The 144179-nt window shown below is 41.6% G+C and overlaps 2 protein-coding genes across 3 annotated transcripts; one reads left to right on the forward strand and one right to left on the reverse strand.

Moving 5' to 3' along the window:
* Positions 1-2318: 2318 nt before the first annotated feature.
* Positions 2319-60670, forward strand: PPHLN1 (periphilin 1). 2 transcript variants are annotated; one of them, XM_088524132.1, is made up of 9 exons: positions 2319-2370; positions 3710-3807; positions 6161-6340; positions 7184-7245; positions 22712-22991; positions 26006-26065; positions 30373-30492; positions 32506-32646; positions 60447-60670. In XM_088524132.1, coding segments are annotated over exons 1-9 (1152 nt in total). In that variant the 5' UTR covers positions 2319-2369; the 3' UTR covers positions 60657-60670. The 2 variants fall into 2 exon arrangements, with proteins under 2 accessions (XP_088380258.1, XP_088380259.1); XM_088524133.1 differs by having other exon boundaries at positions 22712-22968; positions 25989-26065.
* A 5550-nt stretch (positions 60671-66220) lies between these two features.
* Positions 66221-74308, reverse strand: PRICKLE1 (prickle planar cell polarity protein 1). Its single transcript, XM_010221247.2, has 7 exons — positions 74129-74308; positions 71733-71846; positions 70698-70835; positions 70010-70213; positions 69288-69474; positions 68282-69145; positions 66221-67190 (listed from the first exon to the last, which is right to left on the reverse strand). Exons 1-7 carry the CDS (start codon positions 74258-74260, stop codon positions 66334-66336), a joined length of 2496 nt encoding a protein of 831 aa, XP_010219549.2. The 5' UTR covers positions 74261-74308; the 3' UTR covers positions 66221-66333.
* Positions 74309-144179: the final 69871 nt, after the last annotated feature.

Below are 144179 nucleotides of genomic sequence, written 5' to 3' on the forward strand. Positions count from 1 at the left end.
CAGACTATGTCTACTCAGTGTACTCAGTGCTTCCAGCTTTTCCCAATTTTATTGGGGGAGATTACCTTTTTTCCATCCTGTTTTATCTGTCCTGCCTGCTCTCTGCATAGGAGATACTAGGATATATTAGGATACTAGCGCCATCAAATACTAGTATTTGGAATCCATCCAATGGTTGAAAGAAAAAGCTGCATCTTTTTCTTTTCTCAAGGTAGCAGTTGCCCAGTGTGACAGAACTGGCTCTGATAGCTCTGTTCACTTGCAGCTCTCTGTGCATCTTTATTAGATCTTTTATGTAAGACTGCCCAAATTATTTTTCTAAAACTTTCCAAACCATAGCAGAGAGTTTACCTGGTCCAGATGCTTGACTTCTAGTTGTTTGTCACAGTAACAGCCTAAAATCAGATGTATCTGAGTAGCCTCAGAGTTGCTGCTGTTGCCTGCCTCCGGATTTACAGCACAGCTCTGGTTTGGGGCTTTGGTCACGTATGGTAAAAAGTAGCCACCTGGGTTAAAAAGCTGCCTGTTTTGTGCTTCAGAACTGTGGAGCCTGCAGAATTAGAGATCCTGGAGAAGTAGATTTACAGGGTGTGATGAAAACTGATGTTAAAAAAAAGTTTAAAGGGACCAGAATTATGTAGAAAATACTCAAGGGCTCTTAGAAGTGTGTCTTTTTGTCCTTTAGGAAGGAAGAAAGAATGAGAGATTAATCACTGATCGGCAAAGAAATCACATGATCCTAAGAGTTTAGAATCTTTTTATTGTTAAGCTGTGTTTGTGAATAGGCCGCATCATTTAGGGAATGGAAAATTTCTCAGTGGTAACAGATGAAATGTGTTCAGGATACTGAAAAACACATTTTCTTCCATTCAAACTTGTTTTCCGCTGATACTTTCAAAAACATGCTTACTTTATTTCATTGATCCTAATTCAAATGTGTATGGTTAGTCTTCTAGATGCATTTTTTTTCACCCATTTTTTCCCCGTTAATGTTTTGGACAGTGTGTTTAGTGGATTCTGTCTGACTGACTCTTCTCCATTTCATTCTTCTAAGGGCAGGATCTCACCGAGATTTCGCTTTCATCCCTGTGCTTGTTCTCTGATGTCATTCTATTTTTTTTTATTATTACTTTTTCTGCCTTCAGTATGGCTTCTGTGGTAGTATATTTACCACAGTATAGCTTCCTTTTTCCAACTTCTGTTTTGTGAAAATAGTGCTGATAATGCTTCTGGTTCTGCTGTGATCCATCAAGTGATGGAGGGGGTTTTATCACCCTTGCTAATAATTCAGTGCTTCAGTAGTACACGTATGTGGGCAGCAGATCCTGCTGCCAGCACCGTGTGCCAGGGTGCTGTGGGTGGCTGAGCGGAGGGAGCAGCACGACGTGAAGACCCATGCCCAGCTCTAGGGGCATTCGAGTGAGATGTGTTGGTTCCTGCTGGTGGCCGTGCATGGGGGCAGCGAACGGTCCCTGTTGGGGAGCACGATGGCCACGAAGGACCAACAGCAAGAAAGCAGTGCAAATGCAGCAATATGTTGTTTGGGTTGGGAAAAAACAAGCAAACACTTCCCCTTGCCACCCTGCCAAACAGTAACAACCAAATTTATTTAGAGAGTTTTTTATTTATTTTTATCTGTGACTATCCCAGACTATCCCTGTGCTTTGGTTATGGAACCTACTTAAAGGACATAAAAGGAGCAGCATTTTCTTTTCTTCTTTTTCTTTTAAGAAGATGCTGTTTTGGTTGTACCCTTGGTATAGAGTAGATTCAAAATGCCTGGAGTGAGAGGCTGCTGATAATTAGAGAAGGAGCTACTTCGTAAGGATTTACTCTCTAAAATCGTCAAAGGAAAGGCTTATGTTGAACCAAGCTTTTCACTAACCTCTGATGTGCTGCTGAGTCTTGTGTTTTCTCTAGTCATACCAAAGGATAGTTAAATGAATACAGGATAAAAGAGTATATCAAATATGGTCCTGTTTCTATGAAAGCAATTACATTTATTTCCAAAAGATTTTGCTAACAGATGGAAGTGAATTTAAGACTTGGAGTAGTGAGCAAAAGGTGACAAAAAGAAAACAAAACTCCAATAGTTCTAGGAAGGTGGTGTTCCTAATTTGTCATAGGAAATTTGTCCTTGGTATGCTGAATTTAGCTGTATAGTCCGTGTCCTTTTTTAGTTTAGTGTAATGAATTCTTTTGAGCTAATGCCAACAGATTATGGAGAACGACAGTAAAAGGATTTAGTTTTTAAATACCTAGTTTTTGTAAAAGAGAACATATTTATACATTTATGTGAAAATTTTTGCTTTTTTTTTAGGTAATCATTGAATGGGACTCCAGAAGCAGGTTGCTGAAACTGACAGGCAAGTGAGTATGCAGGTATTCATTGTTTTTCAAAAAAACAGTCTCTGATGATTAGTAAGCCCTTACTATGATTTTTGTTCATCTGTATTAATCATTATTTTTAAATGGCTTCAAAGATCTATCTCAATTAACTATTTTGTTTGTGCAAGGTTAGGGTAGATAGTCTTATCCTTCCTCCTGACTATGTCCTGCTGTTTCTTTCTTTTGTCAAATGTTTTTAGTAACTCAAACAAAAGGGAAATTTGAAAAGTATGATTCTGGCATTTTCTCATCTATTTTCAGCCATAGACATTACACAATTTGGGATTTAGGTGTGTCTCCTCTACAGCTGTCAGAATATTCTTTGGCTCTTCCTGTTTGTGTCATCTGACACAGCATAACATAAATCTCATGGTGTTGATTTATTTCCACCTGAATTTAGTTATTGTTTTTGATTTTGAAAGACACCTTTTTTTTTCTAGGAAGAGAAGCTCATTTGTTCTGCCAGGTACCATTTCAAAACAGGAAAAATGGCATGCATAAAATAAACTTAAATCACAAATATATCGAGGAGCTTTGTCCTGACTGTCAGAACAATGTGTCATGTTAACCTCTTTCTAGATGCTCAATCAAAATTATAACATTATATTAAAAAGCAGGAATTGTTCAATCTTAAAATAGAGGAGCCAAATCTTTTTATAATTCCCCCTAATTTTTGTTAAGCAGTCTCAACATTGTTGTGAAGTGTGTCTGTGTGAAATTGGTCATAGAGCTGGTATTTAAAAAATGCTTGTATTTCAATAGGACTCTTGTAAGTAGCTGTAATTATGCTGACTATATTGCACTAATTCCCAGTTTTTGCAAAAATCTGAGTTCTGTTTTGAAGTGTGCATACACAAATCTGTACAGATTAAGCAATGTCTCCCACAAGTATTATTCTGAGTTAAAACCACTTTCAAACTGTGCCAGGTATTCACTGCTCAGGTTCTGTGTGGAGAATGTAAATGTCTTTAAATAGCCTGGTGTATCAAAGTTGTACCAATAAAACTGTGTCTATAATCTCTTATAGAGCTGTTAACCTCTTCTGTAAGAGGTTAACATGGACCTTCACGTTTTGGAGGTTTGAATAATGATGTTATCAGAACTTTGATTTCTAGCTTTTTTTTCTGACTGAAGTTCTCTGATTATTTTCTATAACAGGTAAGTTCAATTTTTAAATAATTTAAAAAGGAAGTGCATGTACCGAGCCTGTGCCTAATACATTACAGTGGGAGATACTGGAGAGCATTTATTCTCTGCTGACTGTGTTTTGGCTTCTCATAGTAAGTTTGGTGTTGGTTAATAGTGTTTTTCTTGTCTTTAGTGGCGTATCGGAGAGACGACATGTGGTCTGAAGGGCGATATGACTATGAAAGACTTCCAAGAGAACGCCTTCCTCCAAGGATGCATCCTGATGCAAGTGTACACTATGCTTCTTTAGGACTGGGCTCAAACTATAGGGGTTGTGTTTATAGAAATAATTGAGTTTCTAGGAAACCTTTACATATTTTTTCCCTCCCCTGGTTCAGTTCTCCTCTCATTCATTTAAACCAAGAATCTAGCAAATGGATCTTCACAGAGAAAATATGATGCCTACGCAAGTAGCCGTTGTATGATTTGCTGCCAAAATCCCTTAGAAGTATCTGCGGCATATTCTGATAAGTTGTTTTTCAGTTTAATTATGTGTAATTGCACACAAGATCTTTAATAGTTTCTGGAAGAACTAAAAGCCTTAGTTTTTACTCAGAACTATTTTTTTTAATATTGATGCATTTTTGAAGGTATTCAAAAGGTGGTAAAATAACTTTCAGCATTGTTCTTGTTACTAGTGCTATTTTTAATAAAATGTTTAAAGATTAGAAACAAATGTTGGTAACAAACTTCTAAAATAGGTATTTTCTAGACATGTTATATTTTGGAGCCTTGCAAGCTAAAAGCTTGCCAAGAAGAGTGTTGATGGAAGTCTGTGGAGGCATGAAGACTTCTACTATATGTTATATTTGTGAAAGTAAAAAACCCAGAATCTACTGTTGCTCTTTGCTAGGTTAACTTCAGAATGCTTTTAGAAAGTCACGGTGCTAAAGGAGTAGGTGCAAGAATGCTTTTTTTTTTGTTTTTTTTTTCCTCCCCTCTTTCTGTCTGAGATCACTAAAGAAGAGAGAAAATGGGTCGGAACAACAAAATTCCTGCATTTTCAGTATACTAGAAGCCAGTTAATTTTGCACAAGGGTGTTTAGTCAGCCGCTTCTCGGATCGAGTAGAACACAGGTGATGGTGCTGCGCCCTGCTGAAAGGAGGCTATGTAGCTCCTCCTTGTATGGCTCTGCACCCTCAAGATGGTTGGCAGGCAGTTTCTCTCCTCGTAAGCCCGTGCTGTTGTGACTGTTTGTGCATATAAAATATTTTTGGCCAGACAAGCAAAGTAGCATCAATTTATTCATCAGTGTGTCTTATGAGTGCGTCAGTGTTTGTTAGTGGGTCGCTGTGTTGGGATTGAGAGGCGCCAGGGGTACAGAAAGCAGTGTCTCTCTTTCAAGAGAGCAAGGGACCTGTCCAAATCCAGTGTTAATTAGCATGTCAGCCCATGTGAGGTGGGCTTTTGAATGAGGTTAAAGCACAGAGCAATTTTGCTTTAGCTTCATATCATATCTATCTTTTCAAAGTGAAAAAAAAATGTTTTGGGGGGTATTCAACTCAGCGAAGGTTGATTGAGCCTTGTGACTCTGTGTAGATTTGCACACAGCCTCTGCTTTGTATCAGTGGGGCTCTAGGTTGCCTTGCATTGCCCTCTAGTGAATTTATTGGGTGGTCTCTGAAATCAGAACTAACTTTTTTTGCATGATAATATTTAGCAGTTTGTTAATTGAAGATACTTTTCTGGAAAAAAAAACCTTTTAGTTATTTCATGATTTCTGCAGCTAGGGAAAAGTTCTAGCTTGTGCACATTTTTTTTTTCACCTTCCAAATTGCATGCACTGATTCAAGCCTGCATTTTCTATCTGGAATTTTTAAGGTGCATGACAAAAATCATGTTAAAGGAAGAAGACTTAAAAGATAAGGTCTTGAGTTTATGTTTTCACTTACTTTTTTTACTTGCAATTTTGTTTATGTAAAGTTCAGTTCTTTGAAAGTAAATTTGTTTTTCTAGCAATTTGTTCTTAATAAAGAAGGGATGTCTTTAAGTGGTAAATGATGTTTGATGTTTTATTTGAAAGAAATAGAATAATTCTACATCGTAGCAAAGAGCCACCAAATATGTGTGGAAAAGAAAGCATGGAATGTATAGAAAAGGTCTGTCTGTTCAGCTTATGCACTGTCTTCTCTGTCATCTCCATAGCATGGTGGGTGTTACTGACAAAACATAACATTTACAAACTGATTCTTGGCCTTATAGCCATTTCAGATGTAGCTTTACTTATTGCATTCTTTTCTTAAGTTAATGGTGGAGGTGTCTGAGAAATATATGTAGCTGATGCTTAGAAAAAGGGCAAATGCTATTGCTTTACATTTTCAAAAGAATCTTCAGCTGCATTTGGGGTTTTCCATCTTTAGTTAAGCTAGTAGTGCTGAAGGGATGCATCTGTTGGGGTTCAGTTAGAGCAATAAGCTATTCCAACATCAGACTGACCTGACTTTTAATGCATATTTTTCCCTTCTCCTATTTTAGTTTTAGATTATCACTTTCCAGTATTTAAGATTTTTTTTGGTGGTTGTTTTGTTTTCTGTGCTTCACAGTTGCTAACAGCGATATGATTTCCCTTGTCCTGTGGTTTAGGATGACTACCACAGAGTAGTGAACGTTGTGCCCAAGAAGCCAGCTCTGTTCGAAAGACCAGGGGATGGCGGATACGGTCGCTACGATGACTACAACCACCTGGACTACAGGGACTACGAGGAGGGTCGCGGTTTCGCCCACGAGCGGAGAAGTGGCCCAGCACACCGCGGTGTACGTAAGGTGATTCTCCTCTCGTTACCGTCACCCTGGTCTTCTCGTTAATGCTCCAATGCTGAGCAGTGGTGACTCGCATCGTTCGTGTGTAGCGTCGCTTCCAAATTGAAAGAGGAGGATAGAGAAAAGCATCCCGGCTTCCATGCTTTTGTGCAGTTATTCTGCTTCTGAGGCTCTTGTAACTGATGATGCCATGTTCTGATTTGCTGCTTCTGTTGTTCCTAGTTGCCCTGTGAACATGGAAAGGAACGCTTTTCCAATTTTCTGGAGAGCTCAGAAAGTCTGATTTGGGAAAATGGGCGTTGCTAGAAGCCCTGTCTAATGCGATATAAAGTTATCTAAAGGAAATAGGTTGTACTTTTTTCATATATAACAAGTCCTTCTGTGTAGGACTTGTTGAATTTCTCTTTTGAAAAGATACTGATCTAAATTCTGTCATGGTGTTGGTTACGTTTTCTTCCAGAAGCTACATTTAAGTAGAAAAAAATGAGATTTTTTTTTAAAAGGTTATGATTGCTGCTTACCCCAGCCCCCTTATACTTAACTGCCTGAATTCTGATAAGAATTTACATTGTAATGGGGAGATTCCCCCTCCTTACTGAAACTCAGGAGTTCATACACATAGTTGTGAGAAAATATAAATCTTTATTGTTCTTAGTGTTTCATACAGCGTTTCAAGATAGTTGAGGTGTTTTTTTTCTTTTTGTAATTATACAGAAGGACAAAAAAGAAGTGGTTGGAGTGAACAGAGTAAATCTCTGCAAAAGATTAATACTTTCTTTTAGCTTTTTCTACACTGAATGAGTAACATGTGACTACTAATCACACATCAGTGTCTGTGTGTTGCAGGATAAATCAGGATACAGATGGCCCAGGGATGATCATTCAATAAGTCGGCAGCCTGAATACAGGTATGTTGTAAACCTTGACAGCAGTGCCCCACGGAGAATCGTGTAGGTTGGAAAAATGTCTATTCCACTCTCCTGCTCAAAGCAGCCAAGTTAGGATCCTCTCTAGATGGGCTTTGAATTTGGAACCATGAAACTTCTGGGAAACTTCGTTTCAACAATGCTGGATGTTGGTTAACAGATATCTTGCCCTTCCCCTTGTGGTAGTCGTTGAAGAACTACTTTTCCATCTTTGTTACTGTGGTCCTTCAGACAAAGTATGAAGTTTTATATGCTACCTTTATATTTTAATATATGTATAAATATTACTACATGCAGTAAACAGTGAAATGAATGCTGTGTTTTTTAAAAATATTCTTTAAAAAAGTTCTCTTCTGTAGACTATCTGACAAAAATGTGTTGTAAACTGTACATCTACTTTGATCATAGTCTGTCTTGACATCTAACAGGTTCACATTTATAATATGTACTTATGGACACTTATGCTTTGAAACAATATAGAAACAGAGAAGGTCTCCTGTATAAACTTATCAAACTGTTTACTTATTCTTTAGGACTTTCCTTTCTTTTTTTTTCTTCTGATTTTTAGTATCAAAAGAGTTCACAGAGTAATAAAATGATAGGGTTGTGGACAAGACTGGATATTTCTATAAAACATCATACTTATGTGACCACCATTTAATCTCTGCCTTAAATTCCTCTCTATGAAATGTTAGGAAAGTATTAGGCAGTGTGACTGTAACATACATACATTTGCAATAATGTCTGGTATGGGATTGTTTGATATAAATCAAGTGTGCAGGACAGTGCACTATATACGATGCCTCCTAAATATATTAGGTACTGTTCTTTGTTACCTCTGAAACCAGTTTTGTCCAACTGATTGTTGCTAACTTGTGTCAGTGAGTCTGCAGTGCCAGGCTAGTGCCCTGTCTCTCATCATTCCACGCCTGTGCTCCCCTAGCGCCCATCCTGTATTTCCACTTCTCAAGGCCCCTGTTGTGTTATCAGGTCTGTATTTCTGTGTGCTGCATCAGGGGGTTAGTTGTAAATATCGTGTTCTACATAGACTAACTCCTTGTTGCTGCAATCTATATAAAGTTAGGGTTGTATCAGGTCAAGATAAAAAAAAAAAAAAAAAAAAAAAAAGGAAAACATATTAGCTATAGACACCTGGTCAATAGCTTTTTCACCTACAGCAAATAAACTAAAACTGCAGGGAGACCAAGAAATGTTCAGAAAAGCCTGACAAGCCTCAGAGCTGAGGCACTGTAAGCTCCGTGCAAGGCCTCTGGCCCCTTTCTAGCAGCAGCAATACCATACTGCAGGGCTGCACAGCTGCACTGTGTATGTGTGCCTTTGAATATGGCAGTTTAGACAGAGCATTACTGGATTGTTAGGTAATTTCACAGGAAAAGGGTTTGCACAGTGTAAGGGTTTTCTCCCAGGCTTGTTTCACTGAGGCTAGGAGCAATAGTAAAGGGTTTCAGAAACTAGTTTGTGTTCTGTAGGAACTTGTAGGAAAACTCTTTCATCTTCTCTCCTGTTTAGAAGGATTAGCTGTGAAGAAGGGACTGAGCTACTGCCAGGCAGTTTATTTTGCACAGAACAAGAGTGGCACCCAGTGGTCAAAAAGATTCTCCTAAGTGTTTCCTCCTGTTTTTTTCTGTTAAAAATGAGAGGATAAAATTTCAGGCTGTTATGCTGAAGCCATAGCTCCTGTTTGAGTCTTTAGCGTGTGTAACTGTTATACAATAGTTAAAAGAATCTGAAAGAACTTTGTAGAGGTAATTGGTTGAGGGTGTAGGAATGGATTTATAATTTAGTAAAACCTTTACTGATTCATTATATAAACACACTTTAGCATGTCCCAAGTCTGATTGAACAGAACAGGAACACTGAATACTCCTGGATATCAAAGCCTGTGATCAGACTATTAAACACTTGCATAATTGCATGCTTGGAAATAATAGGGATTTTTATTTTTATTTTTATTTTTTTTTGCATATTGCTTGTTGCTGAGCTGTGTAGTGGATCTCAGCAGTGGAAATCAAAGTGCAGTACTCAGTGTATGTTATCTCCTGTGGTGAAAACTCGTAATTATCCCTTGTCCGGAAAACATTTACGTTGTAAAACATAAGATTTGATAATGATTATGTAGGACCAAGCTATCTCTTTGGATATGATGAAAGATGCTTTCCCTGAGTTCTCAAGGAGTACATATAAAGTGGCTTTTTTCTTTGAGATAAGAAAAGGAGACATAAGATAAATTTGAACTACAAATGAGAGCCATTAGCCCTGTTTTGAACCATGCTCAGTGAACAGCTCTCTTGTCATAACGTCATGCTTTATATATAAATAAAATTACTTTAAGTAATATATATTTTTTTAAAATAAGAGGGAGGATGTGCTGGCCATAGACTTCAAAAAGTGTTCCCAGATTTCCTGTGCTGAGCCAAGGGACTCTTTTCTGAATTTCTGCGCTCTGGGAGTTGATGAGATTTATGTAACCTTGCGGTTGTTGTTAGGCTTGATAAAGTTATGTGCCATTTGGTTCAAACTTATTTGCCAAATATAGAAAATAGTATATTGTGCATCAAAGCAGGATCCCATCACGGTTGGTGAACGGAGAGTTATTTGCACACAGGATGGTCATTTTAATGCCTTAATCCCTGCTGCTATAAGAATTGTGAAATTTAAGTTATGAGTGGAGCAGAGCTTAAATAACGTGACTTTTTTTGTACATTTATTATATGCTGACTGTGACGTTGATCACTCTTCCACGACTATGTTATTACTTGTCTTTAATGTTATGTGACCTGAATTATTTGCAGCACTTGGCCCTATTCTTTTCATGAGTGTCACATTGTTGGAAAAACTGCAGGGAGCTGTTGACAACCTGTAGTGAGCGATACAGCCCTTCCCCTTGGGCCTCCTAGCAATGGGTTTTATGAACCGTCTCATTGTTTTAAATTCAGATAAATCCTTCTGTGTAAAATGCTTTAGAGGATTAACTGTTTCATTTTAGTCATACTGAATTTTGACTTTTTTGAGTCCTCAGAGGATTACTTCATCTTGTTTTCACCAAGCTGAGCTCATTGGTTATCACATATATGAAACTTGGCAATTAAAATGGGTTAAGACTCATACTCAAAGAGAGATTGGAAAGTGATGCAGTTGTAAATTCCAGCTATATGCACATTAAATTTTCTATTTAAACTTAACCCAAGGTCCAGATTTTTTTTTTTAAGTAAAGATTGCAACATGTGTCGACAAAATATTCTGAATGGATACAGTGACAGCTCATACAGTGAAGACTCCTGACAAGTGACTCGGGTAGGAGACTCTTAGTATCTCCCCTTTGTTAATAAAGGCAAATTCGCCATGAAACAACAACAACAAAAGAAAAAGCAACAACATGTGTGAAATTAGGATATAGCCTTAGTCTGGTTCTTACTGTATCCAGTTATGTAAAGCAGACCTACTGATCTGCAGGGCATCAGGCACATTGTTTTATTTCTATTTATTACAAAACGTGGGACGGTAGAAATAAATTTGGCTGGGGAAGATGCTGAGACTTGACTTTAAGTAACTAGTCATTCGAGAACAACTGAGACTCTTCAGTCAGTTCTATATTTTGTTCCAGAAGTGTTTTGAATTGGTGTCTCATTGCCTCCCATTGCGCCTTTAGGGAGGTAAAGTATAATATGTCCTCATTTTTGTGGAGAGGTGAAACCTTCCCATGTGTTTACTAAAGTCATGGAAAAAATTGGTAGCCAGGTGGGGTATAGAAGTCTGTCAATCTTGGCTATCTGGTCTCTGCCTGAGCTGCCGTTTCATTTACTGCTTCACTTCCTCCTGGAGCAGTACGTGATGGTAGGATATTCCAGAGAAAGGTTTAAAGATTTTTGCATTAATAAAATAATTGTTCTTTGGTAAGAATGGCTGCTTTAAAATGAAACCCTTGGCAAGAGTCTCTTCAAATGGAAGCTAATGGTTGCTAACTCTCAGTAAAGCAGGATTTAATATTCAGGTTCTCTGGAAGTTTTTTTTCCAGACACATCATAGGCCAAGGCAGTTATCTTTGTATAATTACTTGTGCAATCAGCTCTGAATTAAAGAAGGATTTTTTTTTCTATTTTTTTTCCTAAGTATTTCCATGAATTAAATGAAACACTGAACCTATTTTGAATATTTTATGTTCATTTAAAACACAGCATATTATAGGAAAGTTTAAATTTAAACCTGAAGACCTCCCACAATATAATGTAAACTGATCTTTGTCTTGCTTACAGAAGAGAAACTTAGCCAAAGGGATTTATGAGATGGTGCTAAAAATGTACATAAGTCTGCTGTTCTCTTGCGATATTTGACAGGTCTTAAGGGACGCTATACAAGAACTTAATTCTTCCCTAAAAAGTATGTGCGAAGGCAAATCAATGTGGCAGCCACCCAAAGAAAATGGCCTTGCTTCTGACAGAGATTGATAAATAGAGTTCTAATCATGTTTGTTAGCACTTTTTTTTTTTTTTTTTTAAAAAAAAAGGGGGGGGGGTGGAATTGCCCAAACTCAGACTTTGCCAGGGCATTGAACGTTTCAGTATTCACACATGCTACTAGAGTAACCTGTGTTTATTCATGAACTTAAATTATGGTTTCCTTATAATATGTTACTGTGGTGGACTCGGTACACATCGTCTGCAGAGTTCTTGTTTTTGTTGAGCAGCCCCCTTGTATTGGGCCGTTAGCTGAACCAGTTCAGCTTGGCTCCTGAATCCTTTCTTCGGGAGGTGGAACCCTTTGGAGCAAGATAATAGCCAATAGATTCTTTACAAGGAGGTTTTAGCTTATGCTTTGTAGTTAATGACTTTGTATTATACTTGGTGTCTTACGAAACCATGTTCATGATTCATCAGTTGCTTCATTCCCTTTGAAGTGTTTTCTGCTCTGTCTCTTTTCCAGCTATTTTATGGCACAGACGATACATATGTGCAAACTGAGATTTTGTTGTTTAAAAATTTTATTTTTGATTCTTAGCCAAAAACTACATGCATCTAAATATATTACTAACGCTATACGTTTCCTTTGGAGCACAGGTTTTTATTTTGAGTGGATTTGAAGAATTCAGATCTTAAGCAGATATTAAGATTTTAAAACTGCCCCATATAGGAGGCTTGGTATTGTTAAGAACTGCTTAGGTCTCTGCAGTGTGACAGATTGGTGCAATTGAATGGAAAAGAGTTTCAGTTCAGGCAAGCCTCTCTATATTTCCATGATAAGTCTGTTTCCCTGCTTAGCTTAAAACTCTCTGGCTTCTGTGTGTGATCACTTGTGGTTGCTTCTGCTGACATAACTTCATTTGGCTCTTTTCTTACTAAGAAAATTGTGTCCAATTGAGTTTCTGATATTATTTATGTTGGTGTGAGTGCTTGGCTTGATGGAGAATCATATGAGAAACATCATTCAAGGCAGGGCTGCTGTTACTCTGTCACTGGGGAGGAGGAGGGAGGCTGATAGAGAGGCTTTCAGTGCTAGAATTTTTGTTCCCACACTCCACAGTGTAAAAATATGTGGAGGAGGTGAAGATTCCTCTTATTTTAACTGTATGTGTTTGCTTGTTTCACCTAGTGTTAGGCTTAGTCTGCAAGGTGAATGTTACTTCTGCTATGGAATTGATAGTACTTGAGCAACTGCTTTGAATATTTTTTTCATTTGCATTTCATATAGAGTGTGATCTTTATTGAAGGTTTCTTTGCAGAATTTCTCATTCCAATTCTGAGAAATATTTTCTTTTTCAAAATTCCATGTGGATAATTTTATTCCTTTTAGGGGATTTTGCAGAGCTCTGGTTTAATTGCTGCAGGGATTCCTGTGGGTAATAGTGAGGTTTCTGTTTTGTTTTGCAACTATGTCTTGGAAGTTTATTTTACTAATCAAAACACTTCAAAGTTTCTCATATACAGGATTCGTCAAGTTAGCAGAATTTCCCACTGTATGAAAATTCTTACTTTTTGTCCTGCTGAGCTTGTTAATATAGAGCATCTGGCATTTTAAGGAACCGTGACTTGTAGCGTTTGTAATTTTGTTTCCCACTGCAGTCTAAGGTTCTACAATGGCATAAAAAAGTGGTTTCATGAGTGACATGTTTTTAAACAGTGCTTAAGATTTTTTTTATTCCAGCTATCAGTAAGTGTTTTATCATCTACATATCAGAAAAAATCCATAGTGTGTGGAAACACCAAATTAAAGTTAAATTTTATATCAGCAGCATAGATTTTTACTTAAACCTAAGTCACTTGTTTGGAATTTTTTTTTTTTTTTATCAGTGATGTTTGCATGATGTTAAAGAACTGTCAGGAGATCCTCTATTTACATTGTATAAATGGGCAGGTTGCCTAAAGCTGAGATGATTTTGTACCTGTGCAGTGTGAGACATTGGCTAACCTCAGCAAAGGCTGGAAAAAAGCAGGGCCACTTGTAGCACCAGGTCCTTTTTTGAAGCTATCATAATAGTCAGGTGCTGGGTAGTGCGAGACTAGAGACTTAATGCTCTTGTGGGTAACAAGGCCAATTCCTGTGGATAGGACTTAATTATCCTGGAAAGATTTCCTAGGGAATATATAACAAAACAGGTAGGTACCAGGAGGCAGTGGGGAGGGAAAGGGAAAGCAGTTTCCCTGGGTCTGGGCACCTCCTGTTAAGTTGGGCCCCTAAGTAAAGTGCTGCAACGAGCAGCCCTGGTTTGGCCTAACGAAGGCAGCCCGGGCTCCCTCGGGACGGGGTGATTTCCCTTAGGATGATGAACGTGTCGTTTGCCCCGTTCCGAGGAGCTGTTTGTTATTTTTGAAATTCCCCCTGCGACAGGGTGGGTTTACTAGAATACCTTTGCTTAAATATTATTTCTTTAAGTGAACATAAGTAGCCTAGTTCTTTTTAAATTCTTCTTCTTTTTTCTTTTTTTTTTTTAACTGAAGAATAGGATGTGCTGCACGTTTCAGGGCTTATTGACAACAGACAGTCTTTTGTTAAGGATTTTTTTGATGCAAAGAGCTGGTTCTTGGTGTAACATTTCCACATGTAGCGACTGGTGCATCTGTTATGATCCCTGTCTGCGGAAGAGTTTGCAAATGAAGCAACTCAATCTCATGCAATTGCTATAGTTTAAAAAAGGTGATTCTCTTTTTGCATAAAAATTATAGGTGTTGGTCTTGAATACTCTTACTGACATATATTTGTCTAAACACACAAGATTCTTTCCCTTGCACATGAAGCTTTCTAAGGTTTGTCTCTGAGTTGCTGATAATCTTTTGTTTAAGTGCAAGTGGATGTTGATGCCGAGATGTGCAATAGTGCAGTGTCAACCAACTATTTTAATGCCTTTTGACTCAGAAATTTGCTTCTTAACAGTTGCCCTGTGCTTATTGATATCTTAGCTTGTCTGGGATGTTTAAGTATTATGGAAAACATGTTTAAGAGAATTGCATATGCCATTTGGAAAGAAAGCAGTTCATAATGCACTGCCATATCATTCAGACCAATTTTATGATTTTTATCTTCCTATGTGTATTTTTGGAAGAATTTAGCACAAGGGCTCTTAAGTAAGGCCCAGGATTGCAGTAATGGTGGAAGGTGAGGTTGAAAGCATAAGCAGTGAATGATCTTCAAAAACTTTGTTTAGTTACAGTTATTCATCCCTGCCCTAAAACTTGTCCACTTTACAGAGTTTTCTAATTAAAAGTTTATATTTGAATCTGTTTATTACTCATAGCCAGAACATTGTGTTTTTAGCATAGCGTGAATATTATTTTTAGACAAAAATGTTAATATACAACTTCGTTGAGTCTTTTTGCTGCTAACTTTAGCAGGTCTAAATGTCAGCCTGAGGGACTATTATTCCATTGAATAACAGTAATAAACAAACTCATGAAGTCTGATCCTCCTATAGCAAAATCCAGTTCCACAGTAGTTTAAACCTGTCTAAGTTGATGCAGTTGCAGTCCTTCCCTCTCCGTTTATTGGTGATACTTGTCTCATGTCTCTGGCACTGCTTGTTGGCCACCAAAACCAGTTAAATAATTTGTCTGTCGGCTCAGCTCCCTGAAGGGAAGCCTCTGTGCCAGGGGAGGCTGGGGCTGGGAATTGGAGCCGAGCGAGAGTGGGGAGGTAGCCAAAGTCACAGCACAAACCTGAATCAGTGTGACTTGTTATGGAGTTGCCCTGTCAAATTAGCCATTATTAATATTGCTGAGACAACTGAAAGTTACAGAGGGAATTTATCAAATAAAATGACTTTTTTTTTTCTGTTTTAAATGTGTTCAAGCAGGTGCTGTTTGCAAAACATAAATACCTTAAAGGAAGGGAATAGTCAGGTATATTATGACTGTAAAAGAGGCAGGGGGAAAAAAAGGTATGTTGACCTAAGTAGATGTATAAGAGCATATATTCATCCTAACACAAGGCTTTTTGTTTTGAACAAACTTAGTAGATACTTGAAAAGATGAAATAAAGAGGAGAAGTAAGTTGTGTACAGAAAAAATTTGCTTGTGTATATAATGATTTTTGTCTCGAGAAACTGAAAAGCCAGGGTAGCCTGGTAGTTTCTGTTAGAGAATTGAGATTTCTGATGCAGAAGACCTGCACCAGGTCTGCAAAGTTTTTACGAGTAAGCAAATCAAAGTCGCTTGGCTGATTGCTGCATCCTTCATTTAAGTATAAAAACATAGAAATTAATGAGCCACGTTTCTCATTTATAGAGGAAAATTGAGCATTTTTTCTGATTTTATATATCTTATTAAATTCAGAAAGAAGGAGGAAATTAAAAACCTATAATGGTAATGTATTATATGTCAGTATTACTAGCATAAAGTATTACTGCTTACAAACCTAGTCCACAATATGCTTTTTCCTTTTACAGCTTTTTATTGATAATATTGGAAAATTATCCACAGATTGATCAATGTAGTATATTCTAATATAATACCTTATTTGTTGCTTTCCACAAAGTATCAAGGAACTAATGGCATTCTGCACTATACCAATGAAAAGCCTTAAGAAGTCCTTTAGCAGTTTCATAGTTTCTGCATTGCTGTGTTTAAGAATTTTAAACATATTCTTTTGTTAAAAAGAATTATATATATATAATATGTGTGTGTGTGTATGTATATATATATGTATTTTTTTAAAAAGCTGCTTTCATTGAATTACTTATGGCCCTGAGTATCAAATTAATGGTCCGTTGGCATTTCTTTTGTATGCTAATCTTTTCTCAAGCAATATAAATATAAAATGTTTAAAAAATCCAAAATTGTTCTGTTTAGAAATCTGGCAATATAAGGTTGCATGACTCTTAACAACACTTATTTTCTTTGCAGTCTGATGTTATTTTCCACACTTACTTAATAGATTTTTCAGCAAACTTTGAGACTATTTCAGAACTTCCACAGAGCTATTTACTTGTATTTTATAGCAAGTTACTATCCGCAGAAGATTTTTCTCCATACCTTTATGCTTGCTTTCTATAGTACTTACGATTTTTTTTTCCATCCTCCATCCCATCACCCCTAGTGCTCTGCTGTACTATGGGGAACCTTTTGAAAAGTCTTCCCATTCCTGGTGTGAAATTACGGTATATTTAGAAAGGAGCTTCATTTGCCGATTAATGTAATAGGCTCTGCAATCTTTTAAGACTTATCTTGCAGTTGGACTCCCATTAAAACCTTCTGTAGAAGTGAGAATAATAATAATAATAATCTGTTTCTCTCTTTTGTTAAGATACTGGGAAAAATCTTGAGTATGTGAAGAGTATGAGTACTTGCCCTTGGCTTTCGTCCAATTTTAAGCATATGAGTTGAGATCCAAAATTTGTATGAATTATTTTTCTTTCTCACTAAGTCTCTTTAGGAATTGATTCAGCTACTGCTATACCAAGCAGTTCAATATCTGAACAGCATGACTGTGCTGGAATGATACGTTGCTCATCAAGTCAAGAGCGTGAAATCTGGCCCAATGATGGTGTCCCTTAGTAAATACTTGATTAAGGAAGGGGGAGGAAAAAAACCCTAGAGTTCCAGAAATTCACAATCACTAGAATTAACTTTAGGATTTAAATTCTCCATTGTTGAAATTGCTAATTTCTTTTGCTGAAATTGCTATATAATAGAAATTGGAACTTGATCCATGACTTTTAAGCAAGGACACATTCTGGGACCTATGATTTCTTTTCCACTGTAGAGAAATTACAGGGACTTAAGCCCTCTTTTCATTTAAAAAAAAAAAAAAAAAGCCAAGACCACAGTTTAGATATGTTTTTACTGGCTGGGCCTGTCTTCCAGCAAACTTACCAAAGTACATGGTAAATGAAAGTAGGGAAGAGGTACCTACAAAGAGGAGGGAAATCTGCTTTCCTGTTGCTTTTGAAGTCTGTAGCTTGGCTATTCTGTTAGAGGATGCAGCATTGGTCGTCTTGGTTTCTGTTCTGCTGTCTGTCACGATGTCCAGGAAGAAAATCGCTAATGATTTTAATGTCTTTTCTATTCAGTAAGATGGAAGAGTGCCCTCAGCTTAGAGTTTTAGCATTAGCATGTGATGATGGCACTACGGTACCACATGCAGCAATGAAAATTGTGAAGCATTTATGTACTCTCAACTTTTTGATTTATCTTGTTTCTAGAGATATTTCTCTTAATGAGATTTATTACTCTTGTAATAGTCATTTCTTTCTGTCTTCATGTGAAAAGCTGTTAATAAGATTACATTGAGTAGACCTAATTATGCTAATTTTATTTAAAGCAAATGCAAATACTGCAGTTATTTGCTCCACCATAAAACACCAAAAACCATTTTTCATGAAAAGTCTGTCATCATTTCTAATATGTTTTGAGTTCAAAGGAAGGTCAGTGGAACGGGATTATTTGTTATCTGTGATAGTGTAATTCATTGCGTTGTTTTAGTTTAAGATAAACCATCTTTTGGAGAAAAATAAAGGATTATAGTAAGTGAAGTCTGAAGCAGAATTAAAGTAAATGGTTGGTTTGATGCATAGTTATGCACTGCATGCTTTGAAAATAAAGAAAATGAATTCTGAGAGAGGCTGCTGCTGTCTTGAATTTTCTGACACTTAAATTTGCTTTGAAAAAGTTGGAAATAGAGGTGTTCCTGAATCTTCATGTTTTCTTTTTGAATGTTTAACACATCAAGTATGAGTTCTGGGAGGCAATGTATCTTATTAAATCTTTGCATTTCATCTGGCTCATGATAGCTCCCCCAGTGTCCTGTAGAGGAAGGTAAGAAAGGTTTCCTGTGTCCTTCCTGTGCCCCTCGCTACCCTCCTCCCTCCAGTACGACACTTTAAGAGAAAATGCGTAGAGTTAAGAAGAATGGTTCAAGTTCCATCTCTTTCAAGCCATCTGTTCTGGGTTTGATTTGTGTGTGTGTTGTTTTGCATTTTGTTTATTTTTGGAGATATGCATCATTTCCTCAGTGTAATTTTATCAAATTGCACGGGTGAGTTCTAGGCAAGGCCCAAGCCTGTGAATAGCGCATCTAAGTCTTGTGGCAGGAACCACAATCTCTCAGATGTAGTGGCCCACGTATGTGTTTTGGGTTGACATTCTATCTAGTCAACAGACTGTGCTCATCTATGAGTTATTAAAGGGAGCTGGATTTTCTGCTCCCCAGCAATGTGCTGCTCAGTGGCTGGTCTCTGTTCAGCTCAGCGTGAGGGTGTGAGAAGTGGAGAGGATCTGTAGATTAACTGTCCTACACATAGATCAGTTAGTGTTTTAATTCTAAAGATAAATGTCTGTTGGGATCTAAAGGCCCAGCTGTTTTGTTTGAAAGAGGGTAGTAAGGATCAGTTTATTGGTGCAGTATTGGTTGTGTGAGAGTTCAGAGGGCCGCAGCAGCTGGAGTTCACAGACAGCGGCTGTCTCTTCAAACCCTGAGCTGGCTCCATAGGTGCTGTCGTCCTTTTTCCTGTTGATTATTGATTGACCCTGATGAATTTCCTTTTGTGACTATGCACCTTTTTCCCTTACTGCATGTGACTCTTCCAAGCGCATCCCTCCCCCAGGCTTTTCGAATGTAGCCAGTGACTGAGTTTTGTGCTGTGTTCTGTGAAACCGCAGTTCGGATGCGATGCACGATGTTGCAGAGTTTCATCTGTCCCCCCCGGGTGAACTAGAAGGCTCCCCACAGTCGTCCTTTTTTGCCCCCCTGCTGCTGAGGGCCCTATCACTGAGCACAGTGGTCAGGAGGGCTGAGGACAGCGGTCGGTCCCTGCCGTGTGGCACTCGTGTCTTGGGACAGGCTTCAGTGTCCCGGCAGCCTTGGCAGCTGCAGAGCTCCCCCGTGCTGAGTCCTGGGCCGCAGGAAGCTCTTTCTCTGCCCCGTCTGTATTCCCCAAAAAAAAGCCTGGGACCGGCAATCTGTGTCAGACCTGTGCTCTTCCCTCAGCTGCTCCGGGCTGTTTAGTTTTAAACGTTCAGGAGCGGTTTTCACCCTAGATTGCCAGCTTTACTGGGAGTTCTGTGGTCAAGTTTCATGGAGGTTAAAAATGCTAATATTCCTTACTGAAATACTTCAGGGAAAGCTCCCTACCTTTTAGGACTTAAGGTGAAGATAAAATGTAATTCCAAGCAGGATCCTGTATAAAAGGGATTAATCCTGTATTCAATATTAAAGGAAACAGCCCTCAAAGTTGCTGTTGAGCAAAAATTTTGAATTTGTACTTAAATAGTCCCCGCTCAATAAACCTTTTGAGTACGTGTTGGAATTTTAAGCATGTGCTTAACGGCTTTGCTGAATTGGGGCCTTCATTACCAAATTGCAGGTGTATGCTAGGCGAAGTATATTTAAAAAAAAAAAATATATATATATATATAAAACAATGCTTATTTTGTTCTGTTCAGTGTGGTTTGTTGAATTAGTGCATCAGAAATGCTGTAGTGTTGCTAACTTGTATGAAACTGGTTAATACAACTTATATCTTGGGTGAGGGATTTCGCTAGACCCATTGAAATAGGGTCTAGTTAAGACTTAGAATCAAGTTGATGAATGATTTAAAAAAAATGGACATGAGATTTCAACTTTTTGTGCTTTTCTGTTATATTCCAGTATAATGAGGCTTTTTATTTGTTTTTATGTTTAAAAGTGTGTTTCAATGTTGTTTTGTGAAGGCTCATGTGGATATTAGAGCATGTATTATACGTGTGCAATAGCTGGGGCTCTGTAAACATTTCCATAATAAACTTCTCTGTATGCTGTGGCTTAATAACTTGCCCATAAAAATGTGCTTTGGGCAGAAAAGTGGTGTACCAATCTACCTGAAAGCTTGGGCTTCATTTAAAAAGAAAAAAAAAATCAAAAGCTCTCTGTATGTTACAGAAACACTCAAATACAGCAAATGACATTTTAAATCTCAGAATTTTCCCAGCAGAACTTGTTGTCATTTTCCTCAATTGCACATTAAAAAAAAAAAAAAAACACTTCAGTTGCCTTACATTGATCATTGCATACCTTAACCTTTCATACCCTTACAGTGTGTACTCTTAAAAAAAAAAAAAAAAAAAAAAAAAACTCTGGATTACATTGTTTCATATTATTTATGAATAGTATATATGAATTACATTAATTCAATTTTGTCCTGGACTGCACCTCTGAAAGATGAGATGATTTATCAAATTCTGTGCATATTTAAGATCAATAGAAATGCTAATATAGTCAATTAATTTTTTTTTTTTTTCAAATCTGAGAGACAGTCAGAAGAACAAGTCATCTGTACCTAAATCATTCCTTATAGATATATGACCTGTCCTTAAAATAGATAAATAAAAAGAACACACCTGAGGAGTCTTATCTACACAGACTAGTTCAAAGCTCAACTAGTCTCCCCAGTGTTCCTAATGTCAGAACTAAATCTGCCTTTTTGCATTTCAAGTCCATTGCTGCTTGAACAGTTTATACATTTGTCGTAGGTAAAACATTACTTTCCTATTTTATGTAGCTATAAAAACTTTATACACCAGATTTTATGTTTGAGAAGTCATCTAACTTCTTTAGATTTCTTTTTCCTAGGCTGTTTTTCCTAGACCAAGGGGTTTCACTGCTCCTCCGTTAAGCCTGTTTTGTCCATGTCTGGTCATTCTGGTTACCTTCTCTGGGACCTGGAGCCTCCTGTGATTTCACCCATTTTGTGATGAGTAACGTTTGCAGCCGGGCACGTGGCTCTGGGCCCTTGAAAAGGGAGCAGAAGGATTAAGCATGGGTCTGTCTGGGGATGTTCTTTCTTTGATGCCCACATCTCTAAAAGTCTGTGGTGTGTTTAACAACTCAACAGGTCTTTGGGGGACATTCCCTTATGTAAAATAGAGACCTGTAATGAAAAACAGGAGAAAAACAGTCAAAAAAGTGCATTTTAATGTGCTATAAATGCTAGGAAATCTTTCTTTTGCTTAGCATTACTGTAGTAGCTGTCAAAGGAACCAAGAGCACTTGCTCTTCACTAGGTATTTTCTGAGCAACACTAGTGTCAGTGGCCTAGGGTCAGTTGGCGTTCATGTGGGTGATTGTAAATGTGGAGGCCAGGTAGGAAAAGTGCAATTTGATTCTCCTTTTTTGACCTTTAAATATACACACTCACACGGTCAGGTCCCCAGGACATTCTGGGTGCATCCTGGAATAAAAATACATAAATCTAGTTTTTTTTTTTTTTTAAAAAAAAAAAGTTGTTCAATAGATTTATGTTTTCATATCGGTCTGATTTTATATTATATTCAGTGTTATTTTACTGAAAAGTTTAATATCATGTGAAACACTTAGGAAATAGATTTTTAGTAGTATTTTTCACTGGAGGTTTTGCTGTGGCATTCTGTAGTTTTCTTGTGCCTTTTTTGTGATATAAAATGCCTGATTGATGCCTGAAACCTTCATCCCGCAAGGTTTGTGAAATCAAACAGGCAAGAAAATAAGGGCAAAAGAAAAATAAGAAAAATAGAGTGGAAGAAATAGTGGAGTAACGTGAATGATACTTGCATATGCATTTTAGCTGTCATAATATTAAGACATTATTCCAGATAAGGCAAAATATAGAGTATATTTTGAGAAATAAAATGTGAAAATCTCAATTTCTAGAATGTTTTTCTCTTTCATGTTTTAGCTACATTATCAAGCAGTAAGAGAGAAGTAGCCTCTGTCTCTGAAGTAGTTGAATGAAATCTGAGGACGTAATTACAGCCATTACACTTCTATTTCTATTTTCTAACTTGTTTTCCATTCACGGTGTCATTAACAGTGTTGACAATTTTCAGATTTGTTTTGCAGATGACTGTTAACCTGTTTGTATTTACCAGAGAGAACATGTTGCAATTTTCTTACCTGCTGTTTTTTGGTGGAGGAGGAAGGAAAAAGAAAGAAAGAAAAAAACCAAAGCAAGGGTAACTAAGTAACTCTCATTTTTCTGTTGTTTTCAAAGGGACATCAGAGATGGCTTCAGAAGAAAAAGCTTCTATCCTTCCCATTATATGCGAGAGCGATCCCCTCATAAGAGGGACTCTCCTTTCTTCAGGGAATCGCCCGGGAGCCGGAGGGATTCTCCGCACAGCCGATCTGGCTCCAGTGTCAGCAGCAGGAGCTACTCTCCTGAAAGAAGCAAAGTCTATCCTTTCCACCAGTCCCAGCATAGCAGAAGTATGTCATCTTTACATAAAAGAAATATTTCTTCTCAGCAAGGTAATGCTGGATTAATGATGAAAGTGGTTAGTGAGGTGAACCTGGCTGCCACTGTATAAGACCTTTCTCTTTACATATTCTCTTATACAGTGAGGGCAATAGATGTTTTTTCCAGTTCTGTTACCTGCTCTGTAGTCATTTCGTTGAACTCTCTGTTCCCTTATGTGTGTATCTGTGGAGACTTAGTGTGGGAGACTGCAGGTGTTATTTCAATAGCATCTGTACCCTGAGTGCACAGCTCTTTTCCAGTATAGTACGTTGTCTTTTTTTCTTATGTTTTCTCTCCAGTTCGTCTCAAATCTTGCTTTCTGCAAAGCAATGTAAAACATATCGCAGTATATTCTGCTTGTTAGAAGCTTAGTTGTTAGGCTTTTCCAGAAAGCTAATGAACTATGTTACTGAAATGTTATGTTATTGAAAATACTTGACTCTTTTGTCTTCAATAACCTACAAAAACAAGCAAAAGTAGTTATTTTTTAAACATACTATAGTCTTGCCTTGCTGCTTCTAAAGCTTTTGTGAATTATTCTTACTAGACTTCCCTTTCTGCAAAAGCTTTCTGCAGAGTGACACAAAACTTCCATTTATCTTGACAGCATTTTTGGTCTTCTCAAGACAAATTGCTTCACAAGGCTTCACAAATCTTCTCAGATTTCCTAATTCCTTTTTTTTTTTTTTTTTCTGTTCATTGACACTTTATTTGTTTCTATGACAACATTGTTGGACTGTTAGGTAGCACCTTTTATATACATAAAAAAGAAACTTGTGGCATGTGTTAACGTTGCTTAATTATTGCTTAATTAGTGAGTAATTATTTCACTCGTTGTTGAAAGGCAAAGTATCTCTCTAGCTGAGGAATTTAAAAGATGTTCAGCTAAAGTTACAGGAGGATTATGGATATGCAGATCATAATTAGCAGGAACAGGAAAAGGTGCTGAGAAAAACTAGATAAAACTGTGGAATCCTTCAGCGATTCCTGCCACTTGGTGCAATTTCTGTTGCGTTTGGTAGTGAAGTGGAGGCAGAGAACTTCACAAGCCAGAGAAGAGTCAAGAGGAAAGAAGGTAAGAAGAGGTGCTTAAAAAGTGTCACATCTGATTGTATAGTTAGAGTTGTGTGTGGTAGGTTCAAAAATAGTCTTATACACATTCAAAGTAAATGTTCTCCTAATAGTGCTCAAAATTAAATAGGTTCTCTGCTTAATTTTGATTCATTTACTGCCATCTTTTTCGTCTGGTTCCATCTATTCAAATAGAGCTGTATAATATACTCATCTGAAATCATGCATAGAGAGTCTGGTGTGATGAAGGAGGTATGTGGAAGGCAGAGTTTGAGTAGTTTGGTGCATTTGAAAGGAGGTAGGATACATACACACACAGCGTTGGAAAGCAGGTACTGCAAAAGCAAAACTGCTGTGTTAGTGTTAGTGACGGCAGGGAGATACTCCCAGAATCACAGACTATGTGGCAAATTAAAGATGGGATTATTTTCATGTTCTTTTTTTCTGTTTGTGTCTGATATGTTGACTATGCAAAGCTTCACATTTTTTACAGCCTTCTTTGGTAATTTTTCATTGGACTATTGAAAAGCTTTTGTGGTTAAAGGCAACTCATAGTTTATCTTTGGTTTTGTGGCCACTAGAAATTCTTGAATATGACTGCTTGTTTTTTTGTTTGTTTTTTGGTTACTATTTTTTTTGAATAGGTTTTCTATTTGGTGTTTTTTTATCAAGGGTTATTAAAGTTTACTTTTGCCTGCTGCATTCAAATGTGCTGCTTTGCCAGATTCCGTCAGTGTAAAAGCAAAAATATATTTGTCTGTCATCTTCCCCTAAGTATTTTCAGTAGCATTGTTAAAAGAAGCATCAGTAGCTTCAGTGAGGATTTTGCAGTTGTTTAGCTGTTTAATAATCCTCTGGCAGAGCAGTAACTCACTTGCCTCTGGCAGTATGCAGAGGTGAGCAGTTTTTTGATCTTTGCTGTGCATTAATAGTCTGCCATAGACACACGATATCATGAAATATGAGTAAAAGGGAGAAGGCAAATTTTCAAATGTCTTTTAAACATTGTGCATATTTTGCATAGACTTATTTTCATAGGTAACCATATTTTTAAATATATACAATATAAAATGCAATCTTAATTTACAGCATCAAGTGTGTAAAGAAAATAGCTCATTTAGGAATGAGATGTCTTTGTTACTTGGGCTCACTAAAGGAATGTCATGCTTGTTTATAATCCTATTATGATAATTTAGGTAAAAATTAAGTATTTAAGTATTTGATAGACTTGTTTTGAATTTATATTTCTTTAATTGAATGAATATAAATGTAATTGAGACCACAGTAAGTTTATGTCATCAGTTTTGGATTCGTGAGTAGTCAGGCGTTATCCAGTGAATGTGGTCGGTCTCATGAGTCAGGCCTAGTGGCTATAGATCTGCTTTTCTGTTTATCTTTGAGGTCCCTTGTAGGTAACCTGTGGGCCACAGTTTGGAAGCTGCTGCTGCCCGTTCTGCCCTGGGGGCTGCCCGTAGCTGACACCGGGCAAAGGGTCTTCAGTGGCCGTGACGAGCTGGGAAACTTGGGTTGACATTTTGCTGATTTCCACACTTAATTCCAAAACAAGAAGACTGATAGTGCAAAGACCGTCTAGCTTGTTGATGTATCCCATCATATTTATATAATTTATAGGCTTGTATAATATTACATGTATATGTTATATTAATGTAATAAAAAAATAGGAATTCTTCATTTCACTTTTTAGTAAGCTCACTCTAGGGGTATTACAAAGCGAATCTATATCATCCTGCCAAATTGTATTGACATGCCCTTTCTGTTAAATGCTGGAAAAAAAATCCACATTGTAATAACATTGTTGCTTGTCACCAGATAGCTGGGGAGAATGGGAAGTAGTAGAGGTTTCCTGTCTGAATTAAGCGAATATCCCTGCAGTTTTTCCAAGCCAACAAATATATTTGCAAGATACATCTTTAATTTTGCTTTTTTTTTTTAATTTTAGGTAAAGAGAGGACTCAGTCACTGAAAACCTCAAGAGATGCATCACCATCAGGTTCCACAGCAGTGCCCTCCTCAAAGGTGAATTTTCTTTCTGGGCGCTCCTCCCACCAAGGTTGCAGGTTGCTCCCTGCCACAGGCACAGGTGCCTTTGGAAGGACCTGCCACTGCTCAAGGAAGGAGTGTCTGGAAATGTTCTGCAGCCCAACAGAGGGGTTTCCCCCAGCTCCTTATCTGGTGGGGAGATGCTGATAATGCTGTGGCTCTAAAGACACAGGCAAGCCTTTTACTCCATGACACTTATTTTAGGAGAAGGAGCATTTTGAATGTATTCCAAACAGATATTTTCCAAAATCTGGTATGATAGAGAAGAAATAAAATTGGGGAAACAAGTGTTAGGAGCAAGTGATCCTCACGACGTGCTTGCACTTGCTCCGAACTCTCTGCTGCTGGAGCTGTCACTGGGTTTGGCAACAGTGTCACTCCCACGAGTGTGGTGGAGGCTGTGGATGACGGGGAGGCTGCTGTGAGCAGGAATGGTGCCATTTCCTCGGGAGCAGAGGGCACTGCAGAACACTCTGGTAAATGCCATTTTTATATTCTGAGTGATGCTATTTAATTTCCCATCAAAAATCTTGCGGGCTAAGCACCAACTGCATAATTATGCTAATTCATTGAAGAGGCAGGCTAATAAACACTAATGAACAATCAGCATTCAGTATTGTTCTAGCAGTCCTGTGGCAATAAAAAGGTTTTCGCTTCACAGACTGCTTACCTTAAAATTATATTTGAGGTTAAAATGAACATTTCTGTGGCAGCGTTTACCCTGAATTTTTGAGAAATGCTTTAATGAGAAGTAGGGAAACAATGCAATATATTGTTCTAAGTGAATAAGGTCCTATAAAAAGCGGCATTCTCCCTACGTAGCATGGTGTACTAGCTTAGTTTTTGAGTTTTTTAAAGAAAAAAAAATGTGGAATGCTTAAAGGCAAGATACTTGTAGGGAAGAAAGGTACTATTTTTGTGAAAAGGTGAGACTGAAGGAAATAATTAGCAGGAGAAAAAAAACAGGCTCTGGTTGTGCTGTGTGTTTGTCAGTGCTTCCTCCTTATGCAGCTGCAGCAGAAGTGCTGCGTGAGGCACTGGCTCCTTGCTCGTGCCCTGAAGGGGGGAGGCCTTAGGGTGCTCTTAGCCGTGTAGACAGGCTGAGTGAGATAAAAGCTGGTCTATGGCACAAGTTGCACTAATTTGGATTATATAATAAATTTTATAATTAGGCCACCTGTTTTCCTTGCAACTTAGCATATTGCTGCTTAATACCAAATCCTTGCTTAATACAAATGTGTTGCAAAATGTTTTGCCTGGCATTAATATGCAGTAAAAGCTTGGACTGTCAAGTACTGTTAAAATGCTTTGCTTTCCTCCTCAGTCAGCTCTAATCCCTGCTATGCTGTTTTGTTGCTAGAGGTTTGCCTATATCCACTGGCAGAGGTGATGTAGGATGCACACAAATACAAACCTTGCTATTTGATTAAATTGTTTCCCCAGACAGAGCAAATCTTTGTCCAGCAAACAGAGCCCTGGAACAGGCTGCCCAGAGAGGTTGTGGAGTCTCCTTCTCTGGAGATCTTCCAAACCCACCTGGATGCCACCCTGTGCCACGTGCTCTGGGTGTCCCTGCTGGAGCAGGGGGTTGGACTGGGTGATCTCTAGAGGTCCCTTCCAACCTCAACCACTCTGTGAGTCTGTGAAACATCAGCTGCAGAAATGAACTATGCACATCCTGCAGTGCTGTTTTGTCACTTGTTTCTGTAAGTCCACCTGTGCCATCTGTCAGTGGGGCCTCCTGGATGGATGGCTGGATTCCTCTAGCCAGTTAAGTCAAACAAGTGTTTCTGTGGACTAGAAATATCAACAACAAAAGTTTGAATGGAGCTTGATAAACATTTCTAGGGTCAGGTTCTTGCAATTTAATTAAACTTGATGAATGAGCTGGATGCTTTTACTTTATAGCTTAGATGTGATAGTGTTCACCGCTCGAAGTTATAATTTACCTTTGAAATAATTGTTAAGGTTTGTGCTTCTGCAGCAATATCTCTTTTCAGTGTAGCTACTGTATGCAAATCTCAAAGGTATTTTATCTGTGCCTTTTAATTATTTTTTTTTTACATATTCATGCATGTGAATTAATACATGTTGGTGTTATCTGATCTTAAGCATCTGTTTAGTTAACTGCTGCATGAAATCTTTTGTGTTTTTCTTTAATAGCTGTCTGGACTACAAGCCTTGGAGGCTGTATCCAACATAATTAAAGCAAAAGGTAGATGTGTGAGACAGGGAAATCTTCCCAGCAAAGATATCAGTAAGCTGACAGGTTATTGCTGTTGTTATATTATGCATAAGAAAGATGGGGGGGGCGTGGGGAGAAAAAAGCAAACAGCTTAAACACCTTTTTTTCTTTTTTTCACAGGCTTTGTGTGTTTGGGGTTTTCTGTTTTGTTTCTTTTTTGTTTAAAAAGAAAAAAGAAGGTTATTCTAAGCGGTGCATTGTTGGTACTTTAAGCTTCAGCAGTTGAAAAGTATGCAGATATTTTTCTCTGAGAAACATTTTCACCTTCCTTTAATTTTCCTGCCATCCTGTGAAAACACCATTATTTTGTTACATAAAGTGCAATCAAGATTTTTTTAAAAAGTGTATAGACCTGTAGATTTAATTTAATAAGATTAAGTAAATCAAATTCTCTTTGCTCTGTTCCAGTAGATATTTGAGTGGTTAGTTTCCACAGGCCATAGCTTGTGGAAATATTTAAAGTCATGTGAGATTTTGTTTATCTTCATCTCATGCAAAGCTGACTATCAGTGACAAAGATACCGGTCTTTTCTTTTTGTTAGTATTGGCCAAAGGTGCATTTGAGGAAAGGGAGGAGTGTATAATGGAACCATAATACAAGATTTTTTGGCAGCAACAAAAGAGTCAGGATTGAGGTAAAAGTGAGGCATCCTTTGGGGGAAAAATACGTGTGGGGGAGAAGGGGGGACTTGGCAGCTGATAGTTGGTGAAGAGGGTAGGAATAATCATGTAGCTGGGAAAGGTGAATTATATTATGCTACATTATAAATTATATCACCCTTTCTCTTAGCAACCCTATTAGTACCCTGTCTGCATATCAAAATTCTCTGAGTCCGTGTTGCTTGCTGACTTTTTTAATTTCGTACTTTATAATTCTGTAATATATAATTATAGAGAAGAGGGATTCTTCCCTGAGATAACGACATGACACTGAATCCCAAGGGGTTCCCTGCGGGCCGGTGCAGAGGTGGATTCTGTCGTTGTGCCTACACCGCAGCACAGGGTGGGCACAGGAGACTTGACCCGAGGGAACAGCAGCGGGGCTGAGGATGAAGCATCTCACTGCAGGTCGCAGTATTTGCTTCCTTTGCCTGCTGGTCTGGCTTCGAATGAGCTGATAGTAACTGGTTCATGATGTTTGGTTCTGTGGTTAAGGAGCTAGAAAACAGCCATTGGGTGGGGATCATGGCAGCCTTGCAGGCAGCAGGATTTTGTGTGTCTGTCTTGGATCCATCTTAGTGCTGCTGTTTTGAATGTTACAGTTGTGCTGATTCTTGAATGGATACTTTTATATATACAGTTGTACAATTAAAGCATCCACTTGTTGCAAATGAGATTCATAAAGTTAGCTATTCCTAAATTGGTTTTGGTATGTGGGCATTTGTCGCTATGTATTTGTTGCTGTGTTAGTAGAAGCTGCATCGTATTCTTAAAGGGAAATCATTTTTTAAATACTATTTATGTGACCATTTCTGTTTGAAAAGGTAGATCAAAAGGCTATAAATCCAGAACTGATTTTACTATAAATGATCAACATTTATTCCAAGTAAACATTAGCAATTTTTAATAGACATGTGTCTGATCATTTAAGATTTTTATAGTTACTTTATAAATACGGGTAGAGTTCTTTCTGTCCCTAGTTGGCTTAGGTTGTACTGCGTACTTACTGTCCCAGCCTCTTGTCCCTGCAAACTGAGTTAAATTTTCGAATCAGTCCCCACTTATTTCCCACTTCTCCTTAGCTCCCATTTGATCCGTGTCTCTTTAAATTCAGTAAAAATATCAGACTCTTTTTACTGTTCTGTTTACTCTGTGAACTTAGTGACATTGACAGTGAAAGTAGTATTTTTTAAACCAATGAATGTCAATAAGACTTTTTCTTTTTTCTATTTTTTTAACAAATTGATTAACGAATAAGATATCTTCAGATTGGTTTTCTTTTAAAATGTTTTGTGATCTGACTTTCTAACTTTTGAAGGTGCATTTCCACGTGTAAAGGTGTTCCATGTTAAACCTTTGCTGTAATGCTTTTGTGCAGGCCTTGGATAAGACCCACAGACTGTCAGAAAAGGAGCTCGCAGAAGCTGCAAGCAAGTGGGCAGCCGAGAAGGCAGAGAAGGCCGACGAAGGCAACTTCCCGGAGATCCCGGAGTATGAGGTAAGGCAGGAGTGTGCACAGGCTGCCTCTAAAATACTGCAACAACAGACTCTCTTGTTTTCTCTGCGCTCTTCCAAAAGTCACAGTTTGCAATTTACCCCTGAATTTGCATGTCTGTGCTATTAAGTATTTTTTGAAAGGAAGAAAGAGGGAGACTAAAGCCTTGTGTTTTGTGATGTTGTTGTTGTTGTTACTTTTTTATTACAAAACACAGTAGGTTTTGTTGGTACGGCTTGAATTCATTTTGAGCTACAACTGACAAAACAAGGCTCCAGCCCCACAGGGCTTCTCCAGGGAACTCTTGTGCTGGTGTAAGGCTGCCAACCTGCTGAGCTTCCTAAAATCAGCAAGGGACTTCTGAGTTAGTGTGAGTGTACATTGAAAACATACAACTGGAAGGAAAACTCTGCCTCTCTGAGTTCAATTCCCTGCCCTGGCAGCCTGCTGTGTCACATATTCTTTCCAGAGAGCGGTACTCTTCCATCTTAAAAATTAGATTTTTCTTTATGCTACTGTAGTTAGATTTTTCCAGAATTGTTATTTATTTATTTATTTATTCTCCCATTAACACTTAACATTAAACTGTCAGTTTATACCCATCTGTTCTCATCCCTCCTTGGAGTCTACCCTTTACTCTGTTATAGCCTGTATCAGCCTTCATTTTTTTTTTGCTGCCCTTAAGCAGTTTTTTTGTTTGTTTGTTTGTCTGATTTTGCTGCACTGGGAGAAGACGTATTTGTTGTTGCTGTCCTGTCTGATAGGATTACCTTTACTGATGTGCTAGTAGAGTAGGCTCTGCAAGCGTGTGTTAATGCACCTCAGGGAAAGTTAAGTGGTCTAGATTGAACACTTCGAATTGATGTTTCTGAACTAACCCATCGGATTTATTGCTGAAGTAAGTTGGCAAGTGTTCATGCAGCTAGATTGGTAAGGGATTACCAAACCTCTTGCTTTTCAGTTCAGATGTGGATCTTGTGGCAATGCAAATAATAGAGGTAGTCAGTAGCCTGAATCCCTGGCTGTAGGAGGACAGAGGTGACTGGGGCTGCTCATGTGTATATGTCTAGGTGTTCCCCATTACTTAGATGTTGTTGAGTGCCACTCCAGAAAAGAATGAGCTTCTGAGAGAACCCTGGTTATCTTATGCCTCTAAATAGTTTTCCTTTCTCTCATGAACATGTATTAATGTGCCTTGAGGCTTTGAGCCAAAGACTGACTCGTGGAGTTGTCAAAAGTTGACCCACTCAGGCTGGTAAGATTGGTAGGCAGTAGTTTCTGGCAAAGGTGGTAGCAAGTCCTTAATAAAGATGGCATTTTTAGCTAGCCCTTCTTCCCCCAGTAGGAAACTCTGTCACTGGGAAATGTCATTTAGTACACAGCAAATGTTGTGCAGTGTGTGTTTTGTTGGTAGTCCACATTAATCCTGCAGGCATTTTAATTGTCCTTCTCTTCAGTTTGAGATTCTGTCTTAAAGGAAGACGCGTATAATGTTGGTAGTCCTGAGATTTCTTTCACAGCATTAGGAAACCTCTACGTGGGCATTTGCTTTTGCTATTTGGTCTATAACTGTATCACATTGGTTAGCCTGTGGGTCTGAATGTTGCCTGAGCTCTTTTGGTGGCCTTCTAGTTTTGTCATTTTTAATTATATGTGATTTTAATTACTTTTTCCCAGAAAGTTAATCCCACTATTATTTTAGATTTATTGCTTGTTGGTGTTGCAAATATCACATATTCAAGTCCTTTACAAAGAAAGAGCAGGTAAAGGTTGTTCGACATCATTCTCCTTCCACAATTAAAAGACTGACTCCCATTTTTTCATGATGTCACCTTATCTGTGGATTCTAAATCCCTTACGTGTAGTTGCTGCATGGTAACAGTAAGATTTCCCTAATAGTCTCAATGAGCAAAGCTGCATCTAATTGAATAACCATACTTAGTGCTTTTATTTTCTTCTGCGATCTTGAGGTCTTTGTTTTTTTTCCAAAACCATGAAAAATCTTTTTCTTTTAAGGCTGGGTCTTCGGCTCCATTATACGTTGAACGAACAGAGGAAACAGAAACAAATATAACGGATAGTACAGAGGGATATGAGGATGGGCACCTTCTTGGCCGTTCAAAAGCAATTGCAACCAAGACCAAGGAGATTGAGCAGGTGAGTCCTCAAGGCTTTTTGGCACTGATGTGTAATGATTTGCTATGCTCTGTGTTTCTGCTGCTAGAAATATGATGGTATCTTCCTTTTTCCTCTCCTTGGAGCGTAATATTAATGTAATCCAATCTCTCGAGATAGCATGATGATTGCATCTTATCCTATTTAATACTTTATATTGATGAAGAAGCATGAAATTCTTCCATAAGCAAGAATTAATGGTAACATATGTGCCCTGTCTATTTATTTTTCAATCCAAGAAAATGACCGTTTCTTTGAATAATTGTTTCAATTTCAGCCATACCACAAATATTTGAAATACACTTAAAATGTGGTTTTATGTGAGATCAAATGAATTTACTTTTACATTGTAATGCTCTTAAATTGAATACTTAAAATATGGAGCTGAGCTCTTAAAATTGAGAACTTATAGATTTTGCTTTGATTGCAACATTTTATATTTGGATGAGAGTAGGATATTGTCCAATGTATCACATTATTGTGTTCAGAAATGTTCTATTCTGTTCCTTCTTGAGTGCTTTCAGATTTATTTAATGTGAACTGAGATTTCTGGTGCTCTTCTGCATAAATTTGAGCCTTTGAGGAAGTTCCGTGGAAATTTATTCATCTATCAATTAGTCCTCAATATCATGACTGCAGGTTAAGGAAAATATCTACAGTTACCTACTGGTTTTCATGCATCAACCATGACACGATTGTGTTTTATTTCCATGTCCTTCTGAAATGGAGGTTTTTGGAGTAAAGTCCTCTGCCTTCACTTTTTTGAGACTACTTTGTCCAAATCTGGAGTCTTGCATTGAATATTTATGTTTGAGTGGGAGAGGTGACTTTATTCCAACTTGATCTGCTTTCAAATGTTGACAGCATGTGCCTATGATAGGTTGAAAGGAAGTGCAGATCACTTATCCTCCTCATAGCTTTCTGATTTCAAGAGAAATAGCTCCCTGGTCTTGTCCTGGATAATCCTCGGAAACACATTTGGGGGCTCCATTTTCATCCTTAATTCTAGTGGCCTTCATTGCATCACCTGCAGGCCCCTTTCCTGTGCTCTGTCACAGTTCCTTTTCCCTAACACTTTAAAGTCAAATTCCTGCTCAGTTGTTTTTGTTTCAATTTTTTAATAATGATTTTGTGTAATTATGTGTGTTTCCTGCTTTGCATACTGTAACTACTGGGGTCATGGTGTAATTTCTGGGTTGTGTCTGGCAGCCAGTTTGTACAGGGAATCAGCTACTGCCAAATAGATAATTTTGTGACTGTTTAAAACTGACAGACTGAAAATGTTGAAGAATAGGGGCAGATCTTGAGAAAATAGCAATTGTGGTCATTTTGCTGATAAATGTGTGATGAACTTATTTCTGGGAAAGGTCTGTTCCCGAGTCCTAGGGATAGGCTTGTAGTCAAGACTGATGAAAACTTGGGCTTAGTAACATTAAATCATCTCGTAAAGGACATTTGTCTCTATCAGTTGTAGAGTTGGCACTTATCCCTAAAGAGATATAGCTTATGCTCTGCAAAACAGAAAACTTTTAGGAGCTTATCTCAGAATAGCCTGAGGAGTAATTTAAAGATTTTGATTTCGTAGAACCAGTTTCTCTTATTGTTGATTTGAATATTGAAGCTTTCAGCTTCCACAAATTAAAATAAGATTTTTTAGAATGATACGCATATACGCATTTTCCAACATTTTAGTCAAGCAACTAAAGAAAAGTCAAAATCCTTCTATCTATCTATTTAGAGAGAGAGAGAAAGAGATTCTTGATTTAACCAATTAAATTAATACTGTCAGATGACCTAGAAATTTTTCAGGTAGATGATTAAAAGTAATTAATTGCTACTTCAGCAAAGTATTTTGTTCCAGAAAAAAATAATATGATGATATAAATGTTTTTCATGATTGTTTTGTAAACTTCATGAAAACTCGCCATATTTCACTTTTTTTTTTGTAGTTGTCAGGATATAGAAGTAAATTTTGTTTAATTATGTGTGATTTGAATGCTCCAGCCAGCCTGGTGCACATGGGAAAGGGGGCCTTGTGCAACAGGGTATTATTTCTTTTAAGCAACAAGCAAACAGAAACGCTTAGCTCATTGAGTGTGATATTCATACGAGTGTTTTTTTTCGTAACTCAATCTCTGTCTCTTATTTATCGCTCATGTTTTGGTTCTTTTGTGGTCTGTCCATCCTTTAAGTTGCAGTGACACAGTTGCCAAATGTAGTCTTGAAATGTAACATGGTCTTAAATGGTTCAATTGGTCATTGACCGTATATGGTGAATATAATATATATGTATAATATATATATATATGCATGCACACACATAATACCTCACTGTGACTGTTCCCGCCGCATCCCTGCTCTCCAGAAGATCCCTCTTTCCGCAGGTTCCCCCTCGCTCTCCTGTGCCCGCCGTGGGCTGCAGGTCCCAGCTCCTGCTGCCATCCCCTCCCTAATGCCTGGTTTTCTGTAGGACCTGGACCTTACTGGCAGCTTTTGATGCTCTTTGTGTGAATGGTCAGAATTGCAGAACGCTTTTTGAGAACAGAGAGAGTGAAGTGATTGACTCTTGGGTGTCAGTGGGAGCCTGGCACTTGCTAGTGTCTTTAAAAATAACCTTCCCTCCTGCTTCCACACAGGACATGGAAATATGTTACAAGTCGCCTCAGGGTGAGGGGCAGCGCCGCTGAGGCTCATGTGGGAAAAGCTGGTCTAGGTGCTTGAAGCTGGTGTAGCAGAGAGAGGGCCCAGGAGGCCTGTGAACGGTGATGTGCTGCGGGCGCTGTTATCTAGTTTCATGCATTTATATGTTTTTGATCTAGCAGCGTGCAATATGAATATATTGTTTTGGAGTGGTTTTGGTTTTATGTAGTTAAGGATCAGCTTATGCTTTTAGCGCATAATGTGCTGTTTTTTTTTTTTTTTTTTTTCTTTGTGGTGTGATGATAATTACGTGCCCGGTGTTACGTTCCCAGTTGGAGCAGTTGGCTGTCAGTGCTGCACAAAAGGGTATCTCTGTGTTTTTCCTTGTGGGCACGAGGGGCAGGCGTTCTCGAGGTGCGCTCCGAGGAGCGCGCTGCTTATCTTGTCTAGACATCAGGGCTGCTGCGCCGCGTTGGCTACAGCACATCACGGTGTGCCCAGCGCCCCAAGTGTTGCGTGTGCAAGTTCCAGGGACATAAGTTACCTCCCAAAATCTATTATTTTCTGAAGTGTAATTTCCTGAAATAAGCCATGTACTTTCCTTGATTTTGGCCAAAAAAAAAAAAAAAAAAATATCAAACTTCTCGATTAAACTCCTTCCAGAGCTCTGGAGTTGAAGAAGGAAATACAGGATATTTTTGTCTTTTTTCCTTTTTTGTCCTTTTTTTTTTTTTGTTTATTTGTTTTGAGTGTTACTGCTTACCACTAGGCCTGGTTGATTACTGCTGACTGGATGTTTTCGGTGGAATGATATTTTAAAAGGTCAAGCAGAATAATATTTCAGAATGTTCAAACAGCTAGATTAATTGCTTGTTTACTTGTCCTTGTTTGCTAACTTGTCTTTTCCTTTTTTTACTGGAAGATGCTGAAAACCAGGCTTTTCAAAGTTTGCATTTGAAAGTTCACAGATATGGTGCGTGGAAAGCAGGTAAAAGGATGTGTGTCTGGGTCAGGAGACTGTCCATTTTCTACTCCCAGATCTACTGTGCAATTCTCCCATCGTTACAGGCCGCTTACTGGCAACTCTGGCCCCAAAGTTATAGCTAAGTGAGTAAACCAGCAAAGTTTTAGCAGTTATAGGGAATAATGTTTCAGAAGAATTGTGCCTTGTTTGCATGTGCTTTGTCGAATTTCTTTTTCTGATAAGATTTATGTGGCAATAGCTGAATTACCAGTAGGTGTGTTTGGCACTTTTTAATGGGACTCTGATTGCTGGAGATGCTGTTCTGACAGAACAAAAAGGCTGATAGTTCAGAGTAAAACTCCTCATTGCTGATCTTTGTTTAAGAAAATCTTGTTTTCAATAGCACACCAGGAAAGCAACATACAGGGATTCCTGTCATGATAAATGGTTGTATTTTCTGTAGCGCACAGAAATGTCCTCTCAAGCCCTGTCCTTCACTAGTCTCAGAACGAAGAAGGTGATTAGGAGGTGTTTATGGTCACGGTGTCTGAGCATACATTGACAGCACTCATTCTTCATCTGCTTTCTTATATCAGACCCAATCCTGGAAATATGTGCACTGAGCAGCCATTTTACAGCTAGTGCTTATAGGATAGTGTCCTTAGATTTTTTTTTTCTTTAGAGTCTCTTTTCTCTTCTATTTGCATAAAACCTACAGCAAGATGTTGCTACTTCTGTGGTATTTACTTCATCATGTCTTGGGAGCAATGAAGCTGTTGACAACTGCTGAAGATGTAGGGTATTAGATACAAAACATATTTTTCAGCCTCCCGGAATGTAAGTATCTTTAATCTAGGACTTCTGATTTCTATTTTTAGTGTTATGTGGTCTGAGAGGAAAAGAAGTTATCCACAGTTTGTGCTGTTGATAGTCAATGTGGACTCCAGAGATTGCAGGGGAGTGGAAATGAAGAAGGCAGACGGGTTGGAAGTACTGAGGGTGTCTTTCAGAAACTGGAGGAGAACCATCACTGGGAAAGAAAATCCCTGATTGATCAGAAAGGGATGAAAGGATGAGGAAGAGGATTCAGTTGTACAGTTGACGTTAGCAACATCTACGGAGAAGGAAGGCGTAAATGGGAGGTATCTTCCAGATCTTGGACAAGAATAAGCTACTGATAAACCTTGGTAAGTTAGATATATAGTTATAGTAAAATAAAGAAATAAATCTCACCAACAGGAATCTGCGTGTGCTGTGGCTCCTTTCAGTCAAAATTATCTAGACTAGGAAGAAACAGCCTAATGAAAATATGAGTTAAGAGGCGAGTAAGTTGAAAGGGACTGGAGCAGTAGCTAGAGAGCGTGTTAAAGGTTAGTTCTGATTCTGGATGAGTCAGACAGGCTCTGTATCTGATGGGCATAGCTCACACAAGAGTAGTAGGCCAGATGAGAGCAGAAGATTGGGAAGCAGTAAATTTTGCTTTCCTTCAGTTTTCTGTGGCACTTCAAGTCTTGCATTCTTGATATCCAGTAGCAAAGCTTTAATGATGGTCTCATTTGGTTGTGTCATAGGATGTCTCATGCTTCCTCGAGCTTGTTTACTTTACTTAAATGTAAGAGATTAAGTATATTAGTTTATTTTTTTCTTAACCAAGAAAACCTTTGTCTCAGTTTCTGCTATCTTGCCCTAGGCTTCTCAGGAAAAAATTATGATCCTTCCCTTCATGAATTATATCATCTGCCTGTAGTCTTGTTTCATCCTTTTGTGGTTTATTAGTTAATCTTGTATTAGTACTTCCTTCCTTATATACTGGATAAATCTTGCATTGTGTTTTACTCATTTTTAGGCACTTCTTTCTTTCATGTTAGTTTTGACATGCTAATATTTTCTATTAATTCGTTTTAAAAAATAAGGGTTTCTAAAGTAAGTGTTACCACACTGATTTGCTTTGGCATGTGGAAGCTCTAGCACCTTTCCTTTTCCTGGGATGGAAACGCATGAGATAGAGGTTACAGCCCTTCACTGTGCAGTTGTATAGCTGCATTTTCTTCCCTTTCCCTGAACCTCAGTGAGTTTTTTAGAATCCGTGCAGTGTTTGTAATTACAAACTGCTGCATATGCAAAGTCAGTGCAACTCATTTTACTTCAGTACCTAAAGGTATAGTTTAATAAGGAAATGCATTACCACATTTCAGTTTCTTGCCAGCAGCTTTTTTCATTGCAAAGATGATTTTTTAAAAAAAGTGATTATTTTAATTTAAAATGTAAATCTCAGAGCGATACTTTTTACAGAACTGACACCGTGTTGTATGTAAGTACATAGTGACAGTAGTGTGTTTTCATTCTTATAATGCATCAAATAAATTAAAAGGAATTCACCTTAAACTGTCAAACAAAATCTTTTGTACTTAACTAATGATAGAAAGTTAATTTTGTATTACCTTTTTGGTATAGCTGTTTTTTGCCTGAGCACACTATTTTGAAGATGGCGAATGTTAGAGAATCTACCAGTTGACAAAACTGGTCATTGCTGTAATTTTTGATATAGTGATGCTTGATTTAAGTGCTTTAATAACTCTGCAGATTCCAAGATATTAAACAAGGGGATTGATAGTTTACAAAAATTAGATCTTGTCAGTTACCCCTGGAAGGCTTAAATGAGGGAGTGGTAGTAGGCTGGGTATGTGATAAAATAGCTGAACTTAGAATAGATGAAAAAGTGAAAAAGATTTGTCTCTATTTCAAACAGTTGGGCACTGAGTAAAATTTTGAAAGAGAACACTACTTCTGATCAGATGAAGTGAAGGATTTGGCCATATTTTCTTTTTTTCGGTGTATTTCTAGCAATGTTTTTTTCATTGTGTCTTATTCTATAGTAAGAAACTAGCAATTATAATTATCAATTATAATTTAGAAATTATAATCCTGAGTAGGCTAGGAAGAAGAAGAAAGATTAGTTTCAAGAGGTGATGACTACAGACAAGATTGGAAAAGGCATTAAGAGGAGAAGCATCTGCCTGAAAAACGTGTGAGCTTTGAAATATAATTAGGAACTAATTATGAGAAATTGCCTACTGGAAAAAAATATCAGAAGTTAAGACGCTTGGAAGGATAAACAAAACTGCACTGAAGAAGTTCCCAAGAAAAATAAAAGATAAAAACAAAAATGAGCTCTAATAAAAGAAGTGGCTTCTGTGGGGTTATTGTTTTGGATTTTATTTTATTTTTTTTAGATAACTTTAATTTAACTGAGTGGATAGAGGTATAACCTCCTCTTCTCTTGCCCAAGCCTGTCTCCTGCTCATCCTTGCTTTACTGAGGGACATGGTGGATGTGAAAGGTGGTTTTGGTTTTGCCATTGGATTTATTATTCCGCTGTTTCCAGGGTGGAAGACCAAACTGTCTCTTAGTTGTCTCAAGGCACTGAGGCTTTAAGTTCTAACTCTTTAGCATTTCTGTTTCTTACAACTGCTCTCTGTTGAGCATGGCATCTTTTGAATTTTTAAGGCTATTTCAGCATTGTTGAATAGATGGAAAAAGAGGAAAACCTGTTGCTTTCTGGGTTAGGACAGAACACGAAAACTTGGAACTTGTGTCTGATAACTGGATCCAGAAATTGGAATTGTCTCCAAAAGAGCCCCAGCCCAAACAACTACTGTCTGGCTTCTGTTTTTCACCCCACCATGACACTAATTTCACACCAGCTCTGTGAATATTCTCTGTGGAGTTTGTGTTGATCTTCTGTTAGAGGTGAAATAGGGATCCAAGCCGTGCTGCAGGTGGCCATGGATCAGGCACATGGAGAACAGTGCCAGAAAGTAAAGGAGGTTGAGTCCCACAAAATCCTGTGTGGTGATGGGGAGGTGGCAACAGGGGGAACGCGTGAATACCCCTGGTAAGTGGTAGATGAAATCCTGCTGCGCTCACCCCAGTGCAGCAGAAGTTTGGGCTGTAGAAGACAGCTTTGCTGGTGCATGTACTTTTTAATCCTTTGAATCTGATCCATTTGTAATGCGAGTTGAATATATCACTGGTAATCCTGTTCAAACAAAGGGCCGTTGTTGACCAAAGGCATCTTTGTGAATAGACTGTATTTATCACTTGGTTCTGAATTTTCTATTTCTTTTTTATGCTTTGTAACGTACACTGTTTCTATGCTGGTATTGGCTTTCTTTTCTTTTTCTTTTTCTTTTTTTTTTTTTTTTTTTGTTAAGGAGTTAATTCCAAAGGAGTTCAGAGTTAGGAAGTTAGCTGCCTAACTCTTTTGTTGCAGGAGTAGCTTATGCATGTGTTTCTTTTGTAATTTAAGATTATAAAAACATTAGATTTTTATCTGGGCATATAAATGACTAATGTATAACATCATTTGTCACCAACCCACAAGAATCACTTTTCTTTTTTGCTGGACTCCTGTTTACACTGATGGTGTGACTTTCAATCCTCAGTATTTGTCTGGACACACACAAGTGTGTGGGTGTCACAGTTTTTAATGGTACAAAAGAAGGCAGGTAAAGGAGGGCCAGGTTCCCCACAGAACGAGGGTTTGCAGTTGTAGCCTCTTCTAGTTCCTTTATGATTTGAGAAGTTGAGATAATCAGTTTGATTTGTAAAACCACAGAGATTGAATACTGAGAAATGGGTCATGTTCATGTTTCCTGAGCTGCTTGGGCTGCTTAAGAAGCTGCTTTGGCTTAATTTTCTGAACTACAGAACTTTGAGTATTGCTCTGAGTGATACTAATAACCCATACTAGATTAGTGTGATACTGTTTCTCCATAGTTGAATTGATACTTGCAATCTTCACTCTTTCCTTCCCTCAAAGAACTTAAATTTTCACCCTAACACTCTTACTGTTGTATGTACTTTACCATAATTATTCTCTACAAGCCCTAGTATTGCAGATAACTTTATACACTCTTTTGGTTATATGCTACCTAAATAAAAACCTCCATGTAAGCATTTTAAATGCAGTATCAGAATAAATTAGAGTCTGCTGACACAAGCTTTTCAGTGATCATCTACATTTGGAAAACTGCCCATTTTTATTGCATTTTTAACTTGGCTTCCTGGGGAAACTAGCTTATGCAATCACAGTGTACCTGCGCTGCCCTATCTTGTGAATCTATTGTCAGGTTTCAACTAAATTCAACTTGGGCATAAATCAAGGTGATTAGTTCCTACAAGTTCTGTGAAAAGAGGCAACAGAAGAAACTGTGAGAGTTTCAGTGGAGAAAGACGATAGTGCGATTGCATCTGAGACATCATTTGCATCCCAGAGACACCAGAGAATCCCCTTAAGCAAGTGGTGCTGTTGTTAGAAAAGCTTGTAACTTTGCAGACCTCAGCTGCACATTTGAGTTTGGCAGTTTTAGTTTTAAAAAATTACATCCTTGTCCTGTACTGTCGTGTGTGCTGCATGTTGTTTTTCCTGAGGAGCAGCACTTGGTTATTTAGTTGTGAACTTTGCTGGTACCCACCTGTAGCAGCCCCTGAAGTTCTAGCATGGATGTCAGCAGGAAAGAATGGTCAAAATACCAGTATCTGTGGTTGTGGGCCAGCTTGGTTTTGTTAAACATTCACCTTTCATTCAAACACAAACATCTTACATATGCTTTGAGTCTACAGTTTCTGGAATGTTTTATTTATTTATTGCCTGTGAGCTAATGTGCTGATGCCCTGGAAGCTCCCTGCAATTAAGGTGCACAGGAGCACCTCCTGGGGCAAAAGCTGAACCCGTGCAGGAAGGCAAGCGAATGCCAGGTAAGGAATCTTCCCATGTAAGCTGCATTTCCATGGATAGAGGTGTACCGTTGGCAGCAGGGGGGAGATGGAGGGAGGACTGGATGTGCGTGAGGATCGGGAGTGCAGGGGTAAAAGGAGGTAAGAGTTTCTGAAGGAGAGGTGGAGTGGGGCCAAGCCTCGCTGGGGGAAGATGTGACCTCTGAATTGGAGGGTGGGGGAAGTCTGGAGCAAAGGACTTGTGGTGACATGAGGGCTAGGGTTGGGAATTGAGAGTGTGGGAAGAACTGAATGAGGGTGGAACTGGACGTGCAATTGACAGAAAGATTCGTGCTGAGATCAGGGACTATAGCCAAGAGGGTGGGGAAAAGGGAGAATAGGGGAACTAGAGGAATAAGGGTGGAGATGGGAATTAATTGCACGGGAGAAGCTCTGGAGGCCATGGGCAAGTGCAGTGCAGTTGCTCCCTGGCTCGAGGGTGGAGACACTCGATCATGCAGGAAAACTCGTTTCTATTCCTGGTGCCAGAAATGAGTGGGGAGGAGCTGGGATCTCCCAGGATGGTGTCCTCACCTCCGTGCACCCTGGGGGCATCTGCAGGGAGCTGCAGTCAGGAAATGCAGGGTTCCTGCGCCCCGTGTCTGAAGTCGCTTCCCGAAGGATTTGTCAAACCTGTCAGCCGCTGCTCTTTTTCCTCTGGTCTCTGTCTGGTTTCACTTGATTTACTGTGTTTCTCATCAATTAAAAATGAAAACAAAAGAAGTAATTTCTTAACGTACCTGTAAGTTTCAGACAAAACTAAAACTAAATCTGATTAGTCATGCATCCAGATAAAATGCAAGCATGCCTTGATTAATTTTTCAATACTTCTCATAGATATTTTATTTGTTTATTTTCAGAAACTTAGCATTGAGTATAATTGTGGCTCACTGTTCAGTTTCTTTTTCTTTTTTTTTTCTCCTCTCTACAATGCTATGGTAAAACATTTTCTTGCAACAAACGATGTTTTCTCTGAAATAACAGAATCACAGAATGGTTGAGGTTGGGAGGGACCTCTAGAGATCATCTAGCCCAACCCCCCTGCTCCAGCAGGGACACCCAGAGCACGTGGCACAGGGTGGCATCCAGGTGGGTTTGGAAGATCTCCAGAGGAGGAGACTCCACAACCTCTCTGGGCAGCCTGTTCCAGGGCTCTGTCACCCGTACAGAAAAGCAGTTCTTCCTCATATGGAGGTGGAACTTCCTGTGTTTCAACTTGTACCCATTACCCGTGATGCTGTCATAGGCCACCGCTGAGAAAAGTTTGGCCCCATTTTCTTTGCATTCTCCCTTCAGGTACTTATACATATTGATCAAATCTCCTCTCAGTCTTCTCTAGGCTAAACAGGCCCAGCTCGCTCAGTCTTTCCTCATAAGATAGATGCTCCAGTCCCTTAATCATCCTGGTCGCTCTACCCTGGATCCCCTCTAGAAGCTCCATGTCCCTCTTGTCCTGGGGAGCCCAGAACTGCACCCAATACTCCAAGTGCGGCCTCACCAGAGCTGAGCAGAGGGGCAGGATCCCCTCCCTCAACCTGCTGGCAACGCTCCTCCTGATGCAGGCCAGGATCCTATGGGTCTTCTTGGCCACAAGGGCACATTGCTGACTCAACTTGTTGTCAGCTAGGACTCCCAGATCCCTCTCTGTGGAGTTGCTTTCCAGCATGACAACCCTGAATCTGTGCTGGTGCCTGGGGTTATTCCTCCCCAGGTGCAGCATCCTGCACGTGTCCTTGTTGAACCTCATAAAGTTCCTCTCTGCTCAACTGTCCAACCTGTCCAGGTCTCCCTGAATGGCAACACAGCCCTCGGGAGTGTCGGCCGCTCCTCCCAGTTTGGTGTTATCTGCAAACTTGCTGTGGGTGCACTCTGTGCCCTCGTCCAAGTCATTGATGAACAAGTTGAAGAGCACCGGGCCCAGTACTGACCACTGTGGGACCATAGGCCTCCAACCAGACTCGGCCCCGTTTATCACCACCCTCTGGGCTCTGCCATCCAGCCAGTCCTCAATCCACTTCACTGTCCACTTGTCCAGTCCACACTTCTAAGATTTCCTATGAGGATGTTTTGGGAGACTGTTTCAAAAGCCTTGCTGAAGTCAAGGTAGACCACAACCACAGCTCTCCCATTGTCCATCCAGCCAGTCACCTCATCGTAGAAGGCTAATCAGGTTTGTCAGACACGACTTCCACTTGGTGATCAGGAGCAGTCAGCATGGATTCACCTTCTTTTCCTTGACATGCCTAGAGATGGTCTCTAGGATGAGCTGCTCCATCATCTTTCCAGGGACAGAGGTGAGGCTGACCAGCCTGTAGTTTCCTGGTTCTTCCATCTTGCCTCTTTTGAAGACTGGAGTGATGTTGGCTTTCTTCCAGTCCTCGGGTACCTCCCCCACTCTCCATGACCTCTCAAAGATGATGGAGAGCAGCTGAGCAATGACCCCTGCCAGTTCCTTCAGCACTGTTGGGTGCATCCCATCAGGGTCCATAGATTTCTGGGTGTCCAGTTTGCCTAAATAATCCCTAACCCAATCCTCCTCGACCAGCGGAAAGTCCTCCTCTCTCACAGTTCTCTCTCTTGTCTCTGGGGCTCAGTACATGGGGACTGGCCCTAGCAGTAAAGACTAAGGCAAAGAAGGCATTTAGTAGCTCTGCATTGTCCATCACCAAGGCCCATCACCTCCCCATTCCGCAGTGGCCTTGTGTTTTCCCTAGTCTTCCTCTTGCTGCTCATGTATTTATAGAAGCCCTTCCTGTTGTCCCTGATATCCCTTGATAACTGTAATTCCAAATGAGCCTTGGCCTTCCTCGTTGCATCCCTGCATTCTCTGACAATGTTCCTATATTCTTCCCATGTGGCCTGGCCCTTCTTCCACATTACGTACGTGCTCTTTTTCTCATTAAATTTACCCAACAGCTCCTTGCCCATCCACGCAGGTCTCCTGTGCCCCTTGCTCAACTTTTCTTGTAGGAAGGCACCAATTCAGAGCTTGGAGAAAGTGGTGTTTGAATATTAGCCAGCTCTCCTGAACCCCCTTTCCTTCTAGGACCCTGGCCCAGGAGATTCCTCTAAGGAGCTCCCTGAAGAGGTCCAGGTTAGCTCTCTTGAAGTGCAGGGTTGCAATTCTACTTCTTGCCCAGTTTCCTTCACACAGGATCATGAATTCCAACATCTCGTGGTCACCGCAGCCAACACTGCCCCCAACCTTCACATTTCTCCCTAGACCATCTCTGTTTGTTAGTATCATGTCTAGCAGCGCCCCTCCCCTGGTTGACCCGTCAACCGCCTGCATCAAGAAGTTATCTGCAATGTTCTGCAGGAGCCTCCTGGACTGCTCCTAGCTGTGTGATTATCCCATAGAATCACAGAATGGTTAAGGTTGGAAGGGTTGGTTTGTGGCCATTTCTTCTAGTCCTATCTCAGGCCACCACTGAAAAGAGGCCGGACCCATCCTGCTCATTCCCTCCCTTGAGGTATTTATAGACTCTGATCAGGTCCCCTCTCAGCCTTCTCTTTTCCAGGCTGAAGAGGCCCAGCTCCCAGCAGACATCGGGGTGGTTGGAGTCCCTCATAAGGACCAGGGCCTGTGATCGTGTGCCTGAAAGCGGAAGCAAAGATAAACTCTTTACGATTCTGCTGCCTGATCCACTGAAGTCAGCTAATGTTCTCTCCCTGAGTTTCCAGAAACAGGATACCTAACTGTTTAACTCTGAGCTTTGCAAAGCTCTTTGACTCACCCTTAATTTGGTTTAGTCTATCATTTTCTTTAGTGATTTTTAAATGGTATGTGCTTTTAACAACACAATGAAATATTTCCTACTACATGCCATAAAGTTATTGGACTTACTATTCTCACCAGCTCCGTATGGATTGAGAATTGCATCTGCATTCCAAATGTGCCAGTTATCATCTGTGCACTAGTAAATACGCAGTAAAATGGTTGTGTATTTTACACACAGACAAAAAGGTGTTTAGTCATTAACATACTAATCCAGATGTGATTAGTTTAAAGTTGCCAGTTTATACTTGATTTGGTAAGACAGATTTTATTTTTAATTAGTTTAAGCAAATGCCTTCTGTGTGTGAATTTCCTACCTCGTTTATCAGCCGTGATTTGGAGAATAGATGGAGGGGGGAGGATCTTCAGTTTAAAGTGTCACATTGATTATATTGTCTTTCGTGACCTGAAAGAAGTAATCAGGGAAAACCTGTTTTCAGACTGTTCCTCTGGGGTCTTTTTTGTTTGTTTCTTTTTGTTTTGAACAGAGTGGGCTTTTTGCTACCAAGAGTAACTTTATTATAGTAAGTTGACTCTGGAGCCTTTTAGTCTGTGTAGATGTTATTCTTGGTTTGGCAAGCAGCTGGAGAAATGATTCTAAATACAAGTGTCTACTGCAAGGACAGTTTCCTCTTTGCAATATGTAAACTGATTCAGATACGTTTTCATTCATGGGGACATAATTTGTGTTTGCATGTATGTAATTTTGACAGTTCAGTGAAAATACACTATTTGTCTTAGACCTGCACTGTACTTAGGAGACTTCCAAGAGAGCAACATCTGGTTTACAGAATACTCTCATTTCTCTCCTTATTTTCTGTGTAGGCCAGTCTGTTCACTTTTTGTAATCTTCATATTTTTCATGAAAATGATCCTGTCTCCTTTGGGAAGAATAGGGTTTGATCACTTCTAACCCTTCTATTAGAAGTGATGTTGGATATTTCTGAAAGTCTAGTATCTGCATAGGAGCATGGCTCATACCTGTTTCTTTGAGAATTCTTGTGAGAGGCTTCAGTTTTTGCTCAGCTTGTGGCTGTTTGACTGAGTGTTTCTATGAAGTGTGACTCTTCTTGAAAAATCTGTCTGCTGAAGAGGTATATTGAGATACGCAGAGGTCTGTGAGGGATGAAGTGATGGACTTGTTTACATCTGTTGTGGATCAAGTGAGGTTTTAAAAGGGGCAAGGTCATAACAGGTTAATTGACTCTCAATGCTCCAAGTATCTTATGTCAGGTAAGGTTTTATATGCGTATAAGGTTACAAGTTTTCATTGATATATTTGTGACTCCTTTGAGTAGGGATTGCTCAGGACGCATGGGTAACTTTTAATCTTTTTAGAAGGCAAATAGCTTTTTACCATATCCTTTAAAGCTGCTGTCCATGTTTTAAGTGTAAGTTCAGAAGGAGCTGTGTACACTGTGTGTGCAGTGGGCAGTGCTTGTTTCTGTTCCTTAGATAACATACCCGTTGAGTTATGAAGCACACCACGTGGCTTTGTTTTAGTCTTGGATAGCGATGCATGGAACAGGAATTCCTAAATTGTTACTTTTCTTATAATAACAAGGTAGTTCAAACACACTTAAATAATTCAATTGACATGAAATACTTTTCAACACATTTCTGATTTTCAGGAAATTAGGTTATAAAACAAGCTCAAGTGAAGGCTCAGTGTCGGGGTATGACTTGGATGAAATAGGAGTGATGGTAGCAGTGCATGTAATGAGACATAGTAGCCTTTCCTTAGCTATGCGTTAGCTAACTGTGGAGCCTAAGAGCTCAGGAAACAAAGATGAGGTTAATGTGAAGAAGAGGGAAGATGAAGCAAGTCAGTGGGTCATATTAAAGCTAGTTAACAGTTCTAAGACCTGGTTTCAGTGCTTTCAAAGGATGGAAAGCAATAGAGTGCGAGTTACTGACCTAACCTACAGAAGGTTTTTAGTGGTGGTTGTTTGCTTGCTTGTTTGTTTGTTTAATGAAACAATTCCTATTACTCCTCCATGCAGTCTCTATTACAATTCCAGCGTATTCCTGAGTAAAGTGTCCTTTGGGTAGTGTGCAAAGCCACCCTCTGTGGATCGTAAGCCTTGAAATACCAGGATACCACCCCTGATGATTTGAAAATAGACAGTCTGCAATGTTTATAACCTCATTTGATTAAAAAAAAAACCTGGTATTTCTGAATGAAATGAGAAGGTGTCATTCATATTCATCACGGGTTTCTTTGTTGAGTTTGACTTGGTCTGTTCTAAATCACTGCATTGTCTTTCCCCTCATTTAACTCTGTTTCCAGGCAGTGTAGTTCAGACAGATCTTGATTAGCGTGAATTTCTTTTTATTATTATTTTTTTTTGTAAAAAAAAAAAAAAAAGAGTTCTGGAAAGCTGCACAAAGTGAGGAATGCCATATTTTTCAGGATATGTTTGTACAAATAACGCCTGTCTATTCCGTATCTTTGAAAGCACATGTAATCTTGTGTGAAGTAAGGTTAAAAGGTAAATGGCATGGTCCTGTTTCTTTTGGCTATTGCATTAAAGTGTTTGACCTTTTGAAACCTATTTTTATCTTGGGCAGTAAACTGTTTAGTTCTGCTTATCAAAAGAAACTTCACTGCTCTCTTTCCATGCTGTTCTTATCCAAAACACACTGTATCACTCCAGCATCAGTAGACTTTATCAGTAAGAGCTCTTACTCTGTTTAGATATATAGCTTTAAAAAAAGTTTATTTATATTGTAGCTGAACAGTCTGTTCAATAAATGCTTTCATGCACAGCTTCATGGTTTCCAATTTCATTATCTAGTTCTTTATCTTCTGTTGTATTGCCTCCTTATTAGTACAATGAATAATCCAAAATTCCTGCCTCCAAATCCTGCTTTTGAGGACCATAAATCTGTAAAAGTCTTGTGATTATAAAGAAGCAAAAGAAAAAAAAATAAATCAGTCAGAGAGAATAAATGCATTTTCAGGCCATTTTAAATTAAGTTTTAAGCAAATATCTAGTGGACTGTAAAGGATTATTCAGCTGGTAGGAAAATATTTTGTTTCACAACAATTATCAAGAATTCCTCAGCTTTGATAAATGCTATCTTTGCAGGGAAGAAAGATATACTATAAAATATTACATAACTATTAGAAAGATCATAGTATGGCTTGGGATTAGTTAATTCTACTACAGAAGGAGCTGGTAGTATTAACACTTCTTGTTATGGTCTACCTTTCTTACGGATGCTTATTCTTCCCCTGGATTTTAACTGTATGGCCTGACATTTTGTTCTGGTGTCTGCCCCGAGGTTGTCGTCTTAATCATCAAGGTGTTGGTGATACTTAGCAATTTTATAAAGTGTGAGTTGAGGTAAGGATCAAGGTAAGGATCAAAGTCACCCCGTGGCTTCTCTGTGTGATTTGCTCAAGTTCTGCATGTTGGAATATTGACCAGAGACGGGACTAACTGCATCCCTGAAGTGACCACGATGCATGAAGCTGCCAGTGACACTCAGCATTGCTCTTGGGCTTGAAGGAAGTTGCCTGAGTTGCCAAGCAGCAGATTAATTTATTTTAATCCCTTTTTATTGATGAATATGTTAGTTTTCTAGGTGTTTTACCATTGTTACAAGTTTAAAAAAAAAAAAAAAAAAAAAAAAAAAGCTATTTGTGCCATTAACAGTCCCCCTTTTTTATAGTAAGAGTAAATAAGATATTCTGGGAAACAAATCCAAGAACATTAAGCCTAGAGCTCTAGCATTAAACTGTCTTGTGCAAATTTTGTCTCTTAGACATTAGAAATATCTCAGTTATTTGTTGCCTCAGTTAACTTGTTGCATCATGCTTTTTCCAACGTTTCCTGACATCAGACATCACAGGAGGCTGCTGTAAGCTCTCTGAAGGGTGGAGATCTAAAGCTGGACAAATGTAAGAAACCTTGTTTGATGATCCAGGCTTCTTACGCAGGTCATAATACTTTCTATAAGGACTGACTGAAAGCAGCCTCTGAAAGAATCAAAGCCGTTCAGTGCCTGCCAGACCCGGAAGACAAGGGAACACTTCAGAAAGTCACGGGTTTGTGCACAGATCCTGCCATGTCCCCTCCAGACCTGTCCTCTGTCTGTTCAGCCCATTAGACAACTTCTGGAAAATGTTGAGGGACGCTGGATCGAGCAGTGCAGGCATTCCTGTAACGAGTGGGATAGGTAGCAGTCCTGGTGCTGAGAGGCTGCAGCACTGCTTAAATATCTTACTAATAAAGGCTTGTAACGAGCAAATAGAGATACAATATTCTAAGGGTCAAGAAGTCATTTTAAGTATATAAAAAAAAAGGTGATTTTTTCACATGGAAGAATATTTCACGATGAAAAGATAAATGAGTCCCAGGCTTTTTTTCAACCAGCTAATAACTGTCATTCCCCAATACTTCTTATGAACTATAATTTCTCCTAATTGAAAGCAGTGTGGACACAGTCAATGGTGTATCTACTGAGGAAAAGCAGAACTCCTACTTATGTTCCCTTAGACCACAATTTGGTAACTACTGACCTAAGATATATGATTTACTAACCATAAGAGACGGAATCTTTTCTCCTTGTGGCTTTTTCTGTAGAGAGACATGCTTTTAATTGTACCGCTTTTAGATAGGATTTACCCTTGTGAATTGGGGATAAATAAAATTGTGGGAATCGTTTCAGAAAGAGAAATAGTTTGGCTGTTGAATGCAAAAAATACAAAAGGAAGGAATATATTTGCAGTAAGAAAAGAAACTTGATTGTGCAGCTCTTCTGCTGGCCCCAAGGCTGTTACGGGAGAGAGCAGCTCATGCTGTGCTGCTCTGGGTAGACCCTGTGCGAGGGCAGGTGCCTGCTGTGGATGCAGCTGACCCGGCACCGATCCCCTCTGCGCGTCCAGGTAGTGGCGCTCTGCGTGGCCCCACAGAGCCTCAAAACCCCAGGGGGGCTGCAGGTAATTGGCCTCTCTGGGTGTTACCTACAGCTGCTCCCTCCCCACATCCTAGGGAATTCCTCCCTGTGGCCCAGTTGCATGACCAAATCGGGCTGATTTGGGGGAAAATACATAAATGCAGAGCAGTGCCGCGTGGTGCTGGTGCACAGCTGAGATGGGCTGATGGTTCTGGCGTGGGGATGGTGGCAGGTGGGAAGGGGGAACAGTCTCCTGAGCAGGCACAGCTGCACGTGGAAAAAGGATATCCATGCACAAGCTACAGAAAACTGACAGAGAAGCCTTCAAAATCATGGCCTTGGTTTCACATTTTCCTTTATTAGATGTTATATTTGAAATGAGTGGTTAGGTAAACAGTGAGAGGGATGCTTTAGAGGATAGAGACAGGGCTGTGACTAGAACACGCAAAAAGGCACTAATAATTAGGGCACTAATAAAACTGATTTGTGAGGCTAATATAATGTGTGAAGTAATTCTAAACTTTCAGAAACCTTGAGGTTTAACATAAACTGTGTAATAAAATGTTGGTAATCTAAGTAATTGTTTTTCTTGCAGCTGTTGCTTTTACTTTGCCATTAAGAAATGGGAAAAAACGTTAGTTCTTTGCTACAGTATGTATTGTGTATAGAGTTTTCATTATACTACATATGTGATGGGGGATTTTAAAAAAAACAGCCTTTGGCATGCGTATCAAAACCTGCTTTAACTTTCTCTCACCTCAGTCTTAAAAAGAGAGTGATGCAGTTGCTGTTTAGGCACACGGATAGGGAGAAGCTGTACTCATTAAAGGGCTGCTTCTTAAAATCATAAGTTCGCTAACTTTGATTAAATAATAACAAATTATCTCCTGCCCATTGACAAAAATAAGCCCCCTCAATGCAGAATGCTCCAACTGAGAACATTCATAGCTGAGCATGTTTGTCGAAGTTGAAAGACTCACGAATTTGGTTGAAGGGAAAAACTAAATAATCACAGGTCACTTCTTGGTTAAAAAAAAAAAAAAAACTCATGGACTATTGCTGATCTTGACTGCCACACCATGTGTATATGTGGATCTTAAATTACTGTGCTCTTACATAAAAGCATTTGTTTGTAGTTATTGCTGTTAATCACAGCCCGTTTTGGTGAAGCTTAAATGAATTTTGCTTTTATTTAGGATCAGTGGACATGACAACTGAAGATTATTAAAGCATTTCTAGCAAGAGAATTAACGTAGACAGAGTCTTCTGTGGATAAACTTCACCCTTCCTGTTTTGCATGGAGCAATAAGTTTACTGTGGAACAGATTTAGGAAATAGCTTTCCATCAATTCTGAGTTTTATAAATAAATAGTTACAGGGCGAGGTCCTTCCTTTGGCATAGAGCTGATTGTTTCCTGTTTAATCCTGAAATGGTTTCAAGTACTGTGATTTTTTTCAACGTGCATCAGAGGGGAGAGCTTTCAGGATTTTGGTTTAGTTTATTGTTCTATGAAAATGCAGTTTCTGGCCTGTAAGGTCATTGCAGAGCAAACAGGGAAATGAATAGATCTTTAAAATGTTGCTCTTCAAGACTTTTTTTTTTTTGTCTCTAAAGATTTATCTATGATTTTGTTTTTTGTAGCTGGATATTTTTAAACCTGACTTGAAAATGTATTGCTGGTAGGTCTTTAGGAGATTATCAATACTGCTAGAAAAGTTTAAAAACTGAGGAATTGTAATTGCCTGTATAAATATGGGTGATTTGAATTGAGCTTTATCATCTGCTTGCAGAAGGTCCACACTGTCTATAGGAGCAGAGCTAGAACATAGCTAAAAGAGCAGTATTAGTTTAAGGAACACACAAGTCAATATCTGAAGTAATACTACCCTCATCCAACACATCTGCTGTAAAGAAGCCCATGAAATCTGGGCCACACACAAGGTGGTCTCCAAGGGCCTGTAGTTGGTGTTAGGCTGCTGTTATTATGTGGTCTGATTGGTTTGCTAAGGAATTATCTCCAGTAAAACCATGTAACATAATAGTCTTCGCTCTCCCACATGGGAGCTACTCCTGCTTTACCGAGCATTTCTTGAAGTAATAACGCACTTGTTATTGCCAAAACGTAACATTACATGAAATATATTCTGCCATAAACGTTTTTGTTCTACATCAATACTTGTTCATTTGAACAGTCACTTGAAGTCCTCAACTGAGGTATGGAAGTAAATATACTGATTTCCCAGCAATATGCTTTAAGTAAATTTCTTACTTTTTGTTGAAAACTTGTTTGTAATAATTTCAGAGTGATAAGGAAATATTTAGAGAGCATAAGATTTCATAAATGAAATTCATAAATAAAATTCTGTTGCTGAACTTCCCCACATATTCTGAATTAGTTTTATGGACAGGAAATACAAGTCATAGTAGTTTGAATATTTTCTTGTAGCGTGCTGAATACTTCCTATGTGATGATATAATTCCCTGGTTGTGTTGACTTAAAAGAGAATTGAGAGAGCTTGATAGTTCATACAAACAGTTTGTTAAATAGTGCCAACTGAGTTGGCTTTTTGCTGTTGTTGTTCAGAGCAGTGTAGCCTCAGCCTGCATCTCTGCCCTTGTTTTGTAACTAGACTTGTAAACACTTGGTACAGTTATTGAGGAGTTGTCTTTTTAATTGCTCTTTATTTTTATTATTTTTGGCTCTGCTCAGCTGTGACACAGACATCCAAAAGCTGCATGCTCCATCTTTCTAGCCATCTGTAAGCATTCAGTAAACGCACAAGCAAATGTAATATTGCCTTTGAGTAGGGAAAGGAAGGAAAGGTTGAGGAGTGGCTGATGATTAGGCAAAGCTGACCTGCTGCAGACAAGGATTATGGCTGGGCAAGGCAGCGTGGCCCTTCGTTAGGGTGCTCCTTCAATTACTGCACCCCTGAGCCCGTCGTACCCTTCTCCTGAGCTCCGTCCTGTGTAAGGCCCATGAATCCCCTGTAACTGTAGAGGTGCCACCAAGGGCGTGATTTGATGTGAAGGAGCATCTGAGTGATGCCTGAGCCTAAATTTGAGATGAAGTTTTCATGTGAGTAGAACAATTGGCTTGTCTGTTTTCTTCTCAGTTAAAAAATTGCTTTATCTATTTTCTTCTCAGTTAATACACAATGTCGAAAAGACTAGAGTTGTATCATAAGGCCAGATTTTTTTTTAAGCAGAATTTTTTGTTTAAAAGTATGTCTAAATGGAGCAGAGAGATTGTTCTGTAGATGTAGAAATGCAAAACCAACAATTCTAAAGAGCTTTTTTCATAGTAGAGTGATACTTGAAAATGGAGGGAGAAGCCTTGCAGGGTGTTAGATGGCATCTCTTTCTTTCAGGCTAGGTTAATCAAGGAAGCAAATAAAAACTAAAGCAGGAGGCACCGTCTCCCAGAAGTAAAATGCTGGCAGTCATCAGATGAGAAACACGAGGGCCCTGTGCCAGGAGCAGGCTTGGGGGCGGTGGGTCCCAGCCCCGGCCTTGCCGCGTCCCCCAGGCCACACGTCCGCCGCTGCTCCGGCCTCTAAGGACACGAGTTCAAAGTAGAATTTGTGCTTCTCTTAAAATGGTGGCTGTATCAGCATCTAACCCGTGACAAAGATTCTGGCAAATCTTTGTCAGGTATTTAAATGCACACAGTTTTGCTTTAACCTTTTTGAAAGCGGATTAAATCCATTGAACCAGGAATTTGAAATTTCCAGTGGGAAAGGAGGCAGAATTTCATTTAAGTGCAAATAACTTTCATATTTTACACTTCAATAAGTAACAAATTCAGGTGGAATGGTTCATTATTATATAGTAGATTAAATAACTTGTTTCTCCCTATTTGCATTTCAATGAGTATCTAATTGACCTGTAAACACATTGATTAATGGGTTCCGAACTTACTCCTCAGATTCAAGGCAAAGCTGTTAGTGCATATTCAAGAAAGAGGAGGAATAGACTTACTGAAGTTTCATAATTAAAAATTGTATACCTCTATAGTATCCATGTATTAGATTCGTCACGCATTGATTTAGTTTTTTGTAAGCATGAAAAATACTTCATCTTGTTTCGAGGACCAGTTTTAAATGTCTCAATCATGGAAATTGTCTGCAAGTCAGTTCTGAGCATTCCTTTCAATGTGGAGCTATTGCACACACAAACATCTCGGTATAATTATGTTCCCCCTGTGGTAGTACAAATTTCTGTTTATGCTTTCAGTGGACCATTAGCTTATTGTACTTGAAGAGAGTAAATTTAGGTTAACTTAATAAAGCCTAATTTGCACAGTTAAGGAAAATCTAGGACTGTGTGTGTATATAAGTGTGTATGTATAAAATAGTGATTTGGAGAGAGTGAATAGTTCTTTCAAAAGAGGTCTTTGGCAAGTATATCCCTTGGAACGACTTCAATAACAGAAATAATGAAGTGTTTGAGCGTACAGTAGCTTCCCCATTTGCTAGAACTTGCACTCACAATTACAGTGTGAAATGCTGCTACGTATGCACTTGGCTTAGAGCTAGGTCTACATTATAATTTTTTTTGGCATAGCTGTGTTAGGAGTGTGAGAAAAATCATTCCTCGTAGTCAGCCTGCTCATGCTGGGAAAGCTGGTGTGGATGTGGCCATGTGAAGAGCCGGGTGCTGCTCCTGGGGCAAACAAGGCCTGGCTTGTGCCACCAGAGGGCTATCCCAGCCGCCTCTCCTGGCGCCGTGAGGAACCAGAGCTCTGGTGAGCACAGAGGAGCCCCAAGGCCTCGCTGAGGCGAGAACTGTTTGGGGCTAGTTGCCCTTTCATTAGCTGTGTCTCCAGGGCTGTGGTGGGGCACTCAGACCTGCTCTCTATGTGTTCAAGCCTTTGTCAGAAGTCAAATCATCATTAGGGAGCATATTGCTTCTCTCTTCCTTGTGTGGAAGATCCGATACCTGTGGGAAAGGTGCCCATTCATAACTGAAAGGATCTTTCTTCTGAGGATAAAAAACTGCATGACTGCTTACATCTCAGGCCCAAGATTGCCATGGCTGGGCATGCTGAATCTTGGTAGCACTGAGTTGGGTTCTGAGGTTGCAGGCCCTTCAACATGGTGCCCCAGCCACAGCACCAGCCCTTCCTCCCCCTTGAGAACTGAACCTTGTGGGTCTGGGGCCTTGGCGTGCAAACGAACCTGCATGCTTGAGTCCCTTGACAATTCCCACTCAGGAAGGTGCCTATGTGTGTACAGAGAGCAATGAGTTCAAGTCATGTTCAATCAAACTCATAGCTGGAGGAGGCAGTCATGATATTAGCTTTTGTTTAGGGCACATGCATGAAGACAATTCCCCCAGAAATGAGAGATGGAGGTTGAATTGCAGATTTTTCCTCTTCCTCACAGAAAGGATTATCTCCCACGTCCTGCTCAGCTCTACTGTCCAGGAGCTGTAGATGCAGGAGACCCTGAGGCGTAGTGCTTCAGCCCTCAGAAAGCTGTGTCTTCCTGTGGATCCTCCTAATAGTCAAGGAACTTCTCTTGTTTTCCACCTTCCCCAGAGGCTACTTAGAGCCCAAGCTGTGGTTTTAGCTGTTCTGAATCATCTCAAAGTGGAAAAGCCTTTCTTTGCATAGACTGTAGAGAGAAGCTGCCATGGACTGCAGTTAGGTTTGTGAATACCTCTTCTCTAGCTTCCTCATTTTTCCAGGCCTCATCTCCATAGCATACTGCGTCTACTTATCCTATTAAAATTAAGCTGCTTTTCAGACAGAAATGCAAGACTTTTGAGACCAAAAAGACAGTTTCTGGCTCTGTTCTTCTGTGGGCTATAGTCTCCTGGAAGGAAGGAAGCCTTAAATTCTGGTTTCTTCCTCTCTCGCTACTGTTCATGTATGTTACCCAGCAGCTATGTTGTTTAAAATGTACAAACAGTTCCAGAACAAGTTCGGAAAAGAGCATCAGGCTGTGCTAGGCAGGGAAGGGAAATGGTGTAGAGTGGTAAGGATGTCACCAAGGTGCTCCCTAGCTGAGTGCGATTTCATCCATGCACAGGGTTCAAACATATGATCAAACTCAGGGTAAGGAGAGTTCCCAAAAGTGCAGTTTTGCCTGCTCAGTTCTAGTGCTTGATCCCCTCCATCCAGCGTGTGGGCAGTAACATTCCTTATTGTTCCAATGGGATCTGTGAGCAAACGTCTGGCCAGGCCTTTACCTATATTTAAAAAGTTCTAGCTGTGCAACTCTTGGTTTACTTACATATATGAGGAGTGTTAACTCACATGTTCCTTCGTCACACCCTTGGATTTGGGTCTATACACAAGTACTTTTACAGAGAGCAGCATACTGGAGTGTTAATCTCAAATGGAGCCTCTAGGCTTCTAGTGTGTAAATGCCTTAAAAAATGCCTTAAAATAATGAATGATAGTCATATTTGTGATCCTCAGAGCTCAAGGGTGCCAGCCTTGCTGACTTTGAATATCTTTTCAAAGAGAACTTGAGTTTAGTTTATGCACATTTTCATAGGTAAATCAACTTAAAATTTTTGTTTTTCAATAGAACAACTGTTGCTGCACCTCCTTCATCTGCTTGTTAAAAGTGCTCCACGTTTTTTCCATTATGCTTGTGCTGTAGCTTAGATCAGAGAATAAAAACATGTTGTGGCCTCAGTAAATGATCACCCTGTGGCTTTAGATGTTTTTAGGATTACCTGACATGTGTATCAGACAGAATAACCATGCTGTTGGTATCATTCCCTTTCTTGTCTTTCAGTACTGAAATATTATTTCTTCTTTCCTCACACATGGAATCATTTTCAGTGTTGAATCCCAGATGTTTACAGATGAGTTTTCCGTGGTCTGGGCTCAAAATCAATATCTGTTGGAATTTTAAGGATATGGCTGCTTTGAAACAGTGGGTCACAAGTTCCTCCACTCCTCTCCTACAACAAAGAGTTGGTTTTTAGCAAGTGACTTGGCTTGTTCAAAGTCTTTGATGCCCTTCCCTTTTCCTCGAACTTCACATTCTCGGCCTATTTCCCAGAAATAGCTGCCGCCTCCTCTGCAGAGAAGGTGGATTTTAGTATCTAAGGCCACCATCTTCTTTTGCAAGAGCTTTGAGTGCTTTTGCATGCTTGGCAAATAGCTGTGTGCGCCGAGCAGCCGCGGTGCTGCCGCCTGTGGTTGACACGTCTGCTCGTCTCTGGGGGCTGCTTGTGTCATTCGCTGGCTCCAGGGAGAAACTGGTTTGTGAAGCTCCTGTCTGCACCTCACTGCAGGTCTCAGTTCTGTCAGTTGTGCTGATGAGTCTGTTTTTAGAATTCAATCATTAAACTTGCATTAATCATGGGCGATTTAAATAGGACTTCTTTCAGTGATGCAATCGCTGTGGCAGCTCTAGCAGTGGGTTTATCAGCACAGCTTGGGAGGAGGCAGGGGCGGGAGGAGGGTCAGAATTAGCAGCCAGGATAGAAAATTAGTTGAAAGAACATTATTCACATGCTTGTTGGTACAGGAGTTGGACTCACAGAATGGCTGAGGTGGGAAGGGACCTCTGGAGATCATCTAGTCCAACCTCCAGCTCCAGCAGGGACACCTAGAGCACGTGGAACAGGGTCACGTTTCCTGTGTTTTCTCTTGCTAGATTTTCCTTCCTGCCCTTTTCCCTTATTTTGGGTATACCATCTTTGCTGTTGTTTTTTAAGAGGTCTTCTGCCACAAAAAAACTAATACAGCTGCAGTTTGCAGTTTGTTATGTCATTACATGACTTCTCTGTCTCCAGATATCATGATGACGACAATAACGATGGCTGTCTTGATTCTCCTTTGAGTCTCCTGTTGTGGACATTTTGGGGGAGAAAAAAAACACAGAATTGTTACCTGGATTAGGCTAATATTTACATGTAAGGATCAAAGAATTATACCCGTGTCAGCTCCCTGTGGCATGTGTGGGATAAATAGGCAATAGTGCTACTTGTCCTGCTTTGAAGCGCTGTTAAAGGCAGACGCTGCCTTCTGCCAGACCCCCTGGGAGCCTCCGCGTTGCCAGAGGCAGAGCTGAGCGGCCGGGGTCGCTGGTAGCGCCGGTGCTTCCCTCGTGTGGGGCCGCCCGCGCCGGGCGCGTTCAGCTGCGGGGGGCGTCCGCTCGTGACGTGAGCGCCTCAGACGTGGCGGAACAGAGACCCGTGCGAGCGGGAAAGGGAGGTTTCGGACTGCTGCACCCGAAACATCGCGGCTCCGCGCGTGGAAGCTGAACCGTCAGGAACGACTCTGTGAAGGGGCTTTCAGGCTGGCTGCGAGCGCCTGGAAGGAGGGAGGCCTCCAAGCCCCAATACCTGTCGTATGGCTAATCAGAGACAGCGTTTTCCCTGAACTTTTACCTTAGAAAGAATCTGAAAAAAAAAAAAGAAAAGAAAATTTGCTCTGTTTGAAGTCCTCTCAGTGCCATATTTCACTAGGTGTGAAAAATGAACTCTGCGAGAGTCTGCATTCCTTATTATTTTGCTGCGGAAAAAACTAAATCTACAAAGCAGAAAATGAACCCAATATCAGAAAAAAATAGCATGTACTTGCTGTCTTCTCTTGTAGGTTATTTAGCTCAACTTTGTTTTGGCTTGCTCTCTTCTTTTGGACTTATTAATCTCTCTTGAAAATTAGTTCCCCCCGAAAGGCTCTCTTTTATTTGTCAGCTAGGGTTTGAAAAATGAGGCTTGTTTTAAACAGCTGTAAAATGTTTGACATCAAACATTTCAAAATGGTCATTCTTAAAGGCATTAATTAATGTTTTTCGGAGAACATTAGTGGGCAGAGTGCTTTTTTTTTCTTTTTTTTTTTTCCTGTTCTCCTGGCATGAGTATTCTTGAGCTCCCTTGGCCTTTCCCTATGAATACAACCAAACTTTTTTCTTGACAAGGAATTAATGACATATGGTTATATTGTGTCTGTAATTTAGATAAATGTGGGAGGACTGTGTTATGTAAAAAAACACGAGTTCTAGCACAAGAACCCTGCAGTCTTCCAAAAGGAAATTGAGCAAAAGGATGTGAAAATGAACCGTGTCTGGCAGGGGGAGAGTATCTGACACATTCCTGTTGTGGTGCGGGCTCGGATTGATGAGCTTAGCTGGAACTTGCAAGAAAAGGCCACTGACTTGCTGTGGAGCCGCCTGACGATGGTAGTGGGACCCATGTTGTGTGTGGGGTGAGCTGTGGTGGGAGCAGGTCCTTCCCAGGGGCTGTGTGTGGGGTGAGCAGCAACTGCTCCTTTGCAAGATGGAAGCGGGGCCACAGATCCCGCTGCCACCGTCCCTGCAGGGAGGGACAGCCCTGAGTACTGCACTGCCTGGCTAGCTGTCATTACCGGGAATAAACATCACCGGGCCTGCCCCACACAGGGTCATTCTGTATGTGCTCGCACTCTGAATCTACCTTCATCTTTCTGCTTTACTTTAACATTATTTACTAAACGCTGCTGCAAGAAGAAGTCACTTTATTGTCTTTTTCAGACATTTCTTCCAAAAACAATTATTTCTTGTATCCAGATATTTCTGAACTATGTATATTTGTATTAGAGTGGGTCAGAAGAGGGGAAAGGACAAATAGGCCCTACTGTAGACGCTCATGGTTAATCCAGTATTCATTGCTTGGTTTTGGTGCCGCAGGGGCTCTTCAGCTTGCCGAGGACCCTTGGTGTACTAATGCAGAGTCTTGCATTTAATCATCTAACTTGTTCCTTCTAGGTGTACAGACAAGACTGCGAAACCTTCGGCATGGTCGTGAAGATGCTCATCGATAAAGACCCTTCCTTGGAGAAGTCCATTCAGTTTGCCCTCCGGCAAAACCTGCACGAGATCGGTGAGCGCTGCATTGAGGAACTCAAACTCTTTATCGCCCAGTATGATGCCACCCATCAAGACTTGTCAGAACCCTTCAAGGAGGGCCCCTATTAAAGACACAAACCTGCGTGCGGACCCGGCACAGCGGCGGCGCCACAAGGAAGCCCAAGGGGAGCCCTCAGGGTGGCCGTACCCTGCTCCTGTGTCCCCTCTGCTGTGTCCCCTCCACCTCCACTCGTGACGTTTGACTCCTTTGACAAGGACGTTCTCTTTAATCATGCTGGAAAGCAACAAACTATTTTTGGAATTTTTACACAGTTACCTAGGAAAAAATATTCATGCTGATGTATGTACACTTGTGTTTCAGTGTTTAGAGGTATAACTAAAAGCACGGTATTTTTTATTAAAATAACAAGAAACAGCTCTTCATTTGTCAGCTTACTCAAACTATGTCATGTTTTCATAATACTGTAGGACAACTTGCAAGATTGTTCACAATTATGGTTTTGCATTATTTATTATACTTTAATTTCAAACCTCAGATTGATTTTGTAAAGGGACACTAGGGGCTCTGCCTGTAGACCCTGACTGCCGCAGCCCCTTCCCCTGCCCCGTGTGAGATGTGACACATTTTTGCTTTTTAATTGCAGGTTCTGCAAATGCCTTTCAGATTTTGGTATTTCCTGGGTTGTGAGTCATTATTAGTTAGCAGTATTATGTAGGATGAGTTCCTTCTTTTTGTTAATAATTGTGACTAATGTTTTACCTACCCCTTAAGTGTGGTAGCTGCAAGCAGCCTCTGGAGGGGGGAAGGTCTGGGCCCGTGCACCTCCCTCTCTCCCCTTCCCCCTTCTCACCACTCTTTTATGGGTCAATTTTAACAGTTGCAGGGCTGCATCCCAAGGGGGAGGGATTTGGGGTGTCAGGTAGGCTGGGATAATGGCTATGAGGGGCCCGTAGGATGGGTGCTCGGAGGTGAAAGCACCTGGGCCTTAGTGGGACTCCTCTGGCTGCTGCGTTATGTGCAGGTGTAAGGTGCTGCTCTGGGTTCTGAACAGTGCAGAAACTGGCAGAATTTGAATCATAATCACAGAGAGATAAGCACAAGCATGGCTTGCTTTAAACGCTTATACTGAAACATGCAAAACTCTCTATATTAGGACTAAGGGCTAAATGTCACCAATTCCAAAATGCACAGTATTTTTAAGTGGAAAGGCCAGCAAATTCAGCCCCTTACCCAGGAGCTTTTCAGACTCCTCAGAACACTTTGCAGAAAGGTAAACACAAGGGCAAAACCAGAACGCTTTGCAGAAAGGCAGCGACTTGGCGTCCCCAAGGGCCCTGTGTGTCCCAGCAGCTGCCGCCTGCCCATGTGGCCTGTGAGGGGATCCCTGGCCGCAGGTTCCCGAGGTGCCCGTGGTGCTGGTGTCAGGCGGCTGCTCGCGGTGCTCGGGGCGACCCGCGCGTCGCGTGGCCTCACGGGCGCTGGGAGTCTGAGGAACCCGCCCGCGCGGCCTCCTTGAGCCAACGGGGCCGCAGAGGCGGCCTGGCCTGGCCCAGCCTGTCCTGCTGCGGCACCTCGGCCTACCCTGGCCACCTGGCAGCGACAGCGCTCCCTCCGAGCAGGCATGAAACCACGCGGCCTTGCTCAGAGCAGGCGTGAAACCACGCGGCCTTGCTCAGAGCAGGCACTAAAGCAGCCACAGAGCCTTCCCAAGAAGGAGCTTCGGGCACTGCAGCGGGGAGAGTCATCAGGTTGTTACTGCTTCACCTCTCTTAGAAACATCAGCATCAACATTTTGGGTTCAAAATGCTAAGGAAAAGAAAATCATGTTTAATGTTTTTGATTTAAAATGTCCATTATGGCTGTACATTGTGCTAGGATTCTCCTTTGTTACCACAGTGAAATTTAATCAGACTTCTAAAAGGATCTTTACAGCAGTCACGTTCTTGTTTGTTTGTTTTTTCAGATTAGCTGATAGGTCAGTAAGATCTTTCAGAAGTTTCTGTTAAGCTGTTCTTAGCTTCATCTGATTTAAGAAAAAATGATTAAATTTTACTGATAAACTAAGGAGACTTGATTTTTTTCTAGATGCTGTTTCTATAAAAGGCCTAATATGCTGTTCTCATTCTTGAGTAATAATGTTCCTGTTTTGCTTGTTCCGTGCTTGTCCTTATGTTAAATGTTCATGCTTGAGCCTCTGCGGTGTATGCTTTGTGTTGCTTTGAGTAAAGTATTACGCCAGTCACTTATTTTAAAAGCAAGAAACAGGACTTTTATTCTTGCTTCCTCTAGAAACAGACCTACACTTTGCATTGGTACAAAAACAAATCCAAAAAAGTTGAGGACAGCCTTGACGGGGCTCCTGAAAGGGGCAGGAAAGGTAGAAGGAACCAGAGGCTGTGCTGGAGAAGAGGCAAGAAGCACAAGGAGCAACTTGCATTCTTGGCTACCTTAATATCTCTTGCAAACAAACCTTTCAGCACTCACAAATGTGCCGATAAATAAAAAGGGGAAGAGGAAAGGGCAGGAAGGGAGCGTGGAAACTCGTTGCTGATGCTGGGGCATCTGTGAGGGCTTCTCCAAATGGACCTGTTTATTACATCTCAGTGGGTGACTTGCATCGCTGTAGCTGTGAAGGCGGTTCATGGTTCATATCCCTTCTGGGGCCTGTGCAGCCCTTTGACGAGGGCAAGGGATGGCCCTGGCACCTCAGTTAGTTACTGCCGCCAGAGTGTAAGCTGCTCTTGGAACAGGGGACTAGATCTGCTTGCTGTGCGGGTAGGAGGTGCTGTATCCCATATCTACCTGTATCTTTAAAAATAAATAATGGATTAGGAGCATTTTCCAAAAGAACCAATAAAAAACAATGAAGTAGAAGAAATCTATTATGTCAAGCTGAAGGGAGAAAAAAAAAAAAAAAAAAAAGTTGTATGGTCATCTTTCGGCCTGCACCTTTAGGCTGACAGTGAAACGGGTGTTCTGTATTTCTAGTCATTTCTTGACATGACTCTGGCCTAGCAGCGTATTCCTCAGTAAAACATGACTCTCCAAATGCTCCTCATGTCACTTAGCTAGTGGACGTCCCAAGCCCAGCATAGGCCGCGGGAGTGACTTGCTGTGGGAGATGGAAGCTGGAGCTGGCAAAGCTGCCACTGCGGCAGAAGGGAAGGAGGAAGGAAAAGGGAAGGGAGTGAGAGCCCTGCTGCCCGCCTGGCGCGTGCACACTCTCCTCTAGGAGAGGAAAGAACGGGACTAGTTCAGCCACTGCTGCGCAAATCACAGGGGCATGGGAGGAGTGTCTTTCAGTTCAGGTTTGGGGATCTAGGTGGAAGTAGTGGGAGAATTACCCCTGCGCAGAGCTTGTCCCCGACGCGCCGCCGTGAGTCGCACTCACGTGCACATTTGGGATAAGGAGCCACCCGGCAGCGCTGTGGGGAGGCTCCGCTGCCCCTGCGGCCCTGCTCGCCCATGAGCCGCTTCGGCAGGCGCCTGAGGAGGGCCTGAGAGCTGCAGCGACCCCCGCGCTTGCTCCCACAGGGACCTGGCAGAGGCTCCTGGGCAGCCGAATTGGGACACACGGATGGGACGGGGTGGCACGGGGGTCGCTGCTTGAGGCCATGGTCACCCCCCAGGGCATGTGGGCGCTGCCTGCCCCGTGCAACAGGCACGAGAGGCACCGGCTCCAGCTGGAGCCGGGTCTGCCAGGGCCACCACGCGGGCTCCAGGCCGCGCATGGGCCCTGCTGCGTAGCAGCACGGAGGGCCTTGCAGCAGCTTCCACGTAGTAAAAACTTGTCCTGGAAAAGCTATTTCTGGCGTGGCTGCGATCTCTGCGCATAAAGGAACTTTTTCTTGTTTCTCCCTGAGAAATACAAGCAAGGACCTGCTGGTTTGGTCTACGCCCAGGTATGGGCGAGTTTTCTGCGGTGTCCACGTGTCCGTCCCTAACTTCCAGCTGCTTGTAGCTACGGACACACTGTCCTCAGTACACAATGGCAATTACAGGCATGGGTGCCAGAGGTTCCTTATAAGAAACATGTTATTATTTCATTAAATACTGCTGATGAGGTGATTAAAAAGCTTCAGCATTTACTCCTCCTATTGGCAAACGTCACTATTTACTCAAGTAACAAATTTCTGCACTTTAAATTATAATAAACTTTATGTTTTAAATAACATAGGTCCTGCTCCCCCTGCTGAAGCAGCTTCTGAGGTTACACCTACTACTTTTTATAAAGCTTTTTGCTGCACATGCATTGCAGGAGCCGCCGGCATCGCTCTCCCTTCAAGTAGGTCCCACTGCGACGCTCCCTTGGGGCAGGGGAGGGAATAAGGAGACAACCACATCCAGGGGAGCTGCAGCCTTGTTGTACGGGTATATTCCATGTTTGGGTGGTTTTACATTTATGTAGTTTACATTTTGCTTGACCCATAAATAACAGTTGCAAGATTAAAAGGGCCATAGTTCAGAGAGTATTTACATAGCCCCACCATGCATACAGAGCTTTTAATACCTAGGAGACAAAATTAAGATGTTTTACACGAAACATTTTAAAACATTTTTATACTTAAAACCCCTGACTAAAATACAAGTGATATTTCATCCATAATGCTGCTGTTAAACCCCTAACCAATCTAGCTTGATCGTGTAGCAAACTTTTTTTCAAATTCAGGGATATAAAAATACTTGACTTTTAAAATTTTAACTGTACAATATGTACATTAGTATTTGCACCGTTAAATTATGAATACACTTTAGCCTATGAAATACTACATTATAAATACCGATGTTTTCCATTTAGGATTGCAGCTAATTAATACATTCTAAAACCTGGACAATGCGTTTCAGATTCGGAGCCTCATCCCGTAAGTCCTTGGGCGAACGTGGGCGGCAGAGGCGGCTTCACGGAGGGCGGCGGCGCCGCAGGCCTCGGCGGAGGCTCCCGCGCACGTCCGCGGCCCCGGCCCTGCCAACATGCGGCAGGAGGACGAGGAGAGGACGCAGGAGGCATCGCTGCCCCGCGGGGGCTGTTACTGCTGGACTTGGAGCCATCACAGCTAACTTGGTTCAATTCTAAAAGCACTGAATGAGTGTCTCCTTGAGCCGGCAAAGCCCTTGCCCTACCCTGGGCTCGAAATCTTAAAAGGGAAGGGAAACTGTGAAAATCCCAAGTCACTTACTGCTGCTTTAGGATATACCAGGGCCTCGAGCACTTCAACCACCATCTCTGACTGCTGCCTCCTCAGGAGAGGATCGTTTTGGATTTTCCCAAAGTAAGTTCCAGTTCCTGTAGAGAAACTGTGAGGAGGAAGAGGGACTTCACAAAGGGAGAAGAGGCGCAGGGCAGAGCCCTCGGTCTTATGGTGAGAAAAGGACAGTCAAAGACCCCTGGGTGGGTGAAGCGAGAGGCAGAGAGGACAGACAGTTTTATTTATTGATCTTTGTGTATCTCTCCTGTCAGATTAGCTCAAGAGAGGTGAACAGCGAGCACAGAGCAAGTGTCTACAAAATGTCTGTGTCAAGAGCTGCCACCGTGTACTGCACTGAAGAATTCGGACAGCTGAAACGCAATATTAGAAACCTAGCAGTATCTGAGCAGATCATCATTTGGCAGAGTGACATTTCTTACTGATATTTTTAACAATGTAAACTCTGGTGGGGTTATAATTTACACTGGCAAAGCATTAAGAACCTTAGCAACTTGCCTAAGTACAATTATTAATATAAAAAGACGTGGTTCAGACTGTAGCTACAGAATTGCCTGGTCTTCCCAACAGTTAAAATGAATTAAGAAATTATGCAATTTTTCCCTTTGTGTCCCCTCTTCTTCTTTGATTTGGTTGTCCTTTGTCCAATCTGAGAACTAGATAACGCAGTAGTTGGACTAGAAAGGTCATCTGTGTAGTATGGATATCTCAGTGACCGTGGCTGTGGAATGGGCTGTCCTAAGAAATATCCTTCCTCTTCAGAATCAGATGACGAGGATGAAGTCGAGCACCAAGAGTCATCTTCGTCACCATATAATCCATAAAATCTGTCAACCATTCGATTTCGCAGTGCATAATCAGAAGCGGTATGGGCATACTGACCATACAGCTCCCCATTCTGAATGTATGCCTGAATCTCACGGGAGCTTTTATTTTGAATGAATTTTTCATGATCCCGAGGAGAGTAGAAACGAAACCTTTCCTTTGGAGAACACCTTCTCTCTGCGGCCAAGTTAAGTGCGTTATCGGAGCGAGATTTCCTGCTTCTTCTGCGATGATGATGAGGCCGACTTCCACGCTCTTCAAAATGATAAACCCGCCTCCGAGTCCTCTCACTCATTGGGGGTTGCCTAATTTCCACGTTCTCGTAACTGCCATTATCAATAACATCATCTGAAAACTTCACTTGCTGCGGTCGGGACTGGGATTTGGATCTCCTCAGCACGGGCAGGTGCACTGGCTTCTCCTCTGGCAGCGCCTTCTCCTGGCACAGCTCTGAGCTCAGGCTCTTCAAGGACTCCGTGCTGCGGTGGAGCATCGAGGAGTTCAGCGTGCCCATGTTGCTCATCTTCTCGCAGTCCTCACCCTCCAGCTCCTGAAAGGTCTGCAAGGAGTAGAGAGACGGCCGGGACTTGCTCTCCCCGTCCAGCGAAGCCCCTGTGGTGGCAGGAGGAAGCAGAACACCAGAGTGAGCAGCGAATCAGAGAGAGAAGCACTGAAATGAACTAGTAGACTAAAATAATAGAAATGTCTTTCCGCTACGACAGGCCTTATTACTGATTTAGAGCTATTCGTAGTGGATTAGCTGCAAGGAAGAATAAGCGGTAGTGGGTTTTGTTTTGTGTTAATTACAAAGAGGCCTTATAGTAATCCAAAAATGTTTTTACTTGACTTAAAGTATTTGCTCTGATTGATAGCCAAAGAACGAGCTAACTGTAGGGACATCAAGTGGCGAAGAAGCTAAACGAGTGTAAAACATTTAAGCTGCTCTAATAGACACAAAAACATGCTTCTAAGAGGCAGCATTATTTTAATATATTCCACAATCCTTGCTTGCCATTTTTAAGGCTAAAATATCTCATGATTCTAGTAATGCCACATTCTATATTCCAGCCATTTCCAGTGTTTCTGGAGGAGGAGAGACCAGGGAGGCACACACTGAAGTGCGCACTGCGTGTTTGACTTTTATCCTTGTGGCTAATTTCAATCAAGTTTGACGAGAGGTTCACACAAGTGGATTGTCAGTGTCTCTCTAGTCAAAGGGCAGAGCTAATCTCCTAAGGCTCTCTCCTATGGCTGGGAGGCTACCATCGACTCAGATTTTCTGCCTAGTTTTTACAGGTAAACCAGGCAGTTACCTGAAGCCTTTTGTAAAGTGCCTTTAATATTATTCTAGTATGTGATGCAACTTTTTGTATTTAACTTATCAAACTGATAAACAAAAGCATAAACAATTTTTAACTTACTTGTGGTAGTTTGTATATCTAACATAGCACAAGACCATTCTTTTCTGCTTAACATTATGGGGGGCTCATTATAAGCAATGGAAAGAGCTAGACTGTCCTAATTTAAATAGCAGAATTTATTTTGTAGTACAATATGTGCTTGATAAAAGCTATCACTTCTTCATTAATAGACACTGCTCGCTACTAAGACCTTTTAAAAATTACAAATACAAGAAACCTGAATTCAATACATCCCACCATGCTTTTCTGACCTCTATCAACACCGCTTGATTTTCCCGTTACCTGTTATGTTAGACAAAGCCAAAGAATCCATTGAGTCCCGGACACTTTGTTCTTGCTGCTTCAGGTCAGACAGACACTCCAGGGAGCCCTCGTACCACGCCGGCTGGTCATGCACATACCCAGCAGCCCCAGGCTCCATGTCCAGCTCCTGGATTTTCCTGCTGCTGCCAGGGCCCGGGTGGCTGCCGTAGGCAGAGTCGCCCAAGCCATCCTGCGACTGGGCCCAGTACATGTCAGACTGGTACTTTTTACTTGCTAGGCTGGGGTTATTTTTTTTCAAGTCCAGCTTGCTCTTGACCATGCTGTCAGAAATCCAGTGCTCGCCTGCCCGAACGTCCGCTTCGGCAGGCTGCTGGAAGAGGCTTTTATCCCCAAACTTGAGGAGCAGTTGGGTCATGTAGTCTTCATGCTCAGCCCATTCTTCAGGGTCTTCAGGCATTTCTTGCTCTACCCTTCCTTTCCAGAAGTCTTCGTTAGCGAAGCCTGCCCCTTGCCTTGAAAGACTCAAGTCATCCAGCTTACGAGAGAGAGTGTCCTCTGCATTGCTTGAAAGACCAGGAAATTTGTAATTGAGAGCAGGTGACAAAAGCAGGGACTGGCGGCACTGGTCGGCCGAGCGGCTGCTCTTTCCCATCCGGACGCTCCTCCTGGAGTCTCTGGATCGGGCAGACTGAAAGGCAGAATCGGACGAGTCGGAGGCATGAACATCTTCTCCCAGGCTGCAGGTTTTTGAGCAATAAATCTGCCCTTGCTTCGGAAGGAAGGGGCAGCCAAGCAAGGAGGTCTTGCACTGAGCACAGGAGAAGCAGGTCTCCGTGGCGTGCCAGTGCTGCCCGTCGTAGGTCATCTGAGCGTGGTCAACTCCTAGAAAGGGGGAGAAGGCAACACGTTGGTTCTCTAAAGAAACTACTTGTACAACCCAAGACTTTTGAAATGTGAAATCGGCTTATAAATTGGCTCTCATTTGATTTTTACGTTACAAAATGCCTAAGAAGGGCCTCTTTACCGATGTGCTCCCCACAGGTCTCGCAGTATTCTGCGTAGAGAGATTCGAAGCAGTTACAGCAGAAGGGCCTCCCGTCCTTCATGATGTAGCGCTGCCCGCCCAGGATGGTTTCACACTCCAGGCAGCAGAAGTGCTTCATGTGCCAGTGGCGACCCTCCGCTTCTGTGCATTCATCAGCAAAAATGATCTGCAAAACCATAAAAGAAAACTTTTTGTTAGGTGACCTAAACCTCAATTCAGGACACAGAACAAGTACAATATCCATTCTGAATAGTTAACGGACCAAATAATTAATTCAGTTTTATTTTAGCTGCATTGTGAATACAAAGAGACAAAAACCTTTTGTTGTACTCTAATCTCTTATAAAAAAAAGAAAGAAAAATGATACTTTTTAAAGAACATGAGAACTTGAACAATTGAAAAGCTTGCAGTTATGAGAGCATCCTGGCATATTTGTACAGATCCTTTTTCTAATTCAGTGTACAAAATTCAATTATAGCTACGAGCAATTATGTGTTTTCTAAATACAATCACATTGCTTGTGGTATTAAGAAATGAAGCAACCTTCAGCTTCAAACATAGCTTTCAAACATATCTCTGCACCAGACTCTTTCTTGTAAAAGGGGATTCATGAGAAGCCAGTCACTGCCCAAGCAGGCAGTGCGGTTTGTCAGTTAAGCAATAATAGATTTGTGGACTGACATGACATGTAAGTTACTTACCTCATCACATGCTGAACACCGAGGTTTAAGAAGTTCAGCATGGTGCCTGCCACAGTGAATTTTTCCATCTTGGTAGAAGTAGATTAGGTCAACAAGAAGCTCGTTACACGTGTAGCACACGAAGCACGAGGGGTGCCAGCACACACCAGGCCCGGCTCTCGAGGCAAAGACGGCGACTTCCCCACCGTTTACCTTGGTGCCGCACTAGGAGCAAAGCCAGAAGGAGAACTCACTTCCCACCCCAGGCCACCAGCCTCGGGCACACGCTTACGCCATGTTCCAAGCACCAGACCCAGTAAACAGCTCTTATGCCAAAGTTTGGTCGAAAGGAAAAGAAAAATGCTTAATTCTTAATCTTGGAACAGACAAATTCTGTGCATCAACAAACCTTTTACGAATAGAAGTTTATTTTATACACAGAAATAATTTTACATGTATGCCTGATTTTCATATGTGTTTTTTTAATAAGAATCAACAGCAGCTTTTTTTGGTAGGAAATACATCACATATTCAGTACATTCCTAATTATGTTTTGTTTTGCACTACCTTCGTTATATTTATGTGCAGCTTTAAGAATATTCTAATTTTCTTTTCAGAGCTCAAACATAAACCTACTTTTAATATCAAGATATTGAAGTCTTAAATTATTCACCCAGTCAGTTCGCCTGGGGCACTAGTAGCACGTTACCTGCTCGCACACCGCGTGCATCACAGCTCTGGAGAGCAGTTTGATCGTGCCTCTGCCAAGGGCCTCCTTCTTGCGCTGAGAACTGAACATCTGCAGCTCCTTCTTTTCTTCTTCACTTAAAGACTGGCAGTATCTCACCTGCCACAAAAAAAAAAAAAAAAGAACATACTTTAGATAATAAGATTTTTAAATTATATGCATTACATACATATTATATATGCATATATATGTGCATATATACTTATATAACATATATTACATATATATATAAAATAACTAAGCAAACATATGCAAGACATTAGGCATGCTGGCAATCATTATTAAACTTTTCCAGCTTGTCTTCTCTGCAGTCTTTATTTTTAGTTAGTATAGTATAATACAAGCCTTGTAGAGAGAGATATCTTGCATTTGAAAAAAATACATACCAAATGAAAAAGCAGTCCAGGCAGAAAATAGTATTTTAAAGAGGCATCCAAAAACCCTTGCTACACTAAAGTAGTTGAATGAAGCTAAAATCAATCACAGCCACAACAGTCATTTGGATTTATGGCTAAATGCCCACAATCAAACTCAGTAGTGCAGTACACACAAGATCTCAAAGTACTGACCCCCCCCCGCCTTCCTGCCCGCCCCCACCACAAAGAGTTTGTTTGTTATTTCCACTTCTCCCCCAGATTACGCCGCATATCTGAGGTGCGAGGCGTTTACTACCACAAAGCATCCTTTCTGTGCACTACAATGCAATCCCAGGAATTTGAGGTTCCTGGTAATTGGTGGGTGGCTGCAAACACTATAAAACCGACTTGTGTGAAGTTTATTGCACCGACACCAACCTTCCCAACAGGCAAAGGCAGTGTCCTTCCAGACAGCTCTTATCTAGTGCAGCCAAACAAAGGAGGCAGTGTCCGCACCACGGGGCTTCAGGGGCTGGATGCCCTGGCAAGCGGCAATTTGGGCTTGTCATAAATGCACGGGTAGGTAATCCTCAGGTAAAAGAGGCAGGCAGCACCGTTCCTCTGTAAGCTCCATACTTACCTCATTATCGTGCGGTGGCAGCTGATAGAGCAGCTGTTTAATTCGGTGTTTCTCTCCAGGGCTGTTAATGTAAGGGACCTTGTCCTCTGGCAGGCAGGCAAAATAGAGCTGGACCTGAATAGGAGACAGGCAGAACTCAGACCAGAGACACCTATCACCAAACCCTGCAACATCAGGGTTCCCTCTGCTACCATCTCGCCTCAGGTCTTCCTTACAAAGCGAAAGGGACATGCTGCATTAGAGCCATGACAGGATTTGCGCTGAAAATACGAGACCCAGAGGAATGAACTCAGCAAACCTGAATTGCCTCTGATACAGCTTAGCACCCAGCTGCTGAATTGCTTTTCTGGAATGCAATTTGCAGTGACAATTAGGGGTATCATAAATTATGCACATTTAATGTTCTCATTATTGCCACCCCCTTCGGGGCTGGTCACCGAGCCTGTTGAAATTCCAAGTTCCCTTGTGCAATTTACCACACCGAGGCATGAAGCTTTCCAGAAAACAGCCGCTATATAAACACATTTAATTTGCTCTGTGCATTTTACACGTTGCTGAGACAAAAGCTGTTTTGTAGTCTCCTGCTGCTCAGGTTCGTCCCCAGCATCAGCCTTCATTGCTTCCATGTGAGCTTTGGGGAGAAGACAGAAACACCCTTCCCTCGGGAGGAGGCTGCCTCCAGCCACAGTTCAATCAGACACAAATTAACTATGAAATTTTCATGGGCTGCACACACGCTCTAAAAACCTACTTGGAAATATTTTCAGATCAATCTCCACTCTTTTTATTCTTTTCAGAAGAAAATTATGACAGGAAAACTGTAATGAATACTATGACAAAGCCCAATGGCAAAAAATATTTTTGTGGAACAGCTACAGATTTATTGTTTTTCCTATGCAGTTTCCAGCTTGTCACAAGGCCTGGGGCAGTAAATAAGACCCGACTATTGGCAAAAATATTACTTGCCATCCAGATTTAAATAATGCTTAGGTCAACAGCTTATTACTGTACAAGATAGATGAAAAAGGAGGCAGTAATCAGTCACTTGACTGAGGAAGCAATCAAAATTATATGGGAAAGCTTGCACGAAACATTATTTGGCTTTCATTTATCCAACATTTTAACATCAGAAGTCTACTGTAAGCCCATTTACTACTGATTGTATTGAACGAAGCTGCAGGATAAACTAACAACTTGCAGTAAAGAGGAAGCTTGTAAAGACACTGTATGTCTGTTTCTTTGTTATACTGTTTTCAGTGTGCATATATTCTTCCTAAAAAAGGATCTGTAATACGTTTCAGTAGCTGGAATATAAGGAAATTAAATAAACTGAATTTACTTAATTGTTCTGGCTAAATGTTAACTTGCTGAGTTTGTGAGGATTCTTATATATATATTCTAAAGTGAGAAAAACAATTTCACTAAATAACAGTTTATTTGCCACCGCTGCTAACTTGTTAAATTATTCATGATTAAAAAAAAAATCTCTACATAGTAAAAATGAGGCATCTTTTGTGTCCTCATAACTACGGACTGTATTAACTGACCAGCTGGATGGGAGTTGCTCTCCCTCCTTTTGCAGAAAGTCACTATAGCCCTTTAACACCATATGCCCATTTAACATTTAAGTTCAACTCCTGGATATTACTGAATATACCTTTTCAGTACAATTGCAAGATCATTAAAGGGCTGTTATTGGAGTTTCATTTCAATCATGCCGAGCAACTTGCTCCCTGATAATTTAACTTGTATTTCCATTAGTGTTACGTTCTAATAGACAAGGAGGAAAGGGAGTAGAGAGAAGAGAACTGCACAGCAGTTCCCAAGCCGCAAGTGGCAGCTCCAGTGAACGTATGAGAGAAATCTTGGCATGAATCCTGGCAGACACACAGTTATTTAAACAAATGTGAAATATGTTAGCAATTGTCAAAATGACAGAATACTTTCATTTGTGTGCGCTATGGTAACATTCATTTGTCTAGATGTCAAATCCCTAATATTTAGGCAGAGGGTTGTACAAAACCAGTTAAGTACTAACTAAATAATACAATGCCACAAGGTATGCCATGACCATAAATTTAACCAAGTAACTTATTTCAAAGGGAAAGTGAGTGTTCTCTATGCTGCGTTGATTCTACAATATATACTTGTGTGACACACATTTATTGAAAATACTCAGCTAAAAACATTTTTTAATATATTCCTGAATGACCAGGATTTTAGGCTCCCTTAAGACTGTCTAACTGAAATATAAAACAATACAAGAAGCTAAAGGTTTTAAGAATAACCTTAAGACTTGTATACATATGAAAACACTTAAGACCTTCTGCAGGGTACCACTCACTGAAACAGCTCTTCTTGGAGTTGTTTTGAAAACAAAAAGCCACGGTTTGTACCTGCTCTGGTCTAAGGCCTGGTGGGACCCAGGTATATTCTTCCAAGGCACAGCCGGAGTCATCGTCAGACGTGGAGCTCCGCTGGCACCCGAAAGCAAGGCTGTTTGCTTTGGGCTCCATCTCCAGCGGCATAACGTAAGCGGGAAGCGATGAATATTTCAGCTGCAGTTCATCAAGCAGTTGATCTGCAGAAAGAGATTACCAGCGTGTTAATTAATTCGAACATGCAGTGACTAACTATGGGGTAAATAATCTTACAGCGGGTTAGTACTCCTTGTGTTGTGCAGCATTCAAAGTCATGGCAGTATCCTCACAGCTTGCTACAACCAAAAAAAAAAAAAAAAGGAAGGAAAACTAGACACACACCGTTGCTTTTAGTAACCAACACATATTTCAATATAACACTTGTTGTCCTTTGTCCTTTGCATTTCTGCTTGTTTTGAAACATTGCGGGTTAAGGAAAGACTCACGCTGAGCAGATAATAATAAAATGAATAACATGAGCGCTTTTTGTAGTTGCTATCAATCTAGCAACACAGAAGAGGTGAAAACGGCTTATCCAAAACTAAAGAAGTTCTTGGGGAAGGACGATGGTGCAGTTGCTAGGACTCTTTTTTATCAAGGGAGGCACAAAGCGAGCAAGGAAAGGCTGGTGGCTGCTTCGCAGATCTTTGTCCCAGCCCTAGGAGCGCGGGAGGGCGTCGGTCCAGGTAAATCTCCAAAATCCAATTATGGCAGATTAGGCTCTGTAAAAGACATTGCGATTGTTCGATAACTCAAACCCTACAGGGACAGGCTTCCTCTGATCACAAAGGTTACGGAGCTCAGTATCAGCGGGACTATTCTGAGTCAAAACTGGCCAAGAAGGTTCTTGCCAAGATCCGTAACATTCTGCAACACAAAAAAAGCCCTTATCGGATAAATGTTTTACACTGGCAGAAGTTCCTAGGAGTTCTGACCTAAGAGAAGGTCCGAGGAAGTTCTGAAGAGGAGTTTCAGTGAAATGCAGATCACACCAGAATGAAGAACGACGTACTTTGCCATGACTGACATTCTGATCAGCTGATCAGTTAAAACTAGGCTGAACAACGTCATAAATTAACTGTACGTGCCCCGTTTTACACAATTCTTTCACCTAGCCATCTGAATACAGGTGTCATTTTCTCTGTGTTAGATGTGGGCTGCAGGCTCACGGTAGAAGAGTTTCATCACCTTGAGATACGAGCTTGCTGCCAGGTCCAAAGGAGGCAGCAATCCAAAAAACTTCTGGCTCATTTCACATTACAGGTCCCATCACCACCATATTACAAAAATAAGTTATTGCTGGATCACAGGGGAAGCAAAGTTTAAGATCTAGTACCTAACTGCTTGTTACACAATAGGAGCTTCTCCTGAAAGCTCCTGGCCTGGGGTGCTGGCTACTGGCAGGCACCAGTTAGTTACTCAGCAGGGCATTCCTCACGCAAACCCAAACCGGCTCCGGGAGAAGCAGCCTCCATGCCCACAAAGCAAAAGCAAACAAACAAAAAAACTCACTAAAGTAAGGATATTTAGCCTTACACATTCTATCTATCCCTGTTTTCAATATATCTACACATTCCCACAGCCAATAAAAAGCGATGGAATTACTTAATTATTCCACTGGGCTATTGTTAGTGCTCAATTTTTGAAGATTTTTGTTAACTTTATTCCAAAACTTCCTGTTTGAAAACAAATATGCTGTTTTGGATTTACTGCTAAGAAGCCAATGCACTGCACAGCTGCACTGTAATAAAAGATTAATTTATTTATTCTTGAGAAAACTTCCAATCTCCCATAAGAACGGTGTATTTCGACAAAGCTTGACAGAAATCAGGCATATTCCTGAAATATTGTTCTAGTTGAACAACTGAAGGTTAGCGTAATATTTTTGTGTGCGTGACCAGAAACATGGAACAGTTGAGCTTAGAAGCGACCTTCAGAAATCACCTGGTCCATCTCCCTGGCTCAGGCAGGGACACCTAAAGCAGGTTGCCCAGACTGCATCCAGGCGGCCTTTGAGGATCTCCAAGGAAGGATGGAGACTTCTCAATCTCCCTGGGCTACCTGCGCCCACGCTCAGGCACCCTCACGGTAAGATAGTCCTTCCTAAAGCTCATATAGGCCTTCCTGTGTTTCAGGCTGTGCCCACTGACTTGTTTCCTAGGTGGAGATGGAATTACTTCCCTTAACCTGCTGCCAACACTCCTCCTGCAGCACCCCAGGACACCAGTGCCCTTCTTAGCCATGAGGGCACTGTGCTGGCTCAGTCACCTGCCGTCCGCCAGCACTTGCAGGTCCTTCTTCCCAGCAGGTCCTCCCTGGCCTCTGCTGGGTTATTGCTCTCCGGGACCTCCCCAGGGCTCTGCACTTCTCTTTGTCGAATTGCACAGGGCTCCTCTCTACCCACCTCTGCGGGCTGCTGAGGTGCCTCCGAACGGCCCCTGCGGAACCAGCCACCGTTCCCGCTTTTGTACCACCTTGCGGAAGGAGGAGGCCCCCATCCCCTCCTCCGCGTCTCCGAGGAGGAGCGGGAGCAGGGCCGGACGGTGCCCGCGGAGAGCCCGGCACTTCAGCGCTCTGCAGCGAGACGCAGCGCGCGGAGCTGGCCCCGGCCGGCCGCTCGGCCGCTTCGGCACCACTCGCCAGCCTGCAGTCTCTGCACAGGGGGGTGCAGGAAGGCAAACTCCCCTATTTGCTGTTTTGCATATTAACAGCACGCAAGACAGGTAGATTGTATCCTCGATAATTAGTGCACGCAACTTCATCCTCAGAGACCTTTCCCTCATTTCCTCTTCTACTGTTTGAAGCTGACCTTTTAAAGCAATCATTTTCAAGAGGCGCAAACCACTTGTGGTTAGATAGCTAGCTGAACCAAAGCCATCCGTACACACATTCACCTGCAATGAACAGCATTAATTCCACTGCCTTATTTGCTCCTACAAAAGCAAGTGTCAAGAAGGCAAGGACAGGCTATTGAAAAACGAATATGAACTGAATTAAATGAAACTCTAATAGTTCCATCTTGAATATTTAAAGTACCAAGACAGACATCCTGGTGAATACAAGATCCCCAGGATTAATTTTCTTCAGAAACAGATGCGAAGATGTTGTTGGTATGGCTGATAAAGCGCTGCTTCCCCTCTCTGCATACCAGGAGAAGTGAGGTCAGCCACGAGGTATGCTCTGTTGTTCCTGCCTCTGTAAAGCCGGGCAGCAGGGACAGGCAAAGAGCAGGACAGGGCTGCGCAATCGCTGCTGGCAGAGCAGAGCAGAGCGCACCAGGGTGCGAGGGGGAGCACCTCGTGTCCTGCAACACGGGGACCCAGGTAAGTCTCAAGTACAAAATCACCCTTCACTGCAGCCAGTATTACTGAGAAGCCCTTTCTAAGGGATCTTAGCAGTCAATGCCCGGCTTCACAGTTTCCCTTTAGAGTAAGGTGGGTTGTTGGTTTGCAATAAAGTGTCACTAACTAGCTGAAGTCCAAGGGGATATTTCCAATCCTTACATGAGTGTGTCATAAGAACCTGTTGATCAAATCGGCTTACTTTCTCCATTTGAAAGAAAAGGAGGGAAAGCTGTCAAAATGAATGCACCTTAACTTTTCTGAGGACTTTTGAACCCTAAGATTGCCTGCTCCTTCTGCTTAGCACCAACAGTGCTTGGTAATGTTAGGATTTCAAGTGTGCCAAAGATACACAGGAGTCTAATTCCAAAAGAGGACAAGGCTGATAAGAGGGACCACGCTGCTTTCCCACCGAGACTGATCCGTCCGCGTCACCAGTTTTACCTATTTCTTTCCAACATCCAGCACTTCAGCTCTAACAAGGGAAAAACAGACACCATGGACTGATCAGCCCTCTAAAATAGAGCACCTTGAAAGTAGGTGCTGGAGAATAAACACACTTTCCAAAGCACAAAGCTGTACAATCCAGAGGCTCCTCTCTGAAGAAGAGGGTCAGATATGTTAAAAATGAGGCTCATACATCTCAGTGAACTGAGATTACTCACAGGACAGCACTCACCTAAAAATGTTATCATGATGCTAACACTAAAAGTCAGCTACAAATTCACCGACCCCACATATCAATATTACAAATGAGGCGCTGTTGCTGAGAGCAAGGTTCCTGAAAACAGCACAACGGACTAGCAGGCTATTTGCAGGCTATTTTAGCAATTGCTTGTTTAGAAGTTCTCCTTCCTCTACGGCTCCAGTGTAATTTGGTTTGCATTTTAAAACTGCAGGGTTCAGGAAACTTCCTCCCCACCCCCCAGCCCCTCTCATTCTTCAAAGTGACCAGTTTAAGATGATTACATCCTAAGGAGGACTCCGATGAATATAAACAACAGCTGAAAAAATAGAAGATTTGTGAGGGATGATTGCAAAGGAGGGCTTTCTGCTCGTGCCATGACATCCCCAAAGTACAGCTTTTTTTCAAGTCTATGTTGTGCTTTGAAGTTTTGCCTCTGTTCAAATGCTATCCCACAAATAAAGCTTCACAGCCTACGAGGAGATATTTCACTGGCACTTTGACAACTATGAATCACATAATTGAATCAACCAACTAAGTTTGATTTAAAAAGGAAAACAATTAATACATTTTTTTTTCCGCTGCTGTATTAAAATGACCATCTATGACAAAATCCTCAGAGGTCAGAAGCGAGGGCAAACTGTGCTCCTAGTTATAAACCCGCTGGTACATTAAATGTTGTCGTGCTTAACGCAAAACCAGTGTGAATCCAACACGAAGGTTATCCTTGCGCTGGGTTTTGGCTGGTTATGTCCCACTGGCGCCTCTGGCCACATGGAAGGGGTCATGATTTGTGAGCACAGTTAGACAAACATCTCCTTGCCCATCCCCTGCTGTTCTGCTCTGTCCTGCGGGGCAAATTGTTTAACGACCTTTTTGTTAGAAAGCTTGTTAACAAGGCTATAGGGGACCTGAGATGCATATCGCAGGCGCCCACTCACAGAGCAGGGCAAGGAAGGCCCAAGGAGTTAAGATTATCACGGCCAGCCCCTTCACCTGCTTATTTAACCCCTAATCCACAACAACTAGGCTAGAAGAGGAAGCACCATAAAACAAGGATTAATAATTTAAAGCTGTGTTACAAGACTCATTACACGAACGGTCACAAAGCCCTGTTCCCTAGCTGCAATGTGAGTCATGTGTTCCCAGACAGCATTGACAGCCCCGTGCTTCACAAGCCTCAGTCCAAAAGTGGACACTAAAACTTGGAGCAGCACCAGCACGCAGCAATTTCTTCAGTTGAGCTGCTCGATTCAGTCATTAATATCCAAAGATGAATACTAGGGAGGAAGGCAGGCAGGAGGAAGGAAGCTAAGGAAGCTTGTGAACTTCAACATTCAGCGGATTTTAGATGGAAATGAGAAGAACTGACCAAGAACCAGCCTGTGTGCAGTGACCAGCAGGAAGAGTTAAATCATCTCTGCTGGCACTGCAAGCCAGAGATCTCTTCCCAACTGGAAGTCTAGCAAGTCTGGTATTTTCTTCCCGGGAATGACGCCTCCCGATGCTGCCAAGGCCAGTTCCCGGCGCTGACAAGAGGAGGGAGAACAGTGACCAACATCCCACTGGGGGCTACCGTGCTCGGCGCTGCCCCAGTTGCACAAACACTGCACCCGCTGCGCTTGGAGTCCAGGGAATCTTCTCTCCCTGCTCTCCCTACGAGGGTGTGCAGATCTGGAAAGGAGGAAACCCAGCCTTTACAGTCTCCCGTTGATTTTTTTTAAATTCTATTTTAAACAGCAGCCAGACTTTACTCCAATGTACACATACACTCAGGTTTCACCCCGTCACCTGTTGGCTCCCAAACAACACCCTCCTTTGTTAGGGCTCGCAGCCCGCCTTGGAGAGGAGTTTCCAGGGAAAACAGCCCGCGAAGGCGCTCGGCCGGCCGCGAGACGGGAGCGGCGGGCAGCCCGCCCTCCTGTCACACGGCAGCTCGGCCGGGGCTGCCGGGCCGCACGGGGCCCTCCCCGCTGCCGCGGGCGGGATTCGGCTCCGGCAGCCGGGCGATGGAGCGCACAGGAGACACCGCCAAGTGCCCCCAACGGCGCGGCTCGCAGCAGGGCAGGAGCAGGAGCGGGAGCAGGAGCGGCCGCCCCGGCCCTTGCCGCCCCCCGCCGCGGCTGCTGTTGCCCCCCGCTTCTGCCGCGGCCCCCGCGGCTCAAGTAGCACCGGGGCCGGCTGCAGCTCCCCGCCCCGGCACCCGGCGCGGGGCACCCATCGTGGCGACCTCCTCACCTGGGCTGGGGCGCGCGGGCAGCTCGCGGCGGCGGCCGGGGTGGAGGGGCTCGTCCTGCGCTGTCCTGTCCTGCGCTGTCCTGTCCCTGCGCGGCCGGGAGCGCCAGCTCCCTGCGCCTCCCCCGGGCCGGGCCGGGCCGGGCCGGGCCCGCGGGCTGCAGGCAGCGACGGGGCGGCCCCCGCCGCGCGGCTCCTCCCCGCGCGGGCAGCGCCTCCCGCCGCGCCGCGTCCCCCGCTGGCGGCAGCGGGAACGGGGTCCCTGCCACCAGCCACCCGCGGCGCGCAGGGCTCTGCCCGAGGGTCTCTTCGAGGCCGCGGCGTCTGCAGAGGCCCCGGGAAGCGCGAAAGCGGCGCCCGGGGTGCTGCTCACACCCCCCTGCCCTGGCTCCCGGCACCTCCCAGGGCAGCCGCGGGCTGCAGCGCAGGGCAGACAGTCGCTATAAGGAGTCCTCGGGGCGGCTCCCTCCCCGGCGCTGCCGGCCGCACGCACACGGCCGCACAAGGACTCTGTTGTACGCTTCAGCATTCAAAGCAGGCAAACACGCTGCTGAAAACATCCCGGTAAGGCGAACAGCCCCCTGGCCACGCTCCGGCCATCACTCTTGCTCACAGAGGTGCCAAGGAGCACGCACGGGAAAAATAACGTTGGTTTTTACAGGGAAGCACAGGCCAGAGCTGTGCGTGCCAAGTCTCTGCAGCGCTGGGGCTGCTCGGACACCAGGCAGGCAGCTGTTGGCCCTTCTTCCATGAGAAACGTTCAAATGGGGAGGAACCACGGCCAGAATTGCCACTTTTATTTCCTCAACATTTGAAAGGTGTAGCCTTTCTTCCAGCTTTGACCAAAAAAAAAAAAAAAAAAAAAAAAAAAAAAGCTGTTTTGCTTGCCTTCAAAGTCTGGCAGGCACTTTCCTCTACAGGACTGTGAAACTAACCGTGAACACCTAGGTCAGATTTCCTCTTTCCTCTCTCCTACCGCTCTGTCTCCCTTGGGAAGTCATTATCAAAGGTAATTCATTAGCTGCATGTCTGGGTCGCAGCGGCAGACCCGCTCGCTCCGAGACACAAGCGGAGCAGGGATGGAGCCACTGAGCTCCCTCCTGCGCGGCCACTGCCTGCACAAGGGCCTCGAGGCGGCTCCAACGGCCTCGCAGCTCGGGCTGCCCATTGCGCGGCCTGTGATGAGGCAGCTCCAGCGCTGTGATGCCTCCAGAGAGGATTAGGCGTGAATGAGACAGCCCCGATGCCCGGGGTGCCAAGCACAGGCGGCTGGGGCCGAGCAGCAGCAATACAGCATCGAGACCTGGGCTGCCCCATCTACAGCTGCAAAACCAGGCCAGCTTAACAGCACGGAAAGTGAGCCAGCCCCTACAGCTCATCCCTGTCACAAGCTGATTGCGTCTTGAGATGCACCATGAGACCACGCACAGCCACCACTCAGCGACGGCCCACGAGGGCTTTCCAGCGACAGAGCTGGGAGATGCCAAAGGAGCATCAACCAGCTCCAAGACAGGCAGAATAAATGCTCCCGCTCTCTTTCCTGTTCTTCCACGGTGCTGGTAAGTGAATAGGAAATTGATTGGAAGGAAACCCATACAGAAGTAACCCCATGAAATGAAAGCTGCAGACTCTGGCTCCTGCAGTGGAAGTAACTGCTGAAACTCGAGCAAATTAACCAGCCACAATCCTTCTGCACCCCATAAGTAGTTTAATTGGTTTTATTGCCTTGATTCTTAAACTACTAAGCTGTTTTAAGGTCAAAGTTGGCATATTGCTTTTGTGAGAGCTTTTGTGAGGTTAGCTCTACAAGATGCAGACTGATTCTGTTCCATTTGCTGGACTGAGCAGCCCCCATCTGGTGGCCAGCTGAACATCTGCCAAGTCCATTCATCATTAATCAAAAATGGAGGGGTTGGGAATACTGTTTATTCTCCCCTCTCTACATTAAATAACAATTTGCATATCTTGTCTAATCCTTTATCAAGGGTGCTTAATCCATCCTTAGTTTTTCTCCAAGGGATGGACTCACTACCATGTCTGCATAGGACATGATTAAAAGGGGACAATCTCATTCATGACTTTGGTAACCCAACCAACGTCTATAGATAACAAGACTGCAAAGTCTTCTAACCTAAAGCCTACTAAAGTCAATGAAAAGACACTTACTGACTTTACTGAGTAGACTGTCTTGTTTCTCAATCTTGCTCCCAGTGACAGTGAAGTGTTTGGGGGTGTGTAGGGACAGTTGGCTGGAATCTGGTTTTCTCTGGACCTTCCTGACTCAAGCTCAGAAAGTACTATATTGTGCTGGGCATTATGCTGACAGTTTTATCAGGCCAAAAACAACCATTGCAATCGTCTAGCCTTGAACCTGTGCATACAATGGGGCCATAAGATTTTCCTAAAATTACTCACTGCATGAATGAAACATTTGATTTTGATTTAAAAATAACAGCAATGAAAAACTCACCAGGAACCTTGTTAAATCCACTGCAGCCCTTGTTAAATTGTTTCAAGTAGACAGTCATCTTAATTTTTCTTCTCTCTTGCTTTTTTTTTTTTTCTCCCATCCCCGAACTTAGATTGCTGTGTTTCAGTGCCCAAGCACTGGATGATGATGTTATGGCCTTGAGTGTTAGGCTAGAGAGACAACTATCGTAACTCCCTCTAGGCATTTGCAAATTGTGAAAGCCATTTCTTAACTATTTGGTTTAGGCATTGGCAACAAGAACAAATGAGATACCATGAAGTTTTTTCACAGTAAGAGAGCAGTAGAGCAGTACATACGTTTTAACTTAGAAGTTGTTTCAAAAAAAAAAAAAAAAAAAAAAAAAAAAACCTAAAGAAAGAAAGAAAAATAGCACAAGCCTAGTGGCCCTTTAAGGCACATCCCACATTCTTGACTATGGCTGGGTAGATAGAGCTCATTCTTCAAACAACTGGATGGTTCAAGGGATCTGTGATGGATATGGAACCTTTTGCCCTAGGGTATTAGCACAGTTTTAGACTGGGTAACCACTTTCATTTACTACTGACCATGCCATGGGCCTTCTATGGCCTGTAAGAAAGTTGCTAAGAGTATCAGTTTGGTTTCACAGTTTGCAATTATCCACATCACAGAACACCCCTTGAGATAACACTAGTAATTGCTACCTTTGTTGGCAGTCACAGAAGAGAGACCAAGGAGCAGAGAATGAATTAACCTCTTGTGCTTTAGACACAGTTTCCCCTGGCAGGATAGTGGCCTAACACCCACTTCTCAATCTTGATTAGCACTATGGATAAACAGAGGAGTTCACCCTCTAAATCATCACCCTTTAATGATCACCACCCTCACTCCAAAAGTTTTAATTAAGCATCATCTCATCTGCTCATTTAAGAAAAAAATCATTTGCGAGTCAGCTATGAAAAGTGAAAATACAGACTAAGATGAATGAGAGCTAGAACAAGAAATCTCTGTGACTAATGACTCTTTGAGAGAGTGAGAAAATTATTAAAAATAAGCCAGGTTTCATGTTATGAAACAAAACAAAAAACAATTTGTGTCCTTCTCATTGCACAAAAAAAGACTCCATGGAATAGGAACTCCAAATACCCTCCAAAAGGTTATTCACACATCAGAGCCTAGGCCTGAAACACACAGGCCGGCACTTAAGGAACTTCAGGGAAGACCCGATCCTGAAGACCATGATCCTGACTACAGGCTGTAAGTGCAGGCAGCCCTAGGGTGTTTCCACACCACCATGATCCTTCTCACCTTCACTGGGCTCACATCTATCCTGAGAGAACAAATATTAAGAGTTAGGAAAGCAGTTCCATGATAGTCTAAGATGATCCAAGTAAAAACTCAACTAAATGGAAAAAATGGTTTCGATACCTGGGCCAGTCAGTATTAGCATTCAGGGATTTAAAAATAATAAAAAAAAGTACTAACTAGTACCAATTGGGCTGTTGTAGAACTACAGGCTCAGTTATCAGCCTCACTGTCTCTCTCCTCTGATGAAACTGGGAGTTGTCAGTCCAGGAAACAGGAGAACAAGAGGACCTTGCTCAGCCCCTAACACAAATGGCTGCTTTACATCATGTTCACAAATACAAATAAAATTTAAACATTCTAGACATTTCCTTGGTGCACTTTGATGATACCCCCTGATCCCACTAGTCATCCATCTGCATCTCTAGAATTTTAAGCATTTTTTCAAATCTGGTCTGGGCTGCTTCTCCCAGATTAAGAATGGAAGTGCACTTTTCGAGGTAGGAACACTTTGCACAATTTTCCTGATATATATCAGTAATATATATATATGTGCATACACATCTCATTAACACACAACTTACCAACTTACATACTGGATGTCCTTGAAGCAAAGCTGAAGTCTTGAAGGCTCCACAATGGGCCACCAAAACAAAGTCACCCTCTTTTGCGTCACCGTGCACATACAGGCCCAGGTTCCTCCTACTTCCCCTGCTCAGTATTGCTTCCTACTGCAGCACCTTCTCTGCCTTCCCCTGGCCTCCTGTTCTACTAGGACGAGGAGGCAGCTGAGGAACCGTGTCAGCTCCTCCCGCCATCGCTCCCTTCTCAGTTTGCCTCCAAGGGCCAGCGCGCGGGCTGTGCGTCCCAGGGCTGGGGCAAGCGCCTGGTCACGTAGGCAGGGGGAGAGTGAGATAAGCAGCGATAACATCAGCCATGGGGAGCCCAGGGGCCACCACAGTGCAGGAACAGCAGGGAGGACACCCTGCTTTTCCTCCACGGCCATCTATTGAAAGGAGAAAGGCTCTCTGGGAGAGCTCTTTGCAGCACCTAATTGAGGAGGCTGCAGTCAGCAGGACTGCCCACTTCTGTTTGCCTCTCTCAAGTACTGGTGAAACAGCCTAAAGATTCGCAGCCCCTCGAGCTCCTTAGGCATGCAGCTAATCAACACTAATCAGCCGTCCCTTGTCTGAAGTGATGGCAGCACACAGCTCTGCTACTGCATTCCCGCTTTTCTGTGCACCCTCACATGCCTTTTCTCTGCTCTTTCTCCCAGGTACTGCTCCTTTATGACTACAAAAATCATCATTTCCCCCCCCTTTGCTCTCTCTTAAAGGACTTGGGGGCTGCCCATAGTTATCAAGGATGAGGAAGGAGTTGTATGAAGCATGAGGCCACCCCTTGCTAAACTCCTTGCACAAGGAGTTCATAGTCTGAGTAGAGAGGGTGGAGAAGATGGGAAGGACGGGACATAACATTCAAATGGGCTCTGCACTGCCCGTTGCACACTGGTGTGCACATTGCACAGAGCAGTGGCACAACCTGCAGGCACCTTTGGTTGCATCTTGAGAGCTCCGTTTACAAAGGAGAACAGTTACCAGGGATGCAAAGGCAGGAGAACCCCTAAGTACGGCACAGAGATGGGAAACAGGAAGGAGGAAGAGGGGAGTTTGGCACAAAGAGCTAATCACCCCATGCTGCTTGGAGTACAAATCACAAAGGGCAGAGCAAGGCTGTTACTGGTGTACGGAGCCTGCCGCACCGTATCCTTCACTAGTTTCCTCTGTATTTTTCTTTTCAAGGACACAAAAAAAGGGCACAGGAGTAGTGCCACATGAATCCAGATGTCTCCAGAGTCTGAATCCTTGCTGATATTTTAAATAAAACTTCTTTGACGCTCAGGGAAGATCAGCTCAATAGTAGATAGGTAAAACCGAGAGATGACGATATACAACATGGGGAGAGGTGCTGGTATGAAGCTCACATGTGAAACGCAACAGGTAGACAGACAGAACAAGATTTGTGCTTAGCACGGGTTTGTTACTGGGTCACAGTGCTCAATTCCCACTTCTCACTTTGCCAGATCCACTCTGATCTTAACACCTTGTCCTTCTACCTACTTTATCATTGACAAAATGGGGACAGCGACCAAAATAACTTTAGAAAGTACGTGAAAATATCCAAAGGAAATATTAGCATCAGATAGCAGATCAGGCGACAATCAAGTAGCATTAGATAGAACAAAAAAAAATGTTCATTTACATTTCCAGTCACTGAACAATAGTGCAAAGAGCTGCTGAGGTCTCCAGCAACCAACCTCAAACGGGGAATCTGCACGAGCTGCTTAATATGAAGAGCTCCTAAACCCTCTGAAGCCTGAGGCCTGACATCAACTACTGTGCTTTGGGAAGGCATGTCCAGGGGAGATTTATTTTATTTCCTTTACTTATTGCTTTTAGAGCTCAGGACCAAACCAGCTTTTAAAACCACGATTCTACTTTGCCTCTGCGGCAAAGAACGAAAGTTTCATTAAAATGCTATGTGGCCCTTCCTTACTGCATCGGGCTGGGACTTGCTTCTGAACCAACAGGTCTGCTGCAGTATCTGGAAACTCTTAACCCCACAGGCTTTTATGAAGACAATAATCTGATTTTATCATAATTGACTCTGCATGGCTTAGAGTCACACACTGTGTGGGTAACTGGCTGGGTATACGGCCGCTCAGGCCTTGCCCACACCCCCACTGTAACCACAAACTGCCCAATTCACAGGCACAGGCGCCCCTCTCGTGTGGTGCGAGCGGAGCTATCGCGGCCACATCAGCATCCCCACGTAATTCCCCCCTGTTCTCCAGACTACGCGAGGCAAAACACGGTGCGTTGCAGCAACATGTGCCTGCAATGCTGTGCCTGTAGCGGCGGCTGACGTAGGATGGAACCGCTGCCTCATTTTTTAATAATACACCAGCACAAATGGAGTTAGGCAACATGGAAGGCGTTGCACAGGCAGAAAGTAATGCGCTCTTTGCTTACTGAAGGGCTTTCAAGCCAGCTCTTAAGCCCAGGCCTATGTGGATGATAAATGAAGTCACTGTTATCTGTGTCAAGTCCTGTTCTCAGGCCTTGCCTCCAAAGAGCTTGTCCCAGTTTATCTAAATTGGTTTGGAAATTAATTTAGATTAAAAAAGGAAATGGTGCAAACCTTGTGCAGCTCTTTTACTATGACTGACATATATATACACACACACACACACACACACATAAAGGACAAGTCGTTCCAGAAGCAGGACATCCAGCTAAAGAAACACTAATATTTAAAAATGAAATTCAAACCCCTACAACAGTATAGTTTTGTGTGTGATTAATGCTTCAGTTGAGCAGAATCTGCCCTATTGTTGGCTCTGCTTTTGAACAGTTTGCCTTGAAGCCAGAACTTAGGAAAAAACAGGTGATTTGAATTTAAGCGAAGGCAGAGTTTGACAGGGGATATTACTCCTGCTGCTGCATTATGTCCAGACACAACAAAAATCCAGTTTTAAGTTGAAGAGGTTTGCAAAGGGTTGTGGTTATCTCCTTTTGTTTAAAACTGTGAAAAAGAAAAATGAAGCAGTCACTGAAAGACAGGCAAGCAAAGTTATAGTGCCATTTTCTCAAGCTCATACACAGTACGATATACTGCAGGCGCATATGGAAGAGAACACTGTTGAAAGCCACTGTTAGCTTATTTTGCTAAATTAAACTCACATGCCATCCTCAAGGCAGACAGTGATGTAATGAGGATATAAAAAAAATGCCACGTGAAGAAGGAAGATACATTACACTTTTGTTAGCTTTTTTCAGTATAGCAGTTGGGAAGAAAAAAAAAAAAAAAGAGAGAGAGAGAGAGAACTAAATGTATGAGCTGCCAAGACTGAAGGCCAGGCAACTCCACCAAAAGGCATCAGCAGAAAAAAAAAAAGATAAGGGTTTCAGACTTCTGCATAGAAAGATCAACTGCTAAATAGCTATTACAGCCACTTAAGCCTGGTGACAATCTTCTCACTTCTCGCTCAGCAAACCACATCCTGTCTCAAACCTGAGCATTCTTCCTACCTTAACAGAGGTATCTCCTATCTGGCCAGTTCATTCTCACTGTTGTTGAAGCTTTCTAGGTTTTTTTTTTTTTTTTCCTAAGGTTTCTTTTTCTGCATATGCTTATCATAGGCTGGTAGCACCCAAACAAAACCCAGATTCCAGACACTAATGCTGTCATACATATATATAATACAGATATAGATGTATATACACATAGTTGTACAATGAGTTTCCACACTCTAAGTCATGGTTGGCTTAAAACATAAATGATTCCCAGCCTCTTCCTTCCTTTTCTTCTTCCCTTCCCTCAAATAGAGAAAAAAGACTTGAAGTTCTCTGTCCAACTGAAGTTCTTTCTTGAGAGACAGGAAGGTTTTCCTCCTCACTCTCTTGAGTTTCTCAAATAGGCTACACAGTTTATTCCATAAACTGTCATCTTGCTAAAAAAAGACCAACAAACAAACAGATAAGAACCGCAAATACCTACAACCACCCAACTGTGTTCCTTACCAATAGAATAACTGTAATGTAACTTGTTACCCCAAAATGGGCACCAAAAGTCTGCTTACATGCATGAACAAGTAAACCCAATTAAGAATATTTTGGTTTTAGTTCAAAACTCACCTGACTGACATTAATCTATCTTTCTGTTATCAAATAAGACATAGGAGAAATGCTGGGTTTATACTTGTTTTCTCTTCTCCTAGGGGGGTTATGCTTTCCCTTTCCTAGGAGGATTATGATTTAGCCTGTTCATACTGTGGCCAAACTGGCTTTCCACTTTACAGAATTATCCAGGGGGTTTTCTTTAAGGCAGGATCAGTTTTCCCCTGCTGGTTCAGCTCCCAAAACTGGTTTGTCATAAGATGAGCTGAACACGTTTGTCAGCATGAGGGCGGGGGTGGGAGACGGGCTCACAGGGATGGTCCCACTCCTGGTCAGTGGCAGGATATTACAGCTACACATCGACACCTCAAAACCACATCAAAGAGCAGCCAGGAAGGAAGGTTTCGGCAGCTCTCCTCTCACATGCCTGCCGAGCACCCCCGGGACTATGGATGAACAAGTACCAATAGAGGGGGAAGATTCATCACAAAGTGCTACATCAGTAAAAACAAAACTACAGTTAGCAGGGTCATGGTCAAAGGACATTTGGAAGAGTCATATTTCTTCCTCCAAGCATGCCCTTCACTACACAGCTTGATCCTGAGGAGCAGATGGCTCGGGACAAACCTGTGATCCCTCCCTTCTCTTCATCTCCACTGCACTTGAAGTTTGAGGCCAAACGGGCAGGCAGTGCCGGCTCACAAGATGGAAGCTATACCTGCTTTTGAATAAGATAATAGTGAGAATCTTGATTCAGCAAATATTCAATAATAAATCACATTACTAATGATTTTTAACTATCTGTTATTTACTAATGATTTTTAACTATCTGTTATTACGCTTTCCACACTGATTGGCAATATGTGTTATTTTACTGTAACTACACAGGGAAAATCAGTTTGAGTATCAAGCTTCATCTCAACACCAGCATAACATTAATACAAACAAGTTTGAAGCCAATACTTCCATATTTCCTTGAACTTATTAATAGAAATGCTTGCAGAATCTTATGAATACATAGGCCTACTTGTAGAATCAAAGGTTTTAGATTATTCATAGTAATGAAAATCTTTGAATACTTCGAGGTATCAGCACAAGTGAAGACTATTTTTAAAACACTCCACGAGTTCACTTGGCATGAGCCCTTTGCACAAGCATCCAAATAGCCTCAAGTCCTTATGGCTCTGCCACCTGTGGGGACTGGTGGGCCAACAGGTGGGCAACACCCAACACCTCATACTTGCCTGGTAGCTTCCCAGCTCTCAGCTACAGCAACCTGGGCCTCCCAGCTTGTCCCAGCTTCTCCCCTGGCCAGATTACACAAGAGAAAGGATTCCTTTGATAGGTGGCTACGAAGTGATAATGCCGAGCTTAAAAAGAGTACTAGAATTTAATAGAGGGGAAGAGTTACTAACGCAATCTATGGTCATATACACTGTATGCTTCTAGGAATAGACTTTTTAAATACATATATATTTAGATTCAGCCACTATTAAGTGAGACACTTCTCAGTTGCTATGAATTTCAACACTGGGGGTTGAAGAAGTCTGCTCAAGAGAGAAGCTACATTTTCAAAGATAGTTCAAGGTAAATTTTTGCAGTTCTTTAGTTTATCTGGAAAATGTTCAATTGCTTTCGAGATGGGATGGCAGAAAAACATGTAACCTTTCCACTACATAATGCTTCAGTATCTTTAAAACAGTATTTAGAAGCAAATGTTTTCAAGGCAAAACCATTAATTTTGACATCTTAGATAAAGGCAAAACTCTGAAAGCTGTATCTGCTTGGTATGACTTCAGATATGACTGACATAGGTGATTTGTTAAAACATTACATTTTTAGAGCTCTGAGAAATGGCAATTGTCACATACAGAATGCAGAAAGTCCCGAGTGTATACAGGTTGGTTTGGTGGTTGTTCAAGCTTCTAGCAATTCCATACCTTTAAATTTGCACATTTTCCTAACCTGCTTGCTTGTCTATAGCAATTATTGCTGAGACAAGATTAACTCCCAGGCAATTAGTAAGCAGAGGAAAGATGAGAATAAATGTTTCAAAACAGCCATATACATGACTCTCCAACTTGATGTAATCTTTGCATTTTTATGTTACACACATACACATCCCACCCTCCTCAGTCATCATCTACTTTCTCCTCGGTGATATTCCTTCCTAATCCTCCTGTCATGATGCACAGAAATAATGAGTCAGTGTTAATTACACTGCTTTTGTGAAGGCGGCTATTGACAGCCGGCCTGGACTTAGCTCCAGCATCCTAGGAAGAACTCTGCTCTTCAGAAGGTGCACTCAAAGTGGCACCAGGCAAGTTTTAAAGGAAAAAAAGAAAAAAAAAGAAAAAGAAAAAACACTTTTGCCACCAAAATGCAGGACAGAGATTTGGACAAGAATCACTTTTTATATCTGGCAGACTTTCATAAGCAGATATCCCATACAGACCTCCAGAATGGGTAAAATCCACTCCCAGGAAGATGACATTAACAGAATTACTAATGGGGGCATTAAAATAAATAAATACCAAATTACAAACAAACAAAAACAAACAAACAAAAAAACCCCACAGTCTAGCTAAAATTTAATGAACAGTTGCAGAAAACCTTGATCATCTTCTGAGCACTGCCATTTGTAACAGCTGCTTTCTAAACAAGCTTTGCTCCATCATGCAGTTAGATTAGAATGTCCTTCCTGAACCAATTCCTGGCACACTGACTAGATAATCTCTAAAATTTGGCCAGAAGTAGTCACCACAGAAAGGTTCAGAGAGTTGCTTGTTTAGTGGGAGTGAAAACAGTTCTTGTAATTTTTTTTATGGTTAATTTGCGTTACGCTCAAGTACATGGAAGGAAGGATGCCTACACCAACTTAACTGGCTGGGGTGCCTCAACTGCTGCTCAGCTGCTTCTAAATGACATCTATGAAGGTTCAGTTTAGTTCTTCACTACACATCACACCAAGAAGACTACGTGTAGAGAACAATTGCATAGCCAAAGCACTAGCATGTGTGGCACTGTACAAAGTACCCAAGCAGATGGTGACACTCTGCATCTAGACCTACTCTTGCCTGCTGCCATTAGATTGAGCCACCAGAACTGCTTAATCTTCAAGATGTGGCTGATCAAGCAGGGTTGGCTGTGTCACTGGGATAACACAGGTACTGGGGGAACAATAGATTTATTAACAAGAAAGAGGGAAATGAAAGCAGCTGGCTAGTACTCTATACAATTTAGATGATCAAATAAGATATTTTGAACCTAATTATGATCTTATTGCTCCAGGTTGCCTCTCCTTTCTTCCTCCTTTTGATCTACAGAGACAGTGTCGCTAATACAGAAAGCCTAAAGAACTGACTCAGCACAGTGATCCTCCCGCAGTGGATTTCAACAGACAACCATTACCACACGGTGAAAATAATGGAGGTAAATTTAGGAGATGTAATTATCTGTAGCTCTTCCCCATTAAGCCTTGTAACTCTCTCAATGAGAATTTAAGAGCATAACTGCTTCAGCTTCTCCCTGCCACTAAATAACTCTGCAAGAGACAAACAGCAGAACAAGCCATTCCCATTTGGTACTAACAGCAAGTAAGTGCTTAAGAGCAAGTTTTGGATCCAGCTATTACTTCAAATTATACCTACCTTCTATGAATAAACAACAGCAGTTGGCATTTTTCCCCCAGCCATTAACGCCATTTACATAAGTGCTCCGAGGCCAGCTCTTCACCCATTAGTGACACGTGCCGGGTCAGGCTCTCGGGCACGCGGACTGCGGGGCAGCTGCTCTCCCCACCGCAGTGCCCAGCAGCCTCGAGCATCGCGGCACGGGACCCTCCGCAGGGCACGGCGCGGCCCGCGCTCCCCACAGAAGGTTTAGTGGGGCACGCAGGCAGCCAGGCTCTGCCCTGGGTGCCAGGGCACTAATTAAGTGCGTGGTCTCTATTGGCCAAGATGGAACTTGTGGAGCAGAGGCAACAGCTCTGGGGAGAGCACTGACTACCTGAGGCAGAGCTATAAGTTTTATTAATTATTGCAACTAGTAGCAAACAAGTAATCAAGTGCATCCACATGCTCCTGAAAGACACTCGTATGTTGCCTTTTCACTTCTTCACTAGGAGATGGAATGAAGCTGCTCTATCCTTAGGCTTATGAAGAGTTTCTAATAGAAAACACAGAACCTATAAAAACAGAGTGCATGATATTTTAATTAATTAATTTAATACCTAGAATATAGAGAAATGGATCAAGATTTACTGTTACTTCCCAGTGGCTAGCATTAGATCTCTGCCAGAACCATTAATTTCTTTGTGAGCTTTCTTCATCTGAAAAATTGGTTGATGCCACCTTGCAAAGATTCATTACTTATCTGAACAGTACTTTGACAATACTGTAAATGAGCTTATTCTGGTATTAAAAAAAAAACATTTTGCTACTTTGGCATTATGAATGGAGGCAAGGAAAAGCTTTTTTTTTACAACAATGAAAGAATTAATGTTACGACGTTTCAATTTGTGGAGAAATTTGCATTATTTTAAAATAAAATATTTATGGGAAGGGGTAGCAGTGCAAGAATCCTGGAACTGCTGCTGCCCCAGCTCATCCAGAGGGAACTATCAAGTGATCAATGAGAGAGACTCTCTTATTTTGGATTCTGAATGAGTTCTGAGTTCTGAATGACTGGAACGTGAGGAGTAAAGATTTCAGCAAGGCCCTCTCCCTTCCAGAAGATGCAAAGGCAATGCCAGGATCTACCTTTCCAGCTAAACAGCATGTTTTACTCTGCATAGCTCCTTCTTGCTGCCAGACACCGGTGTAAGTAAAACAGAGAGTCCCCCTGAGGAGGGTGGGCCAAGCTTCACCAGCAGAACTGGATCCAGTTGCAGCCCCAGCGGTACAGCTGATTCCGAGAGCGCAGAGGAGAGCCCGGTATAAGGGGTGCTTCAGAACCCTTAACTGGGAGAAGAGTGAAGAAGCACAACACAACCTGCCTCTTGTTCTGCGCCGCTCACAACACGGTCACTTGTAGGAGACTGCAGCATGCCAGAAATGAGCGCTGCCCTTGGCTTTCTGCACCTCACGGTCCACCACCTCCAAGAGGCTCTGAAGCACGGAGCACACCAATTTGCTTTTGCTCTTGCACCCCTAGCCATGCAGCGCATACTCTCAGTTCCCTGCCTTAACATCACCATTCAGATCAGCCAAAATAGCATTTTAGACACTTTGAACGAGAAAAAAAAAAAAACATAAATTTAAGAGTTACAACAGGCCGACAAGGTGGTGGGGGCCAGTACTGTGCAGCTATGGGCCAGGCTGCGTCCCATGGATTTGGCTGGTGTGACGTGCGGTCCCAGGGTGAGGGAACGGTTACTGCTAAAACAAGCCAGGACTCGGGCAGATGCAGTCTCAGGCTTCAGCTGGCAGCCTTCTGCTAACTTTAATAGACACCTTTGAAAATGTACGATATAAATACCTGCTGCTTTCCCTCTGCTTTCAGGCTTGCATGAATTTCTTTATAAAGCAAAACCGAAACTCTAAATTACTGCAATGCGAATGTTTGAAGTCATTCTTATAAATTCCAATGCAAAATGTCTGTTAGTTTTTCAAACTTTTTGAAATAAACTAATCCAATTCATAATAAAAAGATTGAAGATTTCAGGAACAACATCATTACAAGATAGAAGGGAAAACAAAATTAGCAAGATCTGAAACTACTTGAAGCTAGAACAATGTTTTTCATATGCATCTGGCACTTGTAAATGAACCTGGCTTAAGAAGTAAATGCAAGAAGGCAAAAAGACTTTCAGTGTCATTCACACAGACAGGAAGTTCATAGAACATTGCTTTTTTCAATCATGTTTTAATGGTGTGAATTTTTCCTCATTATCAGTAAAATAGAGCAAGTTCATGCTGAGGATGTAAGAAACAGCTTTGTTTATCTTTAAAATCATGTGCTCACCATAACTAAAACATGTATCTGCCATATGCCAGTATCTTTGCCAATATCTTTTTTTTTTTCCTTAAAATAAAAAGTCATTAATGTGCAAATTGAATTTTACATTAAAGATTGTTGGCAGGGAATAAAGCACATTTTAAAGAGCAATCAGTAGGACAGAGCTACTTGGACAGAAAGGTCTGCCACCAAAGCAGTACCTTAGGGCAACCACAGGGGAATGGTGAGAGGGTGGAAAGTCACTCTGAACTTGATGAGTTTTGGTCAGAGCCAAGTCCCCCCCTGTAGCTGCTTGCCCACTGTTTCATGATATCCTGCATAAGGATTTCCTCTTTTTCCATGAAAGGATGTCTATGAGACAGAGTTGATTCGATCAATACATTTCCAAACAGCCCTATCTTCTGCTCTGGTCCAAACTTCAGAACTCGAACCATCTGTATTTCATGCGCAGTCTGCCAAGGACGGCTCTTTCGCCAAACATCGCTAGGGAGGAAGCTCTTACGTCCCGGTCCAGAATGCATGAAGTTTAATCAAATACCGCCCCGCCACACCGTCTTTCTGTGAGACCTACAATCCATTTTCTTGGGATGAGCATGTTAGAAACAGCCATAGTTCAGGATAAGCACATAACAAGGCTCAAGATCAGACCAAGCCAGTTTTAGTTTCCTTTTTTTTTTTCTTTCTTTCTTGTAGCGAGACTTCAGAGAAATTCTTACAGCTTAGTTTCCTGGCCTACAAAGAGGAGCCTGGAAAAGCTGGAACTCTGCTTTAAATGAAACCAGATTAACAAAGCACAGAAAAAAAAAAAAAAAAAAAAAAAGACTATTGCTTAACAGTGTTTTTGCTTGCATGTTTGCTTGCATGAGACCAACGTCTCCAGAATGTTTAATAAAGAAAAGAACTTTTCTATAGTGAAATGAAAACAAAGGTTCATTAAATACTTTTCTTAACTTTTCCATTAAAGCTTTTCACAGTTACTTATTGTTATTATCCGCCCTAGAAAAAGATACTACGAAAATCCTCTCAACCCCTGCCCTCTTCCCCTGAGTTAGGATGCTCAGCATTTCACAAGTTTGGCTCCTAAATCAACATACGTTTGTTATTTAAGTTATATTGTCATTGCTTCCTTTCTATTCTTGTAAGGGGTGAGGAATGGGATGGCTCTTTCTTCCAAGATTGGAATTAGCATCTTTAAAATGCAAATATTATATTATCCACACGCCTACAAAAAAGACAAGTAGGGAGAAAATACTGCATAGAAAGACTAGAAACTCTAAACATGCTACAATAAAAAGCAAGACCTGATAAAAATTCCATTACTTGCTTATCTGGGGCGATTCTTCACAGTTCAAAGGGTCAGTTTCACACCAGGGCACCAGCGCTTATCAGCTAGTTCTGCTGAGCCTTTCAATTGCAAAGAGAAGTGTTGCTCCAACTGGCATGACAATGACACTATTAAACAGGCACTTCAAAGATATAGATGTCGTAAATGCTTTGAATTTGCCAAGTTCTCTGTGCCATCAATATCCAGCAGACGTTTGCATGCGGAGGTCAGCACAGATTCTTCAGCAGGGAAATGAAAAGCAGGTAATAAAATAAATCGTGTGAACAGCAGCAAACTGACCACATACCTGAAGTCCCAGATCAGCGGTCTACATTTTCCTAGCTACAACTTCCAAATATTGTAGAGAACAGGAAGAAAAACAAACAAACAAAAAAAGTTAATTCTCGTGACTGTCTGTAGTCTCTGTCCCACCTGGGCCAGACCTTGAGATCTATCTAATTTTTACTCTTATATCTAATTCTACTGACATATGCTTCAAGTCAGGCCTCAAAAGTACACCCAGGAGAGAGGTGACGGGTCTGCATCACCTCCTCACTCCACCCCGCTGCCACCGCTCTCTGGGGCTCCACAGCCTCAGCCTGCACTTCCAGGTGACTTGTACTGGTGTTGCCATCCAGGCAGGCTTGGCCAACGTGTTGGGGCTGCAAGGCCTGCAGGGGCCCTCACAGCAGCTGAGGGGGGCTCAAACAAGATGTTTGTGCCAGTGGTGCTTTAATTGCAAAGAGGAGCTGCTGTCTGGCTGAGAAGGGAACAGGGCTGCTCTATTACGAAGTTCTTGCTAATCTGTTGTAAGAGGGAGTGAACGTGTTTAAGTCCCACAGATCTGTAAGCCTCCTTCCAGTAGGAGTAAACACGTGGACAGTAACCTTAGTGAGCAGAAAGTGCAGGACTGGACATTCAGATGAGCAGATCTGAACTCAGATTAGCTACTCATCTGACAAACCAGCCTGGATTCATTTTAAGTAGGTTGCATGGGCAGAACAAGGATTTCCGCTGATGATTAGAGGCACTGGGGTTGTTTGGTATCTTCCTACATGGAAGGACAGTGAGAAGATTGGGCACACTCAGCGCTAACGGACTGGCCACTCTCCAGCTATCGCAAGATCATGCACTAAAGATCACACATATCAGGCAGCACGCTGGGTCATCCACACGTGCCGGTTCGCGGTGGGACTGGATCCGTGTACCTTTATCTGATCTTGGGTGACTAGCCTCACTCCTCATCCAGCAGTTCATCTGTGACTTTTTTTCTCACACATATACTGCATGTTTTAAGTACGTGTCTCTTGCTTCGAGAACAAGAAGTCTGAAAGTCATTCATCTTTTAACATTTCACTTAGTTCTCTCCCTGCTTTTCTTTGTAGCAGTTGCCTCTTCTGAACGTCTGCAGTGCAGTTCCCTCAACTCCCTGGCTTGTAACCCTTGGGACACGGACAAAGAGATATCCCAGAAAAAACTGCAACAGCCAGGACGTCCATTTTCATGTGGAGGAGGAGGACACATGAGGAGGACATAACAGGGAGCTTTTCAACCCAAAACATTTCCTGATCAAGAGGCTATAGTTTATACACAGTAGTAAATATGTGACTTACTGCAAACCAAGGCTATCTACACTGCACGTCTGATGAAAATAGAGTTTGAATAAATTAAATTTTAATTCTAGAAAACAGCTTATAAATGTGAATATTTAGAGATATGCATACCTGTAACTGAAAACACTTTGTATTTTTAATAAAATTTATCATGGCAAAATAACTGCAGATAGGCCCAAGTTGATAACTCACATGCAGTTATTAACAGTCCTGTCATAAGACTTTATTCCACTTCAGGCTCCTTACATTAATATATCCTCTCCTTCCACAGAGCCTGGCAGCACAGACATAAGGCTCGCGGTGGTGACTCGGGCACACGGATTCCCTCGCGCTCGCTTTTGTCCTCTCCCTCCCTCCTTCCTTCCACCGCACTATCTTTCTAGGAGTCGTAGGAGTAGGGCAACACTCACAGCTCTCTGATCTCTTAAAATATAATTTGTTCATAAACACTAGTATCTGACATCTCTAAGAGGAAAAAATCTTTCAGAAACACTTCTCAGAGAATAAAGAAGACAAGAATAAAGGAATTAGGTAGGAGGTATTTTAAATAGTAGTGCTGGCAACCTCTAATAAAAACACTGGGTTTGATTTCATCAAGCATATTCAGAGAGGATTGTCCCAAAGCTGGAAGACAAGGAGTTGTGACTTGAGCCCTCTGCTTGCAGCTCAGTCTCTGGGACACTTCCTGTTGGATATGGAAATCTTTAAAGTGAAGGCTACCTTTTTCTTCTTGGCCATGTTTTATTCACAATCCCCTCGTTTCAGACAGGGGCTTTCTCTTTACACGTTTAATAGAAGCAGTTCTGCTACATGTTACAGTGCTGTACAGATAAATCCCTGTGCTCTGTAAATGCACAGGTTGGGTACATGTAGCTCTTTGCAACAGAACATACTTCTCCTCTAAGCCGTGTAGCTTAGCCACACCAGTTACACTTCTGCAGCCAGGGCCTGTGGCACCCTGCTGTAGGGAGTCCTAAAATTGTGTCAAGGAGAAGGTTTAATACTACAGCGGTTACTGAAATCCATCTGCCCTTCTCCCTACATGAGCAACAATAAGGAACATATTAATTCCTTCCTAAAAACAGTTCTAAGTGAGTAGTATAATGTTGAAGGTCTTTTCCAACCATAATGATTCTACGATTCTATGACTCACGATCCTCAGAATCTCATAGAGCTTAGGGGAAGCTCTACGGGAAGAAGAAAAAAAAGCTACCTTTATGTTACTACAATATTTCAGGTTTAGTAAGTACTACGTGCGTTCCAGAGCAACAAATTGCCAACTTTATTGCACAGATCAGTTTTAAAGAAATAATTTACAGGGTGCTTAATCACCATGTTACTGTCTACTGTTTCTGGCAAGGTTTACAGCAGTAGAGGTCAGCGAGGCAAGATGCATGTGTGGTTTTTGGTTCATGGAGAAGTCACTCCTAATAATTTAATGTCACTCCTCCAGCACACACATGCACAGGAATCTGATTGACGGAACAACACGGTCTCGAAGGGCTTAGTTAAGATCTCCTCAGTTAATATCTAGAAGGCTTTGCCTGACATCACTGTTTTAACTACAGTATAAGCTACCATCTTGCAATTTCACTACAGGAAATATATACGTACATATGTAACTTACTCCTGTATCTCATTCCAATAAAAAGATGCTTAGGATAAGTATTATTTTAAATTTAAATGTATTAGTATTACAAACTACTATTAGTAGTATAAATGTATGTAGTATTTAATTAAAACAGCAATAAAAAAATACATTTAATTTTAGAGTTTGCATGTAAGCAAATCCAAGAGAGTACTAGGAAAAGACCACAGGAAGATTCTATATGAAAGAGTTTTATCAGAAACTGATGTGTTAGAGATTTTTAAAATAATTCCTACAGATCTAGAAGAGCTCATCTCTTCACTAATGCAATTATCTTCAGTTGCTCCAGCATCATCCAGTCCTGGGCTCTCAAACGGCTCATCACTTTTTAGCACTTTTCCACAAGAAAAGTCTTGTTGGAGAATTTATTTCATGGTGTTATTAAAGAGAAAGCTTTGCATTCTCCTGTGCAATTTGAGGTTCATAGTCATCACTTTTTTTTTTTTTTTTTTTCTGTGAGAATGATTCCCAGTAGAATGATCTTCCCAATAGAAGACCAAGTTAGATCCATCAAGAATTTGGAGGGCTGAAAATTCAGATAGGACTCCAGACGGAGTCAGTGAAGAGAATGAGGCACTAGAAATGAGGCAGCCTTGGATACGGCTGCTGGCTTCTTTGGCAGCCATAGCCCTGGCATTAGTGTTTATAGGAGTAAGACCTAGGAAGCTCCCCCAGGTGAGGCAGGACTCCGGAATGGGTGCATCTCCATGATGTGCAGGCCCTCACCAAAAACCAGAGAGGGAGCAGCCTCAGGAGCTAGTGGAGGCTCAAGCTCACAGAGCCTCATGATGCAGCGCAGCTTCAGTCCAGAATGAAAGTGGTTGCATTAGTAGTTGCCAACAGCTCACGTGCTGCTGAGCTTGGATATCTCTATATTGTATTGCCCCAGAGTTGCTGCTCCAAAGGAAGCGCAGCCAGCCTGGGAGCACAGATTTGGGATATAAATTGCCCCTGTCCAAGGGGACGGGACGTCACAGCTGCTCTGCCCACTAGAGCTGGATGGGATTTAAGCAGCCACCTCTGCCACCCTAAGGAGCAGCTGCGATACCCACAACACAGGCAGGGGTTCAGGTGAGCACAGGAGCCCTGGCAGCCCATCTGCATCTGGGAACGGGCACTCACCAAAGAACAGAGGAACAAAAGGCTGAATTTCAAACATGACTTCTGTCTTTGACAGAAGCAGTAGAAGCTCAGGAGGGATTACTGCTTTCCCTTAAGCCTTTGAACACTGCAGAGACTTTAGATACACCAGAGTACCAAATAGCCTATAAAGGGAACCAAAGTTTTATTTTAACGATGTCCAATGGAATAAACAAGTGGCACAGAACCAGCACATGTAGTGCTGGGAAAAGGCAGCAGCGTATTAAGCGGGCACTTGGAACAGCAGCAAAGCTCCTTCCCATGGCCTGTGTCCCCAAATGCATGGGCACAAGTCACTGGAGCTCCTTACACACAGAGAGGAGTACTGCGAGGAGGGGTCTGTCTGCATGCTGTATGCTGGCTTTGGCTACCTTCTCTTTCCTCTTGCCACTCTTCTTAATATTGAAAGAGTTAATCTTGTAGCCATGCAACCACATGTTCTTTGTTTTGTCCATTGAAAGTGCTTTGCTTTTGAATGTTTTCTTTTTTTTTTTTTTTTTTAAAATGACTTTGCTGCAACACTGACCCAGAGACATTCCCTCTGTTTCTTTTGAAAAGAGGTGAAATGAAGAAAACTCAACATTCTGGTGACTGCTGTTTCAGAAGTGCAGGGAACGAAACAGCTCGAGCCAGGATGGCAGGGAAGCAGAGAGCACCCAGGCCCAGCAAATGAATTCTGAACTAGAACCAAGATAGACTCAGCCACATGCCATGGCTCTATGTATGTGCGTGTGTGTAGATATATGTATAAGCATACACACCTGTGTGTGTGCATGTATGTGTATATACAAGACTACATCCAGGCAAGATGCTTCCAGAGCACTTAAGGACACCCCAGCAGACACGCTGAGACAAGTAAAGCAATAACACCATTTGAAAGAGTGAGCTGAAGGCTAAAAGATGCAAAGTAGTTTATTCTAAGAAGTATCTACATCTATGTTATGGTGGAATCATTCATTCTACATTCAGTAAAATTTGTTTCCAAAGTAATTAATGCAAACAGACTCTGTATAATTTTCTTTTTAATTATTTGTGCAGGTACATGCTGATTAATTTTTTTTAACCTGAAATAAGTTAACCTGGAATTCCTGTCAAGCTTAAAAAGCTTTACATTATTATTATTATTATTATTAATTTCATGGCAAGATCCTAGAAGATTGTATAAATCCATGGCTTGATCCAAATGGTCCCATTTTCAGAAGCACTAACCTAGCAGCCAAGTGACACAGCTCTTCTTTCTAGCTGCTTGATCAGCTGTATTTTAGGATTCTAAGCAAAACAGGCATGTTAAAAGGGAAGCAAATCCCCTCTCACTGAGGGTGAGAACCATGCACAGGACTCCTTTTCACAAATCTGTGCAAATACCAAAAAAAAAAAAAAAAAAAAAAGGTAAACTATAAAACTATAAACTATCCTTGCTATCCTTGTCACCCTGAGGTAGTCTTACCAAGTCTGCGCACTCTCTCTTCTTGCGGCCAGTAGCACCAAGATCCATTTTGCCTCCACTAGAACATTTTCAGTCACCTGAAAGCCTGAGCATGAGCACGAGCACACACCTATGTCCACATTTCTCCTCACAAGGGCACCTAGATCAAGGCTATGGCTCTCTCCAACCCAGGAGTGATTTTGGAGCTCAGCTGCAGAGCTTGTCCATGCTCCATTTCCAGCGCATACCACTAAGCACATATGAATTAAATTGTGAAGCAGGCCTGCGTGCCCTCCCTCTCCCAAACAAAACCCCCTCAAGAAATCTTGCATCCCAAACCACATCCTTATTAAAAACATTAATAAGTAAATAGTCAGAAGGGTGTGTGCAAGCCACTTAGTTAAAATTCCAAAGCTCTAATCTTCTCCAGCAACAAAACCTTCTGCTCCTGCCAAACCACTTGGTCCATCTGTTTCACTTTCTTGTACTGTAAAAACAAGAACACAACTTCCTCTAATTTACACAAGCAGTATGTTGATTCCATGTTCATAGTGCCCTCTTCTGAATAAGCTTTTCTTAGTTTTAAACCCCTTTAGCACAGAAGTTTCAGGTCTCCCCTAATAGAAGCTCAGGTGATCGCACAAGCATTCATTCATTCTTGTGTTGCTCTCACAAACCATGGGCATAAACACAAGATAACTTTTTGTTTTCTTGTTTCACGGGCAGTAGCTCTGTTCATGGATTTCAATCAAACTCCTTCCATTTCTTTTTTTGATTGAAAGACTGACATCTTTCCTGAAAATCTGAAACCTTGAGAATGTGTAAATAAATATAGATATTTTTAATGTCTACTCATTACCATGAAGAAAAATGTATTCAGTCAAAAATGGGATTTTTTAGTTAGCCATTTAAGAAACCACTAAACCTTTTAATGCCTTTTAAAAGTTCAATGATGTAAACTTTGAAGAAATTTCACTTCTTGTTCTGTAGCTTGATAAACCTTCAAAACAACATGCTTTTGAGAATCTAGCAGCCATTCCACCAAAATCTGGGTAACTAATCCAATATCCTTTTCACCTAAGGCAGGAAAAAAAATCCAATTATTTAAAGCAGATAAAGCCCCATGTTTAGGCCTACGACTTCAAGGTATGAAGCAAGGAGGGCTTGAGAGCAACTTGAAAAATATATATCTTCTGCAGGCTACCTTTAGAGGAATTGTTCCTGTGGGTGGATATAGGTAAATAAGAGTTCCTGCTCCTCAGGGTTTCATATGGAAACATTTACTGAGTTACACCAGTATAAATAGCTATAAAAGCTTAGAACAAACCTCCTCCTTCAACATTAGATACTTCACCTCAAATTTTATTTGTAATTAAAATGTTCCACAGGAAATAATAACTGTAGCCTTAATTAGGTAATTAAACCTGTTCTCAAGGACTTATGTAATGCAAAAGAATAATCATGCAGATGGAAAAGTTTTAAATGAGTATGAAACTAGTAATTATATACACACACAAGAGGCAAGAAAAAAGACTCTTTCTTAAACCTCTTATATAACTTTGTCAAAATTACATGTTTGACAACCAGCTGTTGTGCATCTCAAGTGAAGAGCTTACTAATGCACTTCTTTTGTATCGCCATGCCGCAACAAAGGCCATACTTGTTAATGCTCAGAGGTAGCAGACTCTAACTAAGAAATCAGAGAGAGCCACAAAGAGCTTAGGTCTTCTCCTTAGATGCTGCAGTGTTCAGATGTGCCAGGAACTCAGAATAACTTCTCTTTACATGACTTTCCTTCTCTCTCTTCCTTCTTCACCTATCCCACCCTTCTCTAAGATGTTCGGTAATGAGGATGTCTCAGCTGCTTAGAAAGCAGCTGTTAAACTGCCCTAGTTTACAGCAAAGCACAAAGAGGGTGTGCGTGGGAGGAAATACAATAAAATAAAATGCAATTTTTAGTGACTAAACATTTGTACTTTTACAAATGAGAGCTGATAAATCAGTTGCTCAAAACTTACCAAGAACAGACCTTCCCAAACCTTTTCTCAATCAATCAGCTAGAAGCTGTAGCATTTATAGGTCTGCATACAGTAGGATCACTGGCTCCTAAAAGACACCTTCAAGCAGTGGCCAGAGTTACATTGCCATGACGTTTTGCATTGCAGACTGGAGATGACTATACGGATGGGGAACTAAAGGAAAATAATACACTTAAAGTCATGTGTAGTTTCTAGATTGCAGATTTAGGACAGATGCCCTGTGCTGAGCAACCCTATAGAGATTAAAAGTTTTTTGTTTGTTCTTTACTGGCTGCTTTTGATCCACTTTTGCAACTTGTCACCCAACATATTTACAGCCTAAGCTGGGATCTATGTCTCAAAACTAACTCCCCTATTCATACAGGACTACATTTCCCTAATACATTTAAATTAGTTTACAGCAGTGTCTCAAGTAACCATCAGTGATACTATACATCGAGTCAGTCAGTTCTCAAGAGCTTCTTTAAACACAGCCTTGCCTTAGCCTGGCGAAGCTGGGGTGACAGAAGGAAATCCTGTTCTTTCACACAGCTCCCTCTGCTGATAAGGTCTTCCCACCTTCTCATGCTGCAGAGCATCTCCAGGAGCCTGTTCGGCCATCCTGATTTCTAGAGAGCTCACAAATATTTGACTGTTATTATGCAAAAACTAAGAGTTGAGTCCTGGGGGAAAAAAATGAGCCTTGAAGAAGTCAGTGCTATGTGCACAACAACTATTCCATTTCATGAAAATCTTTGGGAGGAAAAAAAACATCTGCCAACCAAAACGAAAGAAATAATTTTGAAACCTTGCAGAGAAGTTCAGCTTTGCAGAGACTGGAGACAGTAATAATCAGAACTGCCTCATATTTATTAACAAGATTTTCCAGAAGTGATGAATACTTGAGATTCGTATCACAAAGCCACAGAGACATCTAAGTATCAAAAAAGCAAACAATCTTTTCTGTACAGGAAGCAGGAAATATGGAGAAACAGAAAACTAAGCAAATGTTGAAAGTCCTAAATTGAGTCATATCCAAAGAGAACAGATGCTGCCCATCACATTGCTACATTTATTACAGCTTTAAAATGTTTATATTCTGCTTTTTTTTTTCCCTTATCATCACAAAGTTGCCTATTCTGTGTTTAAAATTTAAATTTTCCATTACAAGTTGAAGGCTGATTTCTCAATATTTATGCACCAATGAAGAATTCTCCAAATGTTAAGAATGTTAAGAAATGTTAAGAACTGAAATTATTTTTTATATATTTTTTTATTTTCTGGTTTTATTTTTTAATTTCTGGCTACAATATCTCTATGTAACTACAGATGAAGGCTACACCTTCTTCGTAGTTGCTAAAAGGATTATGGAACAAACTAACATTCTCTTAAGTTCTCCTTTGGTACTTCTTACGTGGAGCAAAAAGAATAGCACTGCCATATTAATTAATATGATTACCATTAGGAGTCTGTTTAAACTACAAGAGCACTATTGGAAATCACTTTATTAAAAGAAACAAAGCCATTAAATTGAGATATTCCAATCCAGTCTGAATGCCCTTCCTAACACTAAGAGAAGACCCAATAGTGATTCAACATCACATATTTTCTCATCTGCAAGCACAAATAATTTTGTCTAAGTTTAGCAAGGGCTCCTTCATTCCCTAAAGAATACCCTATATCCACAAAAAAAAAATACCCGCACACATATCTAGCAGGACTAGATTCTGTTCTGGAAGTAGGGTGATGCGTGGTGAAGGACTTTAGCATAATGATTTGGTTAACAACAATCATTTAATTTCACTTAAAATAACAGGAAACAGCCACAGTCGGCAATTACCTGAGGGAGGGGCAGCTGGGAAGAAATGAGAGTGCCCCAAACAAGGACGCACTCCCACCAGACTGCTCCTTCCCCAACAGGGTTCAGGAACTCCAAAATGTCGTTTTTATTATTCCTCACCTGCCTTCCCTCCCCTCATTTATCTATTCCTAAGGTAGCCTTAGGTAGCCTACAATGTTATCCTTCAAAAATGTAATTGTTGCTTCTTAGATAGAAGTCACTAACAGAATTCTTCTAAAAAATACTTCTTTATGCAACATACCTACAACCAACAAGTGAGAGTCATTTTCCTATTTTTACCAAACCAGAAGACTTGTGAACACTCCACATTTCCTCCTTCGAGCTGAGCATATCTCTAGATTCCTAATTAAACTAAAAAGCAGGACTGTTAACGGACGTCAGAGGTTACAGATAAATAAGTGGACTTTGTTACGTTAAAGATCTTTGTTGGTTTTCCCCTCCCTCCTAAAAAATGCATTTCCATCTCCTCTGAGTGGTGGTAAACACTGACCCACCAAGTACACAAACAGCACAAACAATCTACAGGCTTTAGGACATTGGGAAGCAGGCCAGAATCATTAGGGTTCAGTGGAATCATAAAATAAAATGGAATAAAGAGCTTTCCTGGTAGGAAAAGTATCTGTCATCGTTTTTTTCTCCTGATTGTTACTACAACTCGGCTGCAACCCTTCAGAAAGGGCTTCACTGCAGGGACTGTCATCGCTGAGGGGCCCCAGGCCCCTAGAGCCTAGTTCTGATGTCCTCACCTGCTGCAAGCAGATGACTTTCCTTCAGCTCCCTTCCTGAAGGCAGACGAGGGTAACAAGGTTAAAAGACGCTGGCTTCAGCCACCACCCAATGCCCTCATGCCCATACCACTTTCACGAGACACATGGTAATGACCACGATTGGTTTCCATGTGTCTTCCTCACAAGTCTCCTTTGATACACAAGCAAAGGCAACTGTGTGAAGGAGTGAGGCTGGGGCAGCCAAGAGGAGCCCCTCGGGCCTGCACTGCAGCTGCAGGGCTCCCCTACCCGTGCGCACGAGCAGCGTCTAGGGCGCTGGGAGTGTTTCACGGGGGTGGTCTGGCAAGTCACAGATGTCACTGGTAGGTAACATAGACATTATTCATAGGCAGTCACTGCTTGCTATCTGCAGATACTGAATGCAGGCAGAGCAGATTGGAAACGAGGTTGGTTTAAAAAGAAAAACCAAGTCAGACTATCTGTCCTCTTAGAGCTCCAGTCATTCCTGCGAGCCGAAAGAGGGAAAGACTCAGCGAGCAGGACCGATACTTTATCAAAATAGCTACCCAAAATCAAGAATATAGCAAGATAATGCAGTACTAACCAGCACTGTGGCAACCTCTGGCCCTTGTGCCTGCTTTTTGTTGCAGCTGGAGACTGGCAGCTTTATGTTCCAGTCCTTTCCTGCTCTATATTTGTGTCATCACTTCTTAAACATCCAACCTTTCTGCTCTACACATTCTATAGTAACAGAAGAGACCATCTGAATGTTCAATTGGTCATGTGAACATGCCCAGCTTGCTTTACATTTTTTAATTGCATGAAGAAATACAATGAATTTTACTTGTAAGTAAAGATTTATATTCATAAGGGTACACAAAAGAGTCAAAATAAACATAGTAAGAGCAACATAAATGCCTGACAATACAGAGTTCCTATATCAGCCCATCTTCCTTTAGTTATAGCTATCCCTTCAAGTGAAGGGACTTCCATACTCATGACATTCTGGCTTCTTCGTTAAAGAATGGTGTGGCCTGCTCATTAAACAGCTGCAATAAAGATCTCTTCCCTAGGAGCAGAAATGAGGTACTTCATAGCCACAACCACCAGGTCCTGTGGCTCACAATAACACCATTCAAAACAGCAAGCTTGCTCCCTGAAAGAATATACTAATATTAAAAAGCTTGGTTGTATTCATAATATTCAAAATAAAGTTATTCCACAAAATGTTTGTTAATTTAACTATTAGATTACAAAGCTGAACTGTTAACAAAATGCTTTACAGATATCACTATGACCTATACATAAACTAATACCAGAGCACCACCTTTTAAGTAGAAACTATTTAAGTATTCTAAAACATTTCCCCTCCTCAAGAAACTCATCTCTGTCAATGCTCAAACACAGTTCTTGGCAAAGCTAAACAATTCAGCAATGTGGTTTTTGCAGCTGCGCTTCTCTACCAGCCCCCAAATACGAGGCCTCCAGAATCTTCATTAAGAGCACGATAGAGCCACAGTATGAATGAATTATTCTTTCTTTTCATCTTTCCTGATGGTCTATTTACCTACACATGACTTATACAAGAATTTGTTTATGAACGCCAGACCCAAGTTTACACTTGTGGGTATGATACAGATCAAGCGATTAATAACAGAACACAGAGTTGTTTACAAAAGCAAAAGGCACAATCTAACTGAAGACAAACTTAAGTATTCAACATCTAACAAGATCTAACAATTTAAGAGGTTGATAATTACTGTGAAGTATTCCTAAAGCTCTTGCTATTGTCCTTTTTGATCTTCTTTAAGGCATCATGAGGAGTCATGACATTACTGGAGCACACATAGCTAAACTCTATTCCTTCAGAAAATGTAAACTCTAGTACTGCAGATCTTTTTTCTTGGCACTTTCAAAATCAAAGTTGTATACAACTAGGAAAGGATTCAGAGGATTACATGTTATAGCAAACTAAGAACCAATAACACTTGATTAGATATATTTTTGTGGACTTTTAAAATCAGAATTAATTTCATCTCTCTGATTATCTCATTTTAAACAGAAGCACAATGTACAAAACTATCTTTTTCCTAGATTCTGTCTATAGGGAAATCTTTTAAAGAATGCCTGTTGCACAAGAGAGCCCAACTTTAGCAGTTCCATTCTTCATTCTAGACCTAAAGGATCTGGGGACACCCTGTTTTTTTCCAGAGAATGTACTCTCTACTTACCTATTCTCTGGAAGAACATCACTAGGTACTTCCATGCTCCCTCAGGAAAGAAAAAAAGTTATATGTTTCCAGGCATAAGAGAAGATCCCTGAAAATGCACATGAGTAGGCACAAAGCTACTCTAACAAATGCAGTTGAGTTAGTATGAGAAGTTACCACCATCAACTCTTTAACCCATCTTTTTACCAAATAGTATCTCCCCGTGATGCACAGTTATTTACACAAGCTGTCTTCCACCATCTCTGCTGGGCAGGTGTGCCAAGTCTTGGCAGAGGGCAGCAATGACGGCACTGCTGATGGAAGACGAGGATGGAAGGTTCTCCTTGGTCCTTCCTGCACCTAACCAGGCACAATGATGGCCCCAACTATGTAATGGGCAGCATGTGCCAATGTCTCTGAAGACCATTCCTATATTAAAAATGCAAATGAAAAAAAGCAAAAAAAAAGGAGCAGAAAGGGAGACATGGAACATTCCCGCAGAAGAAGATAAAGCAAGATGTACATAGAATCTTGCCTGAAAAAATCTTGCCTGACTAACCTGATAGCCTTCTATGATGAAATGACCGGCTGGATAGACGAGGGGAGAGCGGTGGATGTCGTCTATCTCGACTTCACCAAGGCTTTTGACACCGTCCCTCACAACATCCTCCTGGGCAAGCTCCGGAAGTGTGGGATAGATGAGTGCACAGTGAGATGGATTAGGAACTGGCTGGATGGCAGGGCCCAGAGAGTGGTGATCAGCGGTGCAGAGTCTAGTTGGAGGCCTGTGGCTAGTGGGGTCCCCCAGGGGTCAGTCCTTGGTCCAGTCCTGTTCAATTTATTCATCAATGACCTGGATGAAGGCACAGAGTGCTCCCTCAGCAAGTTTGCTGATGACACCAAACTGGGAGGAGTAGCCGATACCCCAGAGGGCTGCGCTGCCATCCAGAGGGACCTGGACAGACTGGACAACTGGGCGGTGAAAAACCTCATGCAATTCAACAAGGCCAAGTGCAAGGTCCTGCACCTGGGGAGGAATAACCCCAGACACCAGTACAGGCTGGGGACCGAGCTTGTGGAGAGCAGCTCTGCGGAGAAAGACCTGGGTGTCATGGTGGACGACAAGTTGACCATGAGGCAGCAGTGTGCCCTCGTGGCCAAGAAGGCCAATGGGATCCTGGGCTGCATTAAGAAGAGCATCTCCAGCAGGTCGAGGGAGGTGATCCTGCCCCTCTACTCAGCCCTGGTGAGGCCGCATCTGGAGTACTGTGTCCAGTTCTGGGCTCCACAGTACAAGAGGGATGTGGAGCTGCTGGAGAGAGTCCAGCGCAGGGCTACAAGGATGATCAGGGGCCTGGAACATCTGCCCTATGAGGAGAGGCTGAGGGAGCTGGGCCTGTTCAGCCTGGAGAAGAGAAGGCTGAGAGGGGATCTAATCAGTGTATATAAATACCTCAAGGGAGGGAGTGCAGAGGACGGTCATGGTCTCTTTTCAGTGGTGGCCACTGATAGGACTAGAGGAAATGGCCGGAAACTGAAACATCAAAAATTCCATAGGAACTTAAGGAAAAATTTCTTAACAGTGAGGGTGACAGAGCACTGGAACAGGCTGCCCAGAGAGGTTGTGGAGTCTCCTTCTCTGGAGATCTTCAAAACCCGCTTGGATGCAGTCCTGCGCCACGTGCTTTAGGTGTCCCTGCCTATGCAGGGGGGTTGGACTAGATGATCTCTAGAGGTCCCTTCCAACCCTAAGCATTCTATGATGATTCTATGATGATTCTATGAATGGGATACTGAGGAATTATTGGGGCACAGAATCACAAGAGTTCAAAGACACTTATGCTGGGAATGCTGCAGGGATCTGTGTTGACTATATGGCCTCCTTTTGCCAGCACTGGCACTCATCTAACTTCATGGGGGGACTGTTCAGGAACTCAAACAGGCAGAAAGCTTAAAAAAAAAAAAAAAAAAAACGCCACACACACCAGATATTTGCTGTTGATTTGAGTCTGTAAACCAGTTCACTTTGAGGTCAGACAAGCAGTAATGCCACTACAAGGGGAAAGACAGACCACAGTAGCGCTTATCTAAATAGTGCTCTAAGCCAAGGAAACTATGCCCTATAAGAGGGCTTTACTTGCCCCTGTTCTCAAAACATTCCCCTTGCAGCTGTGTCTAATGATTCTCTCTTCACATTCAGAACGACCTCATGACTCTTCCTCCCCCATTGTACTTACATATTGGGGTACGAAAAGAGAGAGACACAAAGATAGGTTTACCAGAGGTTGGAACTAGCTGTTTGCATCACTTGTAAATACTGGATTTTCACTTATTCAAAGCGGCCAGTTTCTGAACCCTATTTCCTATAATCTCCTAAGTCTCCACGATACGATCTTCTCCTACAGTGTTCTTTACATTATTTTCTGCAATTAGTATGGACTGGCATTCAGAAATTGGTGTTTCCGAAAGCTTTGCCAGTGCTCTTTAAGCATTTTGGAAGGCGAATCTGTGACCTGTGCCAGAGTCTGCAGCCCCCCATGCTTGCTGAAGCTCTTTTAGCATGGCACTGATCCATCCCCTGTGTGCCATGTGTCTCTACGTGTCAAAATGATGCCAAACTCATCAGAAAAGACACTTACTGCATGATCAAGTCAAAGATGTTCTATAAAGTATGATCAAAAGAAATCTAACTTATAGTATAATTGAATCTTAATTGTCTCCTTTCGATGCTTGGAAATATTATTACTTAAGCAGCACTGATTTACTCTCAGGTTATCAAAGACTGAAAACCCAGCTATTACATTGATTCAGAATGGTCTGAAGTTGCTATGGAGCCTTCTTTAAAAGGGGGTTGGTTAAATGACTTCCTGCTTTCCTTTCTAACTTGAAGGCTTCTGCACAAAGTGCCAGCATTTTCACCTGGAGGACGTGCAGTGAACAGCCGTGCCTGCTGTCACATGGCGCTTGTGCTGGATTTGACATTAGCAGAGGCAGAAGCTCTAAAATACGGGTCCAAAATTCAATCCCTTCCAATGACTCATGGATGCGAGAAGGACATTTAAGACCGATCATAGTGCCCACATCCATGCTGATGCCTGACTCAGTCCAGGGAGAACATGCTTGAAACATGGGAGAACTTGACCTTGGCACCTCTTTCCCTATACAAGGGGCTATGGACGTATGAGCTGCTCCTGCTTGAGTGGGTCCCAGCAGTCCCATTGTTTCCTGAGGAGGCCAGCACTCCTGCAGAGCTAGCCCTGGAAGTGGGCAAGTCCTGCTTAGCTCAGGGCTATGCTGCCAGTTCCTTACTAACTCCAAGCCATTATCAGTCATCGTTACTCCAAGCCATCCCAAGCTCAAGTAATCACTGACTCACTATAAGCCTGTTTCTATTCAAACAAAATGAGGAACTGTTTGAGAAGCAGATAGGACAATTATTTTCTCCTCTTTCTCCTCAGTTTCTCAATTAGTTGATCTTTACCCCCTGCATCTTTATTGATGAAAATTAAACTACTCCATTCCCATGAGTACCATTTTCTGGAATCAATATTTCCATAAGCACAACTGAACTCAAGTCCTTGAGTAAGACAGGAGTAGACCTAAATCTGAATAAAATTAACCAGTGTCAGGAAAAAACATATAAAATACCTTAGGTACAGAAGACATCGTTATGCAATAAGTTTAATTTTCTACACATCTTCCCAGCAGACTCCCCTGATAAGAGAGAGAGAGAGAGAGAGAGAGAAAAAAAAAAGCTGCACATCCTGGCTTGAAGTTCTTGAAGCCTTTAATTGATTTTTTTAAAGTAAAGATGAAAAATGCTTTCAGTAGAACAAATACAATCTTGCACAAATCTGAAGTAGTAATCAGGATTTGCCAGGAGCTACTCTGTCTCAGTAATTTACAGACTTCTATAGCAACAACACAACAATTACAGAAGGAAGTGAAAAAAATAAGGTAGAGGAATGGATGCAGCTTAGGAATAATTATTAATAAAGTATGAATATTTAAAAAAATCCAATCTATTTCTCCTTAAATAGCATGCTTTGCTTTTCTTAGAGTGCAGATATTTGGTAAAAGGAGGACTGAGCCTGAAGGCAGAACCTTTCAAAACTGCTGCCAGTAGTAGTCCAAAGGCCTCGTAAGCTTGATTATTTTTTTCCCTCTGCAACGTCAGTGTGTTTGAAGGTTTCCTTCATGAAGCATCAACCTTGTGGAACTAAAAATCTAAAAACTGCAGAGCTGGATATTGGTCCAGCACAAAAAAAAAAAAAAAAAAAAAAAAAAAAAAAAAAAAAAAACAGCAACCCACCCACAAAAAAACCCCACAAAACCACAACAGCACCACACACACACACACACAGTGGCAACTGAGCAATGGATTCTACAAAAAGGGACAGTGCAACAACATTTTTGGGTTACAAAATGTTTTATAAAGCAGTCAGAGAGGTGCTGTGTAGAGATAGAGATCAGGAGATGTTTAGGTCTTCAAAGAAACTCATTAGAGCATTCGGAAGGAAAAAAAAAAGACCTACCTCTTAAAAAGAGATTAATTGAAAAAACTTTTTATTTCAAGAAACATCTTTGACATTTATTATAAACTTCTGTGAAAGGCTACCTTTTGAAAAGGCTATACAAGTCCCAATAAAGATATCAAGCTATTTCTAGAAACAGGAAAAGAAGATCAGAAGAAAGCTAACAGAGATAAGACCCACTATGCAATTGGGACATTATTCTATAAACACGGAAGCTACAGTTAATTCACCCTATAATTTCACTCCTAACAGAGCTTCCAGGAAAGATCCCGGACTCGTCACTGCTCCATTGTCACCCCCTGCCCCTACAATAGTGACATTTGTAAACAAGTCGTTGTATAAGGAAAAACCAAGGAGTGATTACTTTTGAATAACACTAGAGCCACGTCTTAAGGTAATCCACTTACAAGCAACTTATCAAGGGGATAAGAGGGAATGAGAAAACACAGGTAAGGGAAGGAGTAACCACCAGGGTGCAGATGTGTTGATGGCTCAGCAGTGGCTCTGTGAGAGCCCTGCCGAACGCTGGCTGGCGTTGGCAGAGTGCAGCAGTGCGGGCTTTGGCTCCACAAAGACCCTCCTGGCGCCTAACAAGACTTGCTGGGGTCCTTTCATGCAAAGGACGACACATCTAGGGGAGTGGTGGAGGGGACAGCGTAAGACCCAAGGGATATTAAGATGATAATCATATTTATACCACTGGTTTCTTTGAGCCTATGAATCTTGTCAATCTTCAGCTTCCTCAATCCATAGCCTAAATGCCTACGGCAAAAGTCAACTGCAGCCTGAGTGCTGCCTGTATTGCCCTTTTTTTTATTATTACTTATTCCTGGATTACTTCTATAAAATACATACGTGGATGCATAGAGAGCTGTGCTGCCCACTCAGAGGCAGGAGATGTTACCTGATCAATAAAAGTTTCCTAAAATTTATGCTAGAAACCCACACGCCAGCAGCCTGTCATGCCCCGGAGGCATGTGTCATGCTGCCAGACATGATTAGAATGTGATAAGAGAAGAATTTTTAAAGACAATGTACAGGAAGCTGCTTCGAGATTACATCTTATCAGTAGAATCTACTTCTGCTTTTGTAATTAATAGGAAATGGTCACAGTCAATCAAAACATTGCTTTTACAGCAAGTAACTCAATTACTGCTTGGAGTGACACTTCCTTATGCTAAGCTGTAAATAAAAGTATAGGCACTTCCCTCGGTTTGAGCTTTATCCTATGGAGTCTGAATCTGAATGCAAATCACTTGTTACAAAAGCTTTAGTAGTTTTCCACCAGTATTTTTCTAAAAGCCTGTTTAAAAGGTAAGGGCCATTCCCGTTCCTCCCTCATTTCAAAGGCTTTCTGCCCCTCTGTTAGGCGAGCAGACTTAGTCCTAGCAATTCATTATTCACAGTCTTTTGGTGCATGTTATTTGCAACTTTGATCCTTGAAGTCGCTTTCTGGAGCAGCTTGCTCAGGACCCAGATGGTGATCACAGGCTTAAGGTGCTTTTCCAGTATCTTCTGAAGTCTGAAGAAGCTCCAAGTACTGCTCAAGTTCAAAGAATGGGGAGCTAAGTTGCAACCTCATGGCTTTTATTGCTTCGTCACATTATGTTTTTTTCCTTTTTTAATTCCCGATTATTGGAAGCTCTGCACCATGTGATGAGCACCACAGGCCATCTTAATACTCTAAAGATTTTTAAAAATAATAATAATAATAATAAACAAGCAGTTGCTCAGTACTGTGTATTTCTCTACAATTTTAATGCCTCATGATGCATAACAAAACTAATACTGGGGCTGAACAATGCATCACTGGAGGAAAAAACTTCACACAAGAGGAGAAATTTTGAGTCTCTCAATCTGGACTTCACTTCATCTGAACATCTCATAAGATGCTTTGCATCACAAATCTAAGTCCTGACCCAAGGGCCACCCTCCATAGTAGGAAACGCAGATTCCATAGTAGCTCTTACTTCTCCATCCCTTTGCTGCACCTTTCTGTTTCAACACCAATATTACACTTTTGCCAATGTTAGTTACTTCACAGTAAACCTCAGAGGAGTCAAAATTTTCTTTACAACCAGCTCCTGACATTAGAGATTATTAAAAAGCAAGCAATTTTCAGACAATACGATGAACATGAGGATTTGCAGAAACTGCAAGGCGAATACTGCATTCTAGCTCCTCCCATCCTCTTCTGCTTTTAAGACAGTGTTGGGGTTTGAGAAAGCCCAAGGCTTTCATTAGCACCCGTTAGTGATTCTAGGACACCTTTCAGCTCCAGCTACGGCACCAGGAAGGGGAGGCAGTACCAGGACAGAGTACCACAGGGCCTAACCAACAGGGATCTAGGCAAAAACTACATTTCAGTCCCAAATAGGAGGGCAACAGTAAAAAAAAAAAAAAAAAAAAAAAAACACACACACAAAAAAACAAACAAAACAACAACAACAACAAAAAGAAACCTCCAAAAGCCCAGGAGTCATTTTGTTTCTCTCAGTATGTGAGACTGGGGCAGCCAGTTTATATCAGCACTTTATCATTATGGCAAACCCAGACACAATTGTGAACAAGAGGTTAAAACTAGATTTTTGGATGCAATTAGACCTTCTTTCCAGGACAGAGGAGAGAGGAGATACTAACATCACATGAAAACCTGCGTGCTTGGAATCTGTATGTAATTTGAATACACCAGCAAAACCAGGAGAAAAAGACATTCAAGATGCACGTTACAGAGGCAGAACGAGGACAGCAGGACTCCTTGAGGAGTGGTTAGACTGCTGTGTACAGATGCCTCGTTAAACACTTACCAAGAGCCTGTGCATCATGTAGGAGAATGTTAATTGTTTACAGGTTCTCGGAGCTGGAGGACTTGGATAAATACCAGGAAGTGGCGTCCAGAAAGTCCATTGTACAGTTAAAGGGAGAGGAACCGCTAAAGGAGGAGCTTCCATTTAAGTCCATCCTGCTCATTCCGAACCTAATTATTTACCCTTGAGAGTTTCCTTTCCCAAGACTGAATTCAAGGAGCAAAAACACTGGAAGAAATTTTTCTTGTGGGAGGAAGGCCATATACATGGAGGACAGTCATTATTTGGTGGTGCTCTAACCAGTACTTCTAGAAGAAAGAAAAAGAAAAAAGAAAAAAGAAAAAAGAAAAAAGAAAAAAGAAAAAAGAAAAAAGAAAAAAGAAAAAAGAAAAAAGAAAAAAGAAAAAAGAAAAAAGAAAAAAGAAAAAAGAAAAAAGAAAAAAGAAAAAAGAAAAAAGAAAAAAGAAAAAGAAAAAAGAAAAAAGAAAAAAGAAAAAGAAAAAAGAAAAAGAAAAAAGAAAAAGAAAAAGGAGGCCTTCTAGTCTACTTGGGAAAGGCTTCAGTGCCTCACACTGAGGTGATTACCATTAGCACTTTTGCTTTACATCCCTAGCATGAAGGCTTTAAAGTTAGTAGTACTTTTTTCAGCAACAAGGATTTAGTAAACTCTCAAATCATTATGCCTAAATTTCCAAAAGCGTTACTTATTTTTAAACAATATTCCCATTGCATTGGTCAAATGCTTGACTTCTGCAAGCAGTTCTTCCCCATTTCTCCTCTGCATAATCACATTTTCTAAATCCTCACAAAAATATTTTTGTCCACACGTAATCTCACTCCAGTGAGGCAGGCTCACGCTACAGGAAGCTCAGCTGTGGCCTCTCAGACATGTTCATGGATCCTACCTGTTATCCTGCTTGCCAGTCTTTGGCTCGTGTTCCTCCCACCTGGCAGTCTTGGAGAGGGACAGACACTTCAGTTGGACAGTCCAGATCACCTAAAACCTCTGTTAGACTTCGAGTGCACCTTTCCTTTCCAGGACTGCAGTGGGGAAAATATGGCAACCCCAGCCTATATATGAAGCCAGAGTAGTCAGCAGGCCTGGATATAACATCTGCCCCCACTTTCCTTTAAAATCCTAAACAGCCTTTCATAATAGAACATCGCCTAATGCCAAGAGTGCGTACACAAGGAAGCACAAATGCTTACCTCCCACCAAAAAATGCATTTCCCCTGTTATTTCAGGTAGGCCTATCTTACTCCTGTATCTGCAGGACCTGCTCACTTCAGTGCAAAGGCTCTCCAGGAATGAGGAAGATAAGGACGCACTCTGTAAGAAGTTCAGCAAAGCCCATTTTCCTTCCCCCTCTGCTGTCTCCCAGGTCTGGTTGAACTAGTTTGAGCAGCTTACCTGGGGCTTGGAGATAGACTTCAAAGGGCTGGGTTTTCCTCTCCTATTGTATCCTGTTTGGGGAGCCACTGTTATCAGCCTGTTGTCTCCATCCATTCACAGAGGTCCCACAACAGCTCCCACGACAACAGGCAGTGCAGGTTGGTGGAGCTCTTTGGTGGTCAGGGGGCTTTCCACAGAAAGTTGTTTATGTAGAAGTCAATCCTGCAGGTAGGGAGCAGCAGCCTGGCACAGAGCTTGCTTAGGCTGGGCTCTTCTGCTACCCAAACTATCTGAGAAGGCTCCATTTAGGATGTCATGTTCATGAGCTCTACCCAAAAAACTCCTCCTATATAACAGCTCCACCTATATCTCATGGTAAAACAGTGATGCATCACTCAAGATGCTCACAGAAACATATGTTTGGGTGTATGGGCTGGGATCCTCATGCTTGCTTTTTGGTTGGTTTTGAATTTGACTTTGGACAGTGGCAATTTCACACAAGACACAACAAGGGCAGGAATGGTTAAAAAAGAGGGAGAGGTATTCCTTATTTTTGCACTGGTAGAGTTTTGTCTATCCTGTAAATCCATTCATTTTGCTTATTCATGTAGAATTATAATAATTTGAGGGGGAAAGAGAGAGGGAAGGGGAAAAAAAAGTATGCTTCTGTTTTTGTCATTCTCCATGTCACAGAGAGCAAGTTTTTTTTTTTTTTTTTTTTAAGAAGTACTAAACTTACGTCTTGAAACACAGAAACGCTTAAGTGTCAAAAAGTTTACTGGAAAAAAAAATAGTGATTTCATCTCCGTTTCTTGCGGCACGCCTTGCAAAACTGCGCTAGAAGCTTTGCAGAGCTTCTCGCAAGTTCCTGGCTCAAGAGTTTTGTTACTTTGTTTTTAAACTTCCATGAAGGATGGATGCGCTACAGCGTGTCTCCGTTCCCCGCTCTCTGCAAGCACCTAGGAGGGAAGCACGAGCACTCCAGGCCTAAGAGTGCCACCTAGTGACTCCTCTTGCTGCTTTCGAAGGCTGCAAGTTGTTTCTTCAGCCGCGCCGTGCGGCCGTGTTCCCTCTATCAACACCCCCCGTTTTGGCTCCCAGTGCCTCGAACAACGACAAAGATCACCAGACCTCTGCTGGTGGCCAATGACAGGTTCCTCCACTGCAGGCTGTGAGCTTTCTGTATCTTATAAAAGATTTACTAGTCGATGGTCAACTTATTTACTACATTGGAGCCTGCGTACAGTGTTTGTCTGACTGGATCTGTTGAGTTATCCATCTGTTACAGTATGCCACCCTCTCATCCCTTTCCTTCAAAGGAAGGAAAAACAGATCCCAGGTGAGACAAGCCTGGTTGTCTTTACAAAAAAAGAAAATACATATCAGAGCTCAAGCCTCCTATTTCAGTATTTAAATTAAAAAACAAACAAAGCTCTATGATTCAATCTAGATTTTTTTCATCCACCCAGGTTTGTGGTGCTCATTTCCATTTTTCTTCCTGACACCCCGCATGCCAGCAAACTCAGCAACCCAGCTGTGCTTTTGGAGGCGGGGATGTTGTGCCCTCCTTGCTTCTAGTGCAGTTTTTACCACTGGCTCAGCAACAACAGAAATGTTCCAGTTTTGGGGGTGCTCCCCCAAGCTGACATTCAGAAATATGATTCTAACTACTAGTCCTAAAGATCTTTGACATTTTATGAAAGATAACTTCTCAGAAGTATTTCTACTTCAAAACCAGAGTCCTGCTGTACAGAAGTGTGGCACCATCAGCTCTGTAGTTGTTGAAATATTCCTCAAAACCACCATATGAAATTAAGGCTCTCTATCTCTTGAAACATAAAACTTGACCTCTGGGAATGGAGCTATGTCAGCCATTTCCACACACAGTAGAAGTTCCTGAAGCCTCTTCAGAGGCTCCAGCTCCTATCAGCTTCGGATATAACACTAACTTCGAGGAGTTGTTAACCGCTGCAGCTAGTAAAAGTCCAAAGGATGCTCTTCTATTGCAGTATCTTTTCAATGACGGACTATCCTGCTTCATCCACGTAGCCAGTGAGGTACTCAAACTGCTCTACAAATACTTAAGGCTTTCTTCAAGTCCACTGCGTATGTCCATCTTGGATTAGAGAAAGTCAGTACTTTGATTACAGAAGAAAGGGTGTTTTTTTTTTTTTTGTGCGTGTGTTTTCTTTTCCTCTCGTTTATCTTGCATCCTGCAGCTTATGCTTAGAATAGTTTCTCTTCCAGCCAAGCATTCAAGCTTCTGTAAGAATTATCCCCCAAACAGCTTAAAATGCTGCAAAAACAGTATTACAGAATGAATCCCAAATCCACCAGATTAAAAGCAAACAAACCCGATCATCACAGAGATCACCTGCAACTCTCACTTTCTGAAGCCTGTCACTTGCCTATTCGGCAACAGGGATTTACCTTGCAATTCTCATGGGAAGCATCTGTGATTTGCATACATGATTTAAATAGCATATAGCTAAGATAACTCCAATGGAGCACAAAGGTGAGAGAGATGTTAAATAAGAGCATATTGGACTGACAAGCACATGTGACTGTCACATCCCAGATTTTACTTCTCTGCCCCACTGCAGCCCAGACCAACTATGGTGCAAGCACTGCTGTGCACGTGATCCTCAAGAACAGCAAGTGAACTGCAAATCTTCTTTTAGAGTCCCCCTTACCATGTTACCTCATTCAGAAACCACGCCTCAAAAAATTCCGCAGTTGAAACTAAAATCTATTTGGTCTGATGGATTCCAATACCTACAATAGGATTTTACCTGTGAAAACACTGCAAAACTTCACAGAGAAGAAAAAAAAAACTAATTATTGGAACTTATGTGATCTATCACCTCCATGGCTTCCAAAGCAGGAAGAGGGGAGGCCCCTAGCACCGCAGCCCTGCACAGCGCAGCAAATGTCTGTGTCTGTGATTTTCTGTCCCCAGGTACTACACTTAGTTACCCAACACCATCACCCACCAGCAAAGCTGCCTGTTCCCTCAGCAGGCACCTGGGTAGGGTAGTTTAAAGCACCAAACAGCACAAAGGCTAAAGACTCTTTACTCTCACCTTAATGAAGTTAGATATAAATTTTAAGTGATATACTAAAATTCTCAAGTTTAAAGAAACTCCCTTGTGGACATTTGCAAGGACTCTAGCAGGCAGGGAGAGGGGAGAAAAAAAAAAAGGAAAAAGTATCAAGGAAGTCAATAGATCTAGTCCGAGTTAGAATATGTTACCAGAGTCAACTACTTAATGTTATTTTTTGAACTATAAAAACAGGCAGTCAAAGCAACGTTTCAGTTGGGTAAAGAATACTGCATTAATTTCAAAACCTAAGTAGTGGTGAAGTTGGAGTCTGCTGCACTGGTTAATGAATGAGGTGACTGTTTTCAAAGATATCCACACATGTATAGATCATAGCCAACATGAATAGTTTTTACAGCACCGCTGTATAATCTCATTCAGTTATTTGACTACCGATGGTAATTAAGGACCATAATCCATTGCCAAAAAAATAAACAAATGTGAGCAACCACTATATCTTTGGCAATAGCAGAAATTGTGCATGGATAGTCCAGGTTTATTGCCAAGTACTTAGCTGTGCAGAGAAAAACTAAAGTAAGTTCCTCAACATGTACAAAACATAAGAATGAAGCCAAACACTTGGCAAGCACGTGAACACAATTACAGCTGAAAAAAAAGTTTAATTTATGCAAAGTTAGTTAGTTAGTTATCCAGGTTCAAGACCTAAGTTTCAGAGATGAGAACTAATAAAGCAATAGAAAACTGCAACAGAAATTAAAGTTGCATGGATATATCCAGGCTTCTTTCCTTTGGGGCTTGCATAGGAATAAAGCTACACTCAAGATTTTGTAGAATCTGATCCTACTAAGGTAAGTACTTTACCATGTACGTCGGTTATTAGCTACCAAAATGGATGCTGTAGTACTGAAGTGTTAAAGCAAAAAATGTGTGTCATGAGTAGGGGTACCAGCTATAATGTATTATATATAAAAAAGAAACATTATGTATGAGCAGAAACAAGTACAGCAACTGATATCTACGAAATAAAGTTACACTGATACCTAGAACAATTTTAGGTTAACCAGACTCGTTTAAAAATAGAAAGCAGGGCTGGATTCTCCTCCCACCCCATTTGACATGTCTTTACTTTCATTGATTTCAGTGGAGTTATTCACAATTTATGCCATTGTGAGAGGAGAATCAAGCCTTGTGCATTCAAAAGGAAACTGCAGACATGTTTCCCACCAGAGTGCAGGGGAAGATTAAAAAAAAAAAAAAAAAAAATAACAACACACACGTAAGTATATGAACTGTGAAACCGAGCACACAAGTAAAGGCAGAAAAAGAAGCTCTAGTTGGGAAAAGTCTTACAGCTTATCCAGAGATTTAAAAAAAAAGAAAAAAGAAAAAAAAAAAAAAGCTTGGTCTTTTGACTGTTAAAAAGTCAAAAGCCAAAAGCACAGTTATTACAAAATTATAGATTATTCATTTATAAAATCAGCTTTAAAGTAAAATTTGGAAATAAGTGCTGACATTTTGTTATTGATAGATAGCTTCTGCTCATGTTTTGCTGCAAGACTCTTCTAGCAAAGACCACGAGATTTTCCATTCCTAGAAACTGGGAATAGGAGATCTGAACTACACTACTAAAAGACTGTGCCTGACAACTGCTCACAGTCAAACTAAAATGGAAGATTTTTTCAAACCTCTTTCAGAATCAGACAAGTAATACTGTAGCAGTCTGAAGAAGCAATGTTTATCCTTGAAATTCAAGTCTAACAGAGTACTCTTATCATGGCTATACAAAAAAAAAAAATCAATAACAAACAGACTATTATTGTAACTACCTGTATGGAGATGCTCTTCCTCCACCTTCATCTCTGTGCCTAACTTGTTTCACTGGTCACACACTTGCTTTTAAGTCTCATCCTTTACGCTAGTAGGAAGATATGTCTGCAGTTCCCTTTTTATAGCAGAGTCCAGATTCTCTTCCCACAGTGGCATTAGGTATTGGCTGACTAAAGGCACAAAGTTATATGAAAGAGATTGACCTCTACCACTGAGAAAACAAGCTTTATAACTAAAAATCTACCTGTTCATGAGAGAAGTTGTTTCAAAGCCTCTGGAAACAAGCCTAATGCTATCAGTGGGAAGATGGAAAGGGACCCAAGAACAAACATGCTCTTGAATATCCAACCTGAAGTGTTCCCAGGTCAGTATTTAGATATTGAACACTGACTACATGCCCAGGTAAAAGCATTATTAAGTGAACAGCTGCCTAATATTGCCCTGCTTCCAAAAACAAGCCTACCTAGTATACTGGAGCCAAGAAATTCCCATCATATTGCTGTCTCATCACAGCATCATCTAACATCAACTCCTGGACGTGCTTGGCATCAAACAGCTCAAGAGTGCTTATGAACAGCAACCGTGGTACAAAGAGTAGGGTTCCCAATACATGAAAGACAGTGACATTAAAAACAAAGTCTCCAAAACTACAGCCTAAAGAGCGGCAGACTTGGAAGTAGACAAAACTCTTGAGTATCAGAGAAGATTACATGCAGAAATCTACAGAAATCTGAAAAGCAATAAACATGCAGCAATGAAACAGATGCCTGCTGGTCACTGTGGTTGCTTCAGTTCAAATACCTGCATTGCTCAAGCTAAATATATTTAGCAGTTACTCTAAAAGCCTACATAACTGCAATGTCAGATCACCTGAAATCCCCCAAAGATTGATTTTCCAAAGCAGACTAACTGTATGGAAGGTGAGGCTCAGCATGCATCAGACATACAAAGAGCTAAATAGAGTATTACTCAGCTCAGTAGTCTACCCTGCAGCATGTCCCTTGTGCCTGGTTCAGAGGGGCTTTCCTGGCAGATTGCTGAAACAGATACTTGCACAGCTCTTTGACAGCCCATGTTTACTCACAGCAACAACAACTGGGGCTCACTCTTACCACATTAATACTCTCCTTAAGCAAATGCAAGCTCTCCAACTTCACCCTCAAACACTCCTCCCTTCTCCATACTCTTCCCAGGCCAGCTAGTGCCTCTGAACTGACCAGCAGTCTGGGATGAGGCCTCAGCTGGGACCTGCAGCAGTATGACTGCTTTTTCAGGCAGGTCCCATTTCTTTCACACTAATAGCACGTCATAACAGCCACCTGCTGAAGACCAAACCAACTCTGAATCGCTGAGAAGCAGAACAAAGCTGCGCATCCTGATAAGACTAGAAATTAAGTATGTTTCTAATACCTCAATATAGAGGAGAGCCTGGTCTTTCCACACATTTGGCAGTACTCACATGGTCGTTGGCTATTGGCCCGCCAATCTGCTTAGGCTTAAGTTCCTTTGCACTCACTTTATATAATTAATTTTGTTAAATATAAACATATCCTCTGTATATCGTCTTCTCTTATTCCATATGCACAGACCTAACTCATTTCAGCCCTAGCATGAAGGGGAATTCAATATTTATCACATAGATCCACCACGCTTTGCAAACAAGGCAAAAGAATCTCACTATGAAGTTATCCATATGATCTCTCTGATGAGCAAAGCATGAGAAAACAGTTCAAAGCTCCCAGAAAACCATATGTATACTTTTACAAAAGACATCTGCAGTGAGGTTCTAAGCCTAACATCATTCATTTGACAGTTTGTATACAGACATGCAAATATGCTTGGTTCAAGCATTTCATTTTCATAAAAAGCATATTTTTAAAGTATATTAATAACACATTTTGAGTAGCTATCTCAGCATTTAAAGCTTGTATTACTCTAAGAAAATACTGAATCATGAGAAGGTAGTACTTTTCTGGAAGTAGGTTAAAGTAAGAATATATTAATCATAAAATAACATATTAATGTGTAGGTTTAAGTATACAAACTGTTTTTGAACTTCTGGCTGATTAACACTTGAGCGTAAAAAGAGATCATTAGAAACCATCTTGTTCTAACGCACTGTTCTTTAACATACTTGACACCAAGTCAGCTTTTACTGTGGTTAGACAAGTTGATCCACACTCAGAAGTTTTAAGGTAAGTCTCAATGACGGTTTGTGGTGCTACCAGCATGGGCCACGGGCAAAGGCAGGGTCCGGCTAGACCCTGTGCTCAGCTGGTTGGGCAAGAGCGACAGGAACGGGGGCTCAGGGCAGGCTCCCGCTGAGCTAGTGCCCTTCTTCCACAGGAGGACCTTGTCAAGGAAGAGATCATATGAGGGCAAGATGGATAAAGCTGAAGAATCATTGCTCATGTCAGCAAAGTTACATTGCTCCAGTGAGGAGCACTGCTCTGCATCTCCTCAAAACACACATCTCTCCAGTACTCCCATCACAGAAGATTTATGGGTTTAAGGACTCAGTTTCACAATTCTAACTATAACTGTTTGATTTCAGTCACTCATAAAAGATCAGGGAGGTAGAGGGCAGCTCCCACTGCAAAAGGGGCAAGAACTCTGAAATGCAGGATGAAAGGAAACCTTTGTTGCTGCATTTGTACAGGGCACCTTTTCTAGAAGAACACTTAAATACAATTGGAAACAAAGGTGTTTGAACAATGTAGATTCCCTTTAGAAGGAATGTAAGTGACTAGTATCACCCCATTTTGGAGAAAAAGTAAAAGCTACAGGTTTCCTTTTCTCTCCCCTCCTCCCCTCAACTCCTCTGTGTGCCATGATAGTGACATGTGCTGATTTCCAATCATGCTGGTTGCAATTACACAAGTCAGGGATCAGTGTGAAGTCAGAGCTGTAGCTGTTCATATGAAGGTGACACCAAGATTAGACATGGATTTGGCATGTTGCCGTCACAGTCTTTTAGCTCTGAGATTGTATAATATTAAGATTGAGGTTACTTGATGCAAGGCTAGAAGGTAGCAAAGGTGGTTATAAAAACGTCACAAAAAAATAAGATTTATTTAAAAATAAAAGCAAAGCAACCATATTTCAGTACTTGGAAGGCATTTGAAAATGCTTTTTTGGCATGCAGCTGCTCCATGAAGTCAATATTGTCTGTAACTGGAAACAGTTCAAACCCCTGTAATTGCAAGCTGTGGGATCTATGCTCAGACAAAGGAAAGGCAACTGCATAAAAGTGTTATGCATGGAGTGTGCTTGCAGGTTTGTATCTATAATATTTATCAGCTTATTGCCAACTATAGATGTATAGGGCAGGGGAAGAGAGAGAATGAAGGAGAGGTACACAGAGCAGAACTGCAAGAACTATCGGGTGCTATAAATCAATGTTTCAAACAACGCTTGGACAGGAGTACATGACTTGAGCACAGAACAACTGAAACAACACAGTTCCAGCTTTTGTCGATGTGTAATCCAGGGGAAACAAAAGGCCTGTTGGAGGGATTGTCTACCACAGGTTTACTAGCTAGAAAAAAATACTCTCTCAGCTTGATAGGTTCAAAGCGATCTGGAAAAGCAGCTCAGCAGTCTTATGGTTACATCTGAGAACTTTAAAAAAAAGTTAGCATTGTAGGCACAGATCCAAGAAAAGGTAAACTAGTAAGAAGCTGTCATTTAAAGATATTTTTAAAATATTAAAAGTGTTTTTATTGGCTCATACTCCTTATCTCTGGACACTTCACTCGTCGTGCTGATTTAAACAAGAACCTCCTTGCCCAGAAACATGCTTGAGAAGTGGTGTTGGTTCATGCTGAGGAGCCATTTGCTTATTCGATTTCTCTAGGAAATTAAAATATAACGTATTTCATGCACAATATAAAGAAATTACAAAGGCACAGGAAGAATTATTGCAGAACACTTGAGAAGCTTTCTTCAATAACTGGAAATGTTCTTTGACAATGAGCTACTAGTTAAATATTGTTTTTGTAAAAACAATGTCATTTTGGCAAACTGAAGCAATCTGCTTGCCTATCTGGGTACTTCTGCCAGAAGCATCTGGATTCCAGTGCACTCTAACTTATAAAACATCTTCCTTCCCATCATTCTTCAGGCATAAGGTGGGAGGAGGGAAAGTGGAAGAATTGCATGGTTGTCTCTTTCCAAGCTGGTTCTTCCCATTATGCAACTCCTAACACAAACAAGTTAAGCATACAAGTAAAAGCTACTCATTTCTATAAACATTTCCAGGAGCAGGACCTAAGTATGTATTGCTTACAATGAGCACATACTAACGAATAGAGCTAACCTCAAGTTTACCTCTGTTTAAAAAGGGTATAAACAGAAAACAGTGCTGGCCAAACTGAAGCTTAATCCTCAGTGCAAGAGCTCAGACTGAAGATTGATACAAGCCACGTGGTCATTACATATCCATCCCAGTTAAGAGTTCTTAATGCAATACTATACCACAGAACCATCAGAAATGCCAACTTTCTTGTTAGAAGCATAAAAAGCAACCGTTACAGAGTACGTTATTTTGTAAACCCACAGACAATAGTGATATTTTTACTTCACGACAACATAGTGGTAAAAAACCGGAAAGAAACCCCAGCTTGTTTGTTTTAAATGGACTCTACCATCACACATGTAATTAGCTCTGGAATGCACAAGACACAGTACCCAAGCAAACAGAGCCTTTAAATTTAAGTGCAACTCTCAATCTGCTCCGTCAGAAGTTCTGTGGAGCACCCGCTGACAGAACATTACGCAAGATGCGTGTTACAGAGAAGGACTTTTAGACTGGGCTACAAAGGCTGGAACGCCAGAAAGGGTCAGAGCAATCTGCAAAGACTAACACAAATCAATCCCATTCAAATCACTCCAGAAAACGTAGACACCGATTAGCATAGAAAAGTTTCACAGGAAAACAACGACAAAGTAAAAGCCATTTGATTTTCATATGCTAATTAATGAAATATGCCAAATTCATTTAATCTCTTATTATAACCATAGGGGGAGACAGACCAAACTCTTGAAGTTCTGAAAAGCCAGGTCATTAGCATGCCAAGTCATTCTTCAGATCTCCCTCTTACATACAGATTTACATTCCAACTTATTATATATGTAAGTAAAACTTGGCTTCCCTCCCTCGCATTTCTCCTTCTTCAGAAAACACTTGCTATTTCTACTCAACTATTCTCAATGTCTTATTAAATGTTGTAATGAACCAGTTTTCTTGTGGGAGGGCGAGGGGGACAGAAGAACATAGAAGCTGTTTTTTCCAAAAGCTCAATTTAAACGTTTTAGTATCCCTAAAATGCAGAATACATTAGTCTAGAATGAGATTAAAAACATTCTTGCACTTGTGCATGGAAATCCATGCATAGTTTGCAGTCTTTTCCTTTAAAGTTCAGATAACATTTTCTAGCCATTTCTTGGCTTTCTAAACAAGAAAAGGATTCCGATGTTTACATAAGGTTCTTCTCGCTTAAAAAGTCTTAAATTGAAACAGATTTTTAAGAAACAATTACCTTCTTCAGAGTTATCATACTGCAGGATATTAGGAAAAAACAGACTCTCCTGTTGCTTTTACTCACATCTGACTCCAATCTTAATAGTTCAGCTATTAACCCTGTAAGGTCCCCACGTACACACCTTGTCCAGTTCATGTTAGATTTTTTATATGGCTGATCTGGGCTTACTCATTACAGAGCCTTTCGTTATGCAGAAAGGTAGCAGCTCCATGGACCTTGATTTACAGGGCACAATTAACCGTTTTGCTGTCAGATCAGAACCGATCTCATCCCGGGTGCTGCTCTGAGAAGTGGAAGAATCCGTCACGGCCATAGGAGCTCCTGCTCTCCTCCTTTCCATTCCCTTTCCAGACCTGCTCTGGTGACCGTTGGCTCCGTGACATTTTTGGATGAAAATATGGCCAGTAAAGGCATAATACAAATATTATTATTTCCTCCAGTAGTTAAACAGAAATAAAACATGGACGGGGGGCGGGGGGGTGAGTTCCTAGAAGAAAATCCCAACAGTCCCTCCGAGTTCGCCATCGCTAAACAAGCGGCGTAACCACCTAAACGGCGAAACCGGCGGACTTTCCCGCAGCCGCCCCCGGGGCTCCGGCGCGGGGCACTGCGCCTTGCCAGATGCTCCGCACAAACCTCCGCCGGCCCCGCGCTGCTGGGCGCCCCCGCCAGCCGGGAAGGGGCTGCTCGAGGCCGAGGCACCCCCCGGCGCGGGTAAATATTGTTCGAGAAGGGGCCGGGCGAAGAGGCAGCGCCTCTTCCAGCCCCCTCCGAATCCAGAGCGAGAAGGGAGGGAGAATAAACAAACAAGCAGTAACTTCAGTCGCGTTTCGGGAGCATCTCGCTGCTGTCAGCGCGCTGCGCCCCGCAGGGAGCGCCGCGAGGACCCAGCGCTGCCCCCATGCCGAGCCCTCCCGCCGTGCACACCCGGCAGCTCGGGGCGCCCGCTCGCACCAGGGTGCCGGACACGCTCCCGCCTCCCCCCCCGGGGGGCGGTTTAGCGGCCGCAGCCCCAGCCCTTGGAGGGGAGCCGCCACTCACCCTGCGGAGCCGCGGCGACGTACCCCCGGCGACAGCCCAGCAGGAGCTCCGCGCCGCGCTCCCCGCAGCGCTCAGCGCGGCCGGCCGAGGGGACCTGCCCGCAGGAGCCGCCTCCGCCTCCCGCCCGCGAGTGTCCGAGCGCCGCGCCCGCCGCCCGCCCTAATGGGGCTCGGGCGCCCCGAGCCCGGGACGGCGCCCGGCGCCTCCCGCGGCGCCCATTGGCTGCCGCCCGCCGCGCGCGCCAATCGCCGCACGCTAAACCCGGCGGGGCGGGGCGGCCGCCGCGGGGGCGGGGCGTCGGCGGCCGTTGGGCGGCCGTTGGGCGGCCGTTGGGCGGCCGTTGGACGGCCGCTGGGCGCTGTTGGGGGGCTCGGTGACAGGGCCGGTAAGTGCGCAGGAGGGATGCTGCCTGGCGCCTGAAGTTCACCGAGGCACAGCCGAAGTCCCGGGAGCCTTCCCGTCCCCCCATTCCTTTTTTTTTTTTCTTTTTTTTTTCTTTTTTTTTTTTTTCTTTTTAACGAGGCAGAAGGGTTGGAAAGCAGGAAGAAGAAGGGGGAGACTCCCTCTTTCAATTTCCCTTGATCAAACGGAGCTCTGAAGCCAATTACTCTGCTCCTTGCCTCCAGCTCCTGCTGAGGGAGCGGAGAGGGAGAGTTAATTAAAAACTTTATTTTTTCCACTGATCTATGCAGAGATGAGCGGTGAAGCCTGCTCTGGGTGTGGGCCCAGCATGCATTAGTGGGACACGGACGCGTGTCTGGCTTGGCCTGGGGCGCTTCCTGGGGAGGAGGGAGGTGCAGGGGCAGCCGCCTTTGCTCTCACTCTTGGCCTCGAGTCTGCGGAGAGGTGGCAACTTGGAAAAGCTCCAGAAGCCTTGCAGGGGTGGGCACTACTGAACCACAGCGCCGGCGGTCACACAAAATACAAAAAGCAAAGCCTTATATGTTAAAGGGACACTTAAGCAACTGGGCATGCATTTAAATCTCATCCTTGGTGCTGGTGGTGTTTCCAGTGTCTGTTTAAACTACTGAAATTCACAGAGGCAGTTAACCGCACCTCACAGCTCAAGCAATAAAATCGAGCTCCTGGTTCATGAGCTAATGGTACGACAAAATAATGGTCTTGCGATATTTAAATCCTGCTAGAAAACCCTTTAAACTAAAGAAAAAGATGACTATCAGTAATAATGTTTTGCTTAACATTACATAGGTGCAAAATGAAGGATAAGATAATGATCACAAACTCTCCCCATCTGCTAAACCAAGTGTGTTTGAAACCATGAAAGCTTAATATAAAGCTGAAATGTGGCTTTTTATCTGGCAATGTCTCTTTATTGATTCTCTAAACAAGAAATTGTTTGAGGTTAGGAAATGGCAAAATTCCCTTCATGTTTCCAACCACATTTAGTTTCCTGTACCAGGAGAGCAAGTATATGATGTAGCATTCAGCCTTGTCAAAATCATCTTTCTGTATCTGAAAAAATAAAAATATAGCACTTCACAAGAAACAACTTCAGACTACAACCCTAGGCTACAACTTTATTACGGGCAAGAGTGTTAAACCTACTTATGATCTTAAAAAGTTTCAGCTGCTTTTCTTTTTCCTTTGTGCTCTGCTTTTCTGTGTCCTTGTTGTCTGGATGTAGTATCACCATCATAGTGCTCAAGTGTGAACACATACTTTTAAGTCTTAACAAAGTCTGCAAATAAACACTTCTAGATTGCATCTGCTTTTTTAGGGAGAAAGCAAAGACAATTGTACAGACAGGTGAAACCTCCAAAGAGGGTCTCCATTACCTACCTTCGGAATGAAAGTTGTTGTGTGTCCTGTAAATTAAGAAAAATCATGAAGAAATGAAGTAAATACATGAATAAAAGAAGAAAACATGAATAACTTGTAAGGCAAATCAGAAGAAAAGGATGGCAAAGATGGGAAAAAAGAGTGCTTAGAGCTGTTCTGCACCATTTGCTGCTCTCTTGCTGCTTGTCCTGTGTTCTTGCATGCCGCCTATTCAAGCATTTCTGTGGCACTTATCACTAAAATCTCCTTACGTTTGGACTGTGCTTACAGCGCTACATGATTTCCATCATTTACTCCTTCCCACTTTAAGTTCCACAAATATAGGAAATAAGGTTCCTCGGCTTTTAAATAACCTTGTCAAAGGTGTTTACAGTCATATATTAGCAGATCTGAATCTGGAATGAAAGAATTTACGGCCAATGCACTCTTTTAAGTTGTATATCCGTTTATCTGATACCCACTTACAAAAGCCTCTAATTAAGCTATAAACTCTTAGTTTCTACTTAACCGTATGGGTAGCCTGGGAAGCCTGTGGTACTAATGTAATTTACCCATTCTACAGCCATGCCTACAGTGCAAATCCAGCACATTTACTTTACTAGTGTTACAACTCATCTGTTTCTCACAGTATGGATAGAAATAAAACATCTTCTAGTTACCAACTGTAGTTCTGACAAAACAGTCCAGGCAATGTTCTCTTTGGGCTTACAGGATTTTGTGTTGCAGAGAAACTTAAAAGAGGCCCTGTGTTATTATATCGGTTTGTCTGTTGCACTGCCTTAAAGTTTTATTAAATACTTGATAAATATTTATGAAAGAAAAAAAATTAAACCACACATAAGCAAGTCTAAGTAAGTGGCTTGAGTCCCATCTTTGTTACTTTGATGTAGTAAAGCTCTTGACTTGCCTGGAACTGGAAAATAGTTATCTCTTGTATGAAAAATGCATTATAAATTATGTTTAGAATTTTTCTCTAGAAAGTAATACTGAGAAATCATGGATTTCATGTGAGAAATGCATTTGTTTTTAGCCTAAGTTGCAAGAACTTTTGTAAAAGTATGAACTTCTGACAGTTGTAATTGCAACTGCAGGTAGGAGAACTTTTTTTTTGTCATGTCAGATTGGCAGAGATTTTTGTTTTCTTTTAGATTTTCTCTGTGGTGAAAGACAGGCCAGTTTCAGGGATTATTTGGTGATTTTCACTTTTAATAGATTTCATCCAATTGCTAGGATGTAGACCAGGAAGAGTAATTTTGGTTGCTCTCTTTCTACAACACTGTACATTGGCTTTTGGGTTTGGGATATTAGACTTTGAAGTTTCTCTTTTTACTTCTTAGTCTTTGTTTAGGAAGGGATCCTATAATCAGTAGAATGGCCCTGTTTAGGCCATTCCACAGGGAAATAGGCAGGCCTTTCCCTATTCCAGCTTCTAAGATGCAGTAGGATTGCTCCAATTTCCCTGTCACATGCAGAGACTAAAACTCTTACACCACATGGATCCACATGGATCTTGTGAGGTGTAGTTAATCCTCATGCAGCGCTTGAGCTTTTCAGCCAACATGCTGTGCAGGAACACATGGTGCTTAATATCAGTGAGAGCACCTTGCTGTTGTTGTGTTGGGTGTTCTGGGGCCTTTTCGGCTTGAATCAGGTCATGTGGAGTGCCCTAAGAAATTAGGCATAAATCTTCAAATGCTGATCCTTATAAAACAAGCTATTTTCTCTGCATTGTCTCTAACAGTATGTTCTTTATCAGATGGATAGGTTTGGTATTTTTTTTCTTTCTTTTTTTTTAAAAAAAAAAGGCTTACAAGACTCTGTTAACATGGAGTTTTCAAAATATTATTGGTTAAGAGGGTTGCTTTGCCATTAGCTTACTGAGTGCACCACTTTCTTCACCTGTTTCCTCAGAAGTCCCCACAATCTATATCCAGCCTGAGTGCTGGGTGGTCTTGGCAGGCTATGTTGGACCCCTGGTCCTCAGTCATTCCAATTAGGGCTAGATTGAGGATTGCTCCCACCCTGTCTTAGGAGACAGATTTAGTTTATTTTCCCAAGTAATATTTGGTGTAGCCTACATGGAGGAAGGAAGTTTAATTCTGGTATGGATAAAGCTGCAATGCTGGTCTGCATTTGGGAGAGGGAATGGGCTCAGAGGTCTTCCACGTCAAATATTGTTCCAAGCAGCTACGTAATCTCCTTTTCTGATTCTTTTTTTTTTTTTTGCAAAACATATTCAGGCTCTCACATTAGTATAAACTCTCATATTAGTATAAAAATCTGCCGTTTGTTGTCTCTTTCTTTTTGGTTGATTGTTTTGTTTTATTTTGGTCTTCTAGCTCCAGTACTCTTTTAGTTAAGGATCCTGCACAATCACTGTTCAAAGTCAGCCGAGTCCTTGCATGGCTTGCTAAAAAAGTCCCTTATTGGCTTAATTCCCAGGCATCTTCCTTTGTAAAACCCTTCTAGGTCTTCTCAACTGGGGCTACAGAATCATCCCTAGCTGAAGGCTCCGGGCTCTGCCTTTGATCACAGACCTCTCCATTAGTTCTTCTAGGCTGGCTCTCTCCTGTGGACTAGGATAAAATGGGCAGCGTGATTCAGAGGAAAAGAACAACGTTTGGTTTACAATCACATGTAACGAAGAGCAGTTGTGTTTATGAGATCTGCTGGTGTGCTCTGTGCTCCCGCTGGACCTGGAATCAGTTCTGCAGTGACATTTGCAGCAGCTCTTGGAACGCATTCGAGCGTCCCTGTAACTGTTCCAATGTTGTGCTCTGCCATCGCAGTGGTCCCAGATACACTGAATTGTATTCAAGAAAAAATGGCAAAACTCCCTGACTTTCTCTCGTTCCAGATGAACGCTCAGAAACCCGGTGTTTAAAGAAAGAGTATCCATTTCACTGTCTGGGTAGGCATTGGATTCCTACCTCTACTCCTATGAGGATAGGATGGGTTTTTCACTTTCCCAGAATTTTCCCCCATAATATTGCTATTTCATTGCCACAAGGTGTTTCTGTTTGAACAGGAGGTGCCAAGATCAAACACCATTTTGTTGTCCCCACTTTGAGAAATACATGAAGTACCTTTGAGAGCATATATCTAATCCCACACCCACTGAGACATTTTATGATAAGCTTTTTCATAAGTTGAACCCTGATTTATACGTACTGTATTGAAACAATTCAATAGACCATAAATATTATTTTGGAAAAATACCTGTGATGATTTTCAGAATCTTATTATTAAATTTCATTTACATAAAATTTACACTGTACATTATAAGAAACTAGCATGTTTAGAAGCTAGAGATAAGACTCCATATCATTTGTCCCTTTCCTTGGCTATAATGGCACATGTGTAAACTGCAACCCTAACTTGATTAGCTTATGTTTCACCGTGTTACAGTTTTAACATTATTTAAGCACAGCTCATTATTTGACTGTGCAGTAGATCTTAATCTTGTACCTCAGTGTAAATTACAAAGTACAATCGCTAAACAAATTGATTGAATACCATTGATTATTCATCAAATAATTGTGGCAGATCATGTAATCAATTATTCAGCATCCTCAGAGAAGAATAGATGACACGAAGAATAAGCTGTAATTAAGATAAAATACTATCGAATTCTGTCCTGGTAATTTCTTTTCAAATTACAATTCTTGCAATTAAATCAATTGAAATTAAAATTTGCGTAGTCTGATTGAGGCACTGAGTAATGATTGTACAAAAATGTAGTCTGCTAGGCCTGACACAGATGATGTATTTGCTTCCAGAAATGTTTTCTATTTTTCCCCTATCCATTACTTCTGTCTAATGCGAAGATGCTATCAGTATTACAGATTTTAGTCTCCTCTATTATTATGCACCAGTGGTGAGAAAGAACATATCTCTAAAACCAATTTAAAAATGTAATTCCAATGATAAAGTTATTTTTAGCTTAATTTGAATTATTTCATCCTTAGTGCCACCCGGAATTTAGATTCAAAATGAAAATGGATAAATGTACATTCACTGCAAGAATTCACTGGTTTTGCAAATGATGGAGTTTTGACTTTATTCATTGATTTATTATTTCCATGAATACAGGACCTGATCTAGTAGCTATTAAATCAATGGAAAAAAACTTTTGGCTTGAGTCACAGAATACACCTAGAAAAATCCTATCTCCAGGAAATAACAACATCATTTTTGAAAAAACGAGCGGGCAAAAACAGATTCAAAGAAAAAGAAAACATACAATATTATATAATTTAACTCATAACATGCAAGATAATTGCTTTTGTTTTTTAATACATATTTATTTTCAGTTTTGATGTTCATTATTCAGATGATTTCTGCTCACGTATAATAGGCTCCATGACATGGTTTCTCCTTTCTTACTAGATAAAGGCACTGTGCTGACAGCATGAACATAGACAAATTCAAAATTCTGCTTCCTTTACCAGCTTTAAATGACTTTGAAATGCAGTTTCAGAAAATATTTGAACTGTAAAACTTGGTAACATGCGAGTTCAAGGAAAGTAAACATAAAAACCACTAGTAATTAAAAAAAAAAATGCTTTTCAGAGATGGTGAAGAGAAGAGCCAGAAATCCAACAGAAGGAAAAAGGACTAATGAGTGGGCAGCACTTCTGAAATCAAAAATGTTTACAAAATCTGAATATTGTTCTTTTTTTCCCCAGTATTTGCCAAACTCAGATATCAAGAATCTTCACTGAGGAGCTGATCCAGACAGTTTAGAATTAAGCACTAGTCTTTTTATTTTATTCTCTTGCATAGTGTCACAGCACAACTTGCTATAACCCTGGCAGCTTCCTTTAACACTAGGTCTCTCTCTAGGTCTAGTTAGAGTGGAGTGTTGCCAAAATTGTTTTAATTTCTCACTCTCCATCCTGAAAAGCTCACAGTGGATTAATTTCCTGTGGGAAGTGTCAACAATTAAGTAAGCTGAGGGACCGGGTATAAAAATGCATCCTTGTTACTTTGTAGGCGTCATTTTCTCAGGCACTGCCTATCTGTCTGTCAACTTTGGCATGTGAAAATATGTCAAGTCTCCTGATTTGCCAGCTAAATATACTTTATATTTCTTTGCATACATTTCATATGGTTAAGCCTACTATAATGGAAGCTCCAGAGAGTCAGAACACTGGAGTCAGTGAAGCAGAATTTGTCAAACACACACTGAATTATTCAGTCAGTTTAAACTAATCGGGAAAGAAAAATTATCGGAGCTGACTGCGCTCTTAAGATTGTTTTGAGATTCTCTATACTACACCAAAATTGTATTATGTATTGCCTAAACTCATCAAGGAAAAGCACCTGAGTGAATGCACATAAAACTGTTCAAAATTTGCAGAACCACAGTTATCAGTAAAACCTTTCAGCATATTTCCTTTGTGCTTAGGGAATAATATTTTCTCATGCCTGTGTGAGTTGGGCTTGTTTTCATTCTTCTCACTGTACTGATCTTCTGGGAACTTTTCTTGCCCACACACTTGTCTCTCAAAGTCTTCATTCTTTCATCCAGAGGCAGCATTGTATATTCAAATGTAATCGAAGGGAAATTCATCAGAATTAGTTACTACTCATCAAATCTATGTCAAGTCTTTGTGAAACCAGTGCAGTATTTCACCAACCCTTAACTCATGATTTATCAATGTAGCTAAAACATATACCCAAAATGGAATCAGGTAAGGAAAGAGGGAAAGAGAGAAGGTAGAACTCATTATTAAGTGAAGTCATTTTCTTCTGTAATTCACAGAGTTTTGATGTCAAGACTTACCTTGGTCAAAAACAGTGCAGACACATTACCAATGAGGAGAGGGCTCACAATGAGCTAGGAGAGCACTCACATTGGAATAAATCTATCTGCTACTGGTGCTTCCTGAAGATGGATTTTACTTTGAAGTCAAAAAAAAATTTGTAGACCTATTGGAAGAAGTCTAGTCCTAGCCCATGTACCAAAGGTGGAAAAAGTGATTCTTATATTTTGTGTGTTACCCTGATCACTAGAATGCTTATCTAAGTTGTAGGTACATGGTCTCTTTGAGAGCCACAGCTTAAGGGTTACAAGACATTTCTTCTATTTTGAGGAAGAACGACCTAAGGACCATGCTGGAGAAACAGGGCAGAGGAGGGTCCTGGAATCATAGAATCAGAGAATCGTTAAGGTTGGAAGGGACCTTTGGAGACCATCTAGTCCAATCCCCCTGCACACACAGGGTCACCTGGAGCACATGACACAGGACTGCATCCAAGCAGGTTTTGAAGATCTCCAGAGGAGACTCCACAACCTCTCTTGGCAACCTGTTCCAGTGCTCTGTCATCCTCACTGTCAAGAAATTTTTCCTTAAGTTCCTGTGGAACTTTTGGTGTTTCCATTTGCCTCTAGTCCTATCGCTGGCCACCACTGAAAAGAGGCCAGTCCCATCATCCTCACTGCCTCCATTAAGGTATTTATAGACACTGATCAGGTCTCCCCTCAGCCTGTCCTCATAGGGCAGATGTTCCAGGTCCCTGATTGTAGCCCTGTGCTGGACTCTCTCCAGCAGCTCCACATCCCTCTTGCACTGTATGTATCCAGCCCAGAAATGGACACAGTGCTCCAGATGTGGCCTCTCCAGGGCTGAGTAGAGGGGCAGGATCACCTCCCTCGACCTGCTGGAGATGCTCTTCTTAATGCACCCCAGGATCCCATTGGGCTTCTTGGCCACGAGGTCAGCTTGTCGTCTACCATGACACCCAGGTCTTTCTCTGCAGAGCTGCTCTCCACAAGGTCGGTCCCCAGCCTGTACTGGTGTCTGGGGTTATTCCTCCCCAGGTGCAGAACCTTGTACTTGGCTTTGTTGAATTGCATGAGGTTTTTCACCGCCCAGTTGTCCAGTCTGTCCAGGTCCCTCTGGAGCGCAGCCCTCTGGGGTATCGGCTACTCCTCCCAGTTTGGTATCATCAGCAAACTTGCTGAGGGAGTACTCTGTGCCTTCATCCAGGTCATTGATGAATAAACTGAACAGGACTGGGCTGAGGACTGACCCCTGGGGGACACCGCCAGCTACAGGCCTCCAACTAGACTCTGCACTGCTGATCACCACCCTCAGGGCTCGGCCATCCAGCCAGTTCTCAATCCGCCAAAGTCCAAGAATAAGAGAACAGTTGGAGACCTGGGGTCTGATCTGTATTCCCAGCACTGTTTCTTTTTTGCTGGTGACTGTTTAGCCCACGCTGTACACATATCCTGAAATTTGAGCTCAAGAACCAAGTCTTACCCTTTGTTGGGCTGCTTCTGTCCCTGGACTGCATAGTCATATTTTGTCTTGTGTTTTGAGTGCTTTGACAGCAGAAGGGAAGAGTTTTGTGCTCCCTCATTCCCTTGCTGGTGCTCTGCTTCCCAGGGAAGCTTTCTCGGTCTGTCACTTCTTTGCCAAGTTCTTTAACCATTAAGCTCTTAAATAAACAAGGGACTGCATGACATCTTTAAAAAAATAAAGAGGACTGACCTTCTCAGAGCCAAAGGGGTAGTTTAGGTGTCCAAGTTCAGACGGGGTTGCAGGTTGTCATTCATGAAATCACTTAGGCGTGTATCTGAGAGCTGATCAGAAGAGAGGTTGGCCCTTACTTTGGCCTTATTCTGTGACATGTTTTATTAGGTTCCTCTTGCTGATGTACCACCCACATGCCACTTAGCGGCTCCACATCTGTGCTGCTGTGTGTCTCATTCGTTGTCCCTCGGTAGCCCGGAGGAATTAAGGTGCCTGTTTAAGAGGTTCCATTCTGGGATTTGAGCACCAAAAATTGGGATTGCAGGGCTGTATCTCAAACTGTTTTGTCAGTCTGGTTCTCAGGGAGGAATAGCCAAAATTATAAGGGTGCCTGAAACTTGATTTACTGTTCACAGAAAGACGCACTTGGAGCTTCATGCCTTGCATAAAATCTTAGTCACAGTTAAGTCCTGTAATAGGACTTCCAGAGAAGAAAAGGTAAAACAAATTACACTTTCTTTGACAGCTACACTAGCAATGAGGGAAAAACTTAAAGCTGGTAATCTACCCTCTCGCAGCAAGTGGGTGAAGAAAATTTGTAACCTCCAAGATAGAAAGGCAACCAGAGCCTACTGGGCTCCCCACACTCATACTCTGCTAACTAGTAGCAGTAGAGAGCTTTCCTTCCTAACTGTCACTCTTATTTCGTAGACAGTTTATCTCTTGATCATCTCTCCGTGCTCCTCTTTCAGCTGTCTCTAGGTTGCTGGGTCTGGTAGCTCTCCTGAGCCTCTCATCTCTAATGAGATGATCCCTCATCTCTAATACTCACTGTACTTGAGTATCTTTTGCCCCGGAGGTTATGGGGACCTCCATTATTCTACATAATATCCCAGGAACCAAATTGTAGGACAGACCACTGTGATTAGCTTATCTAGGTCCTGTGCAGGGTCACACAGATCACAGAAATTATCTAATGCTGCAGAATATTTTTGATTAACTATTGGAGCAATATGTTATTATCATCATGGTAACAACTGTTTGCCTGAGTTCTAACCTGAAATTATTTAGTTTGATTTTTCAGCCACCAGACTTGGTTATATCTTTGCCTGCTAGACTGAAAACCGCTGTTACCACCTTTTGATGCTCAAGTACTCAAGTAGATGTTTATTGACTGGTAAAACTACCTCTTAATTTTTCTTTTTTTCTTTTCTTTTTTTTTTTTTATTAAGCTAACTAAGTTTAAGCTTCCTTTCTATTGATTTATTCTTCTGACTGTACTCTGATTTCTTAGGCCTTTTCTTGTCTTCCTTGAGCAGGAGATAGCCAAAGGGAGTTTGCGCCAGTGCCAAATATACTGTTAACAGTAGGAAAGGAATTACCAGAAATGAAGGAAGATGAAGCTGAACCATCTGAAAAGTGTCATGATGCTGTAAATTCTACTGGCCTTTGTTTTCTTCTGGTGATTTTTTGCTTCTCCTTGAACTGTAATTTAAGAATCTTTGTTTCTGCCTTGTAGTAATGGCAATTAGTTTCCCCTTTCCTCCATCTGCGATTTATTTCTGTAGTTGCTTTCAATTCCCTTCTAAATTACCCTAGCTTTTCAACCAATCTTTTCTCTTGCTTGTGGGACTGAGCCTTTGGGAACATCCAGTGAAACATTCTTTAGAAGTTTTTGTTTGTTTGTTTATCATTCCTATTTTTCTACTTTAAATATTCTCCCCCAATGGATTTGACCTGATGCTTCCAGCTTAGTTTTCAAAAAACTTTCAAAGCATAAGCTGCAAATATTATTGTCTTTGACTTTTTAGAGCACTTTTTCATGTAACAAATGCAGTTAGGTTGTAACTGTTTACATCTAAGCTACCACTAATGCTTAGTCTGTGATCAGGTCCTCTGTATCTATGAAAATGAGTCCAGTATCTGATTGCCTTATGTTGGATTTGATCACTTCTTCAGCTGGACAGCTCACCCACTTTTTTTGGATACAACAAGTGTTTCATTATTAGTAGCTCAGACATTGCAAACCGATGCCATTCAGCTGTAAATCCCCTGGGATAACAAAGCATTTTTTTCTGATACAATGCACCTAATTACAGATGTGGTTATTATGTTCTCTGTTATGAGCTTTCATTGCAGTAAGTTCTGTTAGATACTTTAGCTCTTCACACATTATCTTATAAACATTCAAGCTATTTTGCTTATGAGTTGTTTGGAGACCAGTAGCATTATTTTCCAACTATGTCCTCCTCATCCCTCCTAAACACACTAGAACTAGTTTTAAAAATACACTCATAAAGATATTTTAATTGTGTTTCATAATACTAAGAACTAATTGCGCTTTTAAACATTTGATAATCTCTTACCTATGTAATGCTGTAGTATCAGTGGACCAGAAGGCTGTTTCTAAATAGATGTAGAAGAGCTGGGGGATTTAAAAAGTGTGAAAAGTCTTTAGTTTTGTTTATTTTATCCGCATTGTTGGTCTAAATTAAGGAGTGAAAAATATTCTGTTTTCACCTCGATTCTGCCATTTGCTTACTGGTACTGATATAACTTCATTAACTACTTATAACTGAGTTGTATAACTGAATTTTGTATGGAGAACTTCATTCTCATTCAAAACCAGGCCAGATTTGAAACTTGCTTCTCATGCAAATGATTTATTAGCCCATTTCACTACTTGAGAATAGGATAGTGAGGGTAACTGACAGCTGCATGTCTAAGTACAGATAGGTCACCAGTAGTAGTGAAAAACAGTAATAACACAGATATTTTGTGAAAGGGAGTACTAGGGAATTTCTAGTTCAAGAGATAAAACAGGTCACTGGGAGCAGTTGTAGACACAACATGCTACTAGGGCAAGGGAATATAATCTGTCAAATCCTACCCTGTGCAGGTGGCAAGAAATAGTGTCACCAGAGTTTAAGACCTCCTGTTTTATGTTTAAAAGCCACATCACTGCTACATACCTTCATAAAGTGCTTCTTGGCCAGTCCTTTGTGAATTGTTGAAGTTGGCAAGGATGCAGTTTGTTTGATTCTGCAATCAAAGCATTTACTAATTAACATTTAATATCTCGCCTATTTTTTGAGCAAAATAAATAATCACAGTATCATTCTGACATGCTTGCATCATCTGAATCATTTCTGAATAGCAGCTAGAAATATTTACTGAGCCCAGGGATATTTCTGTAAATTCAGTGATGAATTTACTCTCTTCACCCCGTATTGGCTCTAAAGCACAGCTACAACCTCATTGGAGAAATAAATTCTTCTTAGTAACATTTTTTTTAAACTGCATCTAGTGCACGCAGCTTCCTTTACTTGCAGTTCATCTGCACTGCTGATTGAACTAAGTTTACCCTTTCCGTTTGAGTATAAAGTGTTCCCCTTGCCTTGCCTTGCCTTCCTTTCCTTTCCCCTGTTTAACCAAAGAAATCTTTTTTTTTTAACAAAACTCAAATACAAAATAAAATAATAATAATAATAATAAATATTTTCAGATTATATATATTTTTTCTTTCTCTGCAGTACTGATCTGGATAGTTTTCAACTTTAGGATATGGGTTAGTTTAAAGCACCAACTGTATTAAGTGTATGTGTAGTACTATAAAAATCTTACTGTTTTTAACTATATTCTCTGATTTTTTCAGCTGAGCATAGCACTACACTAATGCCGTTCAGATTCTCCTGCTTGTCCTGATTTACTGCTGGAAATTAAATTTCTTTTTTTGCTGGGAGTCAGGCTGGAACGCCCAACAAAGTCTGATATTTTGTGTTGTAGTATGTACTAGCCAAGAAGTTTCCTCTAATATCATACGCTTTCTCTCTTTCACATGTCAGTTGGGAAACATCTCAGAGAAGTTCACCATTTATTTATTTATTTATTTATTTTCCTTGCAGCTGCTTTTTGGGTTCCTTGTTGCCCTGGAGGAGCACTCTTCATTAAGGGCATGTTCTGAGCTGGGAGAAGCTGAGAATCCTGCTCTATCAGACAGTCATCCCAGGTCAGTCTCACAAGCAGAGCCCTTACAAGGAGCTTCCAAAAGGACTTCTCAATATATGGGAGCCTGCAGTGCCGGGAATACTGTGCTGATGTTTGGGAAGGAAAGAGGGAAAAATTATTCTAAGTTTTCTAGTGTTCAAAATGACAGAGCTAAAAATGCATCTTAGCATCTGGGAGCTCAGCACATGCTTGTTTGGAGGAGTCACGACTTGCAAGTGCCTGAGATTGGCAGGAAAAGGCGAATATCGCTTCAAAGCTCCAGTGTGTGATGTGACAGCCAAATGCTCCTCTGAGGTCACCAGTGTGTGTCCTGGGGAAAGGAGCCCATACTGGGGCGTTTGGGAAGTGAATGAGAGCATCCACATTTTAAATTCTTTTCAGAGTCGTAATGCAGCTGTAGTTCTGGGAGATATTACTGAACACAATATTTTCACTAATGTTTAAGCTAGATTGGAAACGTTATTTTCTTGCAGTGCAAGAAATAAAATCCTTACATATAAGATATATCAGGCACTGTCTTTGAAACCACCATTTTTGGAAAGGAAGCTTAGTTGGAAGACATTGAGCGCTTCATTGGGATGAGAGAGAGTGTCTACATTAAATTTTATTCCCATTTTTCTCAGTTTCTTTCTTCCATCTATTTCTACAACACAGGTTTTTTGATAAGAAGGGATAGGGCACATAATTACCTGTTTTTCTCCCTTCTCTCCTTACATTCATACTTATAAAACTTACATATTTTGGAAAGCCTGCAATATGGGAAAAATAATAAAATATTTTATCTGTTTAGCCAAAAGATATTAAAAAATCCCTGAATGCTCAAATGAATTCTCAGCCTGATTCAAAACAGAACAGTGGGGGAAAAAATCATTGGAGTTTCATAAACTCTAGGTAAAGCTTGGACAGAAAATGTGGTGGAAGGGCCAGGTCATGTGCTTTGCATCACAGAGTCAGCACATTCTGGCCACAGTGCGGGCATGTCTATTTCTGGACGGAGAGGGGTGTGTTTGGGATACTCTTCTGGGGAGCTGATCCCCTGCCAGCTGTTTTGATCCCTTGTGGCTTAACTAAACCTGGTAGAGTGTTTACGATTTGCAATATTCACAATTAAAAAATGTGTTATTAAAGAAGGAACATTCTGGGTCTGGTTTTGACCAGCCCTAGCTGTTACCAGCTGATGTAGCCCAGGCTGCTGGGTGTGTGGTCCGAGCGTGGCCCCGGCCCGGCCTCGTGTGCCTGCGCCCGTCCCCGTTCCTGCAGCGCGTGCGCGGGAGGAGCAGAGCTGCCAGCAGAGCGAGGGCCGAGCCGAACAGGCAGCGCGTGCCAGAGCTAACAGCACGGTAGAGAAACCCGGACAAATAACTGCCTCCGACTTCTTATTTCCACCTGTGATAGAAGCAAGAGTAGCTTCTGCTTTTTGTGCAAATTGTCCCGGGCTCTTGCTCCCGCGGTTCGTGATGCTGCCCTCCTTATCAGTGGGTCATAGTGCTGCACTTACAAGACTGTCTTCTGTTAAAAGGAGTAATTTCCTCTCCGTTTTAGCTCCTGGGGCTCTTAAGAGTTGTCCTGGTATTAGATCAGTTCAAAAAGAATTTGATTGATGAAGCACTTGCACCTTTATGACCCAAAACCAAACCAGATCCTGGTCTGTGCTCTAATGCTACAATTTATTATGGAATATTTTTAGTACTTAAATTTGAACAAATTCTAGGCTGCTTGGCTAACAGGCAGCAGTTCTGAAGCATGCTAATGTATGAGCAAGTTTACAGTATCCTGAAAATAAGAACTACTGTTACAGTAAAATAGCTGTTTGAAATGTACTTTTTAAATACAGGCTCCAAGTCTTTTGTAGCTAATGTCTAAGTAAGATATATGATACGAGTAGATGTACAATATAAAGTCTAACA

The sequence above is a fragment of the Tinamus guttatus genome, unplaced genomic scaffold, assembly GCF_059628265.1.
Source record: "Tinamus guttatus ecotype Peru unplaced genomic scaffold, ASM5962826v1 Tinamus_guttatus_pri_ptg000206l, whole genome shotgun sequence".
NCBI lineage: Eukaryota > Metazoa > Chordata > Aves > Tinamiformes > Tinamidae > Tinamus > Tinamus guttatus.

Coding starts and splice junctions, on each gene's coding strand:
- PPHLN1 (XM_088524132.1), top strand. Junction 7,246..22,711: donor AGTCGGCAGCCTGAATACAG/GTATGTTGTAAA, acceptor TTGTTTTCAAAG/GGACATCAGAGATGGCTTCA. Junction 30,493..32,505: donor CGGAGATCCCGGAGTATGAG/GTAAGGCAGGAG, acceptor TTTTCTTTTAAG/GCTGGGTCTTCGGCTCCATT.
- PRICKLE1 (XM_010221247.2), bottom strand. CDS start 74,260: ATGCCGCTGGAGATGGAGCCCAAAGCAAACAGCCTTGCTTTCGGGTGC. Junction 71,847..74,128: donor CAGGCCTTAGACCAGAGCAG/GTACAAACCGTG, acceptor TCTCCTATTCAG/GTCCAGCTCTATTTTGCCTG. Junction 67,191..68,281: donor GGCTTTGTCTAACATAACAG/GTAACGGGAAAA, acceptor CTGCCACCACAG/GGGCTTCGCTGGACGGGGAG.